Raw genomic sequence first — 114,018 nt, forward strand, 5'->3', positions numbered from 1 at the left:
ATGGTGCTTACACAGACTGCTTGCACTCTCCAGAGGTTATTTCTGGAAAAAGACAGAACTTCACTGCAGAACCTGGTGTGTACAGACACTAAAAAGGGGATACGGGACACTCAGGTTGACGCGTCGTCACTGGACACAGAAAACTGACTCTAGCAAAGAGAGATAAGAGGAGAAAGTCAAGATTTGGGCAGAAATTACACTCTTTTCAGCCCGGATCTCCACAGGAAAAAGCTACGGATCGTCAAACAGCTTCTTAATTTTTCTCAAAAACCAGCGGACTGTGTAAGAGCTTTACTCTCTGGTTTTACCTTTTGTCTCCTTTCTTTTTTACAGCTCACACCACTCAGATACTGTGTCCCAAGATTTCCACTGAGAAAACATCCCTATTCTGTACTGTAATATATATATATATATATATATACATTGTTGATATGTACATGTGACTGAATTATTTCCTGTAGTCTCCCCTTTTATTCTTTTGTGAATAGTGGCACTTTTATGTTGCTCTCTAAAGCAGCTTGAACGGTTGACATACTTGGCAGTTTATAAATGACTTAAAAAATGATAGAAATCGCTCTGTTTTATTGTGGTGATGGCTGCAAAGATGAAGGTTGCTACCTGGAAAATTATAACTGAAAAATCGTTGGAACATGAATGTGGAATAATGGAATATTTGCCTCCCCTGTCCTTTTTCCGCCCTCTACCACATACAGTATACTGGATTTATTATTCTCCTGTCTAAAATGTGTTGCTCTTGTTGACCAGCAGGGGGTGCTGGTTTCTCCTGAGCGACTTTCAATTTGCCCTTTAAAATGTCATGATCTTTAATCAAACTTGTAAATATTTTCAGACTCTAGTTCCAAATCAAATCTTAAAGTTATGCTGTTTGTACTTTCTTGCTGTAAAATTCATCAGTTGAATTTCACATGACTGAAAATACAGATAAAGAAACACTACAATATCACCCGTTCCCCTCTCCCAAGAATACTGCAGGTTCTCTATCTACCCTCCTTTTTTACTAACCAAAAGATGTTTGATACTAACAATCCTCTTTTATTAAACACCTACTGATTATTTAGGTGTTCACTTCCCAAAATGAAACGGGAGAAAGTGAATGCAACACTACACTTGTTCCACTTCTCTCCCTTGAAGCTGACTGCCCAGTCCCTGAAATATTTACTAGCCGACTGTGCTTGTTCCCCTTGTTTCCGAGCTTAGTGTATCTGCCATCAACCCGTGGCTCCATTCACCGACCAAGGGTAGCTTCACTATGGGATCCCATTACATAGCACACAGTATAACTACAGCCCACTTTATCTCACCAAGGGGAATAACTGAAACAATTTTTGTGCAAACTCAGCTAACAAGCAGTTGCCTTAAAAGCACTTTCCCCCTTTCTTTTCTGCCAATATGTTCCTTTTTAATAGTTATTTTTGCCAGTGGTTTATATGTTACAAATATGCATTACATGTAATGTAATGTATATATTTTTTTAAGTTTTTTTTATTTTTATTTTTATCTTTGTCCCGTCGGTCTTCCAACGAGAATACATTCCCTCCTAATTTAATTTTAGATTATTTAATGAACAGAAAAAAAAATGAGTAATGCTGTAAAAAATAAAAAAAAAATCATGGCCTTTGACCTTGTAGATTAGTTTGTCTTCTTTTTGCATCTAATAACAGGCAATGGTATGGGTTTTGTTAAAGAATAGCAAATTTTTAAAATTGCTTAATTGCTATTAATTTATTTCTTCCAAACTTTCAGCATCTCACTCATTTCTATATAATTCCACAACAAGTTTACACAGTTTTCAACATTCTTTTACACATTCAAAGAAATTATTGACATTTTGAGACGTATATTCACATATGCAATTTTATTTATTTTATTTTAAAATGCTCTGTGTATTTTGAGGAAAAAGTGATGAAAGTCTTTTAACACTATTTTAAAAAGTATTCATATTTTATTTTTATTTATTATAATAGTTTTCTATTAGTTATCTTAATATATTGCCCTAATTTCAATTAATTATTTTGCATTTAGTCCATATAGTAGCTGTTCAGATGATTTCGAATGATTTTAACTGCTTCAAAATGGATATTTTTTGCAAATGCTGTTTCCAACATCAACAATTGTCTTTCAACATCATGATTTTCTAAATCTTTTTTCACCTGTAGTGGTTTCTCCTTCAACCAGATTTAATTTGACATGATGCACCATTTTATTGCATGGCATCATTCAACCTGGGCGAGCTTCAGGTCAGGAAGAGGAAAGTAGGCTTTGAGCTGCAGTCAGTATTGTTAATTCTTTCAGTAGATATGCTCTGGTCTACACTGGGCTACAAACTTTTTATTTATTTTGTCCGAAAAACTTAAATAGGTACACTCAATATACATTTTTACGCTGAATTTAAATCTGTTATTCAATTTTTTTTTTTAGATTTTTTTTCTTTGTGGGAAAGTATATGATTCATAAAAAAGGCTTTGTTAGTCTTAAAGTATTTACAAACGTATTCTAAAATGTAAAAGTATATGCTTTTCACCTGTATTTGGCCTCTGGAACTTCCCATTTTTTTAGTTTACAGCATTAGTCTGCCAGCATAAAGGGGCTCCTCTTTTCTTTGTACAGCTTTTCATGTCAATGTGACTGGAACGATTGTGCGTGGTAGAGAAATTCAGAAAACATATTCAGCTCAAGAAACATATTTTTGCATGTGACAAAGCCTTTGTTAAGCAATGTAATCAATAAACCGAAATATGAGGGGCAATGTGGCCTCTGTATATGTACATATGTATTGTTCGACTCAAATTAGATTTTCTGTGATAGTTTAAAGTTTTTCACAAACTGACAGCTCACTCATAAAAGAGGTCTGTGTTAAGAAACAGTTTTAAGGCTTGTGGTATATTATGAGAATCCAAAAATCTTACACTGAAGACCTCGGTTGTCTGACAAGATTGTTAAACAGTGGAGGTTTCCACATTATGGGCTTTTTTTTTTTTCTAAGCTCCATGGGACACAGAGAAGATTCAGTCCAGGATAACAGTCTGTCTTTTCACTTCAGTCGCGACTGTCCTTGCCAAGCTAGACGAGAACAGAGGTCGAGCCAGATTTTGTGCTGTAGACCAGCTCTGCCAAAGGATGTCTGTCATAAAAGCACCTCTATCTGTCCTCCTTTCACCACTCGTACAGAGGTCACCCTCAGAGGTTAGTTTGTGTACTGACTGAATAACTGCCTTCTCCAACTGATTTAAAAGGGGAAATAAAGTCTGAAATTAAAAATCACATCCATGAATTGAGTTAGTATGTCATATTTTCTGCAACCTACACTGATTTCTACACTACACTGAAGTTTCTAGTTTTCTGAACACGTAAGCCTTGTTGACATATTTGTTGTGCGCAAATGGAAACCGCTTCTTTTTTTGCAGAAAAGAGGCCTTTCCAGCACAAACCTCTCAGAAAAAAACCACCACATCTGACACAACTCGGAGGAGAGTGGATAGTTTAAAAGTCCTACTCAAATCAGGATAACATGAAAACTGCTCTACTGCTGTGTGTTCGCAAGACCAGCAAGACACCATAAAGGATACGAGACTGAAATGTCTGACAGCACATCCATCCTTGGAGGCTCTTTAACCTTATTTCAGCAGCAGCTGGTCCGGAGCCAAACCATCCCAGGCGGATGCAGCTGCCCAATCTGCTGCTTAGCAACGCTGACTTCATTGCTCATACATACACAAAGTGAGACTGGAAATTCACTTGTTTGCTTTCATCCCTTTACTTGAGTGCAAGAGTGAAGATTCAGTTCTACAAACGGTCAACAAACAAATCAAGGAATTTAAAAAAAATTCCAATGCATAGTGCGACTTTAAAGGGGCAGAAGCGAAATGTTCCAGTGACTTATTACACGTATTATATGCACAGAGGAATGCATCAGCATCTTGATGTACAGTACAGAAAATAGCTGTTTTCTCCTGCAGCTATGACCTCACTTTGCTTTTCCTTTTAGTGTGGCTACATCAGGTATTCCTTTAGGCTGCTTAAAGCTGCTGCATGTTCCCAAAGGTTTACTGTTGCCTGTGACTGTGAAGTGCTGTGCTACTGCCACTGCTGTGAAGAATGAAAGTACTAGCTTTACCTTTTACCAGGTAAAGTCAGTGTGTTTCCTATAATTTCAACAAAAAAAATTAAAAAAAAAAACGTAAGTTATACGACATAAATCATGGCAGAGTAAAATAATAAAACGAAGACGAGTCAACTGCAACCAAAATCAAAGGTGAGAGGACATGCTGAGTTGATACATACAGCCTCAACTTCAGGGGTAGCATGATACTAAAAGTAAGCTTAGATGTCTCTGGAATTGTATTTTGTGTGCCAGAAAAACAAAAAGCATGTAGTACTCACCGCATAACATAGAAAGTAACAGGTAGGGAAGCAGGGTTGTCGTGTACTAAAGACTAGTTTTATCTTTAATTTGGTGAAACAAACCTGAAACCTACGTGAGGCTTGTCAGCCTAAATGCGTTATTGTGTACCATTTGAGTCAAGTCCTATCGACTTGTCTGTGCAACACTGGCCCACTTACCTACTTCTCCAAAGGTCTCAGTTGCCGTAAGGCCTATTATGCCAAACCTCATGAAGACCACTGCGCGTGAATTTGCCAAACTCTGTCCTATCTGCCATCACTCCATCATGCCCGAATGAACATGCACTTGAGCCAGTTGCACCGTGAGCGCTTTTGTCTTATGGGGCATCCGTTTTACTCGCTGCCCTACCTTACATCCATTTTTAATACGAAGATGGGGCGAGTCTCCTGCTTTGTTCCAGCGTTGCTGTCATTGCTTTAAAAGCCTCATTAAGTCCGAGCAATATCCTGTTAGTGAGCTTCTTGAGCAAGTGCCAAGCACAACTTCACGTGACAGGGTCTTAACATGTCATTGAAGAAGGTACAGCCAGTTCATTTTCTTTTTGTATGACCACAGGGATTTATTTTGACAGTGAACTGCTGAATATCCTGCCACACCCAAAAGAAAAATATACAACGGACTGACTTTTGTTTTTATGGTCCGGGGCATCTCTGACACTGAAAACCAGACAGTGCGAGCTGATGGCTGCTCTGCCTCCCAGTCAGTCTGCTCTGTCCCGACCACACTAAAACAGGGTACACTTTTAAGACAAACATACTCTGCACAAGCCTTTGAGCTCTGTCCTTGTTCTCTCACATAACATTTAATTCTTTTCAAGGCGGCTGAGCTGGTTGGTGTCAGCGTGGAAATGTTTGGCCAGCCAAAACATGGAGCTCTTTGATGGATGAAAATCTAAACGATGCTGTCAGTTAGTTGTTCCCCTTAACTCAGCATTATTTACTGTCTAAAAACAACTAACACACTGGAAGACAGGAGAGACAGTCCTAAAACGCAAAGTTAGAGTCCACCACCATAGAATTACAGAAGCAGGGGGTTTTACTTGGCATCTCCACAAACCTTGATGCTTTGATCACATTCATGAGGGGAAATTTCTGCTGGTCTGACAAGTTACTGCATTCGATGCCAACAGAGCCAAAGGAACTGTGACAGCTGGATTCGGTAAGGAATGTGTGGAAAAGGAGCTATTTATCATATTTTACTTAGCTCAAGTCCCCTGGAAAAAATCTCCACTAAGCTATTTTATAGTGTAGCGCTTTGATCATTCCTTCTTCTTTTTTTCCTCACATGCATTTTAACTTTCTCTGAGTGGCAGAGACATCTGGAAATATTACGTAAACAAGATAAGAACAAACTCGCATCTAATACAATGTATCAGAAAAATAATGGTTATCTTCAGATAAACTAAAGCAAAAATGGTGGTATTTCTGACACTTGTCATTTTCTAACATGAATTTCCTTGATTTAAGCATATTACACCCACATCAGGGTAAAGTGGTTGTTCAAATGATTGCCTGTTAGATCTCCTTTTCTGGCTAACAAACTTACAAATGTAATTATTTATTTCATCATCAGGCTCGATATTCATTGAAAAGTTTGATTCTGGCTACCATACACGAGTTGGCTTCTTTTCCCAAAGTTTTGGGAACACTGGACACTGATGTGATTGCCCTGCCCTGTGAAGTGGCCCACTGCCTGACACACAGTTACGGACGGCTTGACAACCTGTTAGATGAGACCTGAGAATATGGCCCGTCTGCACTTCACTGTGTGTGACTGACCTTGAGAGTCTTTCTCATCCCACTGGAGTCTTTGTGTTCTCTTGCTTTCCTGCTATCACACACACAAACACGCAGATACACTGGCAGCTCGGTTTTCTTTCGAATCCACCTGATAAAAGTTTTCACCAATCCTTTCACCGCTGAGTGAAACCAAAACCACCCTCGTACTGTGCCGGACAAATTGTTAAAGGACTGAACTGCCAATATTCTTTCAATTTAAAAAAAATATATATATTTCATACTCCTAAACTCAAAAATATTTAGTTCAGCACAGACTGAGGCCTTCCGTGAGGTACGTGGCTATAATGTATACTGTAACGTCCTAATTCTCCTAATTTTAAATACTTTAAAAAAAAAAATCCAAGCAATATTTCTCCTTTCGTTCACTTTATTTGGAAAAAGGTAGCATAGTTTCTGAGGGGGGGGAAAAAAAGAAGATGAAGCATAATGTGAACTTACTTTGACCCCACTCAAACTTATAAAACATGCTGATATTTGTCAGTTACATAACTGCATTGCTGTTTACTGAGTGAAGCGCGGACTCCTGTTTTCCCCTTTTTTGCCCTCTCAGACTCGGAAGTCTCTCAGCTTGAGACCTGCTGCCTGAAAGCTGCTTGTCTCGCGCGCTGCTGACACTGCCGTGTCTCATTTGTGCTGGCGTTAGGGAAATCAACTCCGGGGGTGTCGTTGCTGATGGGACAGACAAGCGCTTGAATAAACATCAGCTTTACCCCTACAAAAGACTTGTGGTTTATGCACAGGTACACAGAACCTGTCAAATGTCTTGACTGGTGCTGAAAGGACAGCGACAAAGTGGCAACTCGTGGACACCTGTTTACCTGCTGAGCGCACACCTGTGTCCACTTAAGTTAACGTCAATAGCACTTTTGAAACTGAGGGAATACGGCCACTATGTAGAGTTTTAAAAGCACGATTTGTTTACAGTATTTACATAAGGAAGGACGGTTTCTCTGCTCTTTGTTTTTTTTCAGTAGCTAATGCAAACTACAAACCCCATAAAAAAAAGGCCATTTCCATGCGTATTTAAACTCTTTAAAAAAAAAAAAAAAAGTATTCTGAGAGAAACCATACACTTCTTATGCGTCAGGCACCACCACAGTGCCACCTCTGGCTTTAATTCAAGTCCTGCCTGCCTGTCTATTGTGACTTCCTCACTTTAAGGCGCGCACGCACACACACACACACACACCACTTCAGCACTAGTTTCGCCGTGTTTCTCGGTCACTTGTGCAGGGCTCCACCATGGCAGAGCGCAGGGGAAATTGGGAAAAAGCAGAGAACGACCTGCCCGTTTATCTCGCCCGACCCGGCACGGCCGACCAGGTGCCCCGGCAGAAATACGGCGGCTTGTTTTGCAACGTCGAGGGCGCATTTGAGAGTAAAACCATAGACTTTGATGCCCTTAGCGTTGGGCAGAAGGGCTCCCGCACCCCGAGGACAGCCAAACGAGAGACCGGTGAGGAAGCGAGGAGCCCGGCGACTGACATCAGGAGCGTCCCTGGATTAGAAAGTCCCGCAGCAAGCAGGCAAAGAGGAAACGACTCACCCAATGTGGTGATCAGAAGCGGCGGTGGTAAAGAAGTGCTGCAGAACCTGGAACTTGACAAGGTAAAGTAGACTTAACTTTTGCGTGATTGGCAGCAGATTATGCAGCGTGTGTACATGGCAGGAGTGTGTCACTGTTTTGCCGTAAAATGGAAAGGTATAAAGTGCTCATTGACACTCGTATCTTAAGCAGATGCAAACCTTGAAAAGCCAATTATTCAAACTCTGTCTTTCAAAGTCTACAATGGATTTATTCATCTAAGAGAGGCTGGGTTTGGGCATTAAGGAGGTCAGTTATACGCGAGACTCCTAATTGTTGATTTGATGTGTCATTCTACATCACTATATGATATAAAAGGACACAATAATGCATGTGCAAAGTGCATAATGCATTATGAAACAAATTAAGTTAGGATTTCATTAACAAACCTAATTTCTCAGCAAACAAAATTAAGACATGAGAGAGAAACTACACTCTGCCTGTCTAAATGACTGGGGAATTAGACAGGCTTACCCTCTGCAGTCAAATTGCATCAACTTTTCTGAGGCTATTCTTAAATTCTGGAAGATACTGCAGCAAAATCCAGCCAATCAACAAAGTATAGTGGATTAAAAAAAAAAAAAAGAAGAAAACTCATGTCACCAAGGCCACAGAGCATCACTGGAAAGCCTCAAAGGCTAGACAAAAGAAAATGTCTGTCATCACAACAGGCCTGGGCCACTGCAGACATTTACTTCTGTTCAAGTGAAACCACAGAGCTGGTGACCGTGATACTGAATATTCTAGCAGCAACAAAAACGAGAGCAACAGGTGTTGCTGGCATATTTACATCGACGTGCTAATTTTGCGTGACAACTGCATCACCGAACGAAGAAGCTGAAGTGCAAGCCAGCAACATACTGCAGACTTAGTGGACGTAAGCTCATATCACAAATGTTTGAAATGTAATACGCACCAAATATAAATCTTAGTGGCATATTTTTGTAATTGAAGAAGAGCTAGAATCACCTGTAGCATCTGATTGCTGCGGAAATTTAAAACACGATAGCTCAAATAGTGGATTGGCACCATAGATGCAGGTTAAAGCGGTCGGGCTTTACGCTAGGTTTTACTTCAGCTGAAAAGAAAATACATCCAACCTCAATACAAAATCCAGCCATTTGAATCTTCCACTTTATTAAATAGACATTATTATATTCAGCACAATCTAATAGTGCACACTGTATACATTACAACTACTTGTAGGTTTCCATGTAATTCCATTTTTTGTTGTTGAAACTGACAGAGTTTAAGACATCAGACTCAGAGAGACAACTCTGTTGAGATCTTGATGGCTGTAAAGTCTTTGTGTCTAATATTGCATTTGTGGCGAATTATGAGGTTATCATGTTCGGAGTTGTTGCGATTGTTGTATTTTTTAGGTATTTGTTGCGGTGCTCTGTGTGGTTGACAGTGTTCTGGGTGGGTCTCTGGAAGAATATGGATTTTGTGTGGTTACTTTATAGTATCTCAATAAATTATTATTGTGGTGGTCATGGCTTTAGAGAGAGAACCGCATGGTTTCTAGGGTGTGCACACAGAGAGTATAATAGTGCAAATAGTGTAAGCTAGTAGTAAGAGGCAGAAGTCAGTAGTTTTATGAGTCATAAGTACAGTGGCCCAATATCTAAACAAATTATGCTCATTGTGACATGGTGCAGTTTAGTTACTCCTTTAATACATGCAACTATGACAAAGTTGAAATATGTCATAAAGGGAGTTAGCTTTTTTATTCCCATACAGTTACCATGATACTTTAAGCCCATTGGAAATTTCTGGAAACCTGTACCGCATGCCTTTTTACAGAAGATGTTTGAACTTGACATAACAGAGATGTTACGGAGAGAGATTAAATGAGAGGCACTTAAATGTTTCAGCACCATGGAGAGAGAGACCAATACAAAGACAGGGTTTGAAGCTTATAGCACCATGAAGAGACCAGTCCAAACTGAAGGTAATTATTTGTATACTGTACCCTCCAAAAACTAAATTCAGTAAGCGAGAACATTAGACATGCAAAGAAACACAAAACGTATCCGAAAGCCTGCATTATTCCTTTTAGAAATCGTATTTAAGGAAATAAAGTTTCAAATCTAGTACCACTTCTCATTGTGCCATCTGATAAACTGTATCTGACTTTTGGTCCAGTTTTTCTTGGCAAAAAAAAAAAAAAGTATGCATGAAGAAAAAAGAATATGCTGATAATATTTGTATGTATGACCAAGCAGGCGCATTAATTATTTACTTCCTCCACCGGTAAATGGCCGATATTGTAAGCAAGACATTTAATTCATCCATTTTCAGAGTGAGATCACCACGGGCCCCAAAAGTGATGATTCATCTCTGTCTCTCTGGCACAAACACCCACACACACATTTTTTTTGGCTGAGAGACAAAAGACAGCCATTAGACAAAGTGAAGATGATTGCTAGTTAGTAATTTAGTCAGTGCAGTGCTGGCCAAAGTTTGGCATACACACAAACATCCAGTTAAAGCATGAATGGGGCATGCTAGATTTTTGGAAGGAGCAGGAAAGAGTTAAACGGAGATAAAAGTGGTTGAAGGAAGCCCAAAGGAGGTCTGGTTGACCCGGGGGTCCTCTGAAGCAGCTGAGGCACCGGCAGGCCAGAAGGGCTTGCAGCTTCGGCAGTCAAGGATTCAAAAACTTTGTGTATGGGATAAGTTTGGAAGGCCATGGAGAGGGGCCTTAGGCTGACCTCAAAGAAGTTCTGGTAAACCATCCAAAGATTCAGGATGGAAAATCATGGCTTACCATGTCAGCGGGGAAGAAGAACTGTTGACTTGGACTAGGGATATAGTCAGTCAATGGAAATAGCACTTTGAGGAACTCCTGAACCCTTTTTACCCTTGCAAGGTTCCTTGAGGGGTCTTGGGAGTTTCAATGCAGTCTACATGGGCTTTGTTGACTTGGACAACGCCTACAACTGGGTCCCTCCAGGGATCTTGTGGGGGGGCACTGCACAAATATGGGGTTCCTGGGTCATAGCCATGAGTCATTCAGTCCCCGTACAATCAGAGTGAGAGTTGTGCCTGTATTTTTGGCACAAAGTCAGCTGTGTTTCCATTGTGTGTTGGCTTCCGCCAGGGGTCTGCCTTATCACAAATCTTGTTTGTGATTCACATGGACAGGGTTTCAAGAGGCAGGCCGGGGGAGGAGAATGTCTGGTTTGGGGGTGTCATGATTGCTTCTCTGCTATTTGCAGATGATGTGGTTTTGTTGGTTTCACCAGACTCTAAACTTCAGCATTCACTGGGGCAGTTCACAGGAGAGTTTAAAGTGACCTGGATTAAGGTCAGTACCTCCAAGTCTGAGGCTAATAAGCTTTGTCATTATGTGGTTGAAGTCTCTTTATGTCCTACATTGTCTCTTTAAGTTTACAATTTGTAAACTTGTGAACGTCGAAACTCTGACACAAACTGTGTGGCCTGATAATGCAAATCCCCCTTTTGTTTCTTAAATTCAGCTTAATCCAAGTCTCATCGCACCATGACTATCTGCTGTCGTTTCTGCTGCGGCAGCACATCTCTTAACTCCCTCTGTCGTCTTACAATTTTGATTCATCAGAGACTCGGCAGCAAGGCAGAGGACTGACAGACCTGTTGTGAGACTAATTCCAGGAGACTGATTGAAGCTGCAAAGCACTGTCTATCTGAGAACAGAAGTTCTCTTGTACATACTTTTTCCTTCATGGTTTGGGTTGAACGGTTTGTCCTTCTTCTTTACGCCTCTATGATTCCTGTGCTGTTATTGATTCTCTCTCACAGCGGACGGTTTGGGACTGGGTTGCTGCACACATCCAAACTAACTAATCCATTTGCATTTAAGTCCACATATTATCCCTGTAATAGATTTAATTTCTCTCCTAAATCCTAAATGTATCCTGCCTTTAATAGCCAGTCTGACACTGTCCATTATGGTGTAAAATTAAGTTTTTTTTCTTTAAGCATAAATGAAGACATCTTCAGTATGGCAAAGAGCCAGTTCCCTACCCCCCGCACCCCCCCATGTGGCCTCATACTGAACTGCAATATTGCACCTCCTGGGGGACCAGATGATTCAGCAGAAATCCACAAATTGTGTGTGTGTGTGTGTGTGTGTGTGTGTGTGTGTGTGTGTGTGTGTGTGTGTGTGTGTGTGTGTGTGTGTGTCTGTCTGTCTGTCTGTCTGTCTCTGTGTTTGTGTGTGTCTGTCTATGTCCTTGTCTGTGTTTGGGTGTGTGTCTGTGTCTGTCTCTTTTGCTTTGTTTGGAAACTGTTTGAGGACATCAGACTCACAAAGACAACAGAGACAGGAGGGGGTTTCTCTTCTGACAGTACATTCTAGGTGCCAGTTTAGATTTAACATTTGTTTCTTTTGCTGCAAACCGATGACAAGTGGAAAAGATGCTTGATTTTGAAAGGCTGCCTCTTTTCCCACATGATTCTAAAGCACAAGAGCTTCACCTTGATTTCACTGAATTCAGAATGTAAATGACATTATAATGCTGTTATAGTCTGCTATTTATTTCATAGCTATGGTACAATAATTTAGATATAAAAAAAAAAAAGAGATTGTTGAAATGCCCCTCAAACATTCAGCTCATGTTGCTGTTATGCTGCTTGCATGTTGTAGTAGCAGTTAACAATAATTATCATAATTATTGATTTTTATGGTTTTCTTCCTGTCTGGTGAGCTAATTAGTGCAATGAGCTGCTGCATTGGAGTGAATAATGGGGAGTGGTTAGCCAGATGTCCAGGGTAGCTGGTGTAGGGAGGAGTCCCCCCCCCTTTTTTTTTTTTTTTTTTTCCTGCAGGGTAGAAGTCAGATTGGGAGGCGCATTTTACAATCACACTGACACATGTACAGTAAATATACATGCCCCACGTAGCACTGCCACATTTCAGCTTGTCTAAATTAACACATTTACCTCCGTGCTTGCAAGTGAGTGGCAAGAACATGTGAAATGGGTTCACCACTAACTCACTGATTCGGAAATCAGCCCATAAAAACAGGTGCACAATGTATTCTGTTGCTCTGAAGGTGTTTTATCAACTCAAGTATGAAAAAAAAAATATATATATATATATTGCATCATGGTGTTGTCATCAGGGAGGTCCCAGCTTAGGCGTGACTTCAAATTTACAACAGCAAGACTGTGTTACATACAAGGGAGAGGAAGTTGGTGCAATGGGCCAATGAAAAGATGCCATTGCATTATGGGAGATGTGTTTTTGGAGCTTGACTCATAAGTGACTGGGTATATTTCAGTTTTTGCTTTTTAGATGTCTCTTGCTAGTTTTCAAATTTTATGGAAAATTGTTGAGGGTTTACTTCTCTGAAATTCATAAAGTGGTTTGTCACATTACCAAAACGAAATACTTGTGCAGCCGTAAGATGCTCTCTGACTAGTATCAAAGTAGATCACTTACGTGGCTAAATTCTCTGATATTTTTCAAAAGGCAAAGATAACACATTATCGGGGTGGTAAACACGGTCCTGCTAACGCATACAACTTTGGTAAAGTAATTTAATACGCTTGCTGGGTGATGTAATGGATGTCTCTTGCACCATTTAGTGCCACTAAGGTGGAAAACGTGCTGGTGCAGCCATGATGACGTGACGTTTTTTTTTTTTTTCTGCATCCTTGATCTGTCTGAGCCTCCTCTGTCTGTCGGTGTCAGCTGGTTAATGTGGTCTGCAGAGGTAGCAGGCCTGCACACTTAAGAGTAAGTTGTTGATGCGCTCTCCGTGGCCTGGGAATGCTGAGGTACTGCCTTTCTGCTCCACTGCCATGAAATGACATGTCAGCATGGAGCTGTTGTCTTCTTGTAGCCAAGACAGGAGGAAAATGACTATTCATTTATATTCAAGAATTTATATTCTTAAAGCGGATCTTGTTCCAATATGTCAAATTTGTGTTTTCAGTAGTTTGCAAAAATATTTATTGCTAACTCTTATGACTAAAACTAGATTAATAAGACATTCCAACATTACATTGTGAAGCTGCTTTTCCTCCACACAAAAAAAAAACCATGAAAACATTCTGATGTTAGTAGTGCACTCACGAACACGCAGAAATACACACCCTTCTTCACGTGCCTGCTCTCATCATTCATGTAAGTCTCAGAATCTCATTATGGGCTGCATTAGTGCTGAGGAGGGGAAGGTGGGGGAGGAAACTGACTGGTGGAGGCGGGGGGCAGGGAGGGGGAATCCACTTTAGGTTCAAACAATAGAGACACATGGCTGGGTGGGGACATGCAGAGAGAAAGGTAGAGCCTGTGTGTGTGTGTGTGTGTGTGTGTGGGTGTGTGTGTGTGTGGGTGGGTGGGTGGGGGGGTCGTGGTCGGTGGACATGTGGGGTGTGTAATGTGGTGGACAGGCTCTGTGACAGCTGCTCCACCATTTTGTTCCTCTGTATTCACAAAAACAAAACACCAAAATGTGTTGTCAATATTTAGTAAAGCTTCATGTACATAAATAGGCTATGAAACTAGAACGAACACGTCATCTCATTTGTGTGCATTTTATCTAACTACATCATCTTATTTTGGATAGATTAAGACTCCTGTTTAAACTTCAAATTATACGATATTTTCTTTGATTGTGACTTTTTAATTTAGCAGGTTTTATAAGTCGGTATATCTAGTATGTGCCTGTTTGGTGAACAGTAATGCAAAAAGGTAAATCATTTACGTAATGTTAATTATGAGGATTCATTGATGACCACCGATATAGTCATAGTGATTTCTACCCTGCGTTGTTTTGTTTCAAGCACATAGTGCTGCCAATTCTCTTCTAATCAATCAGTCATTTCCAGCCTTCTATTCTCTGATCAATTGACCTCCCCGGTGACTCCAGCAATCAATGCACTTGGCTTTTAAACCAACCGCTTCAGATCCGCTTGCAGTTGTTTGGTAAAGCAATAAAAAAAAAAAAAAAAAAACGTGGACACATCAGATATGGTTAAATAGTGGAGATAGAGTGTATGCAAGTGTACGTTATATGCAAGAAATGTGTGACAGCTCTGTAATTCCGACAACTGGATGCTAAATGGAGGCTTCATGCTTGTTCACCAGCTGCTCCGCTGCGCCCTCTAGGGGAAAGATTGTTACACCGCGTCTCTCCAATTGAGCCTGTTAAGGGAGGGGCCGGGTGACTGGACCATAGACGCTCCTACAGCACTCTGCGAGGCACTGCACATCGCGCTGACAGAGGGGCGACCATTACTTGAAAGCTCCCATCCAGGCTAGGGCCGCTGCAGCATCCGTAAAGAGGGAATATCGTTTTTGAAAGCTTGGTTTGAAAGGTGGAACCGGACAAAAAAAAAAAAAATGTCTTATCAAGGAAAAAAGAACATCCCAAAGATCACGGTGAGTAAATATAGTTATTTATGCTTCACTGGCTGCAAGAACTTTGATGCGTGCTGTTGTAAATCACAGCATAAGGTTTTAATGTTTTGCGCTGCCGTTTCTCAGAGCCTCGGCGATTTAACATAAAATACACATCCACCGTCAGCTCCGCTTGGAAATGCTCTTCTTTTTTTTTTTTTTATTGTCAGACTTGACTGCGGGAAGCCGCTGGAAAAAATGCGCACAATGAAATGGCATGACTGGCTGCCATAGTGACAGCCAGGCAGCGAGATAAGGCGTTTTCTTAAAGGTGTCCTGCATCTCCTTTGTTGAGGGGATCCATGCCGTGTGGCGAGCCGGCTCGCCCATAAAAAAAAAAAAAAAAAAAAAAAAAGGGGGAAAAAAAAGAAAAGACAAGAATTTTTTTTTTCAGAAGGCTAATGTTTCTGCAGGGACTTCTGCTGTTGTGCTAGTGTATAACTGTGACTTTATGGTGACCCTATAATGCCGAAGGATCATTTTGAAATGTACTTTATCAGCAAATTCTAATAATATTGCATGAAGGTAGTTTTAAATTTTTAGTTTTCTCAAAATTTCCCTTAAATTTGGCACAAAAAAAAACAAAAAACCGGATGAGTCAGTTGTTTTAAAAAGGAATAAAAAAAATGTGCATGAAGCAATTCAAGTCATGTTTTATCCATTTTGATGAGAATATGTTCAACCCTTGTGGAGATGATTGCGGCCTACCTGGTCCCTCACATGGAAGGATGATGAGCAGGGATGTTGGTTACATTTTCAATTCTCAACTCTTTTCTTTCCATTTTGATGCATCTTTTAAGTGGCATATATTAAAAGTATCCTTTAAAAAAATTTTTTTTAAAAACCAAACATTTTATTGTCCTGTGTCTATTGGTAAATGAGTGTACAAAAGTGATTAGCGTAAAATCATTTTGCATTTGTTGTACATCAGTTGATAGTTAATTAAATAAGAACCCTATTTATTCGGATGTTAAGGATGAAATGGTCCCCCCCCCCCCTGCAGACTACAGTGATGGCTTGTGTTGCATGCTGGTGCAGCTCAGAGTAGAGAGGGAGAAGGGGGAAAGAGAGGAGGAGGGGGGGGGGATACACGCCCATTTGTGATGAGCTGTGATAAGCCTGCCGGCCTTGAAACGGTATTCCTGCATCATGAGAAGGAGAAAGAGAAAGATTCAGTCTCCTGTCACAGAGCACTGAGGGTGGGGGTTGAATTCGGGGCAGGCTGGTGTTCCACTGCGAGCCAGCTGGGTGCTAGTGTGTGTTACAACTGCAGAGAAACCTCTCCCACTCCCTCTCCTTCTGTCTGTGTGTGTGTGTGTGTGTGTGTGTGTGTGTGTGTGTGTGTGTGTGTGTGTGTGTGTGTGTGTGTGTGTGTGTGTGTGTGTGTGTGTGTGTGAGAGAGAGAGAGAGAGAGTCTGACATGCCTGCCTTCCTGTTCTCATTGTTGCAGCTCGGGCTGCAGTCAGGGGGTGTGTTGCTCGGCTGTGGGAGACACAGCCTTTGTCTCATCTCCTCAGCTGATTTGACACTACTACGGGGGTGATTTGGGGAAGATGGGTACTCTGGCTTGTGTAGGTCTTGTATTCTGCATCCGTGTTCTGAGCACAGGCTATCAGCCTCTATATTACAGTATAGAGATACTGTAATGTGCTAAAATGGGCGAGTATGAGAACCCCTCCTAAAAAGGATAGGTGTGTGTTTTTTATTTAACCTTCTTTTACAATTTTGGGATGTAAAAACCAGCAGAGGTTTTTGCGTCAAAATACACATTTTCACAGACATAATCATCAGGTGATGCTACAGCAGAGATCACCAAACAGAGCATTACACCTGCTAAGATAAGATGAGATCTGTTTCCTCTCTAAACTTAAATCTTTCAATTGGAAGTTGAGACGAGCTGTGTCTGGTTGTAACCAGCGTGTTAACACAGACTGATAGCTGCTACCACAGTACAAAGAATCGCATTGATGTCGCAGACCGAGAGCAGATATAGGGTGGCTTCATTCAGTTAACATGGGACTTATTTTACTTCACAAGTTTAATAAGTGTTTGGTCTCAACAGACTGAAGTTGTCATCTGTAAGGTTCAGTTCCTTGGTGATTTGGCGACACCTGTGTTTACTGACGGTATTGGCAAATGCTCTTATATGTTAAAGGTTACATATGGAAAAAACAAAACATCTATTTGTCTACACTGTCTTCCCAGAAAGACTTGCAGTATACATTTTTTCTGCAAGTGTCCCAAAATCTATTTGTGTCAAAAGTCAGTCAAGGAAGGAGGTCTTGGGTGGATGGATGGGTCAACAAAAAATTGGACTAATCATAGGAGATCGCTGTTTGTTTCCAGATTACTTTTTTTTTTGTTGTTAAAAACATGACGACAATTGTTCCCAAACCTTACTTACTCACACTGATATTGCAGTGACGAAGACCCCCTAACATGAGCAAAGCAGTGACCAAAAATCATGCTCTCCCTCTTAACCAAGTTGTTTTTGTGCCTATGCCCATAACCAAACCTTACCCTTAGTGTCATAAAATGGACTTTATTTCTAAGCAGTATTTAGTTTCGGTGGTTGCACACAAATTGTCACCCTGTCGAAAGGAGCGTTAAATGCTTCGGTTTGTTTTTCTATTGGCCATGGATGAATGAGGTATTTTGTCCTTGTTTTGTAATGAAGTTAAAGTAAAGCTTTTTTGTTCAAAATTTTGTTGCAGTGGTGATAGTTTCGGCGCATGGTGTGGCCAATGCCAATTAGTTAAAGGCTGCTCCAGTAGTTTCAAAATTAACTTGAGGTCTACGCCCATTAGGATCAGAATGGAAGTGATTCCCAATACGACGTGGCAGACCTATATATTCACACAGTGAATGTGGGTCAGGTGACACCAGGCTAGATACGCAGTGGAAGCCACCAACTTTAACTTTGAGAGCTGATGATAACGGCGGTAAGGAGAAAAAGAGCCAACATTTGTACTAATTATGGCTTTTTGTGGAGCAAAAGTGAAGCAAGTGGAGCCAGGAGTGGTTAGATCAAGATGCGAGTAGCTTTACTGAAACGGATTTCATCAAAAAATTTCTGGATGCCAAAGGTTATTTTTAACTACATCTACAATAGCCTTTCCACAAGACCTTTAAAAGTTCAATAACTCCAATATGACTGTTCAGACTGGGGCTGCATTGCAAAAAAAAAAAAACAGACCTGTATCTGATTTAGATCCAAATTGTAAAGATTGAATTTCATGTGATTTGAAATATTCAGACTGTAGTGGAAAAAAAACATTTTAATAATAAATGAGGTGGGGGGGGAGTGATTTGGGCTACTTTTGCCTGCAGTCTTAATATTTTTGGATGATTTAATCTTTGAGACAAACACTGTAAACCTAATGGGGGGTGGGAGGGTTAAGTACAATACCCGTTTTTTTTTTTTTTTTAACCCTCCTCCCCTCCCAGACTTCGTTTCAACGCCTGCCTGCTCTATTCCAGCTGTTTTCATACATCTGCTCCCTGCCAGAGTGGCTCTGTCAGCTTTCTAGGTGTGGTTCTTCCCTTCCCTCATACCTTCTCACAGTACCCTCAGTGTTGTTCCAGGCTGGTACATGTCATCAGTAATCCCCTCCAGCTGGAACGAGCATCTGCGGGCAAGAAACGGCCCCAGCAGACTGCAGCTCTGCCCGGGAAAATTAAACCCGTTCCCCCTGTTGACGTGCCACAAAACGGGGCTCCACCAGACCATATCATCACCAAGTAGGCTGCAGCAAAGTGGGCTGGAGTGCAAACAAAATACCCCATGGCCACCCAGACGTTGCAGTGCGACTCACCATGGCAACGGACATACAGTTGCAACGGCAGGAAAATACAGCCCCGGTTGGGTTTTGTCGTGTGGGGATGTGATTTGACACACACTTTGATTCTGTCACTCACACTCACTCACTCACACACACACACACACACACACACACACACACACACACACACACACACACACACACACACACACACACACACACACACACACACACACACACACACACACACACACACACACACACACACACACACACACACACTTCTCAAACTGAGAAAGTTTATAATGCAACATGCTTGGCCCAATCAGATCCAGATTGTTGTTTTTTCTCATCACCATGGTTACACAGTTACACTACTCCAGCCTATCACTAAGATCAACATTCCAGACAAGCGGGATCTCTCTATGACCGCGTCTGGCAGGAGCCTCCACAATTAATTTAGATGGATAAGTCTCATTGTTTTCACTTTTCCAGAATGTGAAAAAAAAAATCCCGTGCAGTTTTGGGTAAAGAGTAAATATTTTTTTGATTGCTAAGCAACAGGGCTGCGGCAGAGGCACTGGTGCAGCTTTCAAGATGACTTCCCTCTTCCACTGGTCTGCGCCTGCCTCCCGTCCGCTCCCTCCACCCACACAAGGGTCTCGGTCGCAGCTAATGGAGGTCTCCTCTAATATCCTCTCAGCCCCTTTGACCTCCTTTGTAGTCGCTGAGTTTTCCAGGACCTTTCCCTCTCATTAACCTCCGCGGAGTGGCAATTAGTAATTTACATCCCAGTTTATGAGCGCTTCTCCCTCCAGTCTGGTGAAAGTGGAAAAAAGTTGTCAGTAGATATCAGCGTAGTAGTACAAGAACAACATCCTGCCGGCTATTTTTGATTACTGCTGGCCTGTGTAGCAGAAAATGACAGCTTCCTGTGCGATGAAATGCGCTTTATTTTTAGCGTTTTGTTTTTGTTAAGAGTTGAAAGATGAGATATTTTTTCCGACCTGAACTTTATTCCACTTTGTTGCCAAAAATAAAACAGATTTGATTGTCAGAACTAGTGAAACGTTGCAGCTCAGGCAGGTAAAAAGTTCTTATAAACAACTTCAAACCTTAAAATACATCAGTGAACGAGGTTGAAGCACACATTGCTAGATTATGCAGATTTCTTGGTTTAATGAGAGACCTGGGCTATACATCGGTTTGATGTCAGAATACTGGGACAGGCCCCTCTATAATATTGTGAGGCCGACTTGAGACAGTTGTGATGTTTGCGGTAAAACTAATCCTCCTCCAACTGTCCTAATTTTGGCAACTAAGACAGCTGAATCCTCCAGTGCCAAAGCATGGAGAATAGGTCTCAGTCACGCATGCACACACATTGGAAAGAGCACATACTGTAAGTCTGGCAACAGATATGTTAACATTCTTTACCCAAAGATACGTAGTATAGAATTTACTAGCCGGAAAACCCTTCTAAAAAAACAAAAACACATTGAAGCTGTGTCGGTGCTGCGTTTCCCTTCAATTTTTTGTCAAATTAAAACTGCAAGCAGTGATATGCGGGCCCTCTCACGCTGCACGTCGGGGATCCAGCCGGTCGGGGCCGCCGGCTCCCCGACTCGCAGCATGCGAGGGCCGGCATATTCCTGCGTGCAGTTTTAATTTTTTTTTATCGATCTCGTTCCTTATTCTTCTTTAAAAAAAAATGGCCTTTTTTTGGCGGCTTTAACATCTTCAAAAACGCATGAAAGTTGGTGCCCGACGCGTGTGCAAAGTTTTATGAGGTATGGAGCATCGTTTGACCTTGAACATCAACTTCCTGTGTCATGGCGAAACATCAAACTTGGCTGCATCACCCTGGCTATACTATATATTATATACAAAAATGACTTTTGGGTCAATTTTTTGACAACATGCTATAGTATGACTTTTTGGAGTTTGAGCTTTTTCTGAAATGACATGACAAGTCATACTACAGCATTAAAATGCATTAATGGGATTTTGAGGGATAAAGTAGATAAAAGAAGATTAAGACACACACTTTTTTTTTTTATTGATTTTTACTTGAGTTTTTGTTTTGTGTTAGATTTTTGTTTTGTTGTTGACTTTTGGTTTGGTATTAGTATGACTGCATTTACAAACCCGAAACCTTGTGGCTTACCCTTAGAGGGACTCGCCCTCCGTGAATCGTGTGGCTTACCTTGAGCAAGTCTGAAGCGGCGTCGTAGACCACTGGACTATCTTCAGCGCTGGAGAACGAGTCGCGGTGGAGAAAGTGTTTCACAGAGTTCACTCAGCTTTCCAGTGACTCAACCGACATTCTGGTTAACTCAACAGGCAAACGATTCTACTTCACCAAAGTTGCTATTAATGGTTATTAGTGGAATTTGTTCCACTTTGGCCTGTTGATGGTGATTCAACTTTTAGTGAAGTTGAAACGTTTGGAGAAATTGAAAAAGTTTTGCATACACTACACATTACAGGAAGATATTTAATATCACTGCAGACCCCCTTGGAAACACGTATATCTGCTATCCAAAGAATGTCTGCATCAATTTTGGTCGCATTTGAATGAATATTTGTGGACGGTGGAGTTGTAGGTTGCAGAGCCAAAGATTTGTCACAATACAGACTATCTCCTGAGAGGATTGGTGGTGCAGTGGTTAGCACTGTTGCCTCTCAGCTAGAAGGTTTGGGGTTCCAGTCCCTCCTTTGTCATGACTTAAAAAAAAAAAAATCATACTATAGCATGTTGTCCAAATTATGAAAAAAAAAAGTCAGACTATAGCAAAAAGTGACCCAAAAGTAATTTTTGGGTCACTTTTTGGATGCCGTAGTATGACTTTTGGGTCACTTTTTGGCCGCCACGCCACGGGCACACAGATCGCCGAAAACAAATTATTTTGATAACTTTTAATCCCAAACATGTTAAGAGTGCACAGACTAAATTTCAAGTCAGTTCGACAAAATCTGTATGAGGAGTTTGTTAAAGTACAACATGTGTGAATCGCCAAAAATGGCGACTAAATTCGAAATGGCGCACTTCCTGTTGAGGTGACGTAATGGTGCAATGGAACTTTTTTGTACATCTGTGATACACATGTCCACCGAACTTCGTGCATGTAAGTAAATGTAGCCGCCCGGGCATCTGTTTAGGGGGCGCTAGCGAGTCATTTGGCCACGCCCACCAAAATACGACATTTTTTGTCAGGAGTTTTTGAATATGATAAAGCCTCCAAAAATGCAGTTGTTTACAGAAAATAAGAATAACGCAGAATAATAATTCTTTGAAGAACAATAGGGCTTTCGCATCATCGGTGCTCGAGCCCTAATGAAAGGTTTTGAAACATTTGTCAATGAAATGTCATTTTATCGCTTTTGAATTAGATATATAAATAGATTAGATGTTTGTTTTGGTGCCTCAAAAATACCATTTTGTGTTTATAAGCCAGTAACAGCAAAGTCAAATGCACCATATGTAACCAACCATCTTTTAATTTAACAGCGCAGTAACATGTTTTCTTACCCTTTAGGAGGGATAAGGTCATCTGGAAGTGATTTTTATGAGTGCGTTGTATACAAGGTCAATGGAAAGACACAAGTGAGCTCAATTAGACACACATTTGCTATTGTTGCAACAAATGGAGATGAGCAAAAAAAAAGTTGAAAATATTTCTGCTTGACCCAAAACTTTGTTTTAAGAAAAAAAAAAGCAAAAGAACAAAAGACATTAACTGTCGAGGTCAGAGAGCAGAATCAGCTTTATCGCTCCTATACAGTACAGTAACTGTTATCTACAGTTAATCCATATATTTTTCCTTTCCACAATGTGGGTGCTGGAATAGTGGCATGACTGACAAATGAGGACATGGTCAATGACCCTGGAAGGTCGCTCAGAGCAAATCAGGATCAATATTATCACTGATGTCATGTGTAAATATTGGAACCCCAAGTTAAAATCCTGATCTAGCACACAGTATTGTGGTTTTTTTCCTCTATTTTAAACAAATATCCATCTTTGTGTTCTTATGTTACTAGATCCTAGTTTAAAAGAAATGTATATATTTTCCACAACAAATGTGAGATAATACAACCACAAGTCTGAAGTATCTGCAGTCAAACATGAGTAAATACAGGCAATACTACTAAACAATTAGGAGGTGCATATGCATTGTAATAACAGCGCTATAATACTTTAATACACAGTTGTTACTCTTGTTTTGTATCAAGACTTCATTAGATCAAAGTCTACCATTAGTACTTAACTGAGTCTACCATCTGGAATGGTCATGCAGTGCGATCTCAGACTCAGGACTTGGCTGAACGCCATTTAATAGTCATTATGTAGATGTGACTGTCTCATTAATCTTGTAACAAATGGCTACTTTTATTCCAATGACCACATAATAGCACAGACGGTTTAACTGAAGCAATGTCACTACTGCAAAGCCACAAGAGTCGTGTTACATCGGGAGGAAAAAATGTTAAAGTGAAAAGCTGCAACAACTTTATGAACCAAGTTGATGAGAGAACTTCCCGTTGACATGATTGGCTACAGTGTAGACCTGCAATATGCCTACTTACAAGACCATTTTGTGTGGTCTTATAAACAGTATTCAGGCACACATTGACTGTGACATAACTGTGGCAACATTTGGAGACGGCATGTTGTCACTTGATACATGTCTAAAGATAATATGTGCACGTTTGCTGTTTGTGGTCGAATGACAGAAGCCCTGCTGAATGTGACTGTTTGTCAGAGATTCTGCGAGAAAGCCACAATAAATGTTGAGTGCGCGTTTAGATTTATGAAGTGTGATGAAGAAATGTCAATGAAAAACTCGGATTAATTTCAGATTACGTGTCATTAAAATGGGATGGCAGTTTGGTCACATATTCTGCATTGCTACGACTCGTATTTACAGTCACATGTTTTTGAAATTCTTATTCAGTTTAGACATGTTTACTGCCAATCAAATGATCTGTACCATTAGATTTGTAATTGGTGATTTGACTTGCGAACGTTAAGCATTTTAACATCTTGCTTTGCACTTAAAATCAAATGCAATACTGAGCAACCCAGCAATGGGAAGATAATGGATTGTAATGGAAATGGAAATGTATTGATTGTTAAATGTGAGTGTGGTCTCTTGCATACTGATATCAGCCATTGGGCAGAAATTGAAAAGGTGGATGTGTGTGTGGGAAAGAGAGAGTTAAGCACTTCCGTAAGGCAGCCATGCATGCCGGCACCACATCTCACTGCAGTATTATAAATCAGATTAAAAAAAAAAACTCTGCTCCCCAGATGCAGTTGATGAGAACAGGTCTGTATTCCAGAGCTGTCCTCCATTATGACTGTATTCAAGCTGCAAGTTGTCTACATCATAGATTCTGCTTGTCATTAGTGGATCATTTGAATGTCAGAGAATAGCTTACAATGATGCAAAACAGAGAATAGACAGAAATCCTCTCATTTGTTTGGCCTTTTTCTTAACAATTGACTGAAAATATTAATTGACAATCCAGAATATTAATTTTCAGCACACAGAAAATATTCGTTAGTTGCAGCCCTAGATAGTAGATAGTAGATAGTACAGGATTTTGGATTTGAACAGAGCTCTAACTTGGAGAGAATTGTCACTGAGCTACTGAGCGATGTTTTCAGGGCGATGGTTTCCATTATGATCTTATGCTGCTGTGGTGTTCCAGCTGCTGAAGACTATGTGCTGTAATGTGTTGCTTCAGGGTGTGGTTGCTTGGCAAGACTCTGGGCTCCGTTTCACTGTGCTCCATCACCATCACCACCACATACACACAACGCAGACACAAGAATACCCACACTGTGTGTGCTTATGATCTCAGCAGATATTATGCGTGTATCACTTATGCAACATACAAAACCATTTTCTACTTTTTCCTTTTTTTGGATGTGTGAATGAATGGCTACAGTATCTTACAGTGATGAAACTCTGGGTCCAGAGCCAGGGGTGTAAATCACTGCACATATGTGCTGATGGTGAAATATGGAAGTTTGTCTCTTTTAACCGGGTAAACAACTGATTATTCAACGGCCATTCTACAGAGTGCAGATGTATAAAGGAGGCTTTACGAAACAACCTAATATTATAGATTTTTCAAAAGAAAGTTGCTCTCTACCCACACAGAAGTTAAATACTATGGGCTGCAACGTATCAGTCTTTTCATTATCAGTTAATACATCTGTCATTTAGTGTATATAAAACAATACAAAAGGAGAGCAGTGTCCCAGAAATGTTTCCAGAACCGAAGGTGACGTCTTCAGGTCACTTATTTTATCCTAAAACAGCGCTAAACGTAAAATAATTCAACTTTAATGCCATGAGAATTGATGCATTTTTTTCATTTAAGAAGCTGGTATAAGAAAGTACTTAACATTTTTGGCTTGATAAATGACTTAAATAATATAATGAATGCCAAAATTATGCCGGAATAAGTTTGTGGGCTATATCAAATGTCACACTTTCCTCGCATGACTTATTGTTATATATTCCTGTGGTCAGAGGATTAAGCAACAGTTTAGATGAACAGTTTGCCCATAAATCAGCCAACCAGCTGCACAGCTGACCATCTGCCAACTAACAACTCCACCCATCCCCGCAGCCCTCCACCCTGCTCTACAGCAAGTTGTATACACTCAACCAGCCATCCAACACATCGGCAAATCCAGGCACCCCCCCCCGTCTACCCGCCTCTCTAGTCACTCTCCCTGTAGTCAACCTGTTACCATGACAACTGCCTGCTAGAGTAAGCCTGTGGTGCAGTGGCAGCAGCAAATTTCTGATGTCTGACTGTGTGGCGTCATGGCAACGCCCAGATCGGCGCACATCACAATATGTAATGTTGAAGAGATCTTCAGATGCGAAGTTGCTTTGGAGTTTTCACCTTGGAACATCTGAATCACACTCAGTGATCAGGATTATTATTTTCTCATGTACATTGAAAATATCCCGCCTGATAAAATGATCAATAACTTATTATTTATGATGCATTTTGTCTGTTAGATAAGTGCGTTAGGTTGAAAAATAACATCCACCTTTAGTATTGTTGCATAATAAAATCTGGATTAACGTGGCTCACATGTTAATCCATGATCAATCCCTAAAAGCAGCTTCAGCTCTGCCTCCAGCAGCAAACTGTCAATCACCCGAATGAGCTAAAGGCATGTCTGTGTATACATCTATGCACTATTTTTGTGTAACTTCATCTGATCCAGATATGGATTTTCATCTCATGACCTGTCTGTTTGAGGTAGATATTTGGAAGGGTGAGTTCCTGTGTTGTTTTGCTGGGCAGTCAGATCTACAGGGTGGTCCATAACTAAACTGCGTGTGATGTTTGTTCATGGGAAAAGAGTCTCTTCCCCAGCCAAGAATTAATGAATGAAACATTGTTCATTTCCTCCGGGTGTAAAGAGAAGGGCATAATCTAACTACAGAGACATACAGAAGCATTGTCAAGTTCTAAATATAGTACAGACATGTCCTCGGACAGTAAATGTTCCTCTCGTGTATATGTACTTGAAGATTTTGCCGAACAAACTCTTTATTGCATTGAATCCTAATATTTTTTTCTCATGCCCCCTTCTTGTCCCCCCCGTTCTCCAATCTTTTCTCTACAGAGCGACAGGCTTCTGATCAAAGGCGGGAGGATTGTGAATGATGACCAATCCTTCCAGGCTGATATCTACATGGAGGATGGCCTCATTAAGTAAGTCCTCCACTGCCCTCATTTCTGCTCTGCTCCCACTTCTTCCCTTTGGCTTTCATCTCTTCACTCACCCTCATCAAGGCCTCATCATCCATTTTCTGTGGAGGTTTATTAGTATCTCACCTCTTCCCTCTTCTTCATATTTAAAAGCTTCTTTCCTGTGCGGCTGCTGTATAAATTACAAACTTTTGGGGAAAAATATAATTGTTTGTGAGATGTTCAGTCCTCAATCTTCTGTCAGCTTTCCTAAAACGGTGTAACTGTCACCCTGTAACAGAGATACTGTTAAACTGTCTGACTGAAAGTAAAAACAGATGCATTACTGGAAATATGTTCATGTTTCTCAAATACCCAAGACAGAAGTTGTTAGTAAAATGTCATCAGGACCAATAGTCACAATAAACAAAAATGTAAGGGGAAAAAGCTAGGATGATAAATCTTAATCATTTCAAAAAAAAAATTAAGACTAGCTTAATTATTAAAGTATGTAATTATGTATTTGTATGAATTTGTAGAAGAAGGGAGATGACACATTAACGATGTTATTTGACCTTAAAACAAGAGACACCAGTTGGTTGCGTGACTTACGTAGACTTTAAGTCAACAGCAATGATTACAGTCTAAATGAACTCCAGCTAAATAACAAGTAACAGCTTTATAAACTCTTTCCCGGAAAGACGGAAACTGCAATCAATTAAACATTGAATTTATGACCACAAACTGCGTGATCATGGACACTGTAAACCAAGAATGAGAACTTGTTTCTGGTGGTCATGTTCAGTGAGGTAATGGGTAGAGGGATAACAGCCAGTCTAGTCCACAGTTCTGTCTCCACCCTCACCAGACGAGGCTGGGGTGGTCTGGGTGAATACCTCACTCTGTATCTCCCTGAATCAGTCCGTCCTCTCCCTCACTCCCTTTTCCCCCCCCTGCCCCATTCCCACTTCATTTTCCAATTATAGGCTCTTTGTTCCCATTGCCCGTTAGTGAGGCAGCTCAGAGAGAGGCACCTACTGAAAGTCTGGTGTTGCATAATAAACACCCAGACGCCTTCAGCACCATTGGGCTGCTGGCAAACTCAGAGACACTGGCTTATGCCTATCTGTCTGTCTGGTTTGTCTCCTCTATCAAGTTTGAACAACAGGACTTTTTTTTTTTTCTCCAGTTGGGTTGAAGTGTTGATGTGTTGACAATGTGCTGCTTCAAGCTTGGCTGACTTTGTTTCAGGGTCAGTTAGGTTAAGAAACTTCTTTTGGTTTTTATTCAAATGAATTGGAAACATGATTGGAAAGCGTCAGGCTGGACTGATGCTAACACAGTTTTATTTTCACCTGATGTCTGTATTGTTTTGTAAAATTAAAGGAATTGACTGTTTAAAACAGGTTTCGCATCTGTTTTTACACATCATTTCATTCTTGCAATATTAATACTTATTTTTTGCCCATTGCTATTCAGTCTTAGTTCCTATAAATTCTTTGTTATCCTCAATTATTGGAAAATACGTAAAGTAATTGAAATATAATATTACAGATTCCATACATTTACATTGTATAACAAAAGTAGTACTGGTCAAGGAAAAAAATGTATAATTCTAAACATATTTTTTTTGGATGGTGGATGTAACATTATCGTATTACAAATTTATGACATCATTATCTCCCCTCAACAGGCAGATCGGCGACAACCTGATCGTGCCTGGTGGAGTGAAGACCATCGAGGCCAATGGGAAGATGGTGATCCCCGGTGGTATTGACATCCACACCCACTTCCAGATGCCATACCGTGGAACCACAACTGTGGATGACTTCGCTCAGGGGTCAAAGGCTGCGCTTGCTGGTGGAACGACCATGATCGGTAAGAGCTCTCAGAAAGGTCATAGTCATAGTGAAAAAGACTGAAGTGAAAATGAGGCTGTGATGAGGGGAGGGAGGGTTGAAACCCAGAGGGAAAGAGACAGGGAGGGATGAGAAGCAGTTTTAAACTGTTATGGGCAACTCTCCAAAAGAGGACTATACAAAAGATTGAGTGTACAGGGCAGGAATGGTGAGAGGTATAGGGTTAAACAATGTTGCCATGGAAATAGGGCACCAGTGTGTGTCTGCATCCTTGTCTGTGTAGAGTATAGCTTTATATGTTTGTGTTTGTGTAACTTAGAGACAAGACGCTACCACAACCAACAGCTGCTAGATGCAACCGTTTCATTAATACCGTTAACTTCTTTTGAGCTGGCTGCTGCTCTGCAGCTTGTTTGCCAGCGTGGGTCTGTGTTCAAACAGACAGAGTCACTAACAGGCGTGCTACAGTAGCAAACTCTATTCATCGCCTCCATTCATAGAGGGATTATATTCCAGGGGGCGATGTGTGAGAAAGTGGAAATCTGTACTGTGTGTCTGTTTGTGTGCATTGTATATGCTTGTCGTTACTAACAGATGATGTTGTGTTTGAGTGATGGTGAACAAAAAAGTGGTTCAGGAAATAATAATGTTGTGTTTTTGTCAGGGGTTTTGTGTATGTGTGTGTCATCACAGTGTTCCAGCTTTATCCTTTTGGCATAAGCAGCTTGGGTTGTCTTTAATGAGATAAAGGCGCCAGTCAGGTGGCGAGCCAGCAGGAGGCCTTATTTTATTATAACGGGAGTTAGATGGAGCCAGATATTTTGTGCACAGTGACACTGTTGTGTACAGTGAGGATGTAATGTGGCCATAAATACTTTCATTAGAAACAGACACAAAAGACTGTGAATATCCACTTTACATGCATGCGCAAAGGCAAACATGTACTCTCAGAAAATCATGCAAATTTAAATATTATATTTGTAATTATGTGTTCGGGCTAATACATGCTGCACAACCTGCATTTTTTTCAAGTTATATAATTTGCTTACTATTAAACTCACCAAAGAACCTGACCATAGACTGTGTATAAAAGTGGATGTAGTTTTCGGGTCTGAAAAATGTGGCAGATGCGGAAGTGCCTTAAGCTACAATACCACCGAGTGCCACTGGAGGTCGGCTCCAAAAAGCCTCCGGCTCCATTGACTCCCATTCAACTTCTATCATGAAAATCGAAGTCAACAAATTTTGTCTACGAGTTATTTCAGTTTTGCTAGCTAAAGTCACTCTTCCTTATTCGTTTTGTGGTGGTCCATCTGGAAATAACCCCGTCATTAATTAGAAAATAAGCCTACAAATTTGTGTTTTGGGGGGTTTGTCTGTTTGATTGACAGGCCTGTGGTGCAGTTCGGATTTCGCTATCGTGGGCGGGACGTAGTATCGTCAGGTTTCAAATTAGATCGAGTCAGATCCACCGCTCGCTCCTGCCCCAGCCCCAGCCCGTCTAAATATGGTCACTTCTGATTCCAAACCGCTCCAAACTAGCAAGATGGTGACATCATAGTTGGTTGCTGCTTGCACCTGACTGAAAAAAAATGATCATGCTGCATAAACAAATACTAAAGTCGGATACAGCCGCAGTTGAAGTCTCCCCATTTTCTTTTCAAGGACACAAACACCCAGATAAAATTGTACAGAATGTAATGTGACATCGAACAAGGTTTGTCCCCACTGGCTGTCCCTGTATCGTGTTTCTTGCATAATCAGCTGTCTGTCTGAGTTTTTGCCCTGCTCAAAGTAGAAACACCAGCAGACAAATCCTGACCTCCCTATGTGTGACTATCCCCACCTCACTCTCTCACTCCTTTCTCTCTCTATTCATTTTGTTTCGTCTGCTATCCCTCCTCTTCCCATCTGACAAACCCTTTTCCCCTTACAAACCTCTCCTTTCACGCTCCCTTCATCCTTCTGTCCTCTCTCCTCTATCATCCAATTACTCCAGTGGACCACGTGATCCCAGAACCTGGTACCAGCCTGATGGAGTCCTATGACCAGTGGAGGCAGTGGGCTGATGAGAAAACCTGCTGCGACTACTCTCTCCACATGGACATCACCCACTGGAACGACAGTGTGAAGCAGGAGGTAGACAATCTCATCAAGGAGAAAGGTGGGCTGTGATGGCAAAATGTGACATCTACAAAGTGTTTGTGTTGGAGTTCCCAAGTTACAACTTCTAATGAAATAAAGCTAGAAAATTTTAAATTTACAAAACAATGTCCCTGTTTTTTTTTTGGTGTTTTTTTTTTAAGTATCATTTATCATGTTTTCTTCTTTATGTTCTATTCATTTTTTACAGGCGTGAACTCGTTCCAGGTCTACATGGCTTACAAGGACTACTACCAGATGAGCAACAGTGAGGTACAATAACTTTTCATATCATGCACGCTTTAAAAAGATGGGTTCACATTTTTTCTACATCCTTGACAAAATCCAGAGATCCCCTTTGTGAAAATTGTGAGGCCTCACTTTGCTGTTACTATCCTTCCACTGCGCCTCAGCGAGGAAACTGTGTCTCTGATGATGCAAAGTTGGTATTTTTTCCTCAAAAAAGACTGTAGCTTATTAGGTTTTCCACTTGATTTTGCTATTTCAAACAACTGAAAGCCTAATATTAGCTGTGCACAGAACAATAACTGTTGCTTTTGTCCCTCATTCATGACACAGGAAACACATCAGGAAGGAATCTCTTCATGGCCAGAATAAACAGGAGAAATGAAAACAGCTAGCAAAATCTGTTTCAGTGTACATACTGTTTGGATAAGATACAGACTTTGTCTTAAAAATGGTTTGTGGCTGGTGTGGCTTCCTTAGAAATCCGAAACATGGTGTGTTTTTATCTTGGTTTTACTCAGTGTGTAATTTACCTATTACCCTATTATTCTATTCAAGCAGTCAATTGCATTTGCAATCAATATAAATCAGTCACTGCTGACTTGTTGAGAAACATTGAAAAGATTGTAATGGCTTGGCTCTGAGCTCAACACAGTGTTTATGAAAGTGAGTAAATGATCATGAGTTGGCATTCAGTGATACACAAGATTTCCAACTGTCCTTATGTAAACTGTAGCCTGTGATGTATACTATGACTCTCTTGTAAAAAAAAACAATCTCAGACAGTGTGAGGCAGGACTCTGAATGTTTCTCATGCAGCTGTAGCTAATTTGATTGGTCAGAGGAGCACATAAGGAAACTGAAACCGTCCAGCTTAAAAAACTGATGTCATGCAGCTCACTGAGGAACATAACAACTGCAGCTCGTCCCACACCAGTCTCACCATTTCTAGAGACCACACACACTAATTGCAGTGTGTCGTTGGTGCACACAATGTAAATTGTGGGCTTCTTTTATGGGTGAACCCAGAGTTAAAAAGGAGTTTCTTGTTCTTGTGTAAACAGCTAAGCAGGATTTTAAATACAAAAAAAAAAAAAAAAAAAAAAAAAGTGCCACTGTAATTTCCCTGTTTGTCTCTTTCTCTTGCAGCTCTATGAGATCTTTACCTTCTTGGCAGAGAGGGGAGGCATTGCTCAGGTCCATGCTGAAAATGGCGAGATCATTGCTGAGGTAATGATAAAAATGAATAAACTAACAGACACCCATTTCCCTCTTTCTTCTGCCTCATTTTCTTTACTAGTCTCTGCAATTACTTGTCTCATTGCCAATGTTTTTTTTGTTTGTTTATGTGAGAGTTATTTTAGTTTAGTTTACTTCAGTTTCCCTTTCTAGTCTTATCACAGTGCATCTTCACCCCCTACAGACTAAACACACTGTCACTGATGTGCGGGAGTACTAAAGTGTTTCCTGTAGGACAGTTATCTGTGTATGTGTAGTTTATACAGGGCTGTGTTGTATTGCGGACAAATGAAAGTGAATCAACCTTAATAGTTGGTAGATTGAGAGAGTCGGTATTAGTCAGAGCTCCAGATGTCTGGATTCCATCAGTGTGTGCATGTTGGATCTAATTCATCGCAAGTCCCAGCTCTCCTATCCAGTCTGTAATGGGGACTGTGAAGGAGTCTGATTTTCATCAGCTGTAGGAGCAACAATGTTTGAACTCCCGGATTATGTTGTGTCCTTTACTTTGAACCTCCTGGGACAGAGACGCCTCGGTCAGACTTGTGTGCTACGCTGTTACAGAGCATATGTTGTAATCAAGTGACAGCCATCATGGGTAAATGCTGAAACCCATGCCAAACTGAATAAATCTGCAGATCCTCTTCTGATCACTAAATGCCAGCTTGAGGTTGAGATTTAAACTTCAGTTTCTCTGTAGAGATATAAAATTCACTTTACATCTCTGTAGAGATGTAAAATTCATTTTACATCCCGCATAGTTCTGCATGTAGTTTATTAATGAACGGAGCAGCTAACTGCCAACGTTTTGGGTGTTTGTTTAACAGGAGCAGACCCGGATGCTGCAGATGGGAATCACTGGACCTGAGGGACATGTGCTGAGCAGGCCAGAAGAGGTACAGTATATCACTCACGCACTGAACACAAATCCATATAAACTCAGTACATAACATTTTAGCTGCGTGATATACGTACTGTAAATGTACAGCCATCTTGGTCTTTGCCTCTATCTAAAATGAGAAATAAATCTGAAGACATAAAAGAGCACAAAAAACCTTCCGCAGTGCAAACAAGGCCCTACATACACACACTCGTATCGTCCTCCATGACGTTTTTGGACTGGTCCTCACAATTTTTTTTCGTTACGTGCATGTGGTTTCAGACGCAGTAGAGGCGCTGGGTGAAAATTCTCTGGTTCCCCCAATTATTTCTGCTTATGTTTCTTCAACAAACAGCAAAATCAAAGCCAAGCTTTCAACTCAGCAAATTGTCTGCCTTTAGCTTGATTGGGATTTCCCACTCTGTGGCGTAGTGGAGTGATGCTCTCCCACCAGTATCATAATGTCATGCAGTTAAGTGGAGTCTTAACAAATTAAAAACTTGGTAACAGTTTGACTGAGCCGAGGCCAAGTTGAATTATTATTATTATTATTATTTATTTATTTTTAAATCGGTGTCTGGTGTCCTGTTTGGTTTTAATTTATTGGTTATTGGATCCAGACTGAGCTTGTGGACGAGAAGAACAATTATCAGCTTGTGTTTGCGTCACATTACAAAGTAAAAAAAAAAAAAAAAAAAACATGTGGAAGAAAGTTATCACATCTGGAAGTTTGTGCTCTACTGGAAACTTTTCACTGTTTTGTGCTGAAAGTCATTAATATTTCTTGCTAGCTGATGTTCACACACAGTACTGTAGAAATGGACATTTAAGAAATACAGTAATTCAATTTAAAATACAAGGCGCGCTCTATGGAGGACATGTGTTCAAAATGTTTCTAAAGTCTTTCAGTTAGGAAATTAGTTTAGCATTTCTTTGCTGATGTCATTAAATTTGCTTTTAATGACCCTAATTCAAGGTGGCTGAATAATTCCTTAAAGTTTCTAGTTTGAAATGTTTCAATTCATTATTTTAACAGTGTTATATTATGTTTTAAGTTTAGTCAAAACAAATCCTAATGGCCAAAACCTCCATGTCCTGTAGCTGGAGGCAGAGGCGGTGTTTCGTGCCGTCACCATTGCCAGCCAAACCAACTGTCCTCTGTATGTGACCCGGGTCATGAGCAAGAGTGCTGCTGACATCATCTCACAGGCCCGGAAAAAAGGTATTTTACAAGTTTCTTGTCCGATGTTGACCACTTGCATATCTGAAAATTGCAGTGCTTTCGCTTGCTGTGTATTTCAATAGAGTAGCAGTAAAGGCTATCTTTGAATAATCCCCAAATAGTTGTCTATACACATGTTTTTAAGTAAAATAAGACAAAACACTACCTTTCAAATCCTTTTTATAATATTGTTTAACACATGTATGTAGAAAAAAGTTGCTCCTAAACAGGAAGAAATCTCATCAGATCTGAATATTCTTAATCATTACTTTGCTGTCCGCTCTGGATACTTCTTTGATGTTTAACCCTTGTCTCAGATTTTTTTATTGTTAGAAATTCACGTCAGTAACTGCACTGATGCCATCATGAGAAGATTTTTCTGTCTTCCCTGAGGCTACAGATGTACATCACACACACCTCGGCTCTGCTTGAGACAATGAAAACAAGATTCTATTCTTGGAGCGTAAAGACTCTTAAAATTCTACATGCAAATGTAACCCGACTCATCCGAGCACATACATTATGGCAAAACAGTGTCACAAAATGTATTTGTATACACAGGAAAGTTTTCAAAAGCCAAAAATTATCCGATACGTGAAGTTAAGTTAAAAATCTATACGTAAAATACAAAATCTTCTTTTTCATTTGTACGTCATGTAATACACATTTGGGACCTTTTTGAGTCTTATTTCTTTCCATAGACATGAAACATTGATACTTCATGTGAGAGCCAAGAATTATGAAGAAACACAAGAGCAGACATGTATTCTTGACAGAATCATCATGCATAACAACCTCAATTGGGTCTGAGCCAAAGGGAAATTTGTACAACTTGCCAACGGTGGCATGTTTCCTCTCCTGCAAACACTCGGATGAAGCGTTTAGTGAGATTAAAATGCTGACAAATTTATCAGGCTTAACCGATACGAGTCCTGATTTTGAAAATGCAAAGAGTCACTGAAATTAATCTAGCACACTTCACATTTGATACTTCAATAAATGTTCTCTTTTTTTTTTTTTTTTTTTTCAGGAAATGTTGTGTTTGGGGAGCCAATCACAGCCAGCCTGGGGACTGATGGGACACATTACTGGAGCAAGAACTGGGCCAAAGCAGCTTCTTTTGTAACATCACCTCCTCTCAGCCCTGATCCCACCACTCCAGACTATCTGAACACACTGCTGTCCAGGTATGCGTCATAGCACCTCCCTCTCTATTCTTTGTTGAGACATGATGCAACATGTTTTAGTATTTCACGTAATATTGTATCTTGTATTACTGTAGTGTGCAACGATAACACAACAAAAGGCACGGCAGGATACAGTACATGTAGCCTCGTGGTCACTTGTCTCATCAAATGACACACTGCTTGTAAGTAAACTAACACACAGGAAATGATAAAAAAAAAAAAAAGAAAGAAAAGAAGCTAAATCATTGGAAGTTTACCTAATGGAGGTCTTGGGAAACATGTAGCTTGTAATAAATGGATCTTTTTCCACTTTGTCAGTGTTTACATGTCCTTGTTTGTGCTGGTTGCTTGAATGTAGGGGTGCAAAGATTACTTTTGACTGAAAAATGAGAAATAACAAACAGCTTTGTTATGTAAAAGTTAGATTAATTCATGAAACTAAAGTTCAGAGTTCCTTACTTGCCTAAGATAAATCAACCGTGGTTACACAACAGTGGACTGGGTCTGGAGAGTGAGTTACAGCGTCATATGGAAACAGGAAACATTAGTAATGGTTTGTGCTGGAGAAACAGACTCTGGCACGCTGCATATTTCAGTTGCTTTGAGACCTTGTTCTGTTTTACTGATTCTCCTGCTAAAGTAAATAAACAGATTTCCTTGTGTTTGCAGCAGTTTTCTTGTTTAACTTGCTGTGCTGGTATGAATTCCATCTCCATGTCTCTTCTTCTCCCCAGTGGAGACCTGAGTGTGACTGGCAGTGCTCACTGTACCTTCAGCGTGGCCCAGAAGGCCATTGGGAAGGATGATTTCACTCAGATCCCGGAGGGCGTGAATGGAGTGGAAGAGAGAATGACCCTCATCTGGGATAAAGCTGTGGTGAGGATTAGTTAGGTTATTTATTTTGACATTTTAAATGGAAAATTGGACAGTAAAAAAGGCACATGAAAATGTATTCTTGACTTTTATTTTCATCTCGATTTGCTTGCTTTCTACAGTTTCCCCTGAGGAAAATCATTGATTTTCTGTGCCATAGCTTTGTTTTAAATCAGTTCTCTGCTGTGTTTGTTCTGTCCTGCTCAGTCTGTGCTCTGATCTTCAGTCAAATCCACATCCCTCTCATTTTTCTGGTCTATTTAAAAAAAACAAATATTTTCACTTTTTCTCTTACATCTCTGCTCTCCTCTACATTTTGCTGTTGTGTTGTCACTTTCTCTACTTCGCTTTCTCCCTTCCTTTTCTATCGCAACATCTGTCTTTTCCCTCACACAGCACACTACCCTCATTTTTCCTTTGTCCTTTATCATTATCACTGTGTCAGTATACGACTAACATGCAGCATTCTTGTCCTTTGCTGTGGACTGCAGTGCTGGCTATAAAATGTCAGTGGGCCTTTAAAAAGTAAAATACAGTCTCTCTTGGACTGACTGCTGGTAGGTGTATTTTTTTTCAAATCTTGACAGAGTCAGCATATCTGTGTCGCCCTGCTTTCAGTCTTCTTCTAAGCTACTTGCTTCCTGATGACGGCGCCATATTTACCACACAGACATCTTCCATAATGATGAACTGTTTCTTAAATATCTTGGGCATAGTATCTGATATCAGGCCATTTTTAACTGACCATTTCATCAGCGGAATTAAGAAAATAATGGTGTTCGAGGTTAAAAAAAAAAAAAAAACTCCACGGTGTACCTTTAAATGTTAAAAGAAGAATTTCAACGAAATCTCATCGAGCTAGAGCGCCATCAAGTATATCCAAGTATATCTAGAAGCAAAAGTAACAGGGGTTCAAGATGATAGGGGACCATTATAACATTTTGCAGTAACCAGTTGCCCTTTTTTGAATAATACTTACTATTCCCTGTATATGCTTGTTTTGCTCTCAGACTACAGGTAAGATGGACGAGAACATGTTTGTGGCCGTCACCAGCACTAATGCCGCGAAGGTTCTGAACCTGTACCCTCGTAAGGGTCGAATCGCTGTGGGCTCTGACGCCGACCTGGTCATTTGGGACACAGACTCTATTGGCACCATCACTGCCAAGACACACAACTCGGTATGTACACAGGTCAAAGTTTGTATTTCTACGTATTATATTAATCTCTGTTTTTTTCTTTTGTCTTCACAGTTTCACTTCACTTTTGAGCTGTAAATGTGTATTTTTTTTTTTAAGCTCAACATTTAAACAAGTGAAACTATATTGTTGCACAACTTCTCAGTAAAACTTACTTGGTCTACTTGATTTAATGCACAGCTGGTGAAAAAAAAAAGCTGTTTGATGGGGTGTGATTTCTTCAGAAAATTATTAAGTAGAATGTGACATGAGATAAGTGTCTGCATCTATTTATGTGCAAAAGACAAGAAAAAGAAGGGGTCAAGAGAAAGAGGACATTTTTGAGCAGCTTCCAGAAAGCTCTCCATTCCTCTGAACGGAAATGAAGTCTCAGTGGATCTTCTCTTCTAATTTGAATCACACTGCACTCGCCACATGATCAGTACACAATGTAAAGTTGAGCCCTACTAAATCTACAAAACCTTGCAATGACAAAGTCGTGATTTAGAAAATGAGGGATCATTCACATCCATGAGTTTAACCAAATACAAAAAAACATTCCAACAGTAAATATTGTCAAAAATGTCCCGTACAGTCGAATATAGTTAATCAACAAGGAATGTAAGTGCTGTATAATCAGACGTATTTCCTTCCTCTATATCACTTTCACTGGAACAGATCATCCAAAATACAGTCGTGATTGGAAAAGTGGGTTTACACAATGTAATTTATCCCACAGGATTCTCTTACAGTAAATACTAATATTTCAAATACTTTCTTAAAACTCCAGAGATTTTGGACATCTGTACACACCACATGTTGGAAAACAACTCATCTCATAAGTAGAAAACAGCTTAGGAAGAAGATTTGATTTCATGGGAAAGGTCTCGCTCAACATCTGAATCAGAACTGCTAGCCGCAGCATGGACTGCATTTAGTCCATCTTCACCCTTTGCAATACACTTTTGCTTTTCCTATTTTTTCTGTGACTATGTTTTTGCCATAAGGTTGTCAGGGTTTGAAGGAGACAACTATTGATCACAGTGAAGAGAGTTTTTAATTTAGTATTATTTGGAAAGAAATCTATTGACCTGAGTGTAGATTAGCAACAAAAGGGTAAAGATGAGCTAATTTCTGCGAGCGCTGTTTACCTTTAACAAAGTGCATCATGGTGAAAATAAATTTTTCCTGTTGTAATGTTACTTTTGTCAAAGTCTGTTGAGCTGAGTTTAGCAGCACTAAAACATTTTGTATCGAAAAATGATCGGAACATGAATTGCAACTAAACACCAGCTTCCGTGAAATTTGTATGTACATATTTTGTCACTTTTTTTTTCCCACATAAAACGAGTATACAACTGTCGGTGCAATGTGACTCAATAACTTCCTGAAATTACACTCTGATATTATGAAATAGCAATTTTAGACTTTCGGCTGAGTTAAATATTAAAAGTGAAACTACAGTAGAAACATGAGAAACTGTTTCTATGATTTCAGGTGCTTTTTGTCCTCCCTCATTCACACTAGGTCTAAGACAAGGGCTTCACATAGACTCATACAGTACACTTGATACTTGTGACTGCCATTTTATAGACATCGGAGGATCCCATACTAACCGCTCAGCAGCAGAGGAAGTGTCCACACAGGAAATGAAGGGCTTTACCAGCCAGGGACAAATCCTGCTTTTACAGAAATACTTGAGTGGGGGAAGAATGCATTTAGTAACAACACGTGTGAGTTCATTTTAGGAATGATGAAAAGAAACTTGTAGATTTAAATTTGCTTTGGCTGAAGGTTTAATGGCAGTTGTTTTGTTGGAGAGATGAGGGATTTTGTGGTCTCTGCAGATGCAGGACACACTGAGACGGAGAGAACTGGACTAATAATATGCCTTCTCTAAATGTGGAGTACATCCACCCAGGACCAGTGGCTTCTTGCATCATGATGTCACCTTTTCATTTCCTGTTGGTTGTCCTTCCAGATGAAATAGCAAAGGAGGAGAGAGGACAAGAGTGCAGCAGCTCCTAGTTCCAATAAATCCTCCTTAATGGATAGCCTGATGCCAAACCTAACAGGAGAGTCCCTGTTTAACAGCACACTGTGTTGAGGAATGCTCTCCCCACACGGTGCTGTGTCTTAGTTTGTTATCAGTGAGCCCACATCTGGTCTGGATTGCTTACTGTTGATATTGTAAAATTGAATAGATGCACACAAGGATATCTGGATACATAGACAAGAACGGGCAGCAACACTGAGACACACTCGCCCGAGTCATGACATCATGCTTGGCAGGCAGTAGGCTTTTAGTTATGTCCTGTTCTGTACTGAATTTGGACAGCAGCAGAGAACAGGAAATAAGCAACAATGGAATGAGGGGAGGGGACCATCACAGATCGCAAACATGTCAAGAAAAGAAAGGTGGCACAAAGGAAAATGAAAGGGAAAATAAATAGAAAACGTGGTTGAAAAAATGCCAGGGATAACATAAATCAAGGAATAAATGTTGAGGAATTAAAAAAACTGAAAAACAAACAACTGGAGAGGAAGGGAAAGAAAGTTAGAAGTACTACAAAAAGCATCAGGGGCCAGCTGGATGATGGCAGCTGTTAGTACATGCCAAACAGACAAGTGCAAGTAACAAGGTGATGAATGATAATGAATGGAAGAAACAGAGTAAGGGATTATGAAACATCTTCCCACAGCTGTCTCTGATCCCTTTTTCTTTTTTAAAATCAGTCCTTAAAGGGAAGGTTTAGGATGTTTCAAAATAATGATCCAAATTGGAGAATTTGAGAACCTGAAATGAAAAGTATCTGAAAAGACCACTGTTTGTTTTGTTCTTTTTACAATCAGTGGAATTATTGGAGTTTAAATTTTTGCTCCAACTTGGGTGTTATTTCAGAGCCCTATAACTTCTTAGCAGTTTTATTTGTATTTAGTTCCATTTTCTTTCATATTCAGTTATCCTTAAACACAGTGTCAATCTGAGAAACTTTGACGCGATTAATTTTTTTTTAGATTTGATTTTGTTTTAGATATATTTTTAATTATTTTAGGATTTTTTTTTTCTTTCGTTTTCACAACATCATTTTAATTTCCACGCTCAGATTGTATACTTTTTTTTTTCTCTCTAAATACAAGTTTATACATTCTGTATATATTTTTCATAATATATAGTCCATAAATTATAGTCATAGTAATTGAGCCTCACAATTAGCAATTGGAACAGTCTACCCTCTTCACTAATATCGCAAATATTTCCCTACGTGTGCTTCAGGCTGCTGAATACAATGTCTTTGAGGGCATGGAGCTGCGTGGAGCCCCACAAGTGGTGATTTGCCAGGGTAAGATTGTTCTGGAAGATGGAAACCTTCATGTCATCTCCGGAGTGGGACGCTTCATTCCTTGCTCTGCCTTCCCTGACTTCGCCTACAAGCGTGTTAAAGCCAGGAAGCAGGTAAATAGAATTTCCTCTCTTCAGTTTACTATTTACAGTTTGGCAGCGGTCATTATCTTTAAAGTATGTAGTGATCTGTTTGATAACAACATTTTGTTAGATGTTTGCTATGAACTTACCCATATAATGTTTAAGGTCTAAAATCAGCTTGAAACTCAACTCGGTTGTTGAAAATATAAAGTTTTAAAATACCCATATACCGTAGGAACTTTTCTCTGCAGAAGGTTGATGCAGAAAGCCATTTTAGTCTTCATCACATGATGAATTGTGTAAAATGCACTGCTTAAAAAAACACCAGTGACCTCATAGCACATAAGGTGTTTTAACACCTTATGTATTCGGTGTTTTAAATACACTTGTCAATGGATCCATATAATGGCGTCAGAGACGATTAAGGGAAAAATAAGAGAAGGTTAAATGTAGTAGTTAAGGCCTTCTGGATTGTCAGTGAAGAAATACGAAAAGTTCGGCTGAAGTGGAAGTTAGAATTATGAAGAGAAAAGAGGGCAGGGAGGAAGGAGGCAATGAAGTGGGATGTGGAGGGGAAACAGTAAGTCTGACATCACCCTCCAAGGTTCAGCCTCAAATTACTGGCTGCACTTAATACACGGTAAGGTCCATACAGTGAGGGTGGTTGAGGATTTGTCATCCTGGCGAGTTTGGATTTGGATAACTATTTCAGAGACCTACCACATACAGTAAAAGGATTACTAATGGTATTAAAGTTCCAAGATGAGTCCCAAAGTTACAATTTACTAAATTCTTGTGAGACTGTCATCAAAGCAATTTAGAAATGTTTTTATTACAGGAAAGGTCACAAGGTAGCTCAGGGGTTTACAGACTTTCCTCAACCAGGACTCCCTGGTTGCTTGGCAGCAACACATTAACCACAAACCTCCAGGAAACTAAGTCTTTCAGCTAAGCTAACCAGCTACTCGTTGTGGCTTCATATTTATTGTACCGACATGAGTGATATTGTTTATCATCTCTTTTGGCAATAATGTGAATTATATATTTTTGAAAAATGCCTATTTATACCTTGTATGGATGGAAACTAATGGAAGACTGGTCAGTAATCAGAGGAGAAATATTTTAAGTGTACGGTGACATGAATTGAAAAATGAAGGTCAGACCTTAAAGAAACCAAAATAATGGAAAATTAGATGAAATATGTCACAATGCACTCATGGTCATTTTTCTGAAAACCTTACAGGTCAAAAACGTTTAAGGTATTCATCTTTAAAAGCAAAAAATAACTAATAAAAAAACAAAACAGTCATAGCTCCTGGCTAATACATGGTCCCATTTAACCATTTGATTTATAACAGCTTTTACTCAAAACAGACCCTTCTTTCTGCTCTCTTGCCATCTTTCTTATGGCCCTAGAAATCTCATCGGCCAACAATTTCTTAATTCGCAGCTGGCTGCTGATGAGAAAGTGGAGTTGTAGTAACAGTGTGCTGTTTGTCTTGGTAGCAGTCGCTGTTATTCTTTCTTTATTCACAGATGTCTCTTTTTAACTCCTGACAGAGCCTACCAAGATTCCACTGCGTCACGCCACTGACAGACATACAGACAATGGCTTGTTCCCTAGCATCATAAAGTTTCAACTTGATTCGAAAGCCTACAAATAATGTATTTTGTGTCTCTGGTTCTAATCGATGAGAAGTGTTTGATTATGTGTGTGTGTGTGTGTGTGTGTGTGTGTGTGCGTGCTTGTGTTTGAATGTGTAAATCTGGAACTGGTTCTCGGCAGGAAAAAAAGGCTCTTAGAAAAATGCATATATAATTCAGACGGTTATACAAACAGCCATGTAATACCAAACATGTGTGAACTTGTTTTAAATGTAATCCTTTGTTAATCCCTTTTCTTTTTGTGTGTCCTGTAGCTGGCAGTCCTGAGGGCAGTGCCCAGGGGAATGTACGATGGCCCAGTGTCTGAATTCTCCCTGTCCCGCGGTGGAACCCCCTCGGCCTCTGCACGTACCTCTCCCACCAAACAGCCCGTCAGAAACCTGCACCAGTCTGGATTTAGTCTAGCAGGTAACCCTGCACCATGCGGTGAGCCCAGCCCCTTAATAGAACAAACATCGGCCTACTACCAAGTCCTTTTCTGTTGCTGGTCTGCAGTGATTTACAGACTGTATGTACAACGAGCATGCATGTGCATCTCATATCCCTTTACCTCAGCTACTATTTCATGCCTTGACGTCAGGTAACAGTCGTGTGATTTTTAGCATGCGTCTACTTCATGCATGATTCATTCATAGCCCTTGGCAATAAGGCTCAAGTCTGTAAAGTAACCGAATAATCTCTCATGATCTTGTTTCATACATTATGATGTGAAAAGTATGGCATGCATTTGTGGGCAGTACATCATCCTCCTTCGTAAAATAATTTACACAGTGTTTATATGACAATTTGTCTGTTTCTGCATGTCATTAAGTTGGCTGCCTTTGCTCCTTTTAGTTCTAATGCAGACCCCATTAAGTTCAATTTAGATACACTGCCAGTTAGAATCATCTGGTTTTCTGTTTTTAGTTTGGCGTGCTTTGACAAGAAGTTAACATGGCCTTACATTAAAAGCATACAAACTGTACATTTTTACCTATAGTCATCGATAATAAAATATTAGTGCTGGGCAGTATACCAGTTTATCCAGGATACTGGTTTATAATTCCCATCCTGTATAAAATTTTCATATTTGACTCAATGATGAAACAAATGCTGCAAGTATTTGTGAAGGAGCAAAATATACACATATACACACCACCCTATCATAACGTTGCACTGTTCATTTCATTTCATAGCACCTGACACTTTTTTCCATTCTTCCCAAGCTGTATTTATGTATTATTTAATTTGATTTGTTTTGTGTATATAGTCTGTGTGCGTGTGTGTATTTTTTCATTCATTGCTCTTATTTTTTTTTCTAAAATACTTATTTTTTTTTATCCATCTTATTTCTTATACGTATTTGTACATTTTTCTCATATTGTGTGCACCTCTTTTTGTTTTTTCGATGCTGCTGTGACGACTAAATTTCCCCACTGTGGGATTAATAAAGTCTAAATCTAAATCTATAGAACTAAAGCTGTGTCCAGAAAACAAGTATTGCTGTGTCTAAATGCATGTAGCAGAGTGGTTTCACTGGCTTGCATTAGATCATAGGTGTGCCTAATAAAATGGTTAGGGAGTGTACAAAGCCTGTTGTTGCGGTAGTTTATTTCTAATGCAGTTAGGTCATTCTCTTTAATGAGTCATCTTGAAAAACTTTACCTTAAATCTCCTCTAAATGATAAGCTCCTTCACACCTCTCAACTAAAATACTTCTGAGTGCTTGTTAGGGCACTGTGACTTCTAACTACAGCCTCCCTGATACATTGCGCCACAATAGGAAATTAAGTTTCCCCTATAATTACACTTATTTGAAGCAATTCTGGATGAGTTTTGGCTCGGGCCTGAAACACGCAGCATTTCCAGTCCAGGCATCTGGACACGGTCTGTTGAGAAAGCCTATCGAGTATGAAAGATCACAACAGTATTCCCCGTTTGACATCTGTTCCATTATGCAGGGATGCTGAGTGACAGTTTGATTGTGCCCATGTGGCAGGTTAGCATTGGATTAGCTTAGATTCAGAAAACAAATGCAAGAAATTGCTTTTGTCAAGGTACCAAACAGTGATACTTTAGACACATGGTACAATCACAAAGCAGATAGTCAGTGTTTCCACTGTTTTACAATCAAACAGAGCAGCCACAGCTAATTCTGTACTCGCTGACGGACTAAATGTGTCCATGTGGAAGCTTAAATCAGTGAGAGTAAAGTCTACAAACTGGTGTGCAGCCTTCTGCCACATTGAGGATCCCGTCTTTACAAGCGTAGCTAATGTGTGATATACATCATTGATGAAAAAAGAAAGTGACCTCCGCTGGAAAGAATTTCCTAATACATGAATTTAAAGGGGAGTAAGACTGGTCCTGGCTTCCCAGGCTTTGAAATAGTTCTGTGTTTAGGCATGTGCGTATTCTTGTATTTGTCCATGTGCTTATATGTGCATACTCTCAGAATGAGTCTCCGCACTACTTTAGTTTTTCCAGGACTACCACCTGCAGAGTTGATTTACTTGTCTGGAAGGAGATTGGTGTATCACAGTCTGACATCATTCTACTTTCCATTTATATGCTCTGACAATTTGTTGCCGCAGACACCCTGGCTCATCCTTTGGAAACACCATTCTTTATGTCAAACTAGCATCTTTTGTTAATGTTTCAGCCGCACTCGTACAGCACAAGGCCTGCTGAAATTTGCATTTCCCTGTCACGTCGAGAACACAAACAATATGTCATAGATAATAATGGGTCTTGAAAAACCTCTAGTGCCTGGAAAGTAATAATGTCAGTGTATGACAACAGTTATTTGTGTTCAATGATGGCATCGAAGCTTTTAGGTGTAAAATTAAATCTGAAAGGATTGACATGTACCAGGACTGGTTTCCAGAAGAGAGAATAAGGAAGACCTCACATCACCAGTATCTGTATAGTCCTACTGTCTTCTAAAGGGTTTATTAAATCTGACATGGTGTCAGATTATAATTATTATATTTATATTATTATAACTGCATCCTTGTAGGAATCTCCTCTAAATAAAACTACATACATTAACACGTCATTTCTACTGCAGCAGTCTCTCCAGAAATATAGTTTACATAATTTAAAGTCATTTTATCCACTGCACTATGATAAATATATACCTTAGTATGATATTCTTGCACTATCTTGACTGAAATTTTGATTTTTAAGACATTTTATTTCTTATGAACACCAACGCATTTAAAACAACAGCGTGCACGACTGCTGCCATTCGTTTTAATCACGCTCGAGGGAGTGAGAGTTATGGTACTGGCATATGAAGTGCATGTGCACTTCACCATGAACTAATTAACATGCAGGTGGAGATATCAATTCAAATTTAAAAGCTGATGCTACTGAAGAAAAAAAAAAGAGTCTATGGAATTGCATCCCTTCTCTCCATTACTTATCACTGTGTCCTCTACAAAGACAAGATAAGTAATTTATGGAAATTCGATTTTGAATTTTAAATCATACAGTACAAGCGACCAGTCTTTTAAATATCTCTTTAATTCTCTCTCTTCACTGGTTTTCTGTTTGCCCTCTAACCCTCCTTATGACCTCATTGGTGTCTTTCAAAGTAGCTTTCTTTATCTTTCTCTCCTTTTCTCTCTTTCCAGGTCCTCCCACCCCAGATGACATCCCTATCAGGCCTGCTGGCCGCCGTATAGTAGTGCCCCCTGGTGGTCGTTCTAACATCACATCACTCAGCTAAACAGCAGGAGGACGAGGGGATGCATCCAGAAAACGACAACAGCCAGAGCGGGGGATTGAGGGTGCGAGGGAGGGAATAGGGGAGGGAGGGAGGGAGGAGGAGATGCAGAGAACCACGATTAGTTAAAAGTAAAAAAAAGTTGGAAAAAAAAAAGCAAAACACTGAATCCTCATGCCTTACCTGTCACGATGCTTCTATGCTCAGATGAGAATAGTATCCCTTTTCCTGGGGAATTTGGACCAGAGACGAGTATTGGAGCAGTTTGGAATCACTACTAAAGGATAAAATCACCCCCAAAGCACATTACACATGACCAGTCTTAGCCTTACTACTTCTTAGTACCTAATGCATTACATCCACAGTGAAAACATGTTCACATGGTGCTTTGGTGATGGGAAACTCCACCACTAAAACTTCATACCATTACACTAAACCAAGAAGGAAAACAAACTGAGCTCTCAAAGGAAAACGGATACTGCTTTTGTCACAATGATGCAAAGGTTCTTTCATCCTGTTTGGCTTTCAATGTCACCCCCTTTTCAGTAGCCTGCTTTCTCCATAGTCAGCAAACCATAACACTAGGTCCCACATTAGCCATGTATTATCTTGCAGTACCATTGGTTAGCTCTAGGTGGCATTGTATATATGGTAGATGTAATGTAGCTTTGTGAATGATGTCGTTGCAGCCTGTTTGGGTTTACTGGACCAAGTAAAAGGTATTTATCAAATCTGAGAGCAGGAGGGCAGTTGGCTATGGAGCTGCATGGGCCACATTAACATGGGTGACGTGATCTGTGATCTTTCTGCCCCCCCCTGCCTCTCAGGTGTTTGATGAATACCATCCCCGTGATAAACTGTACTGATTATTGATGTTAAAAAAGAAGGAAGATCATCTGCTTAAGAAAAGATTTTGTTTAGACGAAAGAATAGAAAGAAGAAATATTAGAAAGGATTTCAATATTCTTTAACCCCAAAAATGTTTTTGTCATTTTGTATTTCCTGCTCTCTTATCATTGCTGTATAAACACTTCAAGAAACTGTCCTTTGCATTTGCTTCTATCTTACTGGCTGCTCCTGAAATCCTGAGAAGGAGAATAGTCAAAAAAATAATTAAAAAAAAAAAATTTGCAAGAACTATGAATTAACATAACTGTCCCTTTTAGCTCAACTATATCTGGTAATCTTGCAACCAAATAACAGAAGAGACTAAATGATTATGTAAAAAAAAAAAAAAAAAACCTGCTTTCAGATAACAGCACTTCAGCTCCTGCTGTACTTTTTCACTCCTGACCAACTGGGCTTTCATTTCAGGACAAACGGAAGACCATCATCCCCTTTGTCATCCCAACACACCCCTCTAACGCAATGCTGATGAATACTAATTCAACATCAGCCAGAACATAACTGAGCCCAATTCAGTTGACCTAAAATACTCTGATCTGATTGTGTTGGAGGGCCTTAGAGCTCTTGTTTTTATGTCTCTGCTGTTTCCTGATAAGGCAGAGGATTGCAGTGCAGTAAGGGAAGCTTTTATTTTGTTCGTACCCCGTTGTGGGGGAGGGAGATGGGGTGAGGGAGACGAGTGAAGGGAGGAGATGGCATTTTTATTTGGCAGACTTAGGCAGGCACAAATGGTGGTTTGTTGTATTTATGTTAGTTTGACAACCTTTGTTACTGTTTTTATGTTGTTTCTTTTTTACTGTTGTATCAAAACCCAGAGATGGCAGGTTAAAAATACAGTGTGGTGTGGAAGTATGATTTGTTTCCTGAATAAACATGAGTTGCAACTTATTGACTGACATCTCTTGTTTTATTATCGACTAATATAGCTCACTTCTGAACACCTTGCTATACCTACAGTATATTGGGCCAAGTGTGGGCAAATATTAACCACGCAATCTGGTGAAAAAAAAATAAGACTAAGGGTTCAAATTAAAAAAAAATGTATCATCAAATCTTGACAAATCTTTTAATAACCTTATTCCAAGTGGAAGAAGAGTTGTGTAAGGCATGTCATTTAACAATGTATTGCTAAGTGTTTGCAATGCAGAGAAGATTTGACATAGGTAAGTAGGTAGGTAGTTACTTTATAGCTCACTTACTTTGACTCCGTAAGGTGCACTTACCTTCTTCCTTTGCCAACATAATATAAGAGAAGACTCTCCACGATTCTCATTCTCGCAGTTATGTGACACACAAAGAGAATGTTAGAATTACTCACATTAAGTTAAATAAAATTCTACTGTTTAAATAGGAACATATTTTAAATACAGCTACAAGCCTATAAGGTGTACATGATCACACAGTTCAAGTGCTGTTTTAGGAAATTTGAATTGAAGTAACGGCAAACAATTCATATGCTATCACATGGGTCAATTATTTTCCTGCAATATATATAGGCTCTGGTTACAAGACAACAAAAATGGGTTTTAAATTTTTTTTTTTTACCACATAATTCTATATTATGAAAGCCTTATCAGCTAATGTGACTTGAGTTTACACTTTCAAATAGAGCATCATCCCCTTGTATGCTTATCAATCATTATATTTAAAAAAAAATAAAAAAATAAAATCTTATTTTCTTAACCTTCCATAAAGTTACAGCTGCCTGGCTGCATGACTTCCTCATATCTGCAGTGAGCGTCGGGCTGTCTCTCCTGCTCCCGGGCCCCTCGCCAGGCCAGTACCTGGGCCCAGTATACAGGACTGCTGGACTAAACATGAACCCGCGAGGAATCACAGATCGTTTGCTTGGTGCAATCAAACGCAAACCACTTTATTACTGTGAAGGTACAAGAGGACTTCTGTGTTCTTTTTGTTTTTTTTAGCAGCACCATCTACTACAAGGGACAGCACAAAGTAAATGAGTGCATTGTCCACTAATTTGCCACAAATAAATGATTTTGGGGTGTAAACGACGTATCGTTGCAAGTTTGCTTTGTAGCTGGTCAGGGTTTGCGCTTCATCTTTCCCGCGTGGTGGAAGCGGAACTTGCAACATAATTGCCTTCGAACGGAACTTCCGGTTTCCCTCTCAAGTCCTGTATCTATTTACTTGCGTTTGCTATTTTGAGTGCATGAATGCGTTCACAACGACAAATATAGCAATATGCTGCGCGCTATGAGTACTCAGATGGTGTATTAATGACGGTAAAAAAAAGAAAAGAAAGAAATAAGCATTAAAACCTGGACAAAATGACCCGCTCCGTAGCGGAAGGGGAGGAGCCATCAAACTTTTCAAACGGCAGAAGGTAACGCGCACGCAAATTAGAGTCGTACACATCTACATTAGCGTGTTTATTTTGCCACTATACTGTTTTCTTATCGAAGCCACCAGTATGCTTATTGTATTTGAGAAAAAGAAGTACGACAATATGTTCATTTTTAAATAAGGTGACCAGATTTTTTTTTTTTTTTTTCAGCTGATACAATTAGCCTAAACGTTGCAGTCATCACTTCCGGTAGGGAAGTACACAAGGGCCAATTCCCTGTCCAAATTCAAACAGCACGCAAGTACAAACGTGTTGTATAGGCTATGTTAGTATACTCAGCACTGTTCTTTTGAATACATTTCTTCTTAAACCCCACTTAGGCAGATTTTTTTCTTGGGTAAAGAGAACAAAATCTACATACACTTAAGAGCACACTTAGGCGCCTCTGAGTGGTGAAATGTTAATGCCAAATAATGGAAACATGGTTGCACCATTTGTGCACAAATGCGTTTAAATAATAGAGGCGTCCTGCTTAAAGGTTCCTTAATTTGTGTTCATACTGCTACATTAGTTGTTTGTTGTTCATAACTCTAACATTTAAGCCACTAATGACGAAACCTTTCATAACTGTTTGTTTTTGGCTGACTGTTAACTTGTGTCTGGCTACAGGATATTTATTTTACCTTATCAAAAAGGGTCAGCACCTGTGTGTGTGTGTAATGTAAACACAACATTTCCTGCTGATGCTTAACAGTAAAAGGATTCCCACTGGCTTTGTAAGGCTTTAATTGTGAAGCAAATAGTTGACTGTAGCCACAGTCAACAATAGGATCACCTGCTAAATCTTTGGGCTGTAAAACTACTTAGGTTTATATTTACTTAAATATGAGCTTTTAGCTGTATTCTGTTTTAATTGCGGGGAGGAATGGACTGGAAAGATGAAACTGTGCATTTTCTACACAGCAGAGCAGTTTGGGTGAAACTGCAGCAGTACACAAAGGCACGTGACATTTCTTACCTCTCCTGCTCTGTCGTATGGAGAATCATGAAGGTTGTTTCTGCATCACAGAGTTTTGAGTGGGGGCAGTGGAGGGGGGGGGGGGCTACACACACTTAAACTCACTGAGAGGTCCCACATGGATTGTTAAATGTCTCATGATATCATAGTAATCATTTCAGGTGGTGGAGATGATGGTCATAAAGAGCAGACTGCATATGGACACAGTGATGAGTCAGCAACCTTAATCTAAACAGGAGTGTGCTGCAAAATGAGACTGCGTATCCAACTGTAACTTTCCTTTCCTTTATTGGATAAGAAAGATCCTAATCGTTGTGAGTATAGCCGGCAGATTACAGTAACACAAAATATACCATTTATATGATACCCTGAGATTTGCTGTTTATATCTGTTTGTCAAATCAGCCCCAGATCAGCCGTTAATGTGGGAAAGTGCAGGCTCAGCTTATCATACTGTGGGGGAGAGAAAGGACTTTGACCTGAGGAAGTGGTGAGCTCAGATCTGTAAACTATAGAGGTGTGTTGGCGAGAGAGGAAAAGAGAGAATGGGAAAGCATATAGAGCATGTCAGATGCTGAGGGTGCATTATCAAGGAATGCCCTGAGACACATTGGGAAAGAGAGAGAATATCCAAACACTTGGGACAACCGAGAGCCAATTCATGCAAAGAAAGAAGGCAGCCACTGAAGCTGTGATGAGGGATCCTTTTTGTTTGTCCATTTGGTGTATTTAAATGTTTTCCTTTTGACACAGTTATATTTTAGCATGTTAGCCATGGATATTCATTCAGAGGCTTGGTTGGTCACTAACTGTATTACTTGTGAAATAACACTAGAGGGCATCATAGTATTTTGTCTTGTGGAAAGCGATACACATATTAAAGTTTTTCCCTTTTCACTCATAAATCATATTCAACACTGTAATTCTGAAATAAAGTGAAATAAAGCACAAGGCATGGTGAGATTGGTTCAGAAAAAGAAAGTTATTATTTAAGGCACACCTTAATAGTTTGCAACTCCATCACATTTGATTACAATAAACACACAGTGACAACTGAGGGACAACAAAACCTTGATAAGGGTGAAATTCACAAGTGTGGAACAATTCGGCTGCCAGACTAAATTCTGTTTTTTTTTTTTTAAATAGACGTTTTGTTGAAAAATGGTATGACCTGGATCAAATACTATTTGTCATTGTTTTTGTTTAAACCTTTATATTTTGAAGGGGTTAAATATGCCCTATCGGATGATTAATCACTAACTTGACACAATATACCCAACTTTTTTGGTACTTATCATATATGAACAAATTAATCTAACCATTTACAAATATTATTTACCCCAGGTATACCTGTTGTTGGATTCGTCCATCCATTTAACTACCCCACTATATCTTACAACCTATACAGGAAACCACCTGATCTGTAAAATTACAACAATGACGACAACAACAACAACAACAACACAAAGGTAAGTCAAAACATTGTACCAATCTTCAATATAAAAGTGCCAACAGTAATGAATTTAGAGTGAAATATGTTTTAAGTGTAATTACAAGAGATCATAGGCTTGTAAGGATTTAGTCATATTACAGCTAGATAAGATCAAGGTCAATAAGTATAAGTAGAAATCACATTTACTCATTTCCGATTGTGAAAAAGCTTAGACTTTTACTACATATACGTATAGTTAAGGGAACCAGCTGTGTGCCATATCTACGGTATAAGGCATCCCTCTGCAAACTTCAGAGGCAGGTGTGGTTTCTTGGATGTGGTTTTAAACAAGTCTACAGCAAATCTTACAATATGAATGAGGGATGTCGCCTTGGCTCAAATTTATTTGTGTCGAGTTTCAGATTGTTGTTGAACACTATCTGCACGAGAATGCTGTTACAGAGACAAATTGCAAATATATTCTTCTGCTACGGGAGCAATTAATAGCAAATACAAGTTTACAGACTTATCTGGTGGCACATTATGTAATTGGCTGTATCCAACACAAAAGAAAGGACATTAAAAAATATTAGACAAAAACGAAATTCAGTGCAGACGCTAACTGAAAAATGAGGCTTATCTAGGAGTCGGCTAAATCCCCGTCTATAAAACCATCCCTAAGGGAATAAGTATTCACTCACAGCTTTAGATTTTTTTTTTTGTCTCTGTGTGCATAAATCCTACACTTTATGAAGAAGCATGTGCAAAGCAGGGTTCAGTGCAGAACATATAATATCTACCATCTAGCTTTTTCTATATTTTCATAGCTGCAAACCTTTATTTGACGACCCAGTTGGTCATATGCGGATTGAGGCAAGGGTTAGTCCAAAATGTCAGTGTCTTAAACTTTCATCAGAACGGCCACTTAACAAGCTTAACAAGACAGCGCCATATAAACTTCCAAGGTCAAGAATCAACCTTGAAGCTTAACTGTAAAACCTCTGTTTGGTAGCTGCATTTCAAATTTCTGTGTTTACTAAACTTGAACTATACGCCAGTCAAAAAAACAGCAGCCTCTATCTGCTACTGATGGAACTGGGCCGTTACACCAAATGCTGCAATCCTACCATCTTTGTAATCTTAAGGAGCAAAGCTAAGCATAATGACCACTACAACCATGTATCTGCTGCTATGAGAAAGTGAGCCATTCATGCTCAAGCCTACAGTTCAGCTCTGTCAAATCTATCTTAGAGGAGTCTGTGGTTGCGGTCTTAAAAACAAAGGCCTTGTTTTCCGTTATTAAGCTGTCCATTTTAACGTTTGGTACTCTTATTGCCATGCTCACATCCCATCCCAAGCCGTCCACCGAAGTGTCCTTCAGTATATGTTGCCAGCCTAATTCCTGGCGCCAATTCTTGTCAAGTCGGTTTCCGTGTAGCACTCTCTTTGATGAAACGTCAGTGTCCTGCCCTAGCAGCAGCAGCAGCAGCAGCAGCAGCACATGTGGCTTTCGGTCATGGTTGACCAACCGAGCAGGTGGGACATTGTCTTCTTTCTGGCAGGCAAGTGATTTCATTTTCACTTCTGCACGCTGTCCTATGTCGAGGCTGAGCAGACATCAGAGCACCAAAGTGATGTAAGGGAGCATGATATGAGTGACACTCTGTCGAGAGTCATTCTTCTTGGTGACAGGGAAGCGGGAAGAGGAAAGCCCGGTTCTGGCATGGCTGTTGCTCCAGGAGTCCATTTCACTCCTGCAGCTTTGGAGTTCTTGATAAAGTGTGTGTGGTGTTTTTTTTTTGTTTTTTTTTTGAGTGAACAGTGATGCACAAGTGCATTCAGTGCTGCATTGGTGTTTGTTCAGATGTTGTGGTGCAGGGACATTGAAGAGCAGTTCTGAGTGCCTGTGCTGGTAGAACAATTTGTGTCTGGGTGTAAATTGCTGATGTACAAGCTGTGGGCTGGTACAAGTGATGAAGGAGTAAGTCGGGATCTTGGGCCATGAGACCTATCCTGATAAGTAGGCAGCTGGCTCAACATTGTTGTTCTGTCCATCTTCTATTGCCTTGTTCTTCTCACTTACGGATAGCTCAGTACCCTCGGAGTCCACCACGGCTTTTCTTGACCTGTTGAGTAAAGAATATTTCTTATTAATAGCTTTACAAGACTAATATAAGAAACAGAGTCCGTCATGGTCAAAATCAATAAATATTTCACATTTATTCATTGTCATTCCACTTGTGTACTTACTAGCCACGTGATTACTAAAGTTAATGAATAATATTCAATTAATTCACCTTTGCCATCTAATTAGCAAAGTTAGTATCTAATTTCACTACCAATTCATCATTTTAGCTTGACATTTACCTTGTTATGGCCAAAGTTAGCAGCTAATGTTACTGTAGCTTTAACTTGCCAATGTTCTTAAGTTTTGTCCTGTAATGGTGAAAATAAGTTAGAATTGATTTACCATTTTTACCTTAATGTTTGTCCTTTGAGAGCCAAAATAAGCCATTAGTGTTATTGGCATTTTAGCATTCTACGTACAGCCTTTGACCTTGGGTGATAGCAGCTTGTATAATGTTAAGCCATATTTCATAGTGCCAAATAACACTAATGTAAGTTCCACCTTAAGTCCTAGGAAACAAATAAATATGACAAATTACTTTATGAAACTGATATGTCCTCTTTAAAGAAACACTTCTTTGCACTGAATATTTCAAAGAGTTGCTTAATTTTGGCTGGACTGCAACAGCTAGTCAAATTGTCAGTGAGTGATAAAGTTACACCAGTGGTCTGCTAACTGCTGCAACTTCCTGTATTCATTTCAACACAAGAACCCTCGTTTCAAATTAAAAGTCTTCCAGTGTTTTATATACAGTCCAGTATAGTTTTTGACCTAACCTTGTTTCAATGTGAACTTTGTGGTTCACACTACTTTGTTAGATTGGCTGAATTCTTTCTTTCCTCAGTGTTTTTTTTTTTTTTTTTTTTTTTTTTTACAGTTCAACAATATTTCATTTCATATTAAAATTATATCACTTGTATCTAATGAAACAATTAAAAGATCTTTTCAACATATTTTCAACTACGCTTAGTACTTTTGAATTTCGAATCCCAGACAATCTTATCTAAAAGTAGTTTATCCCCTTTCTACTGTCAAGCACACTTTTGCAGGTGAAGGAGGTCCCGTCTTAAGCCATTTTCCACAAAATCCTAATTTTCTTTTGGCTTTATAAAAAAATTTTGGAACCATTTTTTTGTTGTCAAATATCTTACGAAATCTCTTCTGTAATGTTCTATTACTGTCTTGGCTCCCTCTTGCATAAGTAAACATTGCATCTACTTTAACATTTATTCATGCAAATCAGTGGTGAATGTTACTCCTTGATTTGTCTTTAATTTATTCAGTTTTGTATTTACCTCCATGAACATCTAATTCTCATAATAGTATATAGTCAACATGGGGGACACTCTCTCTGCCAGTCACTGTGGCTCAGCCTTAAGCACGTACTGCGTATGGGCCGGTTCCTTTGCCACAACTAGGCACTTTATTGTCCTTTCACACCATCCCACATCTTCTCACCAGTAATGAAGACTATGCCTGGCTACACTCTACAAAATGCTGAATATTTCATTAACCACACAACTAAAGAGAATTGGTTAAAGACTGTAAAAGAACATTTTCATTAAAAAAAAAGAAAAAAAAAAGAATCATGGTTTCTCAAATGACATTAGTTTCAAAACACTAACAGCTGATATTTCCTCTGAGTTAACACTACCATGCCAATTATTTCACAAGACAGTATTGGTTGTCGAGAATGTGTAGAGCAGGTAATGGAGGTTACTTACGTTTCTCTGTTGAAGACAATGAAGTCTCTCTGGACGTTATCTAAACGCTGCTGCAGCTGCCCGTTCTGGGGAAAAATCAGACGAAGAATAACATCAGAAAATCAACAATCACCACTCCCACTTGTGAGAAACTAAAATATCATAGCGAGTCATTAATCATTGCTATCCCCAGAATCGATAACATTAAAGACACCTAAAATTGTTTTGGTGTCACTGCTCGGAGACATAATAATTTACTGTCTCGCACCTTGCGCACAGTATAACAGAAAACATAGACTGTTCACACTACAATCTTCATACGAGTTATTTTCTTCTTTAATAAGAATACCAGTTGAAGAAATGGACCTTAAATTTAGAGGACACTTATGCTCGGATGTCCCCACCTGCTGTTTTGCACTCATACATATTTGGTCCACTTAATCATATGAGAACATCCGGCACTGTCGTTCCAGGATGTCCTCACACTACTGTAGTGCCAAGACAAGTAGACAGGTGCTTTCTCACTCTCCCATGGAGGCAATGAGGAGAGAGATCATAGAGATACATCATCATTTTGACACTGTACTCTGTGTGTGGTGTGTATCAGTGTGTCTGAGAGAGACAAACTCGCAGACACAAGAAAATGAGAGAAAATGAAAAATATATTTTCTTGAAATGGTAACCTAAATAATATTCAAATTCCAATATTAACCCTTAACAAAAGGCTTAACTCAAAACTTCCCTCCTGGGACCTTCAAAATGTCCCAATTTTATTGAATTTCCTTTCTTTTAATTGTTAGCGTATCAAATAGTAGGTAAATAATAAGTTAGTAATGCAGGCATGAGCATGTGCTGCTTCTCCTCAAAGCTCACACAGATTGGCTCTCAAAACTCTGAATTAGCTGACTTCCTGCCCGGAGCTGTCAGTCACGCAGCCCAGCAGAGAGGTTCTGTACAGGTGCTGTCACAGTAGGGGAGCAGCCACCGGCATCCAAATGCCATCAACTAATTTAGGGCAGGAAGACAGAGAGGCAAGAGGCAAAGCTCAAAGGGAAGTAGCAGAAGGAGTTTAGAGTGGAGTTTTGCAAACATGCATGAGAGAGAAAGTGGGGGAAAGTGAAGAAAATAAGAATCAGGTCTATGATTAGCAGACATCTTGTTTGCAGGTAAGCCCTGTGGGTCTCACTTTCACTGCAGTGACACAAAAGTAAACGGTAGATTCACTTGAACACACAAAGAACACAAATACATAACCACCAGACAGAGACTGAGAACAGGGTGTGTTTGTGCACGGGTGATGCAGATAACAGGAAGGACAAAGGAACACGCAGGCGGAGGAGGAATTCTGCACATCATTGGTCAAACATATAATCGATGTGATATATAAAAGACGTGACAGAAGAGACACCAAGTATAAGGTTTGTCTTTCTGTTGCTGTCGTAATGACATTACAGGATCTAAAATCTTGACTCGAATAACCACTAAAAGACTGTTGTTATATATTTCGTTTTAATTTACAACAATGGATATTCATTACAGTTGGCGCTTGTCATAGGTGCAGTCAGGGTTCAGCCTGCCAGACTTTATGAAATAAGCTTAATATTTAAAACTCTATGCAAGTTTTTTTTTTGTGTGTTTTTTTTTTACAGAGTGATCAGTACCAATGCTTTAGCTGTGGCTAGATATCTAACAACTATCATGACTTGACTTGGCTTTTGTCACCTTGTACTTTGTTAGTTACACTTTTGGAACCTTCTACATGCAAAAAAAACCCCTCAAATGCATCTGAAACATACTTGCAAATCAGACTAATTCAGCTGTAGTGTCAGACAATGCTTTCGTCTTCAAATGTTTGTAGCTCCACTGTCTTTCAACCAGTCAGCAAAGAGTTTAAGTCGATGTGACACTTGTTTTTCTGTCTTCTTTTCTGTCACACTTGCTTTGTCCTATACCATTCATCCGCTGTGTAAAACGGAATTCCTCTGGGCCACTGTCGCCATTGTGTGAAATGTTTTTGTTTTTTTACATCTCCTTGCCTACTCTGTCTTAATCATTGGTGGTCAAATGAAAATTGTTAGTTCCTTCATTTAGGTATGTAAAAAAAAAAAAAAAAAAAAAGTAAAAATGGGTCAGAAAGGAAGCTGCCAAAAGAAGCCTTTGGCCTTGAAGAGAGAGATCAACAATGCTCTTCACCACTTTATTTCTCCCTCTCTCTCTGTATTTGATGCTTTTAAAAAGATAGTTCAGAAGCTAATTGCTCCAAATGCCAGCTTAAACTTTCCATTTAATGAGACAAACCAACAGGGAGTGCTGTGCTGGACAAGAGCCCAACAGGGACATTTCTCAAGGTCTGACTCTGGGCTTACGCTGTTTCTGTCAGGTTGAGACTGACTTTTATTTTGACAACTAATGTGCAGAGTAGTTCAAACAGAAATTATGTGTGTACATTACCAAATACATACATAACACATCAAACCTCTGCCATGGATCTAAAAAGAGCAATATGGTGGATAATGTGAGATAATGGTGAATAGCGATGAATTATGACATATAGACAATAGAAATGCTCAAACCATAATTTGAACAGTGCAGACACATTTTATGTCAATGTTTTCAGCTGAGCCTGCCATTGTTGCGCATCAAAATCTACAATTAACAAGTTGTACTTATAAAGCTACAACTGTTTGACTGCTTCTGATCACTTTCCTGCAGTCAGTACTGAGCTGAAAACAAGCTCTGACTCGGCTCTTTTAATCAGTGGCGCACATGATGCTGCATCCCCAGATACGCATTCAGCTCCCTCTCTCTCCCTCTCTCTTCCGATGGCCCATCAATTTACCTGACTATAATACTAATTAAGTGATTTTTCAGCACTACTATGCAGATTGTGTTTACTTAGCAGCAAGCCAAAATTCACTTTCATAAAATTAAATTGTTTTCTTGAAGACAGTACTTGGAAAAGAATGGAGAGAATGATAAAATCCTGTCTGATAAATTTGTCATACGTAAAGCAGTAAACTTCATTCAAATGTATGATGTTAAGCCACATTAATGTTCTTGTTTCTGTACTAGAGGAACAATATTTCATAAATATTTATTATTTGTTTTGTCATTTTATCTTCTATGGTCCATTAAATGGCATTTACAGTTTATCCTGGAATCAATACATTTAAACCCAGTCTCTCTTTTTGCATCTCTCCATGGTGCTGAAACAGTCATCTGTTCTGTCATCCCTCATTCATAGACACTCCCCATACTTTTTGACATGAGTGTTTCACAGCTGGTGAAAGAGGTTAGAAGTGTTTGAGTCTGTCGTGGGGATCAGTCTGCAGCTTATTTTTCAAAGTACAGTTTTCTGATGTGTGTCAGATTTTCATAGCCAGACCATTTTCAATGCACCGCAATTAGCTCCTCATTTAGTTACAAACTCTTAGTTCTGTCTCGGCTGGTTCCTGTTCAGAATTACCCTGTTCCCTGTTGTTGGTCACGTTCACTCCCCTCCGTTTGTTTGTTTTTCTTTCACACAAGTTTTATGCTTGCATCCATGCCTTGTGGAAGAATGCAAAGCGTCATCCCAATTACATCAAGTATTGCTGTGAAGAGAGTGATTTGCAACACAATGAAATAAACAATCACACGGTGGAGGATATCATCATGTCCTGATACAAAAAAAAACATCACCACAGCAGCTATTCCAAATACCTGAGAAACCTCCAATCTCCTGGCAGTCACAGAGCTTTTTCCATTGTAACCCACTGGTAATGCCCACTACACTGCCTCGTTAAAAAAACAAAAAAAACACACACACAAATGTTGTGCTACAGCATCAAAATGATCTACATTGTCTACCCTCTTTAGTGGTAAAGCTATTACAGTAGCATCATTGAGATGGCTATACTGGGTGATACAGAACTTTGCATGTGCAATCTAACCTTGCTTCACATTGTCTCTCTACTGCTGTTATTTTGAATGAACCACGGTGTACATTATACAAATTAATTCTATTAGACAAGCGTCCACTGTATCTCGTACGTGCAGTAAATACTGAACTTGAATGACACCTCTGATTAGAAGAGAGGTGTGTGTGTGTGTGTGCGTGTGTGCGTGTGTGCGTGCGCGCGCGATGGAAGAGTGCCAATTTATTTTGTTCTCGCAGCACGAGTCCAATTTTCTGCTGTATATTATCGGCGATTTAATTGAGCTAATTCCATGCTACATTATGAGCGTGGCAGTGAGGAGGAGGGGGGAGCAGAAAGATAAAAGAGCAGCTCGAAAAACTGATGAGGAAGAGGACAGTTACTGTATTGGGAGAAGTGAGAGCGACATGTCGACGGCATCGTGGAGACAGTCTGAGGACATGGGGGGGGGGGGCGAAGGTTGGAAAGGAGAAGAGGAAAAGGAGGAATATGCAAAATGAATACAGAGCAGCCTTGGGGTAATGAGTAAGAAGCAGGCTGGGACAGGCCATTAGGGCAGCTTTCTTCATTCAATATTGATCTGCTATGCTTCAGCAATGTAGAAACATCTCCCGTTCTCTTTCCCAAGCGCACATCAAGCACGCACTTTCTTTCTTTGTCTCACTCTTATATGTGTCCATCACAGGTGGCCCCGTAGGCCCAAGGTAAACTGATATTGTAAAGCATTGCACAAACACAAACTCGTAGAGACAGTAAAGTGAGTATTCCCCCTGACGGACAGACCAGCGCACACTGCAAAATAGGATGTCAGAAAAGGGTGTTTGGCGACATCATTTTTAATAAACTCCAAACAATGAGAGTTTCATGCAAGGCTAATCACAGAATAAAGCATTTAGAAGAAAATGGAAAGACTTGAAGCTGGGTGTTGAGAAAAGAAAGAATGAGACTAAATAAGAGTGAGATGAAGTGACATAATTGTAGAGGGGGAATTGAAAAGCACTTCTTTGTAATGTTCTCCTCTTGAATTCTTCAAGAAATTTGATTTCTTGAAATGATTAACCACTATTGGTATTACTATTAATAAACTTCACACATCTGCATCAAAACTCCCACATAATTAGGGGGAGGGAATTTTCCAGGAATGCATAGTAACCTAAATATTTCTGTCAATATATATAATACTCAGTTACTTATTGTTTACATTTTTTTTTAAAGCGCCATCTAACTTTTCATCGTATCTACAGAATAACTTTTAAGACTGTTTCCGTGACTTAATGTTAGTTTGGCTGAACTCTGGTGCTTTATCCATCTCCATAAACACAACAAATGTTTCCCCATCAGGCTACTATCGTTATTTGATTACAATAGGCGCCTTTCTCTTTGCCTGAACGGGCCGAGGGAAGACAAATGTTGTCCGGCTGCACCGTGAGATATCGGTGATATACACGTATACAGGCAAGCAGCAGCCGTCAGCTTTCATAAAACATGCTCCACTTTGGGCACACTCTGACTTTCTTACTGCAAGCTGGCAAAGTATGTGCTTCAGAGTCTAGACCAGACACACTGCTTCACTTCTGTTAGAAAAGAGTTCCATAACGTGTGGGAGAAAGGCTAAAAGTGCTGACTTTGTAATGGCAGAGGTTGTACGTGCGTGCGCAACAGGTTAGGTTGTGTGCCTTGATTATGCAAGTGTGTGAGTAGGGTATGTGTGAAGGACAAATTTCAGTGTCGTGGTAAATACTTTAAGACAGAAACTATTCGTGTTTTCGCTGAGCTTTTATTTTCTCAATGGAAAAATACAGAGAGTCAAACCTGGACAGAAGCCTAGAATTCAGTATGGATCTCCCCTGAAATAGATTCCTTCTGATAAAAAGACCGGACTTCCTGTTATAAAGGCAGACAACTAAAATCCCTGTAGTTGCCGGGAAACCGATAGGAAACCGGCTTTAGTAACTGTAAGATTTACTGTCCCTTTTGCACTTATTTTTAGTGGATTAGAGGCCCTTAGGATTATATCCTCCCCGTTCAAGTTTTTCAACACCATAGGTTGTAATTGGACTTAAGATGCGGGCAGACACGCACAACCTGAGGTCTTCTGAGTCAGTGTTAGCCTTTAAAACAAACTGCGCTGATCAGCTCCAACTGCTGTACAAGACCAAAAACTAAAACCACTGCTTTCACTATCAGTGTTTTATTGTGAAATGTATATGTTCATCTCACGTCTCACTTGACAGGACGATCAAATTAACCTTTCAGTGCTCTGCCGTCTGTTTTGTCTAAACACTCGGAGGGGAACAGCTGATTTATGTACAAAGACTGGAAATAATAAAACAGCGAGGTGATTGCATCCATTGCCTTCCCCGTCCGTACACATAGCAGTCTGGGTGGCCTATTTATTCTGATGAAGGTGGGGGAGAACAGAGCGCTGAAATATGTCCTCGACCTTCTCAATAGCACTCCAGACACATTTAAAAGACAAACTAAAGAGCAACTTATCACCTGTTACTGGGCCAAATGGAACCAGCGGTCAGCTTTCTTTAATGAATAATGATGAGCAGTGAGAGGGAGAGACACTTAAAAGAGCTGGTTTAGTGTGTCCTCGGTGGAGCATGTATGATCCCCTGAGGACACTCTAAATCCACTTAAAACTGAGTGACATTTATTTTTTTTTAAAAATCTTTATAAAAAAAAATAAAAATTATTCAACATTTTTTGAATATATATACTAATTGAATCAAATCAAAGCAATGTTAAGTTTTCCTTTGTATTTTGTGTTTTGGAACAAACCATTTCTTTCTTGTGTAATTACTGTGGTTCATGATTGTGATTAAAACTGGTACCTGTGGGGACCCGTCAGATCCCTGGTCCCTTGTCTTTCTAGCAAGCCTTTTCTTCTTCTTGTGAAGCGGTTTGGACTCCAGGATCATTTCCTCCAGCTCAAATGTGGGATCACAGTTTAGCCTCCGCCTCTGTAGAGGCACAAGCACATACAAGCAGACATTTAATTAAAGGGAGAGGCGTTCTGGTTGTGTTCTAGTGATGTATGCAAAGCATAAACTGATGCACGTTTCTGGAAATAATACTTTCAGATAAAGGAAATGTAGAGGAAACTGAAAGAATCGTGTATCACAAAATCTGACACAAATTGTTATGCGCTGTTTAACACGATACAATGTGATATATGAAAATTTCATACAATACAGAATGATGCAATGCAAACTTATATTCTACAGAAATTATCCATGTTAAATTGAAGAGAGCAAATATAGACAAAACAAACTGAATGCTAGGAAATTAGGACTCAAAACACAAGGCATGAGTTTTCGCTTCGTGTCACTAAAGACAGAGGATAGGCTTGTAATTAGACTGAGAGACCACGTCAATTCCCCATTGATCCTCTGTGCTTTCCCTCTGCTGCGCCAGCCTGACCACCGGAGATACACGCTGCTCTGCAGTCGCTATGGACTTCAAATTAGATAAAGTCATTTACTTATCTTTTCATTTTCAGCAGTCGCTATTCTGCATTTATTCAGCTCTGGCACAGAGCAACGAAAGTCACAGTGACCTTGCTTTTTCTTCAAAACAATACAGGATCATTTTTGTTTTACTTGATCATTGGATTGTTGCACAATTGTTACCTTTACTAAATGCACTTGTATGAAATTGACTGAACTTTCACTGCAGGTTCTCCTTGAGACCTCGTGTGGTGTTTTCCTTACCAGCCGTACCAGGTACGGCAAATCAGCGCAACAGAGCATAGCACGTCAGCCTGCCAGCCAAGCAGCTGGACTTCCTGCCTAATGATATTACATAGAAGCACTGTCTCCACCTAACCTGTCATAACGATCCAGAGACCACTGGAGCCTCTGGAGCGGCAGGGAGACGCGCAGAGTTTTTGTGTTACCGTCTGCGTGGATGTCTACACACAGTGGCTGATCCGGTTCAGCCCAGCAGGGGGCGGTGTTTACAGTCTGACTGGAGAAGATTAGATGAGGAGTGGGTAGTTCTGGCTACATCTTTCTTTACCCAAATCTTTTTTTTAAATTTTTTATACAGGCTATAATTTGAAGAATTGATCAATGCTGTGTTTTTGTCATTCTTTATGTATCAGAAGCCAGATTATAGAAAGTGTGGTGGATCTGTTCAGCAAAATAATATAGCAGAGCAATGCCAGAAAAACATTCCAATCTGATGTCAGTGTTTTGTGGTTTAGCACACTGAGGCAGGGCTCAGTTTATTTCTGATACTCACATTGGGAATAAAGCCTGGAGGAAGCTGTTTGCTGAGTACAGCGTCCCAGTTGACGTCTGACATGTAGTCCAGATCCTGCAGCTCTGCTAGACAGGAAATGCGCTTCTGGACATCTATGCACAGTAACTGAAGGAGACAAAAAGGATTAGAGTAAGAACAATTAACCATGGGGGAAGGCATGGCTGAAAAGTTTGGGGTAGAGTCCCCATTGAGACATGAGCACATGTTTGCCCTGAAGGATGTGTCTGAGAATGAGGACATAGGGACAAAGGGGTTGGAGGTAGAAGATACTGAGGAAAGGGACATGAGAGTGAGAGGAGACAGAAGGAAAGGAAGGGAAAATGAAATACTTATAGAAAGCAAACGGTGATGAGGAGACTTCAGCGGGTTGTGAAGCATGAAATATAAAGGACAAATATATTGAGCGTGGAATTTTCCCCATACATTCTTCACTTTCTTTATATCCCTCTCTCTCTCACACTCTCACACTCTCTCTCACACTCTCACACTCTCTCTCACACTCTCTCACACTCTCACACACTCTCTCACGCTCTCACACACACACACACACACACACACACACACACACACACACACACACACACACACACACACACACACACACACACACACACACACACACACACACACACACACACACACTCCAGTTCCCTCCCTCATACACACTCATATCCACATGCAACTGGAATGCCAATGAGCTTCGAGGAGTCTAAGCACGAAGCAATGCAACAGTTTGACTGCAGTGGATCGCTGCCAAGGCAAAACCCAAATGCTACAACGATAGTGCATCCTGTAGCTTGGCGAGTGGCTTCACCGCAACAAGACAAATAGACTTTATGGAGTTCATCGTGGACAAACTGTTGAGAGTTAAGAATAGACTATTACAACATCAAAATTATTGTAATTAAGGAGGAATATTAATAGTATTAATTGCCACATAACGCTGCTCTGTGTCTTTGCACTGTTTTCTCAGGGTTGTGTTGACATCTTAAATTTACAGTGTATATATATATGTAAGTGCTGTCTAATAATTACACTGTGACTCGCCAACAAGACAGATTTCAGTTTCTGAATACTGACTGCACTTGATTATAATTCTGAAGCTGCACTGCATGCAATCACGCTGCAACAGTGAAAGTGACCTCCTAATTAAGATTCTGTGGCTGACCAAACAAAGTGCTGCTCTCAGATATTGATAATTGTCTTCCCAGAGGAAATAAATATTAGAGAAAAATTCAAACTATCTTTTACAAAGTTGCAAAGACAATCACTGGTGGTGAGAATGTTATGGGGAAAAATAAACATCAGTGCATAACTTTATTCCTGTATTACATGCAGTACATTTACTTTTCTGAGAAGAGACTTCATCTCCAAAGACCAGGCTGCTGGGTAGCTGGGATGGACCTTGTGGAACGTTTGAAGGATCTCATTAGCAGGTGTGCTGGACCTCATCACATACGGTCTCTGAAATGAGGGGAGGAGAGGGGGGGGAGGGGAGGAGACGAGATGTTACAGACAACTTGTATTCATAGTGCCGGTAGGAGTGTTTTTGATAAAGTATGTGTCTTTAAAGTTTGCTCCACCCTCGGTCCCCCTTCACTCTCTCCTGCTCTACGTTTTTTTTTTTTTTTTTTTCTCACGTTCACCTTCTGGGGAACCACTCTGCACTGATAGGGACAAATGACAGGGAATAAGGAGCTTTCTCAAAACACAACATAAATCTCTCCACCTTTTGGTGTGAGCTGATCAGAGGGCTGGCTGGAGGTGGGTGGGCATAAATGGGCAAACAATCTCTTTTTGACCAACACTTTTAGTATTGTTGCTTAGTCAGGTGGTTTAGGAGTGTGAAACAAATTGGAAGGAACAAAAGGAATATAAACAATGAAAGAGAAGCGTCATACAACACGGGTGTCTCACCATTCTCTGTTTTTATTGCATTTATTATTAAATGTATGATAGCAGTTAAATTCCAATTCTGCAGAGGTTCCACACACAGAACAAATAGGGGGAAGATAACCAGTGATATATTCCTCCGGAGTCAGAATTTTAGAAGTGAAATGGTTGACATGGCAGAAATTGGCTCATATATTACAATTTATTTTTATTCTTTTGTTAATTTACCATGCGGTTTCTGTGTTTTTTTCTGTGCACGTGGAGAGGTTTAATTTAATTTTGAAAACTACAAAGGGTGAAAGAAAAGTGACAGTGACTGATCTTGGGGGTCTGGAGAGATGCCTAGCTACCCTGACCTGTACTTGTAATCAGGGCTCCCACCCAGCAGGGAAGCATGGTTAGAGCGAGAAGTTAAATGATGAAGTGAAAGTGAAGCATGGATGTAGTTAGAGGTGGTATAGGAGCTTGAGAGAGAGAGAGAGAGAGAGAGAGAGAGAGAGAGAGAGTTAAAGTTAAAGTTGAGAAGCAATTGAAAGATGCCTGGAGCTGAAAAACAGTGAGCTGGGAAAAGGTTGAAGAAAACTCCTAGGAAACTGTAGGATGAAGTAAAAATGAATAGTTTGAGAGAAGGTGAGGAATGTGTGCAGAGAAAGAGGGGTGACAGAAAGTATGGCAGATGAACTTAAGTGGAGAAAAAAAAAGTAATATGTGGAAAGAGAGAGACATGGAATTAAAGTCTGAGTCACTTTCTGTAATTGTTTGGTGTGAATATGTGTTTAGCAATCTGTCCTGAAGGAGAGAGGTTAAAAAAAAAAAAAAATACATGAAAATTGTAGGACAAAAATGACAACCCATGGGGCTGAAGGTAGTTTTGGAGTTTTAGGGGTATAAATAACCTTCATGGCGGACTTAAGATATTTCAGCGGGAAGGAAGGTGTAACTGTGAGGTCAGAAAGAGGACAACATGTATTTTAGAAAGCATAATGAAAAGTGATGAGGTAAAATAACTGAACAGGTTGATGGAGAGGGATGAGAGGATATTGCAGTGAAACTGTAGGAAATTATTTCAGGAGCACTTGATGATAGCTCCAGATCAGTTTCGGGTCCTTGTCCGTGTAGACAGAGGTGACTGTAGTTTGTGTACTCATCATCCTGAAATATGAGAGGAATTTCTGCAGCTGCAGTCTAATTTGACTCCACAACGAACACGCATCTTTCAGCTCCGAGACTCAGTCCAGAGTAAGAAGATTGAGTGAAAACATTATGTCCTGTGTTTATTTCCATGACATCAGAATTAAACTCCTCCAGATGGGACCAGCACAAAACAAATAAATTATATTTTCAAAATCAATTCCAATTAAATGGTCCTTGGAATAACTCGGGTTCTATTTTCTCGTTCTCCGACAGTGATTCGTCTCACACCATGACTAAACCGTTAAACATCTTCCCCTCTAAGGTCAATTTAAATGTAAAAAAAAAATCAATTACAGCTTCACCCTCCTTTTGTTTTGTGGAAGCCGAGGACTTTCTTTATGTCTGATTTCCTTCTGACAGGACTTTACTAGCACTCCCTTGCAGGTGTCTTATGCTTTATTGACTGAAGTTGAGTGCGTCAGGCCACATTGAAGTGATTTCAGTTGTGGACATGTGTGTGCGTGTCTAAGTTACCTGTCCTCGTAGTAGTTCATAAGCTGTTATCCCCAGTGACCACCAGTCAACAGAGAAGGAGTAGCCAGGGTGAGACCCCTCAAAGGTCTGAAAAAGCTCAGGAGCTGATGGACAGAAAATATTGTACAACATAATTAATACATGATGGCATTTTTATATTTCCTTTGTTAGAAATGTGAATTTTGATACCATTTTCCTGTTTCAAGGGCTTTTTTTTGGTCAGTTTATTTTAACTGTAGCCCTTTTCAGACATGGAATACATAACATACTGTATATTGTTCCATTTGTTGTTGTTTTTTCAAACATAGGCCTGTTAGCCGGTACTTATATGTTCTGGCTTTATTCAGACAAAGCAGAAACGGCTTGCAGTGTTTGGCATGGAATTGTGATTGATTTTAAGACTTTGCCATGGAAGCCTTAATTAATGACCATTGACAGTGCAGAGGACACTTGCTCCCTTTTCTCTCAGCGAATCACCTCATTAATTTTCTCATCGGTTTTATCACTTATTAGATGGGGACGTCTGCCGCTTAATTTTCATGCATTTGGCATGGAGAAAAAAAAACCCCATAATAACCTGGGAGATTATGGATGTCAGAAGGGAAACATGTCCACGTCTGACTCGGTCAGGCTGCCATCGTGACTTTTATGTGCAGAATGTACAAGTGTGCTTATTGAGACATGATGATGTAAATCTGTCATTATATTTATGTTCAAGTCATAAAAAGGGGGCTGGTGAAATAGAATAGCACATGGTGTTTAAGTTGCTTACACACAGAAAAGGCTGAGCTCATAACTAACCGCTGAGCATTTGTTGTGATGTTAGGGATAAAAACAAACCATACATTTAATTGTTTTTGCCAGGGGTAAATATTAATTATTGGGATTTAATTGGAAGCTAATATAGCATCAGATGATCGCTTCAATGAATAATTGATAACAACAACAAAAAAGAAGCTATAAAACCTTTTCAATTAATTATGTTTTTTTTTCTTCCCGTGAAAATGAATCATCTATTCTAGGGAAATATGTTGTCAAGCTGTAACATGATTTCAAATGGTCAAAAAAAAAAAAAAAAGAAGTTTCATGACTCATATCTTACCCTTCCTTCTATAAATCTCTCTCAGTATTACAATCAGTACTGTGAGAAACATACAGTCCACTGTGAAACATGCAGAGACTTACAAACCCTGCTCCTCTCCTTCAGGTCTGATCTGCTTTCTTGCTGAGGAAAAAGTGCAGTTTATCGACTGAAGCCTCTGAGAGAGATCGTGTTTTTACTTTTTCCCAGAGCACCCATGAATTATCTATTATACCTCAGAGTATTCGCCTGAAATCCAACCACGCATGGTTACAAGATCGTTCTCCATCATGAACACTCACTTTATAAGGGAAAAAACAGACACGCACACAAACAATACACACGCAAACCCCTCTAGCACACACACACACACACACACACACACACACACACACACACACACACACACACACACACACACACACACACACACACACACACACACACACACACACACACACACACACACACACACACACACACACACAAACATGTGCTGCCTCATCCGTCATATCCCCCCCTAAATCCTGTTAGCTCCTATCTGATGTCTCAGGAGCTGAATCCACATCAATGTGATCACTACTGTACTTATGAGTCATGATGAGGTCGACTGCAGCTGTGCTGAACAGGATGTTTTCTCAGGGCAGTAGTACTTTCTTTACAATTAAATAAATGAGACAATTAAATATGCCTCAATACTGCATATTTCTGGAAATAAGAAAAGACACAAAGGGAAGAAATGTCTCCTTGGTCATTATTTAAAAAAAAACCAACCTTGAAGATCTTCATTTAGTTCACTTTGGCGACATCTTTGGCAGTAAGCCATAACTGCAGCTATATTTTTGGACTTCACTGCCCAGATTTCCAAACAATGTCACCTGTGTGATGTCAGTCAGTTGGCAGTTAAAAAAAAAGCGAGTTGCATTATCCCCGCCCATACCTGGGTGATGGAAAATGCTTTACTGTGTGGTGCTTGTTGTCTTTGCTACAAACACTCAGCTCCTTCAGTTTGTAATATTCAGTCACCATTGTGTTCCCTCATTTGGCCATTGTTTGATGATTTCCGTAGATTAATGGTCATGGATTCAAACTTTTTCCTCGCTTCTTCTTGTTGTCCAAAGTGTTCAATCGACAAAATCTTATATCCTTACCCATGTATGGTTTGGTCCCAGCGATGGATGTTGCTTTTAGGTCTTCTTTTACAATGGCTGCAATGTTGAAGTCTGTTAGATGGACGTGCCCTGTAGAACAGAGAGAATCCTTTACCTTAAAGTCACACAAGACGTTTTTTAATATACATTTACTGTGTCTATAAATCCTGAGGCGGTAATGTGCTTTCAGATCACAGAGCTCTGTTTTCATTATTAGTATAAGCTGGGATTTCAGTTAAACTTTAAGCTTTTTCTTTTAGAATTAAATTCAATCGAAGCTTAAACATGGCAGATTATCTCCTTTGTATGTTGCTTATGTGAGTGTTAGACATGTAAAAATGCGTATCAAGAGAATTTTGATAAAGAACACAATCAAATGTAAATGTATTTATTGATGGACGTTTTGTGTTATATTATGGTGAGAGGTGGAGGTGCAGCCTCAGTGGTTTCCAAAGTCAAACCGTTGACCTGTGTCTCACCGTGCTGCAAGATGGCCCAGAGTTTTTGCCACGTGCGCCGAGCACACACTAATGAGCTGTGTGTCTGTGTGTGTGTGTGTGTGTGTGTGTGTGTGTGTGTGTGTGTGTGTGTGTGTGTGTGTGTGTGTGTGTGTGTGTGTGTGTGTGTCATACTGAGGGAAAGAGCGAGGGAGTTTTTGCCGCAGAGTGATTGTTCGAATAAATGTTTGTCCCCGCTGACCCCATCAACACATAGTGAGACCATACAAGCAGTTGACATTAAGGCCCTCAAAATACTAGAACTGCCACTACAAATCTGTCCATGCAAAAAAAACAAAAAAAACAACTCCGCTCTCGTCTCGCTCTTTGTTTCCTTCTCTGCTCTCTTTCCCTAGTTTTTTGTTTTTGTCACCATGCATTATCACACATTTTCTCTCTGTGTACCCCCCCCCCCCTTTTCCCTCCTCCCCTCTCTTCTCCTCCCCTCTCTTCTCCACTTGCCTCTGATAATTTTCTCTGTCCACTTCTTATTATGCAGGTTTAAATTTTCTTTTTCTTTGATAAACCTCATATCTTTCTTCAACCGCTTTACGCTCTTCTCTCTTTAGCCCCCTGTGTCCTTTGCGGTTTGAAAAATGCTCACATTTATTCAAAGCAGTGTTTTTTTGGGTGACGGAAGGCAAGGGAGGGGCGGAGGATTGGTTGGGGGCTCTGTTGATATAACAGAACCTTTGTTAATGAAGTATGATAACTGTAACAAACGTTCAGCAGGACTGAAACCTCAGCTGACACTTTAAGTGACATTAGAGTAGGGCTTCTTTTATTTCAATCATATTTTCCTGCCTCTGTCACATACTTTTCTCTCTCATTTTTTTTTGTCTTCATCTCTTTTAGCTTTGCAGAAGACAGATCTAGGACAGCAATTTTAGATAACAGCCAATGGGAAGAAACAGACATTCGTCATCAAAATGTTGGGCCCAACAGTATGTAGTCGTAAAAATTGTCCTTCTGAGATCAGTTTGAAACAGATTGATTGATACCAGTCATGGTCCATTGCTTGGTCAGTTCAAACCTCGATGTTTGGAGCAGCACAATGAAAACCAGCAGCAGATGCTTTTAGACTCGTGGTTTTGCTCCTGTATCATTCATTGTTAATTTTACAGCATTAACTATGCATTAAGGAGTGTTTGTTCGGCAACAGGAAAGCTATGTCTCCAAGACAACCACTGCATAGTGTCGATTCTTGGTCAGAGGGGGATTAAGAGACAACATTATGGAAAATGTACAGTGCATTGCTTTTGTCAATGGGATGCTTGCTGGTTACAGTGAATGGATATAATAAATTAGTGGTCCCTGATTGGTTTGGTCCAATATGAGTTAAGCATATAGTGGATCACAAGTAGTACCATTCCCCGCAGTTCCTGCAAGTGAGTGTTTAAATGTGCGGCCACTGAACAATGGTCCAGCAGGAGTGCTGATGGCTTGGTTATCTAACATATTTTCCTGGGATTACCTCCACAACTGTCGAGATTTGAGCCTTAGGTTATGTCACTCCGCTGCATAGCTCTTCTATTTTTAATTTCTCTTTGCTTGTTCGTACCACAGAAACCCCCACCACCCCCCCCATCTCTGATGACAATAACACATACTTTATGTACACACTTTACGTGCGCATGGAGACCTTCAGTGTGTGAAGCCACTGGAAGAAGCCACTTTTTCTACATTAGAGAGCTCTGTGCTTAAACACTATTGTGGAATCTAATTAAGATAACATCAGTGAACAAGGAGACTTAAACTGCCAAATCATAATAATTAGATGATGACCTTAAAACCTTAATAATTCCCCGATTACGCTAATAAAGTCATCAGTTAAGCTTAAGAACACGTTACTTAGCTAATGATAATGTTTCTCCACCTCCAAGTGGTCATGGTGGCCAAAATCACGCTCGTTATTCTTACTGAAGTCAAAACATGTTCACGTGTATTTTTATGAAGGCATTGTGCTATTAAGATGGTTTGTTGACATAGATAGAAAGACAGACACCACCATGACAACAAAAATGACATAAATGGCAAAGCATTGTCATATTAGCTGGCAGCTGTATACTTCTCATACACTAGAACAAGTCTGCTACCCTGAAAACCACCTGGTTTCTCTAATCCAGAGAGATGACAAGATAGCTTTGAGAGTCACATGGGTGTTGATGCAGTAAATATATGCACAAGCACTTCTTTGTGTTTGGTTGGTACAGGAAGAGAGACCTGTGGTTTCAACCACAATATTCTTCTTATGCACCGCCTGTCTGTTTTTGTTGGAAGCATGCGTACAAACTCGTGGTGGATTACCTAAACTACGGCCCACTTGGAGCTTGTCTGAGCATTCTGGGGCTACGCCACTTAACAAAGCAACATCACACGTGCATGGGTAAATTGTTTTTGTCTATATGGAGCGGCTCCGGGAGGAATAGAGGCGCACGGGTCAATTCCAGCTTGCCAAAATTCACCTGTGCAGACGCAAACAGCTTGCTACCCCCCTCTGATACCTCATGTTGTTTTAGACTTCAGTGAGGAGGTAAACTACAGGACTGTGCCAAAAAGCAGAGCGTGGGGAGAATGCATGAGGAGGAGAGAAGTGCTTACTGAGTTTGAAAGGACACGCACACATACAGAGAGAGGGAAACCACAGGTGAACGTCTGTTGTCCTTTGGAAATCAGGCTGAGGCTGACAAAGCTGCCTTTCTCTCTTCCCTCTCCCTCCCCCCATCTTCAATCTCTCCTTTTGTTCTTTCCGCTTTATCTCCTATATGTCTCTCCCTGATTGTCTATTCTATTTTTCTTCATTTGACAAATCTTTTTTTCCCCAGAAATGTTGGCTCATCACTTTCCTCCTCCTTGTCTTATCCTTGTGGCTCTCCCTGTCTGCCTCCCTCTCAGCTCTCTGTCTGTCTTTGTCTGCTTCCAGTTTGTAGCGACAGCAGTGCTGCCATCCCACACATCCCCTCAACTCTCTTGACCAGCTGCCCAGTGCCCTCTGAGATCTCAGGACGTTCACGGGTGTGTCTGAATATGTGCACGTGTGCATACTACAGTATATCTCAGGCTGTTTTGCATGGTTAGGATAAATATGCCACAGTATAATTAATTAGTTAGTTATTCATCACATTATTCCATATACAGTACAATTGCTCAGCTTATAAATAAAATGTAAAAAATGTGCAACATAACTTGGACTGTGTATTTATAAAATTTAGATCCCATCCAATATGCTGAAATTGTACTAAGGTCTAGCAACCATGGACACATAGTGTCTTGAATTATCTATGGCAGTTTTATAGAAGCACAGGTGGTGTTTATGCGCAGTATGACATCATCCTATTTCAATACAAATGCTGTATAATGTAACTTTGTAAAGGAGGTCACTGTCAAATAATCTTTAATGTGGGGTCTATTGCCCGTATACGGTAGAAGAGTAATTCTGGGTTTGATTTAAAATATAACTATACTGTTATTGTATGTTACCTCTCATGCTCCACACATCAGATCATTTGGAATATCAAGAAAATGCTTCATGTCACTTAAGAATTCTGCCCATTTTGTTCACGCTACTTGTTACTTGTTACTACATCTCATGCAAAAAAAAAAAAAAGTACAAAAATTACACATTGTTGTTTTCAGGGGTAAAATATGCCAAACAATTTTTTGGCCAGGCACAGCTTTTTATCACTGAGGTTGCCAGCAGAGACTCCTTTGATTCACAGGTCAAATTGTGTGTCATATACATCATGACACGAACATGGTCAACATGATCAAAACTTATTTCTTGTTCAACATGCCTGTGCACAAAGCCAGGGCAATAAAAAAAAAAAAAAAATCAGTACTCTCTTTTGGGTTTGGATGAACTTCAGTAGCCAACACAGAGCCCTGACCTCCACCAGCTCCTTTATCACCTCCCTGACTTCACTAAAGGAGCAAATCCCCACAGCGTATTAATGCCCATGGTTTTGTCTCAACAGTGTTTGTAATGCCCACATACTTTTGGTCAGGTAGTGTAAATGTGCATACTGAGGATGTTTCTGTAGGATTTGACGAAAATGACTCATAATATATTATACTTAAATATTCATCTTGATTAACATATTGATGAAAGATTTTACAGGGTTTCTTTCTGCCGCATTGATTTGCAATTGTCCCCCTCCCTCTGACATACAGTCTACAAAACACACACACACACACACACAGTGCTTGCTCTGTCTCTTTTCTCTGTGTATGTGTGTGCATACGTGTTTGTCTATTTGTGTTGAACTGAAGACTGACACTAAAACCTAAGATGAGACTCAATCAATCATTCAGAGCAGGATTTTCGCTTACAACAGAGAGGAGACATGATGAATATCACCTTGTCGTTCAAACTCCTGTTGTATCACTCAATCTTATTTCATCCAATAGTTAGAAGAAAAAACTACCATCTAAATGTCACAATGCTTCAACCTAATCAGACTGACAGTTTGAACAATACAAAATCTAAAGTAACTTGTGCAGACCTTCTCTGTGTTGCATTTTTCCAAAATAAATTACGATATGAGGTATTTTTCTTCGTTGCGCTACAAGGCCTATCCAGGTAACGGCTGTGAAATATGCAAAAGTGATCCCAGAGGTTGGAGGTTGGAGGTTTGGTGAAATCCTTAGTCAGACGTGTTTAAGTCTTGAATTTGGGATGATGAGTCAAGTTAGGTCTCTGAGTCAATTAAAATTTTCATTACGTATGTTAAAAACAATTATAAAACCTTATAAAATTGTATTATAGCATTTTTAGACTTTGATTACTCCTATGTGAATTGTTTAGAAATATAATTAGAAAAGATGTCTTACCATGTTCATCCAGTAGTATGTTGTCAGGCTTTATGTCTCTGAAAGGGGAAACAGAGAGTACACTGGAATTAGGATGTTTTTTTTTTGTGTAACAAGCAAAATCAGGAGCAGAAAGTATTTTTATTTTATTTTTTATGTAATATCTGCACAAATATTTTTTTAAATAACTACAATTCATTACTGTTTGAAGAACAAGCAAAAGTGGGAAATGCCAATTTTAGCTTCAACCTGAGTGCAACAGTAAAGATAACAGTAAAGTAAAATATGTAAAGCAAGAATAGGAGAAGGTTATTTTAGAATGAATTGTTTTTACCTAAAACTACCTACAATTATGTCATTTTTAACTTAAACGTTTGATTATTTAAAGCTGAGAAGTCCAGGGTAGTTTTGGTGTGTGCACTTTTGTATGCAAGTACCACAATGCCAGCTGAATGTAAAGTGGGGCCTAAAATGGCCTTAACTCTGGACTCGGCTGTTCTTGTTCCTCTAAATCACTGCACACATTTTCATTAAGATAGTTTCTCATGATCCGAAAGAGATTTCCCTAACTATTTTTATAAAGCTACATCATAATGTTGTGCCTGTGGGTGTCAAACAACACGATTGCTTATTTTTTTAAACAACCAGATTATATTATTATATAAAATGACTTTGACCTGGATCTGCCACCCTATCAGTTAAAGTAAATGTAGGAAATAAGAGATGGAGAGTTTTGCTTGCGCAAACTTCAAGATGATTTCACCACAGGAGACACAGATCACAACACTTAAAGAGAATAAGTTAGTTTTTCAATACATTGAATGCACTGACAAACAATCTTCTTAGCTGTTCAAGTATGAAAACTCATTAATGGTAACATCAGGCATCACACCTCCAACTTCTGTCCAAATTAGACAATCATTTTAACTCATTACCTTCAGTTAGTGTCCGTATCAGAGCAGTCAGGGAAAATATTCAATAATATCTGCTTTAAAGTAGTAATCTACAAAATTATTGACTTTAGTTTGTTGAAATATTGTCTATGATAAGGAAACAAAGCTTTGGTTTGTATTGCGCCTCCCACAGTTCACCTGTAAATAAAACTGTGTGGGTTGTAGTCTGATGTCTCATTCACGGCTGCTGACGACATTTGAGTTTCCGTAGGTGGCACTCTCGTCTCTGTCTGTCCTGCCAGGCAGGTTAAATTGCTCGTATTAATTACTCTGTTATTCTATACAAACCACATTTCTGCAAGCCTTAAAAACAAAACACTTGCCGTGCATCAGTGTAATACCTAAAACTGAATGCACAGGTCATCAAATGTAAAAGCCTGGTTGGCTATTGTGTTGAATCATTTCACTTCAGTGAATGACAATAAAAGGCACATATAATACTTCAGATTGAAACTTTAAAATGGCTGATTGTTGCACCAGTGTTGCACCAGGTGTGTGACAAAAACAAATGAATGTCTAATACATTCGAGGGAGAACAGCAGGTAAAGTTGTGGGAGTTGCTGAGACACCCGAGAGGAGGAACAGGTGTCGACTGTGACTCTTCCCAAAGTCACAGCTTCTGCTGTTTTTTTTTTTTTATCTTCCATGTTTGTTTTTTTACTGTCTTCTCACAGGTGTTTCTTTCACTGCACCTATTTTTTATGTTTGTTTGATGCCACATACATCTACACAGCATTCAGAAGGCCCAAATGGTACACTACATTGGACTGGAGCAGTCTGTTCTTTGAAACATTATTAGATGTCCTTAAGACTTTAATCTGGAGAGATTGTATGAGTAAATTGTATTAGATACAGTATGGTGTACAGGAAAAATGATTCTAATACATTTTTTATTTTATATACATATAGATGTTTGTATGGATATTTCTATCATACACATTGCTTTTTAAGTAGACAATAGCATCTTTATCAATATTTCAATTATTTTTTTTTATTCCTCTGTATTTGTAAAGGTGATATTTTTTGGTTCTGATTTCACAAATTTGTTTATACATACACCCCTTTCCAAACTGTCCCTTCTTCTCTCTAATAAAGAGAAAAGTGCATTGGAGATTGTCTATTGAATAACCACCATAGAACCATAGAACGTCAATTAATAGGAAGGAGGGTGAATTTGAACAGATTACAGAGAAACTCGGACTGTGGATTCCCACACAGTGACATGAAGGCAACGATACCAAGGTCCCTGATGATAATCAACCACTTCAAAGAACAGTCCAGTGCCCACTGATGTCCCTCCTGGCCCCTTGTTAAATTCAATGCAGCATTATTCTCCTCTTTTTCCTTATTTTCACTGATCTTTATCTGTCCTTGACACTGTTAGCTTTCTCTTTTTTTCATACCATGACATTGCCTGTGCAGCTCAGACCATCATAAGCGCCTAGAAACATCTTTGAGTTTCACGTGTTTCACCCCGGTGGGTGCTAACACACGCAGAAATGTACGACGATAAGCCATAATCAAAATATAATCTCACCAGAAAATAATCCCATCTGTTACTTTGTTTTTCAATCTGAGTGACAGAGATGGTGGTTTATTTTGATGGTAACTTTGGAGACTGTAATTCATGATGCTGTTGAACTGTACTGGGGGGGGGGGGGGTTACATATTATTAGGAACACCTCTCGGTATAACCCAGTACAGTTCAACTGCACCCCAAAATACAGTCTCTTAGTGTTGCACCCCAGTGGATTTAATGTTATGGCTGCATCGGTGTAAACTCTTAGCAGTGCAGACAGGCACGCATTAAATACTAGATGTTGTCATATTCTGATAATGACCATCCTATCCTAGGTCGTATGACTTCTTATCTGAGCAGTGCATTTGATACTCTTGTATGGCTGCAGACCAAAACTAAAAGTGTGGAAGGATGCAGTGTGTCCTCATCTCCTCTCTGTTCTCTCGTCTCTGGAACGTATCCCCTCAGTTCTAAAAATGCTTTGAACTTGAGAAACGATATTCAATATTCAGAGCCCTTCTCAAATGTTCCATTTGTGCTTGATGATAAAATGCAGCATTCATTTTGACATCAACCTGACCAATTGAAGACATCTGAGACATGCCCATTGCGTGCGCATTACCTGGGATGGGAACATCACAATGATATTTTTTAAAATGTTTTGCTTGTTTTTTTTTTTTTAACATGACTTGATTTGGAATGAGGCAAACCTTGTTTTGTGGGTTAAAATAAGGGTTGGGTCATTTTGTATAACGTTCCGTTGGTAGATACGTGGTTTGTTGGAATATAATCTTACACCATACAGATTTTTAGGGAACAAAATGGCCAATATTAGCAGCAATAGGAGTCAAAGTGAGATGCAGTGTTATGAAAGTGGTGGATTTTCTGCAGTAAAGGCTCACAAACGAGAGGGTATTTAACAATTTTGTTATCAAACAATAACTCTTACACCTGCAGGTCTTTACACTTCCAGTGTATCAAGCTGAGAGCAAAATCTGCTCTGAACATACCGTCATTTATACATGTGGATCCGGGATAATCTGTGGTCACACAAAAATGAGATTATAGCTGATTAGCATTTATTATTTTTAACAGGAAAAGTCCTCAGCTGTACTCTGATATATTGTGGACTGGCTATATGGGAGTTTCCAGTCCTCCTTGCATGTCTATGCATGAGAACATCCAATCAGGGCAAAGATATCAGGTCACCAGGAGTCCAAGGCTGAGTCTATATATTTTCAATAAATGGTATCAAACTGCCGTATAAACTTTAATTTCTTTGCCAGATTTGGTGAATCACTACATTATGGCGACTGCAGCTCTGTAACACACATCCTCGGTGTTAGTGTCTCCTCTAATTAAGTCTACTGCCCTATAGGAACACAGCATGATTAGCATATCAAAGGCCACACTGACCTGTCCTTCGTGTGTGTCGGTGCGCGCACGCGTGTTTTTTGTGGCACACTCTATAGCAGACAAGGACAACCTGTAGCATGGAGCTCTGCTCTTGGGTGCTTTGGCAGATCGAGTGACGCAGGCCCAGGTGGGGGTGAGAAAGGTCAACTATGTAACCCTTAATTAGCTGACATTTGCCTCAAAGGCTGGCACTGAGGGAGAGAGGAGGGGCATGTGTCGCTGCTAAAAAAAAAAAAAAAAAAAAAAAAGCAGGCCGCAAGTGAGACCAAGGAAGCCTCTTTTATAACTAAATGCCACGCTGTCATTGTGAAGCCACAGGACCAGAACGGGCCGAGGCACCTGGCTCAAGAGAAGCAGCAAAGCAGCAAGTCTCATCAGGAGGTGTTGCGTGGTAAAAGTCAGCGATGTAGAGGTGATGGTGTCAACATTAATGAGCTATTTAACGTGTTTTAGCTTGAACACACTCTGTTTACAGTTTCAAAACTGCCATGGTTTGGAACACTAGCTAACACTGGCAAGTCTGCAAACAGTAATACGGGAGCAATGGAGCAGAGCAGGCTGGAGGATGTGCGTTAGGGCATGACATGTACGTCTCTCAGACGTGTACTGTAATGGTAATTTCTGTTTGATTAGAGTCATCTCCAAGGTGAGGATGGTAAGTTGAACTCTGGGATGTATAGGACAGACTGGGTGGGGCAGCTGCATTTTGTCAAATAAAATACTTGCTGCTGCCATCAGTACTTTAGAGAATCATTGCCAGTTTAATAAAGACTGTACATTTACACTAATACTATTGAAATAAATGTGGATTTGGTGTTAAGTTGCTCTTAAAGAGAGATGTGGGTGGCATGATGTAGTTAAGATGTGTTCTTTAAATACATTTCCAAATTGTGGGTCAAGCTATTTAACACAAATCGGACACCGTGTGTACAAAAGGTACAATGTATGTATACTTTTCAAAATTAGGATTATTGCTATGACAAGTAGTCTATTCATGACCTTTTCTAAATACACCATGGTATAAATGCAAGAATTTCCCTTCTATGAATTGCTTAAATTGTTACAAGATAGGTTCAACAATGAAAAATAACGAGATCTGTTTAAAATAAAACAGACGTGAATGAATATATTCGGACATCCTCAATGAGCTCAGCCGCAGGGACGTGAAGCCTATTCTAACAGTCAGAATCAATACTCCCAGTTTCTCAGTTGCATTCAGTTTATTCATGAATAAAATGTTGTTTTTCTTTCATGCATAAAAGAATTATCAAGGAATTGCCAACTAAACTCGTACTATCAAAAATACTCATAATGAAAAGTAGGTCAGATTGCTCTGTAATGATGCCGAGCTGAAAGAGCAGTGCTAATATTCACAGGATGTCCGTTTCCTGTACCCATTCATCCATTCCTGTTTTTTGTTGTTTTGTTTTGTTTTGTTTTTGGACCATACAATCTCAGCCACAGGATGATTATGGTTTTTATTATGGTCAGAAAAAAAAAATATGTTCAGTGTTCTTCTATAGGTGCACTTTACCAGAGATATCATCTAAATTATACTGGATATAATGTAGGAAATTGTATGTTTTTGACACCGTTACAGTTTTTTTTAATCAACTAATTGGCTTATCATCCATTACTGTCGTAAAACAGAAGACATGAGACAGAACTTGCTCGCTTGCTAATTTCACGCAGCAGTTTGTCATATTTTTGATTACCTGGGATAACTGATGTCAGCATCTATTAGCACTAAGAAACATATTGGTCTGTTGCAGCCAGGGAAGGTGGCACGCTTGGCTCGGTGACGTGTCTACTGATTTGCAGGCATTTGCAACTTTAAATAAACTTTCCGGGATGATAGTAAAAAGGCGTTTGAGATGAAAGACTTACACGGATCTGTAATCTTGTTCAGATGAAACAGGACAAAAACACTTTGGAAGTGCTTAAATAATTAAGCCTGTAGCAGTGTGAGACTGTGTGGTCACCTGGGTTTGGTCTAACTGGTGTAAACCCAGACCCAGTAGGAATACTGTGCACTGACAATCTCTAATCAGAGGTGTCATTCTTTGACACCGCTATAGTTAATTAAATTGTAGCTCTTTAGGTGAACATTTCCCAGTCTGACTGATTTTCTTTTTCTTTCTTCTTTTTTTTTTTCCACCTTAGAGTAAAACATGAAGAAAACATGATTTTCCAAAGCACTTTACATGGGAATTGACAGCTGTGAACTGAGAGAAACACGGAAGAAGATACAAAGTAAATGTATAAAATACAGACAAACTGAGTGAAAGGGAATTTGAAGAAATGTTTTGAGACTTACAGGTCAGACTAAAAAGGAGCTATAAAGTCAGACAGTTTTACATTTATTGAGTGAGAGAAATAAAGAGCTATAGCACTAAATAAACAGGAGGAATAGTGACAATATGAGAGAACACTCAATGTATGGGGCTATTATTAGTGGATTCATTGAGAAATTTAAGTGTAGATTCAGTGAGAAAACTTATAGGCTAGAAAGATGGGGGTGCGAGGGGGATATAGAGCTAAAAGGGTAAATTGAGCAAGTTGGGTAAAATGGATGAAGTGAGCAGTAGAACAAGTGAACAATGGAGATAAAAAAGTGGGGGCTGTTTCTTATGAAGGATTGGGACGAAGGGACAGGGTGGCTGTAAGCTGATCCTCTTGGCTTTTCTCTCGGTTGACTGGCCCTACAAGCTATTAGCAGGATCTAATGGCCTCATTACAGCCTGCTATCAGAGGCAGAGGGGTAACTGAGCCCTGTACCTGGTCATATGATACTGCACTGATACTGGAGTGGGCCAACACGCCTGAGAACGGAGGTTTGTACACACACGCGCACACACACACACACGCGCGCGCGCGCAAGTCACGCTACATATACATGCTGACTCGCATATGCGGAAACCAAATAAGCACACCTGTCAAGTAGAACTGTTTCTTTCCACTAGGTTTGAACTGAGAGGCAGAAAGGGCTCCTGGGAGATTCTTAGAGAATAAGAGACTTTTTCTGACATGTTCTTATAATAGGGACAAGTAATCCACCAAATTTGCTGACAAAAACACTACGACACATCCTGTCTAAAAATCAGTCCACACAGTGATCTTTTTTTTTTTTTTTTTTTTTTTTTACCACAGTGGAGCTTAGGGCAGTTGAATATGTTGTCAGATTTCTTTTGAATATGAAAGATACCAGCTTATGAGTGCCAAACTTATACAAGATGGGGTTTTTTTTTCTCTCCCTTTTTTACCCCTTAAAATTTATGTTCCATGTTTTTATTGAAGAAGAGAAGGTCAAATTGTCGAAGAAGAGAAGGTCAAATTGTCAAAAAAGACTTCTTTTCCAGCGATGTTATGCCAACTTTTGGCACTTTGGCACTGGATCAAATGGCTGCAGTTTTCATTACAGATTACCAGACAGTTTTAGCCAAAATGTAAAATAGTGAAAACTGTCCCACACAAGTTCTCAAAATAGCAACATCTTTAAATTACTTCTGATCAACAGTCCAAAACCAAAAACACATTCAATTACATTTTTGGCATTTTTGCCTAAAAATTACAATTAATCAATTAATAAAACCATGCAAATATTTTGAGTAATCGTCTAATCGTTACAGTGTTACTTCATAGTTTTTAATGCTTGGTGCTGTGGACACATTTCAAATGGCACAAAAGAATTAAAGGTCTGATACCGAGCCCCAGTTACATGATGTCATTTTTTTTTTTTTTTTTTTACAGGTTTGCGGTTTGGGATAAAAATGTCAAATTGATGATTTATTTTCTTCCATATAAAATGTTTAAGTTAGTCTTTATTTAATTAAAAAGGAAAAGAAATCCATAGCTGCTACAGTGAAATCGGTGTTCCTGGTTTTCTGGACATAGATTGCTGGCAGTTTAATCACAGGCTCTTTCATTGCTCTGCTGCTTTAGTCGCTCTCTTCCCCACTCTGGAATAAAAGCGGAGAGCTGTTTCGAGATTGTGACTCTCCCTCTCTGTCACAAAGGAGAGTCGAGGAGCTCTGGAAGCCCCAGAAAGCCTAAAGCTCTGCTACATCACACACTCAAAACAAGCAGTGCACACACATGAACACAGAAATACACAGCTCTTGCCTGGAAATATGCAAACACACACACACACACAGATGCACACAGTGTCAGAATCCCTCAGTACCGACGCCCACCAGCGATTGAAGAGCAAGTCAGACAGCCACTGCCTTTGAACGTGAATTGAAAGCCCAACTCGAGCCACAGAGGCTAACAGCTCCATGCCAACAAACTGCTGCTTCTCTCACTCGCTCTTTCTTCTTTCTGTTAAAGGAAAGCTGCTCTGACAAGTGTGAGCGTGGCACAGGTGTGTCTGTACCTGTCGCCTTTTTTATGCACACGAGTAAACATTCCTTCGTGTGTATGACGGTACCAACTCTTTAGCTCTGAGATGTTCATTCTTTATTTATCATCAAATACCGAGTTGGGGCCGTTTGACGAAGTTGGGCTTGACAAGTCACCGGTCGAATACGGGGCTGATGTTTGGGAGTCGGAGAGCGCCAAGCAGACAGTCGGCAGTGAAAAGCCAAGGCCAAAACTCACATCACAATTAACAGTTATGAATAATTCACCGAGTCAGAAACATTCAGAGTGTTACAAAAAAATGTCAGCTCTCTCCACCCTCTCTGCTTCGCTCTTGACTCTTCATCGCCGTCTTCCTCTCCTCGTCTGCCTCTGTGACTTCCTGGATACACTTTTTTTCTGCCAAAATCTCTCGTCGTCTTTATCTCCTACAGGCAGGCACGTGAGTTAGATACACAAGCAGGCAATTAGGGATCTTTTTTGGAGCAGACTTGCTGGTAAACAGTCTATCATGTTCAGAGTGCAAACCTCCTCCCTTCTTCTAATCTGCTGTTGTGAGCTGGGCTGAGCTGAGAGAGATTTTCTACAGCGATAATGCTCGATTCACCATTTTGTGGTGGAAATCGGAGAGCTGGCACCAGCTGGCTCCTTAATCTGTATTTATGAAATATGAGCATATAATTTCTCCCTCCCTCTCTCCCCTCCCTCCCCTCCCTTCTGGTTCTTCTTTTTCTTCCTCTGCTGGGAAATAAAACATTAACACACTCCATGAATAAAGAATACTTCACTTGAAGACATGACAAACGCTCCCCATTTGGAACAGCTGATGGAGAGTAAGAGTAACGACTTTGTCTGCCGACATGCAGTCTGCGGTACTATATATTATCTCTTCTTTTTAAGAACCATCCATGAGAAGACCCACTTTCTTTCACCTTTAGTTAACCAGTTAGGTAAAGTAAGACAATTGTTCCCTTTTGGCAGCTTGACAGAAGCCCTCTTGAGGAGGAGAGGGATGAAGGAGCAAATAAATTATTTGAAGCAAAGCTATGCCTGTGCATTTCCCTCTGAGAAAGAGACAGGCCCTGCACAACTAAGACTAAGGAATGAGCATGCAAGAGAGTAGAGCATGGGAAAGATATTAAAGTACAGGAGGTAGTGAAAATATCACATGGTGTGTGTGTGTGTGTGTGGGGGGGGGGGGGCGAAGCGTAGCGATAATGAGAGAGATTATGGGGGAAAGGCAGAGTATACTGCGTGAAGACACAGGGAGAATAGATAAGAGCTTGAAAAATAGAATCCTCCTTGGCTGAAATAGGCTGGCTGTTGCAACAGCTGGGTCTCAGTAACCCTCAGTTCATTTAATAAGAAATTTTTATCTAAATATATTGACCGGTCCGGTTCTACAAAAAGATCAACAATGTGCTCCCCGGCCTGTTTATAATACTTAGTCCCACCCCATAGTTCCAACTGAAGATGAAAGTCAGTAAAACATTTATTATTGTTACTAAATGATTGAACTGGACAGCTAGCAGCAGCAGTTTTTTTTTAATTTTTTTTATTCACTGGAATACTCCATTAATGGCAACCCGAGAACCACGCCATGGTCAATTAAGGAGGTGCACACATTACTCTGTTAAGTTACAAACACAAATATCCCCGCAAGCGTGTGTCGTGTCTAAGATGTCGTCACAGTAGTTGCTTCTTGTCACATCGCTATAGTAACATTGCTGCATTAAGGGGGTAGTGGAAAACAAAATTCAGAAAAGTGCCTGATGCCAGAGATTTCGTAGAGAAGAGCAGTAACCAGCGGATAAATTCTACAGTTTTGATTCGCAAAATTTATTTCCACTTTAACTGTAAACAGAGGTTTTTCTGAGGCTGCGACCCATCTGTCAGTTTGATAAAAGCCAAACAATCAGTCCCTTAACGAGCTTAATGGGTAGAGTGTTTCCTAAATTAAACACTGTGGCATATTGACTCGTTAAAACGTCTACTGGCTGACAACATGCAAGTCTTTCCATTACGAGGATTCCAGGAGGCTTCAAAATGCACCTGAGGATTTATCCGGAGATAATTGTTGTTAATGTCAAATTGGCTGCGGTGATGTAAACTTGCACACTCACACACACATGCATATGCCTTCCGCTGTCACACACTTGCCATTTATCTTTCCACTTGTTTGGAGAGATTCATCAAGTCTCTGAAGATGTCAACTAATTGAGACTCAGTCTGTTGTTAATAATTCAAACTCCCCACAGAGGATACATGACACGCCTTAGGGAGAGCATATTCTGAGCGTGGCGTCTCAAAAAACATATGCACAAAATAATTATATAGAGGAGAAAAGACTAGAAATTGGCTGTAGAATGGCACAAACAATGACGGTCTCACATCTCAGATAGGTTTTCCATCTGGCCGCACTCAAGTGTGGAAAGAAATACGGCCGGGGGGGAAAGATGCAACATCAGTGGATCCTTTGGGGATTTCCAGTCGTGAGTAAGTGGAAAAGCACTCAACTGATACTTGTGTTTGTCACCTGAGGCTACAGGTTTAAATAAACCAAGACCACCTACACAGTTTTCTACGGTGAAAAAAAAACAAAAAACGTTATAAATTCAATTTAAGTTTTCAACTACATCATGTGGCATTGTAGCAGCACACATATTCAAGTACGGTAGACGATCAGTTATTTGCTTGTGATTTCTTGTGTAGCAAGAAATCGGAGTCACCAGTAAAATGGAAACGGTGGTCAAGTAAAGACACATGATATATGGGGATACACAGTCTCTCCTTCAAATCATTCTCAGTGTTACTTTTTCATCTCTGCATGTGCATGTAGATGTTGGTTTGCAGTTTTTGAAAAATTACAGAAATGGTTGGACACAGCTCCCCCTAATCCAATATCATAAGCACGTGAAGAAAGGGATTTGACCACCTGACAAGCAGACCTCACGTATTTTCATTATAAATACTACCAAATGTGTTAATTGTCCTATAAACCTGATTAAAATCCCTATTTTATACTGGATAATGGACATAGTGTATAATATCTGCTCATATATGAAGTTAGAGACACTCCCTGAGGGACTGGTATTACTAGTATTTTAAATAATATTTATGATTGTTTTTATTAGTGTGTGCAATGAATGCTTCAGGTGAAGGACTTGTCTTGTTGTGAACTTCTCTCTTGCAAAATGGATCTTGATTTGATTGAAAATGACAATAAATCGCGCTTTAGTAACTAATGTGGACATCTAGCCATCATCTGGAACAAACTATTGCCAAGTTAATTCTGCCTTAGTCATGATCAAACTTCACATAATTACCATATCGTCATGTTGCATGTGATTAATGTAATTATCATCATCACTCTAATTATCATCAAAGACCAGCGGAAGGAGAACGTGTACATCCTGCCTGTGCACACATATAGACAGGTGCTTACACATACAAACACATTCTGAAGGCTTCAAATGCTGTCACTCGCCGTACCAAAATCAGCACGTCCACATCTTAGGAAGGAAATTATATATTCAATTTCCATAGAGATGAGCTGCGAGTTACTTTCAGCCCGTCTTCCTATTTGAAAGTAATGAATACAGATTGAAAAGATGTTGATTCCGTCTAAACAAACGCCCCCAACACCTGCACATGAAGTGGCAAGTCTGTCCTCTCCGGGACTAAAATAGAAAACATAATTCAAAAAATGATATCCCTCCATGGACGGAATGAAAAAGGTAATTATTAATCCGTCCCATTTATTCCTCTCCCTCGCTTTCATGTGGAGGTTCAAGAGTGTGGACAAGAGCAAGTAGCCTGCTTAACATTAAATGGTGTAATTTGTTATCTGGGGGTGTTGATAAATTACTGTTCTCTGTTGCAGTGATGTTTCCTATTAGTCGTGATCTGAGAAGGCCTCTCTTTCTATGTTTACCTCTTTGCTCAGTCACCCAGAGTGGAGGCGAAGGTCCGAAGGCCAATCCACACAGAGAGCAGTTTCTGCTGTCCATCACTCATCTGTGATGGAACAGAAAGTCTCCCATTCTATCAAATGTGTCAATCCAAACTGACTCCAAACCTCCTCCGTAGTGGGAGTTGGAAATCGATCAAATCTGTGCATGCTGATTTAAGACTGCTGAGATGTCATGAAAATTGTTTTCATCTGATAAATTTTGCTGTCAGTGTGAAAAAGGCAGGTTGTCCAGCTTGTGCTCTGTTCAGGTCCCCTGTGACAGACAGAGACCTGGTTCTGAGGACAGGAACACCAAATGCAGGTCACTGTATGTGTGGATTGAACAGATTAAATGCTTCAGTAGAACTTCAATGATGCTTTTAGTGCTCTATCTCACCCAACGCAAAGCCACACCAAACACAACGCGAGTGTTTGCTAGTTTCAGACTGACGCCGTTGTCATTTTCTCGTCAAGCACCCGTCCAAATGTATTAAATGTACTTAAACATCATTAAACTGTAAAAAGTAAATTATTCTCTGCTTTCGCAGGTTGGATTGCTCATACAGCTGATTATTATCTGCTCGTATTCTATTTTTATAAACGTAGAATCTCAGCATATCTAAAAATCACGCTCACCAGTGTATTTTTTTTTATTATTTGGGTCATTTTTGCCTTTATTGAATAGTCACAGGTGAGACGGACATCAAATGTGGGGGAAAAAGGACAGAGGAATAACATGCAGCAAGAGTCCAGCCAGCCAGGGATTAAACCTTGCACCCATTAGTATGTGCCCTTACCACTCTCAGATATTGGGTTGCTCTGCTTCAGTTGTTTTTATTAGTTTTTCTATTGTATAGTCTAGAGATTTTACGGCCAATTGAAACACCGAAAAGGCTCTTGATAGTTAATAAGAGGTCACATTATTGGCTGAAGTGTTGACTTTTTCAATACTTAACCAAAACCATAATCATTCCCTAATCTTACCAAGAGATTTAGGCTCTTCATTTCATTTAGAAATTTCACATAAAAGCTTTCAAATAATGGCCATCTCAGATCCCAGCCTTAACAACACTGTGCCCCAATTCGATCTGTTACGTCACTGTCATGTTAGAGCCACCAAAAGCCAACCAATAAAAGGGAAACTTTTACTGTGACAAATCTGCCAAAATTTTACACAAGATTTACACTGACATTAACAGATCAAGACCAGCTTGAGTGGAAAATGAGAAAATTGCAATTAACCAGTGAATGAAACCAGTGTTTGTGTTAGAGAAGAGGAACTCAGATCCATAGTTGTGAGGATGACAATAACTGATGTTGAACAGCTGCTATTACTGTTGTGAAATGCCCATTTCAGTCAAGACAAAAGGAAAACATGGAGCAAGTTTTAATTTTACATTAATAGGAATAGCAGGAAAATTACAACTAAACACTGATACAAGTTAGCTTCAAGTGAAGATGTAGTTTTCCTTGCCACTGAGGTAAAGGATTTCAATATTTCAGGAAGTACAGTAACTACACACGGGAAAACTAGGTGCATTTTGGATCCAGGATCAAAATCTGGTGCTCTGTGCATCAACCCACGCTGATGACATTCAGCAATGACACACTTGTAAGATAGGAAAAGATTTGAAAATGTGCTTTCTTTAAAATGCATTTTACAAAGCAAATTAGGAGAAGTATTTGTATAAGACTATTTGCTTTGTTCTTAGGTAGAAATGTCATATTGCAAGCAAGCTAGTTACATTTTGTAACAATTTGCTCCCTCAGTGTATTCAATATATTTTGGCAGTTATGTCTGGCTGTAACAGGACATCCTCAGCTTTTTGAGTCACTTCAACAACTTAAAAGTAGTAGACATGCCTTTCTTGGCTCAGTGATTCTGTGCCTCTGCCATAGCAGCAGATATTTCTGCCTAAACAGCACTTAACCTGCATTTTCCAAATTGGATAAGGCATCAACGCAGCAGCAAAGACAGAGATGGTGCATTTCACGATGGCCATAGTCTGCAGCTCAGGATAAACTGTTGTGTCAGGTGTGACCTTCATGTCAAGACCTCTTGACCTTTCTGCACAGTGGTGGAGCAGTCATATTAAAAAAATGATATGGAAGTGGACAGCTAAGGAGAAAAGAACAACAGGGTACTTCATGCTCTCACTGTGTTTAAAAACAAGGCAGAGACAGAAGGGGAGCACGTACTGAAATAATGAGGCAACCAGTCTAAACCGCTTGTTTTATTTCTATAGACACAAAAAAACCTTCTATGAATTATTAAAAGTAATTCGCAAACTAAATGACAGAAAAAGGCTCAGAGGAAGGAAGTTATGAGAAACCCTCTGACCTGTGAATGATGCGCTTGGTGCGGAGGTATCCCAGAGCCAGGGCCAGTTCACAAACGTACAGCTTGACAGTGCTTTCTGAAAAGTGGACATTCTGTTGGAGGTGGTAGCGCAGGTCTCCTCCCAGGAGCAAGTCCACCACCATAAACATGTCCTCCTCATCTTGGAAGGAATACCTGCAGGGAAGGACAAGCAGGTGTGAAAAGTGTCAGGGTCACAGCGATGGCAGGTAGAGGCGAGGACATGGACAAAGGAAAATCGGAAAAGAGGATGGACAGGATTCGGTTGTTGCATACGAGACAGGTGGAGGGAAGATGTAGACATTCAATCAAGAGAGAGGGGGAGTGGAAATTGAATATCAAGTGGAAACAAGGGTGATGATAGACAGGTTGACAAATGATGAATAACAAATTCAAACCCCGGAGGGGGCTTGAAGAGAAGGTAAATGTGGGTGTGTGGAAGTCACAAGAGGAGATAAGGGAAATAAGGGGAGAAAAGAAGATTATGGTGATGGCTGGAAATGAGTAGAACAGCCATAAATATGAATCGCATATTATATTTAACATACAACACAGTATAACGTAGTTTAAAGATGAGACAAATACTGAAAAAAAAAAAAAATTTTTTTTTTTTTTTTTTAAAGGGGGGAAATCATACTGAAAAAAATGTTGGTTCGCTAGCTGAAGGGCGTTTAACATTTTGCGAAATTGAAGATACGGCACCTTTACCCGACAGCAATAAAGGAGAATGATACGTGTAAACTGAACTCGTGTCAGCCTTGTGCCCCTCAGGGAAATCCACCTTGTTAAAGCCTATGTGTAAAGCCTATGTGTAAGATTAAAGGTTGGACAAGAACAAACAGTTTAAAAAACATCCTCCATCAGTGCGTCAACACTATGATCTCTGAAAACACAACGTCAGAAAAACTCCCAGAGTCTCTGAGGAAAAATACTGCTTTTTATGATTCAACACCGAGCAGACGAAAAACACTCATCACTCTTTCACGTTGCATAGGGATCATCTATTGTATATACTGGCTGAGTCATGCCCGAGGCAGTGCTTGTTATCATGTTTTCAAGGCTAACAAACTAAGATGGTTCTTTTTTTTTTTTTTTTTAATCTCGTACAGAAGCGGCTTTGATGGTTAGACACATTGCTGATAAGTTGAAATGACATTTGACAGAATGTAGACTTTGTGAACTTTTGTAAAAACGTTTTTATTCTTTCTTTCCTGACTTTTTTTTCCCACCTTCTTCTTTCTCCCTTTCTCTTTTTTTTTTTTTAATCCTTACTCTAACTACTTCAATTTTAAATTTTAAGGCTAGCATATCTGCAAATTCCTTAATAAGTTACTGCCAAGTATGTCAACATTTATTACCAGTAATATACTAATTAAACTCGTTAATTTAGCACCAACACATTCCATGTCGTAAAATAAGTCACAACATCATCTGCATATTTAAAAATGCATTTTGGGCCCAATCATTCTCCAATGCACTTCCTATTATTTTTGTTGCTTTGAGGACAGTCAACAAAGAAAACATAATCTCTGTTGTGATTACATTAGTGATCAACAAACAGATTATCCTGTCTTTTTTTTTTTTTTTTTTTAACATGAAGTGATGTGAACTGTGTTGTCAAGCTTTGGTGCGTTCTAGATCCCATCAACATCGGTGGTATGAAAATCTTTAATTAGAGGTCGACTACTGAGCAGAACTCTGCATCTAATTAGCAACATTGTCTGGTGAGACGGCTCCTCGCCCTGTTCCTATCTTTTTTCAGCGTGAGCAGGTTTTCCATTGACTCGTAGGTGTCTTTTCAAATGGTTTACTTTTGATTCATTAAATATGATAAGAAATTGGCTGGAGAAATTAAACTGTCCCCTTAGTCATCTCCAACAAGCAAAGCATCAAAGTAATGCAAGACATAATTTTCTCTGAATCGGAGGACATCTTCATTTACTTAGTCTTTTCTGTGCTCTGTTTTATTTTTTTTTTTTTTTTTTTTATTTCTCCTGCACACTGTCTGTAATATTTGCCTGTGGATGCCTCAGTTCTCTATTAGTGTGTGGGAGGTGTTCTGGGTGGGAATGCAACTCGTGGTCGTCAATCTTTTCATCCATCAATTACGCACCGGCATAAACAGCAAGCCTGTATCAGCACGCAGCCCACTGCGTAGCCATTTGAAAAACTGTCATCGATTTTACATGCTGAGCTTCCCACCGGGGCCGCACTTTTTTTTTCTCCTCCCTTTAAACGATGCGCTAATTAGTTTCTCTCCCACAACAAACTAATTTATGCAAAAATAATATTTAAACAACATTGCAGCAGCTTACATTTCCTTGCTCGCCTAAAGGGTTGCTCTGCGCACAGTCTGCAACACAATGTACTACATCTGCAAGTTCATATCTTGCATAAAATTTGAAAACTATATTGCCACCCTTCAGATCTGGGGAGAGAAATCGGGCTCAAATTGGCCACACGTGTATTACATGATCTACAAATGAAAACAAATGTTGACAACATAATTTTGTGTCCTCACAAATGAGTGGGTTCCAATACACACACAAGTATGAAGCAACTTGAGTAAGCACATGTATAACTAATTTTGAAATTCACACATCACAATTTAACACATATTGCAAATCCTATTTTCCATTTGTAGATCATGTCATATGCAATTGTGACCATTTAAATTCTTATTTCCTGTCCATGCATTTCCACCAATATGTTCCTAATCTGAAATAAACAGGCTGTAATTTCCATGAACACTTCTCACAGTTTTTAGTGTTGACTAGATAATTTTTTTCATCTTGGCTCAGACTCAATGCTCAGTGACCAAGGGTAGTATTTTGCCACGGTGGTAGACTCCCTTCCTCTGGGCCCTCCACCAATAAACTGGAGGTGGTGCTTTTCTACACTGGATGGATTGGGATTGATTGAACTGACTCCATACTGTCTGCTAAGGCTCAGATAATGCTGAGACCACCAAGATTGCCAATGGCAAGAGTGTGGAAAGACTATCTGTGAGCTGCCCAAGTCACAAACATACATGCAGTAATGTCTTCCTTCTCAGCTTGTTTGTTTCAGATCAAACTCGCATGCATCATTAAATATTATGTGTTATTTAAAATCTAAACTGAACATCTTGAATTCATATGAGTCACTCTATCCTAAGCACATGGATGCAAAGTCACTCACACCGCGCATGAACAAGCAGTTCTCTACGAATATCAGTTTTAAGCAGAAAATAAATGAGGCGAGGCCAGCCCCCTTTAAGTGTGTAATACAGCGCATGTGAATGGATGGGACCAGATGCAGTGCTATCAATCACTCAGACAAGCAGCACGTACCTAACCACGCCTGCAGATGATAGGGTTCACCAAAGTTTTTGGCAAAGTTAATGTGCCTGTGTGTGTGTGTGTGTGTGTGTGTGTGTGTGTGTGTGTGTGTGTGTGTGTGTGTGTGTGTGTGTGTGTGTGTGTGTGTGTGTGTGTGTGTACACTTGTACTTGTATTACTCACATTGTGGATGCATAAAATTGTTTACGAACTCCCATTAGGGAGACTTAACTTCCTTCTGGAGACAAAAAGTAAAGCAAATTCTTTAATTACAGTGTGAAGACTCCGTTTAAGGAAAGGATTCGTCCAAATTTGGGATAGTGGTTAGAGATAGACGTTTATTGCTCAGTACAGCGACCTCTGAGGAAAACAACACCAATGGACTCAGTTGCAAATATGGTGTCCCGGAGAATTGACACAGTTCGGATGATGTCTATAAAGAGTTTTCTGGAGGAGGCAGGTTGGGTTAATTGTTCAATTAACTGGGTGGGGTGCAGGGGACCTATGTATGCATCAACTTGTCTTTTTTTTTTTTTTTTAAAGGTGTTTATTGTTGCCTTGACCACAAACATATTGTGCCTAAAACTAACCAGGGGCGCTAATTTAGGAAACACCCCTGTGGGGTTTGAGGGTACGAACAAACAACCTTGATCGTATTGGTTGGAAGGTTTTTTTTCAGTGTTTCTCATGTTTGCAGCTCGTTTCTGTATTCATTTGTGTTTTTGGGATATGCAGTGGGTTTTTTTTTCTTCTAAATGCTGTGCCTGTCTTGTCAGATTGGTGATGTTTTCTTAATGTTCTTGTGTTTTGTCTATTTCCATGTGTTTTTGTAGTTATAGCGCACAGAGCCCTCTTATTAATTCTGTAATTTTTGTTTTTGTTTTTGTTTTTTGTTGCAAAAATGACAGCCAGAGCCTCACAGCTAATGAGACCAAATTATTTAAAAATGACATATTCTGAAAAGAGGACAACCTGCAAGGGGAGTGTTCACAGATTTTAAACAGAAAAAAAGAGCTCCAGCTGCTTCCATTAGATATAAACAGATATAAGTGATGTGACAGAGTGGTTCAGTGTGTGAGTGTGCGTAAAGATGAGAGAAAGAGAGAGTTGGAAAATGATATGTCACTTGAGTCTGGCATAGAATGAAAAAGCCCACATCAAACTGGTATCATCTTAACATCAGATTCTCTGAAGTATCAAAGCAATGCTTCACTTTGATACAGGATTTGTAGTTATTGGGGCCAACACAGTGTTCATGGATGGTCAAAGAACGACCAATTACCCACAGGGCTTTTGCTATGGTTTTGTGAGGGTATTTAAAGGACAAATTCAACCACAAATTTAGAAATTTCAAACAGGGAGATGTTATTATTTTGAAATTTTAATTTAAACTTTGACAGTGAAATGCTTGTGCTACATGATCATTAGAGAAAATTTTATCAGAATAGGGTCAAGACATGCATTAAGAGCAATAGTACGAGACCAAAAATGCAATAAAGGTGCGTTCTTTATAAAAAAAAAAAAAAAAAAAAAAAAAGAAATCGGAACGTGTAAAATATTGATAAATGTGACAACCAAAGATAGCTGAAAACTAAACCAGAAAACTAAACCAGGACAATAAAAACAAGCCTTTGTGCGAGTCCGACTGCAGTTTGTGTTTCCTGGATGCGCTCCGTTTTACTGTGTCTATTAATCTCTTGATTAACTGTCCTTTTTTTTCTCATTGTCTCTCTTTCTCTCGTTTCTGGCCTGTTTCTTTCTCCTTCAGTCTATCTCAGTGTCTCTCTCACACACACATATAGAGAGTAAATACCTCTAACCCAGCAGAGTTAGTTAAGGTGGTGCGGGATCCAAGAGGCTGCTGTCACAAGCATTTAGGAAGCTCAAACTGGTCATTAATTGCTCTTTTTCTTGGCGGAGAAACAGTGGCTTCTTGCAGGAAAACAGCGGTTTATTTATTTAATTCCAATCGTATATAATGTATACAATTAGACAGTTTCTTTGCTTGTTGTGAAGACTTTTTCCGGACTTCAAGATTCAGCTTTATCATGTTTAACTTAGTTTTTAAAGTTAAATATAAGACATTTTTCATCAGTATTAAGTATTTAATTATGTAATCCTTATTAGAGATGTCCTGAGCTGCTCCTAAGAATTGCTATCAGTGCAGATCTTTAATGGATTGGCACCGGCTGATGTAACGCAGAACAAAATTTTGGACATCACTAATCTTTACCATTAATTAAAAAAATGTCTTTAGCTGCACAGACCAAAAATTGCTTCTCAGCCAAGTAAAACTGCTGTTGGTACTTAATTTATCACTTTATGTGCAATCCAGGATTTTCTCATTTGGAAATCCTACTTGTCACGAAGCAAAAGAACAGCTAACGTAACAGCTTTCAGTAGAGTGTTTATGGACAGAAAATACCAAAATATACGCTAATATGAAAGGGCAGCATATTATTACTTTAACATACATTCAGCAACTACTGGATGAACTTTGGCGAGGAGGTTGAGTTGCTGTTGAGGAGGGGCAGCAAGGCCATCAAGTAAATCAATATCACACTTGAGTCCTCTGTGAAACCAGTTTAATCGAGTAGAAAACCAACTCTCATGCTTGGCTGAAGTTTCCATGTTTTCTGTCCCACTAGTCCTTCCATCAAAAAAACAAGGTGGTAAAAAACTGAAAGGGCTTAAGCCGTCATTGTTGGGGGAAGTTGTTCTGTCCTCCAAGCAAACAAGAATGACTGACTCTCCGCTCATCTCTCACATGGTAGCTCGGGTAACAAAGCCGCCATAAAGACCGCCTGGCATGGTTATACACACAGTGAGGCACATACAGGACGCTCTGAGTATGACAATGTGTATCCAGATATACTTACTGACACACAGCAGCCTGTTGTATGAGCCAACTGTCTCCTCTCCTAACATGATGTCAGTCACTAAAACTTCGTTTTAGACGTTTCAGCAAAAGTTCAAAATATTATATACATACTCACAAATATAGGAACAATCTCATATGCATTTACACAAATAAAAATGCACACACGTGTAGTCTGTTAGTGCATAGTTTTGTACTTTCTGTGCTATTCATAATTGTCAATGCAATAGCTGCTAATCGACAACATCCTTCTGGAACTGACTGCCCCGGTGCTAATTGAGCTCTACATTTTATGCTATTTCAGCAATATCTGCTCTCTACTTAAGGTGCAAATTGGTCTCCAATGACAATAAAAGCCCCATTTATCCTAAAAACAAGTCTGCTCTCGCTCTCCCCTCCCTGTCTCTCTCTCTCACTCGCTCTCCGACCACGGCGACATCGTAATTGGAAGGTGGTTGAATATGAATGAAGTCTCGAGTGACCCACCGCCACTGCTGTCAGAGTAAATTAGAGATGGCACTGATTAAGCCGTTTGCCACAAGGTAGGCTTTGGGTCACACAAGTTAAACATTCATATGATCATGTGACTAATGGGATTTAAAAGAGCCTCTTTCATATTGAAGCAGTGTATTGGCATTCATCATTGAACATTTAACAGAAAACATTAAAAAAAACTTTTCCAACTGTTAGAGAAGTCGCCTCCTGCCATCACAGGTAAACAGCTATAACTACGTGTTTCAGTTTACAGTTAGTCTGTGACGTCTAAACTCGGAGAGAATTGTCTCAATCACTGTATCATAGTGTGTACAACATGGGACATCAACTAGCCAACCTACTATAGTGGCCACAATTTTTGTAATTCAATGGACTTCTTGATTAATGGCAACCTGCAATACCATGTTGTGGTCACGTGACAGCCCTCTGTTCGGTTGCCTGAAACAAAACTTGTGTCCTGTTTGTGACAAACAGCCACATGAGGAGAATCTAGAACAGCCTCCTTTGCACACATCCTCCATTGTTCGAGTGTGTGTTGCATTTAAGGTGATGTGAAGGCAGTTTCAAGTGTCGCTATAGTAACAACATTGAGGGGTTACTGTCTACAGTGGAAAAATAAATTTAGAAAAGTAGCTGTTGCCAAAAGTCAGTAGAGGAGAGCTAATACCGGCAGTGGAAAAAGGGGCATAACAGACACTATAAACAACAATTCAGAATGAAGATGAACAGATGTACAAGTATGAAATGGAAAATAAATCAGCCGACACATGAGTATTTTGCAGCTGCAACGGACCAAAAATAGGACAGAATAGAAAGGACAAGCTCTCAATCACCCATTAACAGCTATTGCTCGATGTCTCGAAGAGCAGTTCGGGAAGAGAGTAGAGAACAGCAGTCAGGCTGCAGATTAATACCTGTACATTATGTTGAAATGGCGCAGACTTTTCATTGCCCTTCCTGGCATCAAGCTTGGTCTCTCCTTTTTTTTTTTTTGTCTTTTCCCTCATTCTCTCTTGTCCTACAGATGCCGACCCCCCCCCCTCCCCCCCTCCCCCTCTCCCCTCTGCATGTCTTCCCGTCTATCTTTCTGTGTCTATCTCTGCTCTGCCACACATGCATTTCAATGTGACCTCTTGGTGGCCTCCAGGCAGCCAGTCTGATGGGAGAGCATCCAGCATGGAGCTTTTAGAGACACAGGCCCCGCAGGCCAATTCAGTAATGGAAGTCTCCAGAAACCACTGGGGCTTACAAGCTAATGCTAACGTGTCCTTAAAAAAAGGACTCCCTTTCTCTTGTCAAAAGTAATGTAAAAGTCATGACGTGTAACACAAAACTTATTCCTGTTTTAAGTAGATTATAGATATTAAATCCAGCTTGACACGTTTCATATATATATATATATATATATATATATATATATATTTCCACATGCTTAAAAAAATAAAAGTAATATTGCCAAAATATAATGTTTGTGTTAAGTTATATATAATCAAAATATCCCCTCTCTGAAAACACAACTTGTACTCATTGCACTACTACTACTACATGTATTAAACCTCTACACTGTTGAGGGATTTTCGTTAATTAACATTTATCTATTGAATGGCCACAGCATAAAAAACACATCAGTGAATGTCAGTAATACAATGCCTAATCAAGACTTTGATGTTCAGCACAAAGTATTGCAGTTAATAGTAATTACACATAGATACTTACCTTATACACACACACACACACACACACACACACACACACACACACACACACACACACACACACACACACACACACACACACACACACACACACACACACCATCTGACCACAGCATCTTGCTGAAATGGACACAGCCAACTAAGTGCTCTGGCTGTGACATGTTGGATCGATGCCAACAGCCCCACCCCCCAACACCTCACTTTGACTGACAGCTCCCATCAGTCTGTGTCTAATGCTCCCTGAGCACACACACATTAATGCACTGTCATGCAAAAAATACATTCACACATCCCTTACCAAAAAAAAGCACATGGGACAATTCAAAGAGGTGTGGAAATTTCTCAACTCTGATGGATTGCAAAGCAGACGTGGAAGATTCCACATCGGTGCAGAGACTGAACATTATTGCACTTATTATTGCAATTATAGCCCAGCATTTCCTATGCATAGGCTCTACTTTGGCCACCTCCCCAGCTCGATCAAGATTCACCCGGGGAGATACAATCACTTGGTTAAGTAAATCATATATTAGAGCGTTTTATTTCAATGTTTTCTAACTAACACATTTTTGGCTTTCCGAGTTGCGTGCTGTACAGTAACTACTTGAGGACTAGAGGCTTCCTGTTTGCAGCTCGCTAGCTAGCATCTACCGAGAGTCTGCATAGGAGGTGTTTATGGCACATCTGTAAAGCCACAGAAAGTAACCTGCGTTACACTTTCCCCCTCTAAACGGCACTGAGATGCATTTTGCAATCAAATCGCGTCATGAGGGCAGTGAAGAGTCACACCTCCAGAAATTAATGTAAAACAATTACACTTAAACTCACTTAAAGTTAACAAGTAAAGCGATATCTAAGTATTCGTTTCAAAATTTAGCAACTGATCATTACTTCCATCAACTACCTTTTGCTTTTAATTCCGCAAGTCTCCCCTCTTATTTTGTATTTCCATGGAAGTAAGATTTGGCAAGCCACTACTTCATTATGCTATTTTCTTATTTTTGCCACCCAGGATACTATGATTCTCCATTTCACCAGGTCATCTTGACACCAGTCCAAATACTTGACATGCTGTCACACTGCTTTTGAGCTTTCAACAATGGCTGCAGTATTAAAAGTAAAATGATGATGTGATGTGCACATTTTGCAGATACGGAAGGGTACTGTTTGTACTTTCGCAGCAGACATTACTATTGCTTACAGTATTTGTGATATTGGAGTCTTGAATGAAGCTTTTTTTTCAGCTTACTCTATTCATTCAAAACGTAGCCTATGGCTAAGCACACTGTAGTGTTTGCACAATGTAGCATGTCTCTTTACTAGACCTTTTATATCAGGATTGGTGGAAGGACAGTTCTCGGTCTTATGAGAAAAGCGTTGCACTTGTGTGACATGATGGCATAACTGTTTGGTTTTCTAAGCACAAAAGTAAACATGAATGTCTTGCGCTGCATAGAAAGATAAGATTATGTAAGGACGGAGCAAAGGAGGAAACTTCCTGAAGCGAGTGAAGCTTTTATCGCAAAATGTTTCAGACTTTTGTTAATGTACTTCTTCTTTTTCTTTGACATTTTTTTTTTTAAATAGCTTGTTACATCATCGCAGTATTTGTCCCAGAGTTTAGACACGGGAGATGACATGAAATTAAGTGCCCTATATTCTTTGTTGAAAGTAGGTGGGCTTTTAATGGTGAACATTATAACTAAGTGCTCAAGCTGTTTGGAAAACATACAGATGTATACGCTTATGTAATTTTCTTGATTCTATCCAATTAAAAAAAGGCTTTTTTTTTTAAATTTAATATTTTGAGCATTCACTCCCTAGAAGCACAGCATTGTTTGGCTGTTCGGCTTATTATCAACAGCACCTTAATAGATAAATTCAGAGATCCTCTGCAAAGCAAAAAAGGTCAACAACTTAACGGATGACATTTTTACAGTGTGGGGAAATGTGACTTTTATTGTGCTTAAAGCTGAACTAGTGTGGCTCAAAGAAACCGTAATACCTGTGCTCAACACTTCCATCACACCAAAGAGAAAACAAGTAGCTTTAAGAAGTGACTCCTTTGTGACGTTCCATCATCAACCAACAAATCAACTGCAAAATCCATACTTAAAGAGGCAGCAAGACTAAAAGCTAAATCTTATGCATCTCTTTTTCTCAGAGTCTGTCTCTATACTGTGTGAGTGTTTCCCTGGCCTTTGCGTCAAAGCAGTGCAGTGCCAGTAAGGAGTCCCCTTACACAGTGGGACTTGCAGGCCCAACGGACTGCTCTACTGGTGCTGGCACATCAATAAACGGCTCATACCCAAGGTTAAGATTCTTCAATACCATATCAGTATTCTCTAATACACTTCATGCTTCGTTTGAATGGAAAATAGCTCGTTTTGGAGTGAAAATGCTTCTATTTTCTTTTGCTGCTGCCCTCCGAGTGAATTGTTGTTTGGCTGCACACAGACTTGTGAGATTATGCCCACTAGCAAGTGCAGTGACGGCAAGAGGAGAGAAAAGGGGAAGTGAAGCAGGTGGTGAAGGAGGGAAATAGGAGAGGAGGAAGAGGAGGCAAAACAAAAAGGAAGGTGAGAGCAGATGAGTGAGACTTGGTGAATGAAAAGAGGGCAGAGGAGAAGGAGAAAGAGAGGACAGGCCGGGGGATAGTTTTCTGCATGTCACTGGCTCAGTGCAGTTCATATGCTTGCAGGTAATCACTCTCTGCCTCTGACCTTGAGCGCTTACCTCAGGACAATCATAACTTATGCCAACTCAACACAGTGAGAGAGACAGCAACACAGAGATGGAAAGAGAGTGGGTGAGTGGGCACAGCGCTGACCCAAGCACATCTCTGGAGGAAATCACCCCCACCCATGGGGGGGTTTAACGCTGCCAACAGCATTAACTTCCAACCTTTTTTTTTTTGTCCAACACAGCATGCAATCAAGCAAGAAAGCAAGCACTGGCATTGTTTGTCTGATGAGTCTGTACACTGCACTTCTCTCAATTTCCCTCCTCCCCCCTCTGTCCTTCTCTACCTCCACTCTGTTTTGTGGCTAGTCTCCCTTTCCCTGTGCCTTGCTGTCCTTTTCTATCCCTCTATCCTCGTCAGTCTCTTCTCAGTCATGTCCACCAAGGGAGGACTTTGCTTTGTTTACTTTGCATTAGCAATTAAAACGATGACTATTGATTCTGCCAAAGTAGCTTTCAAAAAGATAAATTGACATTATAGTAACGAGTAGCAGAAGAAGAGAGGATAGAAAAGTGATTCAATGGCCAAATGTTGCCAGGAAAAAAAATAAAAACATGTAGAGTATAAGTCAAATGATCTCATCTAATTGTTCAGATTTTTGCTGTTTTTTTGTAGGGAGAAGGCTAACCAAACAGTAGCCACGGAATCTGTGTAAATCAAAAGGATCTATAATAACAATAATAATGATTATTTTTATAATTAACTGACTAAATGTGTTTTCATGTTTAAATAACTGGACTCCGGCTGTTTTTCTTCATCTGTGGACAGACATCCCCTCGTCTCTGCTTCTCTGCTCGACAGAGAACCAGGGTGGCTTCCTCTTAAACATTGCAGAGTGGGAGTGCTTATCAAGAATTAATGATGGCTTTCAGACGGAAACTTAACAAGCCATACTTATCAGACATCTCAAAAGTACGATTCCTGGTGCTCAGTAAACACTGGCTTTCAAATTATGATGAATGAATTGCTTAAAAGGACCTGATGAGTCATCTTAGATTAGCACTCGCAGTTTGAATGAGCTTGTGTGGCGTTGAGGTCAAAATTTCCTCAACTCCAAATGCAGTGAGGCAAACGGGAAGCTGCGAACAGAGGAGAGTCGTGCCTGTAAAAGTTGAGCTTGGATCAGTGAGAAAACTACATTTTCCTTTTAGCAACTTCAAAGGGTGACGTGGATGGAGGTTTGCGAGTGTTCTTCAGTAGTCAACACCTTTCTGGGTGTACGGACTGAGAACTAGACTGCTGAAAAGCTTTTTTTTTTTTAATTGAAGATGCTCTTTCTTTGTGACTGTGCAGTCAGATTTTATGGACAAGATGCTATCACCATAACAAATAAACTGGTGTCACAAAGTGCACTACAAAATCTATATTATGGCTGATGATAAAGAGTGTGGAACACAAGCCTTTGTGGAGTAAAAAGCATTCATAGTGAGCTTACGATTTTCACAGTAGCCTTTTGTTACATATTTAATGAATTAAAGCGTATTTTCTGTCAAGGTCATTCGGTGCTAAATTTAAGGCATTGTGAGTTTGAATTCAGAATGTAGCACAAGTCAGTGCAGTGCGTGAACTCTCTGTGAGAAATGACCCGGTGTTATTTGCTCATTCACAGAAAACTGATGCACAACAGACACTTTGAAATCTTCACTAAAGCGTGGTGGCTTACCAGAAGTTGACCAGGAAAGGATGTTCAAGGTTCTGCATGATCTGCAGCTCTTTCAGGACATTCCTCACTTCGTTCCGTTCCACACATTTCAGCTTGTTCATGTACTTCATGGCGTACATCTTCTTGGTGTCTTTTTTCTGCACAATGCAGACCTGAGGAGATCAGACTACATTCGTTATCGCCATTCGATGCTTCAGTACTTGAAGCTTGAAAAAATGATTTACAAATTGCTTTTGACACTCTAAACAGCTTGCATACAAAATGATAATATAATCTTTACTGTCAATATGATAAACAACTAAATAAAATGTGAAACTTCAACCCCCGTGCAGAATTCTATAGTTTTAAAAATGTAAATGATAAATACGAGTTATCTGTTAATAATTTGTTTACTAATGTCTCAACATATTGATGAGATGAATTACTTTACTGAATCATAAAATAGAAGAAAGAAAAAAAAAAACGTTTTTTTTTCTCCAAAATGTTGCAACATAGTCATGTGTTTTCCATCACTCAACCACGATTATCTAAAGCTTCATTGCACATGACACAACAACACATGGAGCAATCGTAACATCCCTGCAATAACCAGAAATGTTGTCCATCTAACAAGGCTGGAAGGAAACTTTGGAAGGAAAAGATCTCTCTTTAATCTTTCTGATCACAAATGTAATCCTCTCTTAAGATGTTTAACTTTTCACACCAGTATATTTTGCATTTAAAGAGAAGGGGAAGATCTTGTTAGCAATCATTAGAATTCCTGGTGCATGTCAGCAAAAGTCAAGCAGTCAGTTCTTTTAAAATAGATAGCACGTCTGACGTGAAGCAGCGAAGGGCACAAATATAAAATAACACCTGATGCAATCTGGGTAGTTGTTATTGTGTGTATATATCAAACTGATATATGTATGATTATTATCCTTTGACCGTGTGTCTGAGAACAGACACAGACCTATGTTCAATATGCAGAGGTGTAATACCCTTATATTTATTTGTAGACGTGCTTGTCTGTGCTACACACGTCAATAAGCCAGTGATTACTGCTATCTAAGAGAGCGATCTGTGGACCAGCTGGCACAGTTAATCAGCCAAACCCTGATCGCATCACTCCTCCCATTGAAGAGCGTGCCATCTACTGTGATTAGACTGCTTATCTGTTGTTGGACAGAGTGTTGATGCCGTGTGGGTCTGTGTTGTGTGCATGTGAGCGTGGCTGTGCATCTCTATATGTGCTTACATCTACTGTAAGTGCTGATTTAAATTACTCTGCGCTGCATGGCTTGACAACAAGCGGGAACATGACTGCTATCGCCTCAGATTTGTTTCCGTGCTGCTGCTGGTTGCTCTCAAGCTAATTAAACCATAAAGCTTTACTCGACTGTATGAGATAATATTGTACAAACCGAGCGAGGACCTGATATTATTAGTAACAACATAGTGTGCCTTATGTTAACGAGACTCATCGAAATCATCAATCAAAGAGGATCATGAGGAACCTCGAACAAGTGGTCGATCCACAAGGAAATGACTGGGGGCTATTTTGAAAATCGGTCGAAAAGGTTGTTTTGGGTGCATCTTTTGTGATTGCTTTTATTAATTGAGCAAGAGTACAATATATTTGGTTTATTTTACTTAGTTGACTGCCAAGTTCCTGAGCAACACTAATGTCCTCTAGAAATGTCTTTGTGTATTGCTCATATTTCCTTTGCTTTGACCTATTAGACTATATTTTCTTTTTGTTTTACGTAGAAATATTAAACCAGTTTCTCCTCCAAAAAGGTTATGTTGCCGTTGTTCTTAAGTTAACTAATCTCTGAGTAACATCAGGGTACGTCTTTTATTTTTCCCTTCAATCTAGTCTGAAAAGAAAACACTGTCAAACATAGGCTCACCTTTCCAAAGCTCCCTTTTCCTATCGCCCTCAAGATCTGGAAATGGTCAAAATTAACTGCGAGGGGAAAGAAAGAGGCAAAAATTAATCAGTACAACATTATTTGAAAAGTTTCAGCTTTCAGCGTCATGAACCGAACTTGCTTCACAAAGAAGAAAATATGCATTATATCGCAATGTGTTACAGGTATATACCAACCTATGAAAAGTACAATTTTACATGCACACTATTTAAAATGAAAGTAGGTCATTGAATCATTATAAATGGAAATAGTTGACTCTAAAGTGTCTGACCGGTTAGAGTAGCTTCAGTGTGAGGTTTGCACTCAGCTCTTTTGAACAATACATCAGTCAGTCTGAAGCAGATGGGGGTCTCCAGGGCAACCAGAAGTCACTGACACTATATGGCAGAGATCTGAAATAACCTTCAGTACAAAGACGTCTTGCATGAACACTTGTTTTTCCTAAACAGCCATTTCAAACACCCTAACAGACATGTCTTTTAGCTGGCCTTTTTTTTTTTACAGCTTAGTATCCTCCCAGTTTTTGCACTGTTCTCTCATTCTCTCTGGGTCTCACTCACACACAGACACTCACAACCTAAACCACAGCTTAACTCCCAATCTTGCTCTCTTCCATCTATCAGCAACATTAATCGGCAATTGGAACCGGATGGGGTTGTTTGTTTCTTGCTGTCATGACAACCAGGACAGAAGGTTTTCCCTCTCTGCTGTTTCCCCCGAGGATGGAACAGCTGCCGCCCACTCTTTGCACACATCTGACCACACACACACACACACACACACACACACACACACACACACACACACACACACACACACACACACACACACACACACACACACAGACGAGAGATGCTCACAAAGAAACACACATTTATTGGACTGACTTAAAAGATCACCTGCTTTTTTTTGCAGCAGCAGCACAGCGTGCACTCTCTCACACTCACACACACATTCTGCCTGCAGCCACTAGATCTATTGGATGTGACAGTTAATGTTATGCTCTGTTAGTCACGTATCACTGGCACTTCCTCCTCTCACACTATCTCTGCTGGAGTGTTTACACAACCTATTCTGATAGGTTCCATATGAGGCCTGCTTTATAATGCACACACATATGCACGTATTTACAGATGCCAGTGTATAAACTCAATACACTTCACACAAACACGGTCATTTTCCTGCCGAGCTACTTGAAGATTCAGCCCTGATTGGTTTTTCAGAGAGACAGCTGTGGTCGTGGATGAGAGATGAGAGCTTCGTGATCGCAGGATGACAGACGGTCAAACAGAGAGAGGGGGCAAGGGGGAAAGTCATATTTTACCAGCAGAACTTTGAATGGTTTAATGTGCTGTATTAAATGATGGACACATGAGTAACAGAGCGTGTAATGATCGAAGTCTGCACGAGGGGAATTGACACATTGACAGTCCGTGGCTTAAACCAGCTGAGAAAATCATCTCGCTGAGGAACTCATCTGCTCGTCAATTTGAATTTGACTGACACATGCTAATCAGTTTGGATTGAAATAATCACACTTGTTCAATTTGAGCTTCACACAGCCTCTCACACACTCACTGTATGGCTGCAATGTACTGTGCTTTTTCTTACTCTGGGTATGTCCAAAGCCAAATGGCTAGATTTGAAAATGCATCTTTTTTCTGGTACAGCCAAGCGCTGGACTGTGTGTGGATGTCCAGAATCTCCCTCATGGACAAGAGTAGATGGCAAAATTTACACCCTGCAGACCCACACGGCTAATCAGACAGGCTTTGTAATTTGAGTTTAAGATGGGGTCTTTGACATCTTAAAAATTACTTTTTTTTTTCACCCATTTCAGCGTTTGTTTGTCACAGGCCTAAATTGCATCCCATCAAAGACATAAATCAGTTATATTCCCTGAAAAAGACCCATCAAGTTTCCTAAAATTGTTGGGCACCTTACTATTGACCTTAGAAAACAGTACTTAAATGCACTTAAATAGTGCATTTAAAGGATACTGTTTTCAGCAGTGGATTAACAAACACTTAGTGCTCTCGTGGAAATGTATGGCAGCAAGATGGAATCATGTGGGGTTGACTCAAAATAGCGTTTTATATTCATAATCCGGGAACATGACACTTCATGACACTTCTGCAAATATGTAGCTCACTAATATGTTTTTTTTTAACATTGTTAATAGAGGTCTATGGCAAAGTAGAATGATATGTATGACTTTGTTGGTGGGCTCAGTTGGTTGTTGGTCTTTCCGTGGAATTTGTTGACAACAAAACACAACGTAGATGTTATCATTAATCTACATGTCGATTTGGTCATACAACTTTATCATGACAGTAATTTGACTGATGTTGCACTCCACCTTGATGCAGAAATTAATTTATCCCACAATCAAATAGTTAATTTATGCTCATTCATCTGTGTAACAACAGAAATTGAAATTAATTGGTGATCACATAAAGCATCAGGAAACCAACAGCGAAGATAACCATAGCTAAACAGGATGAGTCTGTTTCACCGCTTATGGGTTGTTAGTTAAAATGCACAGTTTTTGTCCTTCAGAATATGTAAATGCCATTTTTTTTTTTAATTAGTCAGCTCATTGTTGCCATGATGTCATTCCTCTGACACAAAAAGCCATACAGGTATCATGTACGGACACAGCAGTGTGGGAACACCAGCAATCACGCTGTTGCTCTGACAACTGCAACAGAACCCACGGGTCCATGTGCCGCCGCAATGTGAATGAAGTACGCTGAGCAGTAAACAGCATCTTTCCATTAGCCAGAGTCTCCTGGTTGTACTAAGTGGTAAACGTATGTGGCACATGAGGGACACATGAAGTACGCGCCTCACTCTCTGAGGAGATAAACATGTCTTGACAGAGTTCACCTTCATGCACACAACTCTGCGTAAATCAACTAATGTGGGTTGAGTATAAACCATAAAATATGCATTTGTCTCTGCAGCTGGAACCAACAAAGAGAACAGTCTGTAAATGTCCTCCACTCATAAATTTTAATCCCTGATACTCATTTACCACTCGGCAGAAGATACATTTGAAATTTAATTGTAAAATTATTATTATATTTTTGTCTTTTTTTGTTGCTGCTTTTGATGTAAAATATTTAACGGTAAAATATGTGTGGTTGTTTTGCATCTTCAAGCTAGGTTAATTTGCTTTACTATAGACTTTACAAAAATAAACAATTATTTATATAAAAAATGACAAACTCAATTTTAGAAGTTTTTGCCAGTGGCAATGATTAGGTACATCACAATCCCACATTCATTTGTGTTTTAGTAAATTAGTTATGTATAGCTGCACAGGCAGTTTAAATAAATATTGCAAAGGTGGCAATATGGTGATACTGTGCTACAACTTTAATCTAAACAAAAAAATAAGAGTGAAATGGCTCAAGGACAACCATCTTTCTAAACAAGCAAAATGTCATCATTTATAAATGTTCACTATATAATTAACAAACACGAATTTAATCCCTGGGGCCAATATCACCTTGAAGTAACCTTTGGCGCTCCTGAAGTGTAAAGTGAAAACTCAATTTGCATCTTTATTGCTACTCAAAGGAGTGAGTTCATGATGCATAGACAATGTGCAGACTACTGTCAAAAGACTGGAACTGGAGGTTCTCAGCGAGTCAGGGGATGCAGTGACGTTGGAGGTAACCGTTGCCGTGTCAACAATCCATATTAAAAATGACACAATAACAACTATGGATTCCTATTTTTGGTTTCATCTCAGACTTTTTTTCTTTTTCTTTGCAAGCTCTCAGATATATTTTAAAGACAGTTGTAATCACTATCTGCCCCCCCCCCCATTTTTCCTTTATGTCTTGTCTTGTGTCTTTGTCCCCGCTTCACTCTTTGAATTTTCCCCTTTTTTTTTTTTTTGTCTCTCTAATTATCTCTCCTCATCCTCTCTCCCTTTCTCTTATGCTCCTTTTGTCCCCGTCCATACATTGTTTTTCCCAGGTGTCTGGGGAATATACTGTATATAGAGCAGTGGGGGGGATATAATAGCCCAGCTGCAATGTCAAGCAATAACAACAAAGTCGAGGAACACCCATCTAGTTCTTCCGACCTCAAGAGGAGAACCCATTCTGTCTCTGATGTGAGCTTCATCAGAGAGGGGATTACTTTGTTCCCAGTGAGCGTGGCTTCTTTTTTTTTCTCCTAATACAAAACAACGCATCTTTGTGTTTATTATTCCCCTACCCTCAGTGAAATCACCCACGCTGTTTTGTGAGTGAGAAGTCATAGAAGGTGCACCATTGTATTAACTGGGTGTTCAGGGAAGCTCTGTTATGAGTGACATTTCCAGAACGGCACACCAGATGACTAAGCAGCAAGGTTAACCATGAATAATGACTTCATCTTTGATAGAGGTTGCCTCCAGTCAAAAAAAAAAAGGAGAAAACCACAGATATGGATTTCATTAAAGAGAGTGATGTAGTAATTTGACAGTCACAGTGAATTAAATAATGTTGGTTTGTGACACTGTAGGGAAATGTATACCACAGCAGACAAACAAATACATTTATAATGCTAATTGTTCCATTTTAACCTGTCAAATAGTTACATTATCATCTTTTTGGAAAGAAACATGAGATCATCTGTAATACCAGACACAGAAAAACCTCTCAGGTGAGAACAAAAACCTGGGGAAGCCACTTCATTTCTGACTAAATCACTGACTCATGTAACACTGACTTATTTGAAGTCCTTGGGGTGCAGCCAGAGCAGAATTCATTTCAGAGACTGACTCAGATCAATAAATTCACAATGTATTATCTACTCAGGACGCAAAAGATAAGCAAAATGAATGCAAACCAAGAGCTCTGCCAATCAAAGTAATGTCTCCTTGTGATGCTGACCTTGATTGTCATCAATCTGAATTAAAAAAATATATATATATAATAGCATGGCAATAACCAGGCAATCAATAATTATAAGTGTGAAGAATTCAAAACCAAAATTAAAAGAAAAGTTTAGCGATGAGATTGAAGGAATATCTTTGAGGTTTAGAAAACAACTTTCCTCCTCAATACGCTTAAATTATTATACATTTTATTTATTTATTTAGATAAATAAATTTATACAGTAAGTTTGTTTCAAATATACAACGCATTTCAAAGGCAGGGTTAAATTGTGCAGCAAGGGGGTATTCTTCTTTTCAGTTGCTGGGGAAGACTGGTGGTAAACCTGATCAGCATTATATCAGTCTAACCATTCACTGTAAGAGCTCTAAATCTTGTCAGGTAATAGGAATATCTTAGTAAAGTTACAGAGAAGACAGGATAAGATAATCACTAGTGGAGAATTACGCTCACAGCCCAGTGTTAGCTCCGATTTTCCTTCCCCTTTCCTGCCCATCTCAGTTTGACTTGACCCACAAAAGTAGAAAAACGAGGAAAAGAAAAGTCAAATAAGAATTTTGGATGTTTTGAAACTTACCATCGTCGGTGTCATCCGTGACCGGAGCCTTGCTTGACTGTCCGAGCCCCATGGCTGCGCCTCTTACGGGGTTTTCCTGTTCTGCCCAACTCAACTCAGCATCCAACGGATTTCCTTCTGCGATGCATTCATAGCCTGGTCAACAATTACCCTCAAAGAGACACACACACACACACACACACACACAGTCTCACGTGCTTGAGTCCGTTTTGCTGACATGAACCGGTTCCGTCTTTAACTCTCCACCTTGACACTACCACACATCATTACACACACACTCAGAGTAATGGGCTCGGAAGAAACACTGAAGACATTGAAGCGCTGACACACACGCACACACGCACACACACACACACACACACACACACACACACACACACTCGGGCAGGACCACTACAGTTTCCTATCTGTCTTCACTGCTGTTTAGGTGAATGCAGAGAGACGGACGACTCTTGGCAGCCAGGAGGAGGGTGGGTGATGTTTTGTGACCCTCTGTTGACTGAGAGTCTAACCTGTGAGGGGAGGCAAGAAAACATGACACCACCAGCAGAAAGAAGGAAGGAGGGAGAGAGGGAGGGTGGGAGGGGAGGGAGGGAGGAGGGGAGAAAAAGTAGAGAGAGCTTCAGAGACAGGTACAGTCGACACAATTTGTTTAGATATTAACACTACTAAATAAACTAAGATAGCAGCAGAACAGCAGTATCATTAAGGCCAAGGGCTTAATTAGAAGCTTGATTAGTGAACAGAGACATAAATCGCTCGCATTACTACTTTGTACATAAGCAGGTCTCTCCTCCTTTCCTCCAGTCCTTTCTTCTTCCCTTCATCTGACATTTATCAATAATTTAATTTTTATATTTTAATCAAAGGCACATCCCACAAGAGCACTGTCTACAGTGCATGCGTGATGAATGGTCTCAGCCGTTTTCTTATTAAGAGCACAAAATTGGAGGCTTTTGATTTATAGTTTGATGGTGTTATGTACTGTAAATGGAAGTCCCTCAGGCTGCCCTCTTCAGGAAGCCAGATTTCATGAGTTACTACATTTTGTTCCACTGCCAGACAAAAAAAAAAAAAAAAAAAAAAAGAAACTCAGTAAGCCTGATTATTGGCAAACATTTGGATTTTTATTTTAGTGGAGGCATGTTATGACAATTTATGTTATTACACATAGCAGCATGATATTCATATTAGGACAAGGTGTCACAAAAGTAACTTTAAGTTATTTAATAGCATACAAATATCCTATAAAATCTGTATTTTTCTAAGGTGTCTCTTTAAATTGAATGACAGCTGCTCTATCTTAAAGGAGACTGACCGAACTGAGTTTTGAGATGCATTTTTGGTGAAACAGGTAAACTGACAACATTGAATCCGTTGGGGGAAACCCGTTAATGAATGTCATTCCCAGACTGCATGATAAGGTCACCACGGCATCCGAATATGCCTCGTAGGTTAAATGAAATATTCAAAAACTAGTGCGGGAAGCCGCAGTGCTGAGTACTCCGCAGAGGGCATTGCTGAGAGCCCTTATCTGATCAAATGGGGGGGGAAACATGCACTGAATAGAAAGTACCCCCTGCATCCATGCAGGGCAGCTGTGGGCACCTACCTCTGAACGCTGCCGGTGACTTGTGCACGGGACCATTTCTATCCCGGTTTGCTGCAGAGACGTGAAGCGACAGCGGAGCAACAGTGCAGCTCAAAGCATCACTTTATCCGGTGTTCGGACGACGACGCACCGGGACACCTGGCACCCGAAAACAAAAATGGAACCACACAGCGAGACGTGACTTGGGGGGGTTGCGCCGACGGAGTGCAATGCGAAATCCAGTGTTTTGTGGAGGACAAGAGGACAAAGGCTGCTCGGCACGTTGCACTGATGAGCGACTGACCTCCACATCGGCGCCTGTGTAATGGGGCTGGCCACCGCCGTGCGTCTGGAGAGGCACGTTTCACATGCTGCCCGGCTCATCCGCTGGAGCTGTGGGACTGAAGTCTCCCTGCTGCTGCTGCTGATGGCTTTCACGCGTCTTAAAAAAAAAAAAATACAAGTTCACTAATGTATTTCTACATAAACGCCAAATAGATTTCACTCTAAACGCTTTCCTGAAAGATTATATTTTCAGAAATGTAACAGATGATTGAGAATTTCCAAATCAGAAGTACACTGCCAAGTCACAGCAGATTGACTATTACCCCTGTAGAGTTTTACTGTCTGGTTATCGTGTACTTTATGAAATAATTGCCATATCTCAGTGAAGCATTAAAATTTACCTCATGCTGATTTTTTTTCATGAAGACTATCGCTTTAAAATTCGCCCTGCCTCACATTACTCTACTTTATTAATGTCTCCTTTTTTTTTCAGTTGTCACCACGGAGTCAGAGGTCATGGTGATCTTTGGAACAGCGCCCCCTGCAGCTGCTTTTGGGTTACCACCTGGGCACTTTGATTGCAAGCTGTTTCAACCTCAGCGTCCCAGGTGAAAGACAGTCGCTTTACACACCAGCCGAGCTTGCTGGCTCATTTTAAAGTTGTTTAAAATTATATGGAAATAGTAATTATATAGAGAGAACAATAGACATTAATGTCTCTCCAGAGCTCAATTGTGAGTCTATGCAGACCTTATTGGGTTTTATAGTATTTCTTCTCCCTAAGTATCAATGTTCCTATTCTTAAATTGTCACTTTTTTTCATTAGAGCAGCCTGTGATGATAAACATAGATATTTTCTACTTCATATTAAATTAAATACTGCAGTCAATCTGAAATGTATGATTACCCACATACCCTGATAAACGTTTATCCATAATTTGGTTTATATTTCTGCAACAAAAAGAAAACCAGACAAAAAAAGGAGAAAAAAAGCAATGACTCACACTTTCCTCCCATACCTCAACAATCACTGTCACTGTTTGTGTCTTTTCGAAGGAACCACTTAATCCTCATTTAGCTTGAAATAGTGAATCATGGTTTTTCTGGCAAACTACTTAAATGTGAAGCACGATAGAGATGAAGGAGAGCAGGATTTAGTTGTTCCCTGGACAACCCTCATGTAAAGTCAAAAGTGCCATCACATTATGTGTGTCACCATGTTTCATATGCGAGGCTTTCAACCCAGAATATGTGCTTGCTTCATTAGAATTTGCTGCCTTTTGGCCATCATTTTTAGTCCAATCTCTCATCATATATTATATTCTGTAGTCATTAAGTACTAACTGTAAAACACATCCATCTATTATAGGGACTGCACGGTCACCTGCATCCCCTGCTAATTGAGCGGGCCAAGGTCAGGCAGAGATTGACTGAGTGGTGGTGGGACTGTGGGATGAAAGATATGCTTGCAGTGCAGACTGCACATTTTCCTCCTCCTCATGCCTCCCGGTCATGCCAAGTCACACTCAGTCTGGGTCATCCATCTTCATACAGAGAAGATCTCAGTAGGCTGTGAAAGGTGACAAGCATCACTCAAAACCAGGCCAGTCCCACATTGGGCATTTGGTAGCATCACAAAGTGTGCTTGTCTTTGAGATGCCATGAATAATGAGGGTGTCATATCACACCTGGACAGAGATGAAGTACAGCCACTTAACATAATGGAGGCCACAGCATGTCGCAGTGTTGTCCTAGTTTTTTGTCAGTGAGGAGAATCTGTCATAGTTTAGATCTGTTTATTAGACGCGAGTGTGAATTAAGACGTGATGACTTGGAGCAGAAGTTCAACATAATGCTTGAGTAGGGTGAGACTGAGGAGAGTGTAGAGGCCAGAAGTCTGTTAATGTAGCGCCATCTAGTGGATGACAAAGAGATGACTGTATGGCAGCAGCCAGACTTTATAGGGCTCTTATGGGATGAGAATTTACAGAATATCTCACTTCAATGATCGGTATTCCAGTCTAAGTATCGCCTTGTAAACACCTTAATTATGGCAAACATATATCAGGGTACAACATGCCTAATTATAATAATAAAAAAAAAAAAGGTTTTGTGATTCACTTGAGACTTTCCATTTTCTGCTCTCCAACATTTTAGAGACAATCGTTTTTACTTTTTACTCCATTTATATTTAGTCACTACGTTGAAGACTCGTATATAATAATACAAAATATAATAAACAAATACATTGTGATGTATGAAT

At 39.8% G+C, this 114,018-nt stretch overlaps 2 protein-coding genes across 4 annotated transcripts; one reads left to right on the forward strand and one right to left on the reverse strand.

Moving 5' to 3' along the window:
- The first annotated feature begins 7,449 nt into the window (after positions 1-7,449).
- On the forward strand, positions 7,450-48,134 carry dpysl3 (dihydropyrimidinase like 3). Of its 3 annotated transcripts, none has more exons than XM_069717903.1 (14): positions 7,450-7,830; positions 26,649-26,737; positions 28,407-28,591; positions 30,572-30,736; positions 30,926-30,987; positions 32,110-32,190; positions 33,027-33,095; positions 34,181-34,301; positions 35,332-35,488; positions 36,223-36,364; positions 37,372-37,542; positions 40,817-40,996; positions 42,886-43,057; positions 46,249-48,134. In XM_069717903.1, the coding sequence occupies exons 1-14, from the start codon at positions 7,465-7,467 to the stop codon at positions 46,341-46,343; spliced, it is 2,055 nt and encodes a 684-aa protein (XP_069574004.1). In that variant the 5' UTR covers positions 7,450-7,464; the 3' UTR covers positions 46,344-48,134. The 3 variants fall into 3 exon arrangements, with proteins under 3 accessions (XP_069574004.1, XP_069574013.1, XP_069574021.1); XM_069717912.1 differs by having other exon boundaries at positions 42,886-43,039; XM_069717920.1 differs by lacking the exon at positions 7,450-7,830 and adding an exon at positions 14,996-15,182.
- Positions 48,135-51,534: 3,400 nt separating this feature from the next.
- On the reverse strand, positions 51,535-111,839 carry stk32a (serine/threonine kinase 32A). Its single transcript, XM_069718046.1, has 13 exons — positions 111,492-111,839; positions 109,880-110,391; positions 104,387-104,442; positions 102,495-102,646; positions 89,663-89,836; positions 75,144-75,181; positions 69,817-69,906; positions 67,585-67,688; positions 65,371-65,487; positions 64,003-64,128; positions 62,592-62,720; positions 55,856-55,920; positions 51,535-54,129 (listed from the first exon to the last, which is right to left on the reverse strand). The coding sequence occupies exons 2-13, from the start codon at positions 109,929-109,931 to the stop codon at positions 54,012-54,014; spliced, it is 1,221 nt and encodes a 406-aa protein (XP_069574147.1). The 5' UTR covers positions 109,932-110,391; positions 111,492-111,839; the 3' UTR covers positions 51,535-54,011.
- Positions 111,840-114,018: the final 2,179 nt, after the last annotated feature.

This window comes from Brachyistius frenatus, unplaced genomic scaffold (assembly GCF_029030835.1).
Source record: "Brachyistius frenatus isolate BFR_SWC_R1_liver_20210118 unplaced genomic scaffold, ASM2903083v1 Contig_5, whole genome shotgun sequence".
In the NCBI taxonomy this organism is placed as follows: domain Eukaryota; kingdom Metazoa; phylum Chordata; class Actinopteri; family Embiotocidae; genus Brachyistius; species Brachyistius frenatus.

What these genes read in the sequence shown, in the direction of transcription:
- dpysl3 (XM_069717903.1), top strand. Translation starts at nt 7,465, where the DNA reads ATGGCAGAGCGCAGGGGAAATTGGGAAAAAGCAGAGAACGACCTGCCC. An exon ending in CTCACAGGCCCGGAAAAAAG is followed by an intron (nt 34,302 to 35,331) that starts GTATTTTACAAG and finishes TTTTTTTTTCAG; the next exon opens with GAAATGTTGTGTTTGGGGAG. An exon ending in TCATCTGGGATAAAGCTGTG is followed by an intron (nt 36,365 to 37,371) that starts GTGAGGATTAGT and finishes TTTTGCTCTCAG; the next exon opens with ACTACAGGTAAGATGGACGA.
- stk32a (XM_069718046.1), bottom strand. Translation starts at nt 109,931, where the DNA reads ATGGGGCTCGGACAGTCAAGCAAGGCTCCGGTCACGGATGACACCGAC. An exon ending in CCTTTCCTGGTCAACTTCTG is followed by an intron (nt 89,837 to 102,494) that starts GTAAGCCACCAC and finishes CCTTCCCTGCAG; the next exon opens with GTATTCCTTCCAAGATGAGG. An exon ending in ATGAACTACTACGAGGACAG is followed by an intron (nt 65,488 to 67,584) that starts GTAACTTAGACA and finishes CCCTCATTTCAG; the next exon opens with AGACCGTATGTGATGAGGTC.